The 118,807-nt window shown below is 28.8% G+C and overlaps 11 protein-coding genes and 2 long non-coding RNA genes across 28 annotated transcripts in view; 4 read left to right on the forward strand and 9 right to left on the reverse strand.

Moving 5' to 3' along the window:
• LOC145201530 (uncharacterized) overlaps positions 1-601 on the forward strand; it is a 7,380-nt gene extending 6,779 nt beyond the window's left edge. Inside the window, exon 2 of the mRNA XM_090094664.1 lies at positions 1-601. This exon is cut by the window's left edge and continues 5,501 nt beyond it. Coding sequence (XP_089950790.1) covers positions 1-601 — 601 coding nt within the window.
• A 4,431-nt stretch (positions 602-5,032) lies between these two features.
• On the reverse strand, positions 5,033-12,175 carry LOC145194862 (ras-related protein Rab-7a). Of its 2 annotated transcripts, none has more exons than XM_090096052.1 (5): positions 12,090-12,175; positions 7,319-7,389; positions 6,490-6,616; positions 6,139-6,357; positions 5,033-6,033 (listed from the first exon to the last, which is right to left on the reverse strand). In XM_090096052.1, the coding sequence occupies exons 2-5, from the start codon at positions 7,372-7,374 to the stop codon at positions 5,815-5,817; spliced, it is 621 nt and encodes a 206-aa protein (XP_089952178.1). In that variant the 5' UTR covers positions 7,375-7,389; positions 12,090-12,175; the 3' UTR covers positions 5,033-5,814. The 2 variants fall into 2 exon arrangements, with proteins under 2 accessions (XP_089952178.1, XP_089952177.1); XM_090096051.1 differs by lacking the exon at positions 12,090-12,175 and adding an exon at positions 9,570-9,718.
• Positions 12,176-18,553: 6,378 nt separating this feature from the next.
• LOC145194630 (coatomer subunit gamma-2-like) lies at positions 18,554-27,617 on the reverse strand. The gene is made up of 21 exons (XM_090096704.1): positions 26,998-27,617; positions 25,856-25,905; positions 25,449-25,529; positions 24,764-24,835; positions 24,057-24,305; positions 23,613-23,699; positions 23,288-23,445; positions 23,000-23,136; positions 22,712-22,890; positions 22,379-22,479; positions 22,201-22,273; positions 21,763-22,006; positions 20,991-21,066; positions 20,781-20,884; positions 20,514-20,648; positions 20,330-20,404; positions 20,021-20,163; positions 19,691-19,859; positions 19,400-19,500; positions 19,144-19,282; positions 18,554-18,884 (listed from the first exon to the last, which is right to left on the reverse strand). The coding sequence occupies exons 1-21, from the start codon at positions 27,029-27,031 to the stop codon at positions 18,655-18,657; spliced, it is 2,637 nt and encodes an 878-aa protein (XP_089952830.1). The 5' UTR covers positions 27,032-27,617; the 3' UTR covers positions 18,554-18,654.
• Positions 27,618-29,241: 1,624 nt separating this feature from the next.
• Positions 29,242-31,299, forward strand: LOC149885296 (uncharacterized). Of its 2 annotated transcripts, none has more exons than XM_090096705.1 (3): positions 29,242-29,374; positions 30,261-30,502; positions 30,913-31,299. In XM_090096705.1, the coding sequence occupies exons 1-3, from the start codon at positions 29,329-29,331 to the stop codon at positions 31,039-31,041; spliced, it is 417 nt and encodes a 138-aa protein (XP_089952831.1). In that variant the 5' UTR covers positions 29,242-29,328; the 3' UTR covers positions 31,042-31,299. The 2 variants fall into 2 exon arrangements, with proteins under 2 accessions (XP_089952831.1, XP_089952832.1); XM_090096706.1 differs by having other exon boundaries at positions 30,916-31,299.
• Positions 31,300-36,285: 4,986 nt separating this feature from the next.
• Positions 36,286-38,873, reverse strand: LOC145195103 (piercer of microtubule wall 1 protein-like). 2 transcript variants are annotated; one of them, XM_090094849.1, is made up of 4 exons: positions 38,701-38,873; positions 38,366-38,459; positions 38,108-38,174; positions 36,286-36,607 (listed from the first exon to the last, which is right to left on the reverse strand). In XM_090094849.1, exons 1-4 carry the CDS (start codon positions 38,728-38,730, stop codon positions 36,448-36,450), a joined length of 351 nt encoding a protein of 116 aa, XP_089950975.1. In that variant the 5' UTR covers positions 38,731-38,873; the 3' UTR covers positions 36,286-36,447. The 2 variants fall into 2 exon arrangements, with proteins under 2 accessions (XP_089950975.1, XP_089950976.1); XM_090094850.1 differs by lacking the exon at positions 38,108-38,174.
• Positions 38,874-40,834: 1,961 nt separating this feature from the next.
• LOC145197182 (uncharacterized) lies at positions 40,835-62,601 on the reverse strand. 4 transcript variants are annotated; one of them, XM_090094846.1, is made up of 24 exons: positions 62,395-62,601; positions 58,695-58,757; positions 56,303-56,374; positions 55,780-55,836; positions 55,421-55,465; positions 55,267-55,290; positions 54,135-54,188; positions 53,969-54,046; positions 53,630-53,707; positions 53,349-53,426; positions 53,017-53,100; positions 52,679-52,756; positions 52,342-52,425; positions 52,006-52,083; positions 51,576-51,653; positions 50,637-50,714; positions 50,425-50,487; positions 49,484-49,549; positions 49,334-49,378; positions 49,115-49,165; positions 48,585-48,632; positions 48,407-48,460; positions 43,497-43,537; positions 40,835-40,967 (listed from the first exon to the last, which is right to left on the reverse strand). In XM_090094846.1, exons 1-23 carry the CDS (start codon positions 62,462-62,464, stop codon positions 43,506-43,508), a joined length of 1,458 nt encoding a protein of 485 aa, XP_089950972.1. In that variant the 5' UTR covers positions 62,465-62,601; the 3' UTR covers positions 40,835-40,967; positions 43,497-43,505. The 4 variants fall into 4 exon arrangements, with proteins under 4 accessions (XP_089950972.1, XP_089950970.1, XP_089950973.1 ...); XM_090094844.1 differs by having other exon boundaries at positions 55,421-55,468; positions 62,395-62,569; XM_090094847.1 differs by lacking the exons at positions 53,017-53,100; positions 53,349-53,426 and having other exon boundaries at positions 55,421-55,468; positions 62,395-62,570.
• Positions 62,602-63,410: 809 nt separating this feature from the next.
• Positions 63,411-71,329, reverse strand: LOC145195340 (proton-coupled zinc antiporter SLC30A1-like). 3 transcript variants are annotated; one of them, XM_090094851.1, is made up of 9 exons: positions 71,213-71,329; positions 66,583-66,823; positions 66,139-66,370; positions 65,388-65,654; positions 65,025-65,190; positions 64,897-64,940; positions 64,506-64,588; positions 64,147-64,329; positions 63,411-63,643 (listed from the first exon to the last, which is right to left on the reverse strand). In XM_090094851.1, exons 2-9 carry the CDS (start codon positions 66,766-66,768, stop codon positions 63,527-63,529), a joined length of 1,278 nt encoding a protein of 425 aa, XP_089950977.1. In that variant the 5' UTR covers positions 66,769-66,823; positions 71,213-71,329; the 3' UTR covers positions 63,411-63,526. The 3 variants fall into 3 exon arrangements, with proteins under 3 accessions (XP_089950977.1, XP_089950978.1, XP_089950979.1); XM_090094852.1 differs by having other exon boundaries at positions 71,207-71,299; XM_090094853.1 differs by lacking the exon at positions 71,213-71,329 and adding an exon at positions 71,052-71,072.
• A 32-nt stretch (positions 71,330-71,361) lies between these two features.
• On the forward strand, positions 71,362-75,200 carry LOC145195419 (uncharacterized). The gene is made up of 4 exons (XR_016455236.1): positions 71,362-71,538; positions 72,037-73,711; positions 74,088-74,207; positions 75,060-75,200. It is a non-coding gene; the product is annotated as an uncharacterized LOC145195419 (long non-coding RNA).
• A 1,584-nt stretch (positions 75,201-76,784) lies between these two features.
• Positions 76,785-84,872, reverse strand: LOC145194621 (uncharacterized). Its single transcript, XM_090094494.1, has 8 exons — positions 84,571-84,872; positions 83,991-84,328; positions 83,812-83,906; positions 79,330-79,480; positions 78,757-78,877; positions 78,203-78,411; positions 77,579-77,729; positions 76,785-77,469 (listed from the first exon to the last, which is right to left on the reverse strand). The coding sequence occupies exons 1-8, from the start codon at positions 84,767-84,769 to the stop codon at positions 77,375-77,377; spliced, it is 1,359 nt and encodes a 452-aa protein (XP_089950620.1). The 5' UTR covers positions 84,770-84,872; the 3' UTR covers positions 76,785-77,374.
• A 3,718-nt stretch (positions 84,873-88,590) lies between these two features.
• Positions 88,591-101,888, reverse strand: LOC149885297 (uncharacterized). Of its 4 annotated transcripts, none has more exons than XM_090095870.1 (8): positions 101,561-101,887; positions 101,015-101,355; positions 100,666-100,760; positions 90,499-90,649; positions 90,203-90,323; positions 89,944-90,068; positions 89,071-89,221; positions 88,591-88,856 (listed from the first exon to the last, which is right to left on the reverse strand). In XM_090095870.1, exons 1-8 carry the CDS (start codon positions 101,763-101,765, stop codon positions 88,753-88,755), a joined length of 1,293 nt encoding a protein of 430 aa, XP_089951996.1. In that variant the 5' UTR covers positions 101,766-101,887; the 3' UTR covers positions 88,591-88,752. The 4 variants fall into 4 exon arrangements, 3 of the variants coding, with proteins under 3 accessions (XP_089951996.1, XP_089951995.1, XP_089951997.1); XM_090095869.1 differs by having other exon boundaries at positions 89,860-90,068; positions 101,561-101,886; XM_090095871.1 differs by lacking the exons at positions 100,666-100,760; positions 101,015-101,355; positions 101,561-101,887 and adding an exon at positions 100,526-100,648 and having other exon boundaries at positions 89,860-90,068.
• Positions 93,683-97,620, reverse strand: LOC149885298 (uncharacterized). Of its 2 annotated transcripts, XR_016454973.1 has the most exons (3): positions 97,480-97,620; positions 94,044-95,233; positions 93,683-93,955 (listed from the first exon to the last, which is right to left on the reverse strand). It is a non-coding gene; the product is annotated as an uncharacterized LOC149885298 (long non-coding RNA). The 2 variants fall into 2 exon arrangements; XR_016454972.1 differs by having other exon boundaries at positions 93,683-95,233.
• Positions 94,567-104,298, forward strand: LOC149885299 (uncharacterized). 4 transcript variants are annotated; one of them, XR_016454970.1, is made up of 4 exons: positions 94,567-94,777; positions 95,075-97,881; positions 98,012-98,086; positions 98,175-98,525. XR_016454970.1 is itself a non-coding variant. In XM_090095867.1 (3 exons), exons 1-3 carry the CDS (start codon positions 94,628-94,630, stop codon positions 98,025-98,027), a joined length of 2,973 nt encoding a protein of 990 aa, XP_089951993.1. In that variant the 5' UTR covers positions 94,587-94,627; the 3' UTR covers positions 98,028-98,525. The 4 variants fall into 4 exon arrangements, 3 of the variants coding, with proteins under 3 accessions (XP_089951993.1, XP_089951992.1, XP_089951994.1); XM_090095867.1 differs by having other exon boundaries at positions 94,587-94,777; positions 98,012-98,525; XM_090095866.1 differs by lacking the exons at positions 98,012-98,086; positions 98,175-98,525 and adding an exon at positions 104,042-104,298 and having other exon boundaries at positions 94,613-94,777.
• A 2,423-nt stretch (positions 104,299-106,721) lies between these two features.
• On the reverse strand, positions 106,722-116,371 carry LOC145194618 (uncharacterized). The gene is made up of 8 exons (XM_090095872.1): positions 116,024-116,371; positions 115,442-115,782; positions 115,070-115,164; positions 108,192-108,342; positions 107,897-108,017; positions 107,554-107,762; positions 107,264-107,414; positions 106,722-106,971 (listed from the first exon to the last, which is right to left on the reverse strand). Exons 1-8 carry the CDS (start codon positions 116,223-116,225, stop codon positions 106,880-106,882), a joined length of 1,362 nt encoding a protein of 453 aa, XP_089951998.1. The 5' UTR covers positions 116,226-116,371; the 3' UTR covers positions 106,722-106,879.
• Between the last annotated feature and the right edge of the window lie 2,436 nt (positions 116,372-118,807).

Consider the following 118,807-nt stretch of genomic DNA (forward strand, 5'->3'; position numbering starts at 1 on the left):
CGCTTATTATCCTGAAGGAAATGGAATTGTGGAAAGAAACCACCGTACGATCAAGAGAATAGCAGAACGATCAAAAATGTCGATACCGGAAGCACTATATTGGTACAATGTCTCAGCCGACAAAAATGGTGCAAGCCCGATGGGCAAAATATACAGCTACCCCATTGGTGTGAAAGGATTGAAAAAAGAGAATCTTCCTGCACGAAATGTCCAGAACGAGAGATTTCGAATTGGCGATAAAGTCTGGCTGAAACCACCAAATGCGAGGTGCCATACAAAGTGGCAACCAGCTACGGTAACTCGGATTGCGTTAAACCAAACCGTAGAAGTGAACGGCATTCCGCGTCATGTGAAACATGTTAGACCTCGAACTGATACTCAGCCCTACATTATCCCTGATGAGGAAGTAGAGATGAATGTTGAAACTGATCAAGTGGACGCTGAAAACCAAGGAGATCCAATTAAAGATGTATTAGAGACGAACGAGGAAAATATCGACGCTGAAGATAGACCCCAAGAAATCGACATGCTTTTGCGACGGAGTGGTCGGGAACGGCGCATGCCTTCGAAATACCTTGATTACTATTTGGATGATCCGTAAGGATCAAGGAGGAGTGTAATTTCGGAAAGTTCTAGAACATTTGATGACGTTAGGGATTTAATAGCTTTAATAGATTTACCAATAAGAATTGTAAATATGTGTTTGTGGTGATTTATGACGGTTTGTGGAAGGATATTTTGGGAAAAGCATGGGGTATATATAAAGGAGAAAATTTGTAAAAAGGGAGAGTTAGTTAGAAGAGAAAATTATTGCTATTTAGTGACTTGTTGATTGCGAGAAAAAACTACAGTACATGTATAATAGTAACAAAATAAGCTTGTCCCACTTCTCATTAATCTTCTCTATTGATATTTCCCTAATACCAAAAAAGACTAAATTTTGAGTAAAGCTGTAATATAAAAGTATCAAGTTACAGGCTTGTAGATAAGCTGTTATACATATATGCATAATATGTGTAACTATGTTAGTGTTTGTAGTTACTGTAAGAAGCAATTTTATTTTGTAAAAACATATCGTTGCATTTCTTTGGATAGCACGACAAATGATCACTACCAAAATATAAAGGCTGCTTTCAAAATGAATTTACATCTTTTTTTCTTACTTCAAACGGGTTTTGTATCCTAAAATGAATGCTTAAAAAAACTCGCTAGATTTTAGAGTCTTCAGCATTCTCACATTTGATGATATAATGGTAATTACATTCATACTCACTTATGTCAGATTTTGGAACATGGATGTAGTAAGAGTACCATATTGGAGTGTTCATTAAATGCAACTTTATTTTTGTTTCTTTGATAAAAAAAATTTAACTAATATGCGTTCTAAAAAAATTATGCCAATATGTGTGGCAATACCCCCAATAAATTGTGCATTGGAAGTCGCTCTACATAATGATATAAATACAATTATACTATAAACATTGTAATAAATAGCATAGAAAATTCGTTTTACATAGTTTTTACCTCCTCGGCATTTAATATTTAGTCAACTAGCTTTGAGTTTTTACTGACTTTAAGGGTGGAATGCAAGAACCGAACTTCAAATTTGAAGTCGAACTTCAAACCTTAACTGCGACTTGAGCGAATGCATAAAGCGAACTTCAACTCAAGTCAGACTTGAAAATCGCTAAAAATAGACCGTTTTCAAAGTCTGACTTCAAACCAGACTTGAGAGAGCGAAAATTCCTTCCGAATGCAAGAAGCGGACTTGAAATTTCAAGTCAGACTTCAAATCTCAAGTCTGACTTGAACGGAATGCAGGAAGCGAACTTGAACTGAAGTCAGACTTGAAAAACCAGAATTTTTGAATTTTCAAGTCATTTTTTCAAGTCTGCTCCAGACCAATCTTTAAAACCAAACTTGAAAAAAAAAACAAACCGCCATTATCATTTTGCTGATGCGTAACAAAACTTTACTATTACTATATAACTTATTACAACTTTTGCAAATATGAAAATAAGTTTTTAACAAGCAAAAGTAGTTACTTGGGTATATTGATTACATTGTGAAAGTATATTTGTCAATGAATTTATTACAGAAAACTGAATACCAACATTGGGAAATCGTGTATCTTTTAAAACATCCTGTAACTCGTATGTAAAGATCCAACATGTCATATTTTGATGCCATTAGAAATGTTTATTAGCTTTTTGAAATGTCGAACATCCTAGCATTATAAAAGGTTGTTTAAGGCACGTTTATGTGATAAAAGTAAATTCCATTTATTAATAAACAGTTCCAGTTACACAAAGAAGTGATACCTGTAAAAGGAGTAAAGGAGAGTTCATGAGAAGTAGTTACAATAATATGAAGTATTTAAAAAAAACTTGTTTTAAAACGTTTAATTGGTATGGGGGTCAATTTTACAAGAAGAAGAAGAAGAAGAAGAAGAAGAAGAAGAAGAAGAAGAAGAAGAAGAAGAAGAAGAAGAAGAAGAAGAAGAAGAAGAAGAAGAAGAAGAAGAAGAAGAAGAAGAAGAAGAAGAAGAAGAAGAAGAAGAAGAAGAAGAAGAAGAAGAAGAAGAAGAAGAAGAAGAAGAAGAAGAAGAAGAAGAAGAAGAAGAAGAAGAAGAAGAAGAAGAAGAAGAAGAAGAAGAAGAAGAAGAAGAAGAAGAAGAAGAAGAAGAAGAAGAAGAAGAAGAAGAAGAAGAAGAAGAAGAAGAAGAAGAAGAAGAAGAAGAAGAAGAAGAAGAAGAAGAAGAAGAAGAAGAAGAAGAAGAAGAAGAAGAAGAAGAAGAAGAAGAAGAAGAAGAAGAAGAAGAAGAAGAAGAAGAAGAAGAAGAAGAAGAAGAAGAAGAAGAAGAAGAAGAAGAAGAAGAAGAAGAAGAAGAAGAAGAAGAAGAAGAAGAAGAAGAAGAAGCCACCTACTTCTTAAATAAATTCTAAACTATCTTTATTTTTGGGGGAAAAGCTTAGAAAATAAGTTTCAGGCAGTTTTTTGAAGTACAGACTTTGAAGATATATTGAAAATTTCAAGTTCCTCGATTTCAGACAAGAATTCTGATTAGAAAAACATCCGGGTTAAAAGATTGCTCTGTCTTCTCCTTCAAAACGTCTTAAAAAGTATACTCTTCATTACAGTACAATGGATTGAATCCCGTTTTGAAGTTAAGGATAAGTGAAACCTCTTCTCTGTATTTTTAATTGGTTTCTTTTTAAAGGGAATCACTTTTAACAGATTGTAAGTGCAATTTCATTTTTGGAATAAGAATTTTTTGATCAATGGGACTTAGAAAACTGACTTTGTACAACATTTCTTGAATTGCCAATTCCATCAAATTGGTTTAATAAGTTTGATGCTCAGTTGGAACCAGTTTACCGAACTTAACCATCACGGAAGCTCCATCCGAAAATGAGCGGACAATTCTGTCACCAGCTCTCAACCCAAACTCTACCACTTTTTTGGTAAAAACTGCGCAGCTTTTTCAACTAAATAAAATCACAGATTCGTCTAAAGCTCACATTCCAATGTGTGTGTTTTTTTATAAATATTTGTATACCTTCGGTTTTTCAAAGTGTAATTCATTATTTCAAAAGAAAAAGTGTTTTTTAAAATCCCTCCTTACCCCAGCTGTAAGCCTATTAACTCTCTGAATCACTTAAAGGAGATTTTTTACAAAATTTTAACCTTTTTTTCAGACATTGTATGTCTGTTGAAAAAATTGTATGTCTGTTGAATACTTGAATTGTACATAAGATATAAGAGATGTTAACAATGGCATTAAAACTAAATCCTTCTTCAATTGGCTGCTTTTGAAATAAGGTTAAAATTTTCGACTTTTTTATTCTGTTGCAGCTTTTGTTGTCAACTTTTCCTGTGTTTCCTTTTCGATTTCATATTTTTTGTCTAGGTGATACCACGTTCCAGTTGTAGAATTTGAGAATTGACTTGTGTTTTCACATAGTTTGCAAGTAAATGTTTCTCCTTTGTTTAAGGTTTAGCATTTCCAAGCGTCTAGCATATTGCCCGATAGCAAATCAGATTGATTGAATCAAAACAAAATAAACAAATCTTATGAAAGTGGAGAATGTTTCTTTTTAAAATTTTCAGACAAAGCTAAAACAACAGAATCAGTTTACAACCAAAATAAATAGCAACTAAACTGATAGGAGAGTGATAATCAAATTTTCAATTAAACTTTTAAATTATTAATCAAAGTGTTTCAAGCATTTTTTAGTATTATAAAAAAATCCAATACTTTCCGAAATTTATTAATATATTCCGAAATTTTCGAAATTTACAATAAATATGATCATTTGGTAATAGCTTAACACTAATGAGAATCTGTATAGCTGATCTTGTTTAGGTAAAAATCCTAAAATGGGTATGGTTGGTACAAAAAGTCTGATCTTCCCGTCAGTGACCGTTGAAATACCTAAACCGACATTAATAATTTTTCATTACTTTTTGTCGTAGTCGTAGGAGACGTTGGATGTTTTTGTAGAGCCTCATCATACCACAAATTACTAGTTATAAATGTGGAAAGTGGTAATTATTGAAGTATACTGACAGATAATCACTGAAAAGAATGCACCTAGAAAACCTGTTATTTTTAAACATATTCTAGTATTATATAACAGACTCCGTCATATCTTTTAACGTTACAAAAAAAAAATCAATATTTTTAACTCTAACAAATTTTGCCTGGTATTGTTTACTTTAACATATCACTTACCAAAAATAGTTAAGCTCAATCGAAAGTGGTATAACTGCACACGTTTACAGGCATGCCTTAAATTACCCAAGCAACGCGAGGGAGAGCTCTTACTGAAATGTTAAACAGTGGTAACAATAACGCGACTAGGAGCCATTCAAAAATAAACAAAATGTTCGCGAAAAACTTTTTTTCTACAAGTCTTTTAACGTAGAATTTAACTTAAGCGTTAAGAAATATAATTTTTAGAGATTGACGGTTTTAACCAACTGTAATGAGTGATCTTTTCGAAGTACGATTTATAAAAAAGATATCGAATTCATTATTAAGATATAATTGATATCAATTTTCGCAAATACAATAAAACTAGCAGCTATATATGCAGTCAAATAACAAGAATAACTTACGACTAGAAAATCTATTAAAATGCAGCTCCAATCCGTGACCGATAATTATTTTTAGAACTTGAAGATGTGCCAAAAAACGGCAGGCTAGAAAAATCTCATTTCAATATTCGAGTTAAGATACACGTATTTAACAAAAATTATGCGTTACTTAAGTCTAAGAGTAATAAGAACTGCAGGCGCTTTAAGGCACAAGAACAAACAAAAAGTAATTTCAAGGCGTCAAGAACTTCAAAATTAACATAAAAGAAATTAATTTAAATTATAAAAAAGTTCTTTAAACATTGAATTTAAACAAAGGATAATTATGTAAATTACAACAAATAGATTATTCTTTTACAAACAAAAAAAAAAAACCCGGTCACGCCAGAGAAGAAATACAATAAAACACTGGCGAAATAGTTAACGCAAACATACGCTTTGGAAAAAATGTTTACACTATAAAAAAAACATACGAATTAAAACAAAACTTTTTTAAAGAAAATACCCATAAGGCAGAAATTACCTATAAGGATACAACTAATGAACAGTCAGAGAATTTGAGATGTGGAAAACCCAGGGATTCAAAATTGCAATTATGTGCATCTTTTTTCGCACAAGAGCAGCTAATGAATGTTAACGCTTTTTTTTTTCCAAATTCCAAAGCCTTTCAACGAAATTACATTCAAGACAAAATAAATATGTTCATATCAAAATTCAGCATGCACAGTCGCTAGAACGTGGTTTATTTTGATCGCTAAGTTTGATTTGATCTGGGAAATCATTGTATAGTTCTACTTCAGTTTCTTGGGCAAGTGCTTTCTTGGCAATCGTTTGAAAAGCTTGCTCCACATTGATTCCTTCCTTTGCACTTGTTTCAAAATATGGAATCTCATTTTTACTATGACACCATTGTTGAGCACGCTTTGCTGAAACCTGAATGAAAATTTTTACAAATCCTTTGAAAAACGTGTTTTGTTTATAAAATTATGACTTATGGTGAGGAGGTAATTAAACAATATTTTAGCATTATTATCATACCGCTCTATTTTCAAGATCGACTTTATTTCCTAACACCACAAATGGGAAATTTTCAGGATCTCTCGGGCTGGCTTGAATGAGAAATTCATCCCTCCAGCTATCTAGAGTTTTAAAAGAGTTTGGAGCAGTGACATCAAATACCAACACACAACAATCTGCACCACGATAGAAAGCTACCCCTAAGCTCTGAAAACGCTCTTGACCTGCTGTATCCCAAATCTATGAAAAAGACAAATGAAAAACAAAAGCTTATTTTACAAAAATAAGTTTTTGACATCACTTAATTCTTATTCAAAGTTATTAAAACTACTTAAAAAAATAATAATTTTATTAAAATTCTCAATGCAATACCTGCATTGTAACCAGCCTATCCTCAACCATGACTTCTTTAGTTAAAAAATCAGCACCTATAGTTGCTTTGTACTGATTGCTGAACTTTTTATTTACATACTGATTCATCAGAGATGTTTTACCAACGCTAAACACAATGAAAATAAAAGTTAAAAAATTTATGTATACTTTAAGTTAGTTGCACAATGGAAGATGGTTCTAGACAAAAAAGATTGGTGCAAGGTGATAGATTGTTTTATGCATTTAAACTTTAAAAAACTAAAATAAGTTAATTACTAAAAATTAAATGATATTCAAATTTTAAAAAGCTAAAATAAGTTAATTACTAAGCAACTCATATAAAAAGTAAAAAGTCTTATGTAAACAGACATCAAATATAAATTTCAAAAGCAATCCTTTTCTTAAAAGTTAAACTTTGTAAGCTAACTGCTACTTTTTTGTAAAAATACACTTTGCTTCAAACACAATTTACATTCATAAACATTCCTTTTTGTTTTGGATACCTTTTTGGAGAGAAAAACAAAATAACCTTTTTATTGTTTACAAAAAGTGTGCAGTGATAAAACTGGGATATTCAGTAATTTATTCTACTAAGTAGTGGTTTTGTTTCTATACTTCTTCAAGACCCAATGAGAAGTGACAAGAAATGAAAGTTAGTATATTTAGCAATGGATTACTATACTAAAAGCTAAATAATATTTTAATCATAATTCATATTCAAGACAAAAATAAGTAAATCTGGAAAAACAAAGAAAAACAATTCTTGCAAGAGTTAGAAATATGTTAAGATAAAGCAAATTCAAAATAGAAAAACAAAAGAAGCACTTACCCACTATCTCCTAAAATTATGACTTTCAAAAGAACTTTTTTGCGTGATGATGACATTTTTAAAGATATTAACTAAAAAATTATATAAAAAAATAAATCTTTTTAACGAAATAAGAAAAAATACTTAAAATTAAATAGAATTTATAAAACAAGCCTTAAAAATAACATCATCAAATATTCAATTTTACACATTTGTAGTGAATAAAAATATTTAACTTTGGTATTCATTTGGTTTACATTTACATAAAAAAAATATTTTAAAAATATTTTTAAATTGATGAAATACCATAAAAACTATTTGAGATCAATTAGGAAACAGATTTTTTACCTTTTTGACTTATGAAACCAGGACATATAGCACTGTTAAAGTTTTAATGCAAAAGCTACTCACCAGGTAAACAATAAGAATTAGTTTAAAAGCTGCATTTATTATAATCTGATAGTTGGCAATTAGGAGTGATCAGTGATCAAAATTTTTTACTCTCTTGCAGTTTATCAGATAATTAAAAAAAATCAAGCACTTGGTCATAATGTCTTTGTTTTTTTGTATATTTGTTTTATAATTAATTGCTGGTAGTTATGTCAACAGATTGAATTTCTGAAAGTTATAACATTTAATTTAGCTAAAGTAACTTTTTTATGCTTAATGACTAGGTATAATAATTACATACCTCTCCAGAGCTATATATATATAAAAAAGAAAGAAACACCACCAATCAAATAGAATCTTAACATGATAATATCATATCATAACATCTTAATATTGATACAATGAAAGCTTTAGTGAAATAAAATCTTGATATTAAGATGTCTTAATATTGATATTAGGATGTTATATAATACTAAATTATTGGGTTAATATATGACACCTTAAAATATTGGACAGGATTCGTGATCAGATGTTACTTCAAGCCCTGTCTCTCTATATTGATGGTGTAGTGCACAAATGTTATAGTACAGAAAGTGTATTTCTGAGAAAACCTAACTTGAAGTTAAAGTCTCCTTATAAAATCAACACACTACTGATAGTTCTAAAACACTGTCTTTACCACATTAAATTTAATGAAGTTGTTGCCAAAATTATAAGAATAGTTAGATGTAATATTTCTAGATATTTAACCTAATTTCACTGTATTTCACTATATTTACTGTAATTGAATTGGTATTTGTTAAAAAGGTTTTGTTTTTTTTTCACAATTTATTTCTCACATTTACCAGTTATTAACTGCTTCCATTCCTGTATAATTACAAGGAATAATATGCTAGGAAGTGTTTTTTTTTTTTTTACTAAAATATCCATACAAACATAAATTTTATAAACTTATTATTGATTTTCTGAAAACCTACTATTACTGAATTATGCGTTAAAAATACTCAAGAGAAATAGCAGTAAAAAAGAACAAATTTATCAAAGAGTCTAAAATCTATTCTTTTTGTGTCCGTTCCTCAGTTTAGTATTTTAATAATTGCTATTCTTTTTGTTTGTAGTCTCAAATAAATGACTATAACGAATATTTTAAAAATACTCAAAACTATATGAGCAACAATATCATCTAAATCAGTGACACTCAGTTTAATGAACATGTAAAAGAACTTTAAAACCTAAAAGTATAAACTACTGTTTAGAAAGCAAATAGTGATGGTGACAACCATCACTATTTGTATGTGTTAGTGTATTTACATTGATATAGTAATGCTAACATTAAATTCATTGTACAGTATTTTGCCAGTCTATTAAGCTGACTTTATCAAAAAAAAAAAAAACATTTTCTAATATATCACCAACACTAAGATTAACTACAAATACTTTGCAGCTCTGAGAAAACGTGCTGAACAGCAAGGCTTATCAGACTTCATTTGGGAGAAAACAAATTAACCATTTTTGTGCTACTCAACTTAATGCTTTGGAAAATTATGTGACTTAACTATATTTATGAAGTATAAGAAGTACACAGAAGTCTTATTTTACTAAACTTTTAGATTCATGCAAATATTTAATGAAGAGAAATTATTTTCCAAAATAATGTTAATTCCAAGCTGGTTCGGAAAACATTAGCACTATAAATCTTAAAAGTAATTTTATGATGATGCTTATGCTCCCTTTTTTTTTTTTTTTTTTTTAATTTGTCCCCAAAATGTTCTATTCTATTTCGGCAACTTTTCCAACTCTAAATTTAAATTCATAAAACACAATTTCTTATTTAAAACCATAGAAGATGCATTTTAAACAAAATTAAAATAGATTTTCTTACCTATAAGAAAAATAAAAGACAACAAATTTAGTATATGCACCGTTCAATAGTTTATGAGAAGTCTACTTAGTGTAAATTGTTGTCCGTAAGTATTATTGCGAAAACTTCGTTCCTTCTGGCAAATAAAGACAATCAAGCATTCTATGATGGAGTTTAAGTAATGAAAAACGTGTCGTTATAATTATCTCCATTATTGAACTTGGTTTAAATATTACCTCCGTATTGAAAAGCCATGTTCACTTCGTAAAAAAATATAATGTGATCACGAGAACATCAAAATTTAAAAAATAGCCCTTTCAGCAACTTATTAGCAAGCACAGTGTCTCTTAATAACAGCGTTTAATTTTATTACTTTTAATGTAGGGTTTTTGCATCATAAATAAAATACAAACGCAAAAAATTTAGCATCAAGATGATGTTTAAAAGAGAAATTTGAGAGGTAATTTTTTAAAAAGAGTTAAATTTTGCAATAAAAGTGAAAAAAACAAAACAAAAAAAGAAAAATTTTTTGAAGATAGAAATACATATTTTTAATAGTAATTGTGAAAAAATAAAAAGTAATAACTACGTATATGGAGCAACTCGTGGTGTGAAAATGGCGAGGTTTAGTTAAACATCTTTATCTGCAATTGATAATAATAAACAGCACAAATAAATGTTTTTCAAAACTCTGTTTTAGGGTTTATATATTTTTGTAACTTAAAACACTTTTACAATTAGTAGAGTTTAATATATTCTAATTAACCATTAGGTATATTAGCTTAAGTACTCAAGTAAGTTTCGTTTGCCATTTTTCGGTATTTTTATTTTGTTCAGAAACATCAATAAGCGTTTTAAAAAAATGGTCTGTTTGTTTAAGGTCACCAATAAACACAAATTAACCTCGGTTAATTCCCACTATCTTTGAAAAAGTGGCAAGTTATCTGTAAAACAAAAACTAGTTAGGCGTGAAAGTAATTGAAAGAAGAGGAACAATTCGCTATTTTGCATGTCTGTTGAATAAATACTCGAATCCTCTCCCACCTCTTCTTCGCCATTAACGTACCGTGGTAAGACCAAAGTCCTATGCTGTAAGAAAGTCCTAATTTAACAAATGATAAATCTTGTATATTGTAAAATAAATATTTACTTATACTTTATCATTTTTAAATAAAAATTAGATAGTTAAAACAACAAATTTATTTTTTCCAAATGTTTATTTTATAATATAGAATTTATCATTTGTTACAGAAGGACTTTCTTATAGCATAGGACTTTGATACGTCACACCACTGTAAGTTATTGGCGAAAAAAGTGTTTTTTTTGTTGCCCCCACAGTATAAGCCGTTAAAAGTTAACGGGGACAAGTTTTAAAACAAAAAACCTTTTGGAAAAAAGTATTCTTTTATTATTAAGCACAGAGTACTTTATATTTATTTCTTGTACTTAATTTATCTTTTCCTGTTAAGTAACCTCTTTCACTTTTTATTTACTGGTTGACAGAAAAAGCTGTTCCACTCTGTTGTATGAATCAAGTTACTTTTGTTTGCGAAATAATGCAGACATACTTCAAGCTGTATTTAAAAAAGCAAAAGAATTGCAGTTCAAGCTCCTCACAACTGAGGACTTTTAAGCTCCTCACAACTGAGGATTTTAAGCTCCTCACAACTGAGGATTTTAAGCTCCTCACAACTGAGGACTTTTAAGCTCCTCACAACTGAGGACTTTTAAGCTCCTCACAACTGAGGACTTTTAGCAAAATGTATAAATAGATTATCCAAGAGAGCAAGAAGTACGAGGTCCGCAGGTAAACGTGTTTGCTCTGCTCTGCCTTGCTCAACCATAAAGGAAGTTTCCGAAAATCAGCTTTCAAAACATGCCTATTCAACTAGTTTTTGAACTTGCTTCTTTTTGCCATACAATTTTCTCGATCAACGCTCATTAATTTATAACACTGAAAAGGTGAATGCAAAGGATTTACTTCCTAGAAAAGTCATTTTAGGTTAAACTTGTATTAACTTCCTTTTACAATGGCAGGGGAGCACTGCCCCGGTGTCGGTAAACGATACTGTAGTGATCAGCTCAAACTAGTAGGATTCGTTGTAGATCCAACGGTGATACTCATTACTTACCATTGCAGTCTTCTTTGTATATGGAGTGCCTTTTTTAGACACCTCTTATTATTATTATCATTATTATTATTTATATTATTATTATAACTACTATCATTATTATCATTATTATTATTATTATTATTATTGTTGTTGTTGTTGCTGTTGTTGTTATTACTATTATTATCATTATTGTTGTTATTAATATTATTGTTGTCATTAATTTCAGGTTATGTGTCTTTAAAAGCAAAATATTTTAAGAAATGTTTATTTGTATTGATATAAGTCTCATTTATTTACAACGCTGAACACAAAAATTTATATTGTCTAAACTAATTTTCAAATCCAGTCCCTTGATTAGCTTTTAATAGCTTAAAAAATAAAGGTCAAAAATATTATTTAAAAGAAAAAAGAAATTTAAAATACGCACAAACAAGTGATGTGGATATAATATTATGCATCCATAACATTATGTTATGTAACCATATGTTGTGATTATCAAGCTTTGCAAAGCATTTAGTACTTCAAAAAACAACTGTTTAGCAACAAACTTTAAAAAATGCACATAGGAACCATTTTTATTTAAACAAAAAACAAACAACAAGGTTTAAAACAAACCTAAACAAAATTAATCAACAACTGTGAGCACAGTTGTTGATTAATTTTTTTTAGGTAATTTTCCTCAAATAGTATGGACAAATGCGACTATCAAATCTCCCCAGGCCCAAAGACCAACGAATATTTTACTTCACATGACTCACGCAGGCAACGCGGGCGTACACGTCTCATTGAATCATATTCAGGCAGCTCAAACTGGATTTTCTTTAATAGAAGAATGGCAAGAAAAGATCCGGACCGCCTGTTTTAGTTACTGGCTAATTGTGTGGACCGGTGACAGCACTCATTGACTATGACTAAGTCATCTATGACAAGGTTATTCAACTGGAGATTTATAAGCCATAGTTTAAGTTACTATTTATACCATTAAAATTACCTCTCTAAACCTGGGTTTAAAACTTCTTGCCTACGACGAGCTCAATTTTCTACGTTTATTCCTCACAGTAACTATAGTTGAATAACATTAAAAACTGCTAGTTAATGCACTTTATAGACAAGAATAAAGACCTATTGCCAACAACAAAAAAAAATCGATAAAAAAGATCAAGTTAAAAACAAAAAGGTTATAAGATTACTCATTATGATTTCAACAAAAAAGTAATAAAAAAGAAACGCACAACATGCACATTTATAGCTTCTCATCAAAAAATACTTAGTTTATAAAAAGCAAACAAGTTCTATAAAAGTGTATTTTTGTTCCTTCGCTTTCTTTTACTTCACCTTTAGCTGTTGCCTTTGCTGTTTCAATCTCCTGCACCTAAACGAGAGAGCACAACCAAACTTCACTTTCACTTTTAGAAATATGTTATATGTCAAAAATCAAGTGACTTATATGCAGAAATGTACTAACGGTAACACTAGTTATAATTTGTGCAACAGTAACACTAGTTATAATTTGTGCAACAGTAATACTAGTTATAATTTGTGCATACCATGCAAATGCTAACAAAATGCTCACTAGTTTGTTTAAATACAGATTTGATGTGAATCTGCTTGTAAACAACGTCCAGATTTTTCGTCATTGCAGAACGATAATTTTATCAATTTTTTTCCACAAATCCAAATCAGCATGAAATGATGTGGCATGGAGCATTTTTAATGTGTAGAAATTTAACAAATTAAACTTCAATTGTTTATTATTATGACTTTTTTGATTGCGTAAGACTTGTTGTCAGAATAGCTGATAAAATTTTACAATCAAACATTTTCTTTATGATTCACAAAGAAAAAAAGTCAACAAGAGGAGAAGTAAGACGATATTCAAAATAGTCAGAAACAGAGGGATAATTGTCCATGTTAATCTGCCTGCTACACAACCTTGGCTGTGTCTCTGCCAGAAGTTAAAAAATGACCCATTTATGATAACTAAAAAAAAACACACAAACTAAATAAAGGTTCATTTAAAGTAAAGTTTATTAGAATCTCATATTGCAAACTGATTGAAAAGAGAAAATAAGATCTCTTTTTAAAACAATTTTTAAGACAATATTTGTTCTCCAAGCAAAAAAACTTACGTTGATTTAACAAGAAAAAGACAACATGTATCACCTAAAATACCCAAAGTATTTTTATAAAACCATAGAAAATCTTAAAATTTTAAATTATTTTTTATGATTACTGCATCTCCCACTCCACCCTCACCCCTCACCCCAACTCCTCACCCCCTCCCCTCACCCCCCACCCCATCTTCATCTTCCCCTACTTTTACAATTGATTGTGATAGAGAATTTACGTATACAAACATAAGTCTCAAAATCAAAATAAAGTGCTCTAATCTGAAGTTGAAAGTAGAAAATCATATAACAAATCGTTGACATTCGCCGTCTTGAATAACGATTAATTCGTTTAAAAGTCCATTCGCCATTCTTGAATAATAATTAATTTGTTTAAGAATTATCTTTTTAAAAGTGTAAACAACATGGTTTTTATTTTGTAACAAAGATCTCGAAAAATTCTATTATACGAATTCTATCATGTTTATGTGAAGCCTATCACGTTTAACTACCACACGCTACTTTGTTTTAGCTGGATTCTTATTTTGTTATCTAAAATATCTTCTATAAGTTTCATTGAATATTTTTAAATATTTTTTTATTATTACGTGATAAAATAAACTCTAAAACAACTAAAACTGTTTACCTTAAAATTGCATATATTTAAATATTTTTATCTTAAAAATGCATATATTTAAATATTTTTATCTTAAAAATGCATATATTTAAATATTTTTATCTTAAAAATGCATATATTTAAATATTTTTATCTTAAAAATGCATATATTTAAATATTTTTATCTTAAAAATGCATATATTTAAAACTGTTGACTTTCTTTTATAATATCACGTTAAGCCCCAGTAATTATCTCTTTTATGCCGTGCCCAAAGAAGAAGGAAAATTTCAAGATAAGTAAAAAGAAAGATTAAAGGTTTTTTTAAAAATTAGCCATTTGTTTTGTTGCAGAATTCAAATTTACAAGAAAAAATCTTTTTTTTTTTTTTTTTTTTTTTATAAAAATCATGTTTCAAAAGAATGACATGTTTTAAAGCTCTTTTGTGTCTGAACACATTCGTAGGAATTTTCGCGTTTATGAAACATCGAAAAACCTTTTTAAACTGCTTTCATAGTAAAAACCAGGCCATCGATTTGCTTTTGAAAGCAAAATCAACCGTAGAGTTAATTTACTCAAGGTAGTGAATGTTAGAGATTTCTTGTATATTTTTCTGCTTTCGATTTCAGATAAAAAGAATAAATACTTCCATTTCAAAATTTCTCAAAGATTAAACTTTTTTGTATTTGACAAGAGAACTTGTTTCCATTCATTTCGCTTGATTTTGAATGCAAGTTATTAGGTAAATGTGTGGCTTTAAATCGCAATTGAAATGAGCGAATCCATAGCTATAATTGCTAATTTGTAGTAAAATTTTTAATGAATTTTAAAGTACAATCAAATGAATAAATAATTAGGGACTCGTTTGAATAAATTAGGATTATTTTTTGGCCTTAATGCTACGATCATTGGAAAATATTACAACTTTTCGATGATCTTTAAAATTCGTCTGAAGTCATTTTCCAGTAAACGAAAAGCATTCTTTTTAAGAAAACTCTCGAAAGTCAAAGTGTTCTTTTGGTTTCGTTTGAAACAATCTGTTTTTACAAACCGTCTATTGACAAGTAAAACTCATTAAGTGACGCTGCAGCTAATTGCACTTAGAGAGTTTTACTTGTCAATAGACGAAATAACATGATTTAAAAAGCCGTGTGGTAGAAATCAACTTTTTCAGCGGAGTAAATTGGTTATTGCAATTTTTAGTTATTGTAATATTTTAGTTATTGTAGTTAGTTATTGTAATATTTAGTTATTGTAATATTTTTGGCGCTGAGAAAAGTATAGTTAATAAAATTGAAATGAAACTTATACTATATTTATTTATTTAAATAAAGATTAATGCAACCTATATTTTATACGAATTTATTTTTACTTAATGAAAAAATTCTGAGAGTGAAGTTGAAATCAGTTAACATACAAAGAACAATTTTCCTATTTCTTTTTCTATTTCTATTTTTTCCCCAGTACTCAATAATCATCAATAATCCCAGTACTGTCGTTTTGTAAGAATTTGTTAAGTTTATTGAACTACATTAGAACATTATGAAGTAGAGAGCGAGATAACTTGACTTATCGAGAAAATTATTTTAAAAAAAGTACACGATACACCAATATTTTCAACGAAAAAAAGGCATGAAAAAAGCGGCAATAATTATCCATCAAGTTCAATAGATAATCCACATAAAAGTAAAATTTTCTAAAAAACTTGAAGATCAGCCGGGATCTATTTAATTTTTGCCATTTTAAAAAACTTTATGTGTTTCATGGATAGTGTTCATAAAAATCCTGCTAAAGTTATTTGAGGATTTCGAAGCTGTAGGGCTTCTAAAGTAAAGTTTGGCGAATATGAAACTTAATGATGTTAATGAAACTTAATGATATTAATGATAACACAATAATTCGATAAGAAACTTTATTCAAGTTAGAACAAATTTTAAAATTAAATCATTTCTTCTTCATTCAAAATAAATTATTTCCGTAAATAATAATTTTAGTTAAACTGATAATTTTATTTATTAATATTTCTCTCAATTCATTTATAAATTTTTCTCTCAATTGTTCTCAAATTTTAGAAGTAAAATAAGCAATTTGTTAGAAACAGAAATAAAAAAAGATAAACTTCCAGTAGGCGATGTTGGCAATGTTGTTTCAGTTATAAATCTACCGAAATCCTGGAAAAAAAATGTGATCAAGTTTTGAGACGCTGAAACGTAATGTTGTTATCCTGGTAGATGTCAACCACAGAGGGTTTTTTTTTTCAGAAGTGTCTTCGTAGAGCGCAATGCGCTCTACATATCCATAAGCAGCTCAGAGCGCAATATTGTACACGCATGCGCAATTATTTTATTATAACAGTGCCATTTATATTTCACAATAAAGCTGGTTAGATAGGTGGTTAGGGTAAGGGTTAGGGTTAGAGATAGGGATAGGGATAGGGATATAGGATTGGGCTTCAATTAGCAACGGCCTTTTTTTTTCAACTGATTTAAAGATGTTAAAAGAAAAAAAAAATATCAGAAATTTGCTTTTTAGAGATTATTTAATAGAACAAAATAATTTTCTATATTCCATTTGAAGCTAAAAATTTTTGGTTGATCTTAAAATTTGCTACCTGCGATTTAAACACTACATTTGAACGTTCTTTGGAATAAATTCTTAAAAAATTTTATTTCATTGTAAATTAGTGACAAACTAATAAAGTTCTTAGTATTTGTTGTCGATTGTACCGAAAAGAATGAATCAAAACGACTATTTAAGCTGTGGCATTTTATAACAAAATTTATTACAAAAATTTAAGCGAGAAAATACTAGTCTCGATAATTTGTCTCAAAATATTTCAATAGTTTTGTTTCGTTTCGATAAAATATCTATAACGAGGCTTTTTGTTTTGAGATGACACCTTATTTCTTGGACAGCTTTTCTAACTTCGCTTTGAAGCTTTATTTCTTTTCTTTGTATTTTCTAAATTTTCTTTAACCTGAGTCAGCAGTTTTTAATTGGAAACAAGAATTTCGCTATAAAACCGAAAGCATCGTAGCTTACAACTTTGGGAATGTTTCAAATAGTTGTTTTTTAACAAAAGATATTCCGAAAAAATAGAAATTTATTTTTAAAGAGTAAACTTAAAAAACATAGCAGTCAGCGAAAACTATCAGCTTTTGTTAGGTTAAATTAGTTTGTTGAAATGTTGCTTGAATACCGGACAACAATTGCGAGCTTCTAAAATGAGCAGTGTCAAACAGGGACGCTCAAAAAATGATTTTGAGCAAGCAAAGACTCAAATAAGACCTAGATGACTTTCCATATCGAACCTAGGGTCGTTGGGTTGTATGGGAGCGTATTGTGAGTTCAGATCTTTATTTTAGTCAACACCACTAAAATAAATAAATAGGGCTTTACGTTAAAAGTGAAGTAGGCAATAGAATTACGAAAAAGACACCCAGGAGAATTCAGTATCAACTTAAATATTGATGTTCGGAAAATCTACTTATTTTATACAGACATCGTCATCTGGACCAGAGACCCTTTGATAGTGATGACACCTACGACAACAGGAAGACGATTATCTAACAGAGCCAGATCTAAAGGTCTTCTTTCATTTCTATTAAAAGTTAGTAAAAAAATTTGCCCAAACGCGAAACAGAACTCAAACTGAAGTACGATGGAAATGCTTCCTATTTATAAAAAAATATTCAATTTCAAAGTTTTATTTCATAATTTGATTTCAAATAGATCAAAGCTTTAATAACTTTTTGTATGAGTTTATATCACAATGAAACTTTGCCATGTTTATTTAATGTTCAAAATTCCTTTAAATATGAAGAATGAGTTGCAAATAAGAACACAACTTGAAGAAATTGCATTGGTGTTTAACCCAGTAGTCCAGTGAGCGGAGGAACAATACGAGAACAACAGGAACTTTAATTATTACTTTTTGAACTCAATGATTCAATTATATAATTCTATTGCAGTTAATAAATGTAAACACTCAAAACATTTAAGAAGTCTGGGAAAAAATTAGGATTTGTGTTCATTGTATTAAACATTTCCATTAATATCGCTATGCAATTACTGAGTTTTTATGTAAACTTTTTAAAAATCAGTTCCCTTTCTTTTAATGTTGTATTCATCAAATATCAGGAAAAAAGAAGAAACAGTAAACACAGCTGTTTTCTTTAAAGTTTTATTATGCTGTATAAAATACCGAATGACAAAAATAAAATTCTTTTGATGAGAAATTTTCAAAAAATTTCATAACTTGTTGGGTCTATTACCCAACAGCTGAGATCATTACATCGCAAACTATTGGATCAGCACTCCTAACGCTCAAATGCATTTGAACGCCATCTCGAAGAAGCAACTTTGCACGAACCATGACATCAATGCCGCTTCGGTATATTCCAGCTAAGAGTAGCGTGTGAGAGCTTTTATCAGTAGGTACACGATCTGAACGCTCACATGGTTGAAGTCCAATAAATTGAATAATTTTCGTAACGGCTTCTGAAAGTTAAAAACTAAGAACGTAATAAAAAAAAAACTATAAAATGAGAGATAATGACAAAGATATGATGGAGATATAACGACAATACAGTATTAACAAAAATAAACTTAAACCATTCGCAAAAATATAAATTTTATGGATTAATGATTTTAACTTTGAGTGTTTTGAAAATTTTAAAGAACTAGAAAAAGTTTCATTTGAAGCATTCGTTCACTATGACAATTTAATGAATTTGAGTCACAAAGATTTTAATCGCACCGTCTAAACTGGTCATCTCACTAAGAGCGAAAGTTTCCTCTTTTTCGTTATCTTCTCCAATTTCATCCCATGATGCTGAGAAATTGGTTCTTACAACCCCTTGAACATGGTCAGCTACTACTAGCTCAACGTCTTCCAACTATAATTCAAAAAAATTCTATATTAAAATAACTTTAATCAATAGTAAATCCTATAAACGACAACTAATAAAATGTATAATAAACCATGTGAAGCCGAAAAAAGGAAAAAAACTCACCACATATTCATCGTCATAACCTTCATCGTCATCTGGCTCACCAGTGTTAGGATCACAATCTTTAACGTTAAATTTTAAAGTGCAAGAGAACGATGCTGTAACTATAAATTTCAATAATAAGTTATATTTTTGCGCAGCTTTCACACGAATTTCACATCAACATAAATCTTGCTTTTTAAAATATTTTTTTTATTCATCGTTTTTTATAATTAGAAACATACCGGAGAAACATTTTTCTACTCATGGTTTTTAACATAACTTTTTAAAGATATTAGCAGTTAAAAGAGAAACCTGAAGAAGGGTCCTCTGAGTACTGCACGCAAGTGTATGTTGTTCCTGGAGTGCCATAAACCAGTTTCTTGCATGGTATCATAGCAACAACACGAACATCATCACCAGTCTCCATATTTACAGTTACATTTTCAAGGATTTGATCATTTAAAGTGTTAGTACAGTTAAACTAAAAACAGAACAAAAAATAAATAAATAAATAAACTTCTGAATAAAACACTGAAACTAAGAATGATCAAAAATAATAACTCTAAAAATTTTGAAGATTAAATTATACTAAGAATTAACAATGATTTTAATAACAAAGCAAAACAATTAAATCTGCTGTACCTGGAACACAATGTGCTCAGAGAACGTATGTTTAACACAACTGACAACATATTCTGTTTCACTCTCAGTCAATTGCAGTGCTTTCTGTGAAGATTTGAAAAGTGGACCATAAACTGCAAGCTCAGGAATAGCAGAAAGTTGTTCTACAAGATTAAAATGATTTAGATGATTTTTTTGTATGAAAACTTACTTTAAAAAACCAGCAACAATTGTGCGACATCAAATGATGATCATTAAAGATCAGACTGATCAAAATTAACCATCAAGATGCATAAATCTGTACAGTGCACATATAAAAAATTTTATAACCTGCATAAACATCTGTTCTAGTAACAGTTTGTGCAGAGACTCTTTGAGAAGTACTGATAGCTGTTGATTCTCCAGCTTGAAGTTGAACAATAAATAAAAAATGATAACAAATAAAATTACTTCATGATTTGATAAAAAAATAAACTTAGCATTAATTAAAAAAAAAGCCTGCTTTAAGAAATACCTGTTTTAATGCTCTTCTGCTCATGCAGAGGTACAGTTGCCAAAGGAACAATTTTCATATCAAATGGTAAACTTGTTGGCTCCTTGAGGTATGCTGCTAGTGCCCTCTCCAAACCAACAACAGATACATTTAATGCTAATGGAAAAAAATTTTAAAATAATTATTGCAGCTTTAGTTATTTGCATTTCCATTAATAGTCCTATCAAAGTGTTATTTTAGTATATATACAAATATTTTTAAATAATAATTTAATAAAAATAATCCTACAGTTTAGAATGTAACCAGATGTCAATTGCTTGTCTTGCTTATTTAGAATATGATAATAAAATGCAGCACGATCTCGTACTTCATCATCTGTATCCATCATACACCTGAAAATATCAACAAATAGCTTTAAGTTTTTAATGTTTTAAAAACCTTCAATTAAAACAATTTTTCTTTTTTTAAACAAAAATAAAATAAAAAAAAAAAAGAAACCTTGAAAGAAGCACTAAGATACTTGGAAGTAAGCTTTCACAATGAGCACCAAACTTTGCTAATGATGTGACAGCAGCTAAGAACATAAATCTTTTTATTTTTAATCTTAGTTTGAAAAATTCAAATAAGTTAATCATATTTTTACTTTATTGCTACATAATGCTGATAACTCTTTGTTGGTGTTAGACTTTTTTTGTTAACTAAATGGTTGCGTCCTCTAAATTTTCATATACTTACAGGTTTTTTTAAAAAACATTTTTCTATACCATGAAAAGTTTACCTTTTAATAAAAGCATCAAGCTTTGACTAATTAAAATAAGGATTAAGAGCATTATAAAAAAAAACCCACAGAAAACACAACCAGCCCAATTTAGTAAAATATTTTAGTAAATCTTAAACTGCTTTTAACCAAAGAATACTTTTAAAAGTATACATTTAAGTAAGGTGAGCAAGGAAAGTGTGACTAATGTCTCAATACTCTAATAGATTTGAAAGAAAAAGCAAAAAATTTTTGATTTATCATAGCTATTTACTTTATGTGAAAAACATCAAACACTTGAATTTGTAATCTAATACAATACAACATTTATATTACATTATGCCAAACACTTGTATTATGTTACAGCATGCCACATATAAACATTAAATTAAGAAAATCAGTTGATTTCAATTAATTGAATCAGTATTAAGAAATAAAGTGCAAAATTTTATAACAATCTTATAGAATTGCAATTCTAATTTTATAATAGGACAAACCTACTAAGTAACTTACCAGCACGAACTTCAGCATTTTCCAATATTACACGATTATAAATGAATCTAATATATTTAGATGGTGATGGTGTTCTAGGACCTTCTTGACCCAACAAATAAAGAATTTTGGTAGATAAGGATGTATGCTCACAATCTTCAATGAACTCACAAAGGTGAGCTAATCCAGATTCCTTTGCATCATTGTTCTCTTCTATGATAGCCACAATTGCATCAACAATTGCCTTTTTGTAGTCAAATCCTCCCTAAGAAAAAACACTTTTTAAAATTTTTTAATCTAAACAATTATAAATGATTATAGTTTTAGTGCATAAAAGAATATTAACATTAAGAGTTATTATATGAAACCTAACTAGAGTCAGCATATAATCTATCAGTTTAAATTGAAGTTAATTTAAAATAAGCTTGGAACTAGGGAGAGATAAAAAAAAAAACTTACATCCTCTCTTAGCATAGTAGAGAGAAAAGTCATCATAATAAGATGTTTTCGAGGGAATTTTAAACATAATGCCCTGTTAAAAAATAATAACCAATTAGTTTGTTATTTATGTAAAAAAGAAAAATCAAAATAAAACAAAAACGTTAAAAAGAATCTCTTAAAACACTGTATTAATTACCTAATAGCATCAACAACTACAATTTTAAATTCATCAGATATCTCAGACATAAAAGATGAAATTTGTTTCATTAGCCTATCCACACTGTTCTCACTTCCAGTCTAAACATCAAACAAAAGTTACTGAGCAATAATTCCATTACACAATATTTAGCAGTTTTTAAAATTAGATAAAATTTGTATAAAGCATAACCAAAGAGATAACAGACACAGGTGGACTTTATTAAAACAAGATATCCAATGGGTTTTTGCTTAGTTAAAGCCTTTATTGATTACTTCTGCTTAAATATAAAAGAAACTAAAAAACTTCTAAGAGCAAACAAAATCTCTTCACCTTTAGTAATGTTGTTATAGCCAGGGTTGCGATACTTCGATTCACATCAGTGATTAAATTTTCCAAATCCAAATTACACGTCATAACAGACTGTGGTTGTAAAATAGCAACTTTATTAAGTGTACGCACAGCAGCAAAGCGTAAAGTGGGGCGGGGTGAACTCAAAAACAACTGCAATACTAAAAGAAAAGACATTTAAAATATTTTAAAATATTCACTTTTTAATCATTTTTAAGTTTAAATGCATCATAGATTAAACAGATCCATTAATATTACATTAAAAGATACCTGATACTGCAGGCTGCAAATCCTTGCTTTTCACATTCTTTAAGTTAACAAGAGCTCTTGCTGCTTCATAAATTACCAATTCACTCTTTTGGCGTAAACAGCTCTCTAAGAAGTCATATAACGAGGCATTTTCTGTACTGAAATGCAAAATAAAAAACCATTGAAGTATATTGATGATGCAATGACTATTTGTAAGCACAAAACTTATATAAGATTTTTTTGTATATATAGAACTACTCTGATGGTAACATTTTCTGGGTCAATCATTTAGAGTCAAAAAAAAGAAACCTTTCTGGATCTTCATCTAGATATTTGGCTGCAATTCTCACTAACAGGCAATAAGCATAAGGAGACTTTAAAGTTTGGCGAGACAACTTGGTAATCAATTTAGACACAGCAAGTTTATCATTCTGCTTAACATGGTACAGCAATCCAAGACCATGATACTAAAATTAATTTCAATTATTTACATTCTTTTTAAGTTACTAATAAAAAAAAATAGTATAAGTAATGTTTATAAAAAACTAATAGAAATTTTAACATAATAATAAACTTTTGAACTTTAAAAGTTTAAGATGACTGAATGACAGGTTTTTTGTCTGTGTTAACTTACTTGAACCATGACATTTTCACTACTGACAGCTTCTTGTGCCTCATTAACCCAGCGCTTAACAACATCAAAGTTTGATTTCAGAAGATGCTATGAATGAGTAATAGTAAAGCTATTTACACTATCAATTTAATCTTTAATTCAAAACTAATCAAATATTATATACTTAAAGAGATGTATTTTTTAACTGTTCAAGTATTTGTTACTGTTAAAGATTAAAAAATATATATACTGGGTTGCAAGACATCAAACACACACCCAGATAAATACTAATGCGCAATTAATCTTTATATTTGAAAGTAGTTTTTAAACCATCTTATCCTGTTACTTTTCTTGAGCACCTATAACTAATCAATTTCAGATTTTAGTTAAATTTTCTTTTCTTTTTATGCACTTGTAAATCAAAAGTTGATTTTAGCATTACTATGAACTTCAATGAATTCTTACCAATGAAGACACAAGTGAAGCACTCGAGACTGATGAGTTTCTGTCCACAATTGCCTGTTTCATATACCTCTCAATACCAGTTAACATTTGAGAATCGGTTATTTTACACAATGCTCTAATGGCACTTGCTCTGAACATGTCTTCCTTGCCAGTCATGTCTTTTGTCAAGCTACTAGTAACTATAATTACATCTTCAGCAATGTTAGCCAATTCTTTAATAGCTAAGTAACACATTCGCCGAAGAGTGATCTGAAAAATAAAAATTTTATACTTACAGTTTTGCTATAAATTGTAAAGTTTGGTTTACAGACACAAATTTAGGTCAATAAAAAATGTCATGCTTTGTTTATTACTTTTACTTATTCTTATGAAATATTTAAAATAAAATTAAAACTATATAGTAAATTTAAATATGCAATGAACCCTGAATTATTGAAATTTTTTTTGCTGCATCAAAAATTCTATTGTTTACAATTTTCTTATCATTATATTTCTTATATGTGTAAATAAAAAATAATAAAAAATAAAAAATAAACAAAAACAACTTTAACTAAAGGCTTTTTAAAATTCCTAGACTTTAGAAAATCACATTAAAAATCAACTATGATGATTTTTGATGAGTTTTTTTATATATAATGATTTTTAAAATTATTTTTTACCGCAAAAAAAGAAAGAGTATTAATAACTAATGAATTAAAATCACTTACATCCTTTGATTGAAACAATTTTGTCATTGCAAAAAATGTTTCTGTTGCTTCTGTTGTTCCAAATTGCACTCCCTTAAATAGAGAAACTAAAATTATTTAAAAACTTGTTAAAATGCTGACCATATGTAATTCTAATAAGCTTCATGTAGTAGAACATTAAATTTAACAAGTTTTGATGCTTCATTACATCAAGCTTATTACATATACATAAATCTTAAATAAACTACACAGTTAACTTTAAATAAAAAAAAAACTTTTGTTTTTATGAAAGAATTAATTCAACCAGAAATTATCAATAAGACAAGTTTATGTTTCTTAGTGGTTAAAAAGGTTTTGTTTTTATAATCTTTTTCTATTTATGATATACATATATATACATATATATGATATAAATATCTTAAATAAATTCATACAACCCGTAGCAATTCTTAGAGTGGTTCATCAGATTTAAAAGTTAAAATATGCAGGTGCTATTTACTACGGCTCATATTACCTGAGTAATGTAAGAAAAAGCTTCTGAACAAAAAAGTGGGTTGTAACTTATTGCCAAGTATACACCAATTTTGTTTAACTGATTTTTTTTAAGTAGTAATTATTGTTTAAAATTCCAATAAACATAATTGTTACTATTTAACAAAACGTTAAACCTGTTTGTTCAATAACAATGAAAAAAAGCTGAAAATACCTGATTTATAAGATAGATAACTTTGCATAAAATATGAATACATTTTCGAGTGTTGATTGGTGTTTCATTGAACACTCTGGACTAAAAAAAATTATAAAACACCAAGACTTAAACTAAAAAAGTAAAACTTTCTGAGCAAAACCTCAACAAAGCTTTATATTTAACAATAAAACAATAAAACTCCATATACATTTGGATATTTGTGCAAATATATATGGAATTTTATTGTTTAAGATAAGTATTACATATTATATAGTTTTTTTTAAACTTTTTTTTTTTTAAATTGGTTATGTTGCTCCCGCTCCACAAGATGGATTGGTAGGGACTTGTACATATTTTCACTTTATATTTGACATTTAGATTTAAAAAAAAAAAAAAAAATCAAAATGTAAAAAAATATTGAATACCTCTTGGAGAACTGTACTTTTGTCCAAATTTTGAAAAGGGTTTAACAAACCTAAGATATTTTCCAAAATATTCTATTGAGTTATTATTGCAAAAAACAATTTCAGAATTCAGTTTTAAAATAAAGAAAATCATAAATAGTTATGAAGGAATATTAAACTTAAGCAAAAATAAATGATATATTGGGTGAAAAATATGACTGAGTGAACTTTTGTACAAAATTATATTTCCTGCATGCAAATCTGTTTCTTAGATACTATATAAATATTTATGTAAATATTAATTAATGATTCACAAATGATATTATATTAAAGTGAGTTGAAATAGTCTGTAGAATGCAACTTTCAGATAAGGATTTATATATGACTAAATCTTAATTCTGTAAAAAATAAAAGATAAAAAAAAAAGAACTTTCAGAGTCCAAAACAACAATAACTGCCAATATTAGAATAACTTAATACTGACATCAAGATAATACTATATGGTTCAAAATTGTTAAGATAATCTACTAATATCAAGTAATATCATGTGATCTTGACATACAGAATAAGATTGGTGAACAGATATTATTTCAAGCCATGAATTAAGAAAACACCTTTGATTGTCAGATCAAAAATTAAAAGATATAAACCAAACACTTTTAAATGAGTACCTATTTTTAATCAACTGAAAATAAGTAGTCTGTTGCTAACAATAGTAAAAGAAATTATGCATATGATTTTGGTTTGAGCAAGGCAACAATAAAGTTAAGGGTCAGTAGACTCACTTGCTATTTCAAATGATTTATTTGAAAGTAAGTTCTTTAAAAGAGCATATTTAAATTAAAAAGATTTGATAAAATATCTTTTTTTTTTTATTATTATTAGTAGTGGGATTCAGTTATGTTTATTTATGTAAAAAAAAAAAAAAAAAAATCTAGGATTTGTTGCTTAAGTTGTCTTATAGAACTCTTTTTTTTTCAAAAGCTGTTTTTTAAATCTTCATAAAAAAAACTCAATCAATAAATGTAAGCTAAAGTCGTTACTGGTACAAAAGACCAGCTTTCATGATAGTAAGAGTTTCATGATCATAAAGATTAACTTTGATGCTAAATATAAATATACAACATTTTTCAAGAAAACATTTTGTTTTAGGCAAAGCTCACCTCCTTCTTCATCTTTTTTTTCTTTCTTCAGCATGGTCTTATTAAAAAAACAAGCAGAATTAAGGAGAAATTAACTTCAACTTTTAGCAGCCTTACGAAGAAAATAGTTAACGTGTATTTTAGTTAACCCGGGGTTTAAACTGATCAAAGTTTTAACTATTACATCACAATAATAAAAAAAAAAAAACAACTAGAATTCCGGTCAGTCTGCAGATTTCATTTCGAATTTTATTGCTTGAGACGGTATATCAAAAAATAATTAACTTTCAAAGAAGTTATTTAGAAACTTTTTAAAACAATGGTATGATCGTGCCTTTATGTGCATATATTAAACTATTATGGTATATGCCACAGACTATTGCACATATAACGCTCAAGAAAAAGACAATTATCAACGATAGTACGAATCAACGGTACGTTATCGGACACGGACACGTTATCGACAGTAGTACGGACAGGTTCCTTTTTTGAGTAGGAAACCCTCTAGTAAGTTCCAATCGACATTTTAATAAATATGCAAAAGTGCCAAAATAATTTAATTTGTAATAAGCTTGAATTTTTCTCAATGTGCTGTAGCTTAAGGTAGAACTTTAAGCTTCTCGTTGATCTAGAGTAAGCCCGTTATCGATAAATATTATCTGTTAGTTAAAATTTGTTTTTAAAACTTTAACGCTCAGCAGGCACTGCTTCGCATTTCTTTAAATTTGTGATTTATTTATATATTTAAAAAAGGTTCAGCAGATGTTATTCAAAAAAGATTCTCTTTGAATACAAAATTAAAAAAGAAACAGTTTAGTCTCCCAAAATAGGTTTTTAAGAAGATTAACAAGATACATAAGACGAGTTTAAAAAAAAAAACTTTAGAGCAAGAAAATCTTATCACGCCAAAAAAATACTTTTAAACATAGTGTTTGGATTACAATAAAAAAAACACAGCACACGTTTCAAACCGCTGTTTACATTATTACACTTACGCTTATATCATATTTCAGCAAATTCGAGACCAATAAGAAAATTTGCCATCGCTCCCTTCAACAACTGTTTTAAGCTATCCAAATTAGGATATCGTCTGCTGCGGGCCAAATCCTCCGCAAATCGCTTTTTTCAAGCCAATAGGTTTAAATTTATTTCAGAAGGCCAATCTTCAGCTTCAATGAACTCCGATGCATAAGTCTCCAGCCAACTCTGTGTGGATTTTGACTCATAAGCTGTAGAACCTTGATGGAATATCCAATAACCAAAACTACACATGGTGTTATTAGGAAATATGCAATCTTTTGCGCAATTCATACGAAATGAGGTTTTTATAGCGTCATGTCTAACAATTGTATAGAAAATGAAAAATGCTCCAATGCTCCAAAGCGTAAACAACTTTAATGCAAGCACACGCACAGCAGACAGACTGGATACAAAAACTTAACACTCGAATCAAATAACTTTGCTGAAGCTTGTAATCATCCAAGACATGCTCCAAATTATAGCTGCTACCGTATAAAAAATGTATGAGGTGATCTTATGATGTTGTTATATAAATAAAAAGTATTTAACACGATTTGATGATGTTGCATACAATCAGCAACTCCAGGAAAAACATACAAAGTTCCTCAAAAGAAAAAAAGGATTTTGATATGAATATGCTGTATACCAAAGTATATGTTTACAGGGCAAAGAAAATCAAGTTTAGAACTTAAAATTAAGTTTGCAAGTGTCAACTACTCATACAAGGTTTACCCAAAACGCTAACAATAATTGCTCAAGAGAAAAAGAAACAGGATAAAACTCATTTTTTAGATAATTTTTTTTAGAGTCTCAATTTCTGAGGCAAATACAAATCTTGAAGAATTTGAAGATTTTATAAATCAGAGCAAAAAGCTGTTAAAGTTTTAATATTTTCAATTCCCGTTTTTTTCCTTTTAATTTTGAAACAAGTTTTGTTGTAATTAGAAATTTGAACGGTTTTTTTGTCCAAAAAAAAAATAGTTTTCTTCTAAATGTCTTTTGTAATGAAAAAACGATATGCAAACAATGCAATAACTATTAATTTAGTTCTGTTGCAAATACGAAATGATGACTCAAATCCTGGAATTTGCATTTAAAAACCATTAATTAAAAATTTAAATGTCATGTCATTTAACATTAATGAAAATGAATGCAAAATTTCTTTTTTTTTCTCTTTTTAAATCAAAGACAAAACCTTTCGACTACCTGAATACTTCATTTATCTCAATAGCGCTCACTGAAATCACCATGGAAACAATACTAGTTTTTAAAATGTACATTTTCTTTTGAAGTAAATGTTGGAAATCTTTTTAAAGATATGAAATAACTAGAATGGATGTATTGCTTGTTGTTATATTATTTGCTTGTTTTGCCAAAGGTAAACCGCTAGTGCTTATAGCTACTGCTTGATTTTACACGTTGTTTTACCACAATAAACATTGTTTCTTGTAATTATTTCTTGGTTCCATTTTAAAAGATAATTCTTGTGCCGTTGTTGTATTTAATTCAGACAATTTTCACATTTTACACACGATTCCACTCAATTTGTTAACTACACTAATAAAATGTGTCATTTTATCACCTATTAAAAAGTGACACATTTTTTATCTTTATTATTATTATAAATAAATCTTAAAAACAAAAAAAAAATTAACTGAATGAAAGCTCCCCAAAAAAAAACATTTTTAAACAAATTGAGACGCAGTCGATTTCAAAGCAAAATAAGCAATACAGAATTATTATCTTTATGCCTCATCTACTTTTTAAACAAAAGCGTTTTTTATTTCAAACTAAATTTAAAGTCCTTTTTTTTTTCTTGCTCCATATTTTCTTACCGCGACCTTAATGTGCTTTTACACTTAGATTAGGTCGACTTTATTACACTTAGTATATGGTCGACTATTATGACGGTTGTTTCAGACTAGTTTTAAATATTTTCAGTGCTCTGCATCAAAATTATCTTAACAGACCAACAACTATAGTTAACAAGCAAAGATGTTACATTTACACAACAATGGAGCTCTTTTTAAAGAAACTGTTTTAATAAGGATAAGCATGTTTCAAGTGTAGTTAATGAAAAAATGTAGCTGCTTTGAGCTTTTGCAATGCTTGTGCAACAGCACACGTCATGTCGAGAAAACTTATGGAATCAACTAAGTTTTTGAATGTGTTTTTTCAGTTGTTTTTTTATTACTTCTTAATAAAGGAACATAAAGTATGTAAATAGATTGTACTTATATATGTAAACAAAATTGTACTTATAGAAAATTCTGTTCTTGGAAAGCTCTACTGTTACACCTGTGATTTGTCAAACGGTTCGAAGTGCGAAGATACTCCTTCCAGTGTTGATAAAACTCGATGTAACACTAACTTAAACATAAAAATGTTCTGTTTTGAAAGAGATTTTCAAACAACTAACGGTCGTGTTGTTAGTCAAAGAGGTTGCTTAAGGAACGACTTTTACAAAAACGGCTGGTTATGCCCTAAAGATGCTAGTTCTTGCAAAGTAAATATTTTTAAAATATCTTTTTGACATTTTTATTAATGATATAAATCTTTCAAACAATTAGTACTGAAATAAATCTAACCCAAGTTGAGTAAAACGATTGGAAAGGGGATCTGTTTAGCTCATTCGTGATTGTTTCCACTTCTTTTGATTAATCATCGAATTCATGGAGTCAATTAAAAGTTAAGCTTTTCACGATGAAAAATATTTGTAAAATTCATAAAAAAGACATTTTTTTTTATTATAGCGCTATATTATGGCGCAGAGTACTTCTGAAAGCAGTAATGCGCTTTTTGATAAAGCATTTAATGGTGATAAATGTGTGTATAAATCTAATATTTCTAAATAAAATCCTTCTTAAAAGTAATCTGCAATCGTTGTAAACTTTTGGCATTTGCATTTTTTTTTAGCAGAAGATTTGTAGTTCTCACTTATGCAACGGACCAACCTGCAGTAGCGGAAAAAAAATTCAATATACCGTATGGCTTCTCGTGATAAACACCTTGTCAATTTTAGTATTTCATTTTAAAGAAATTTGATGGCGGAAAGAAAATGGTAGACAAAATTTCAACCATTTTTTAAAAAAATGCTAAAGATAATCTTACATTAATCCATGCTTACTAAAAAACTCAAAAATCCAAGCCCTATTACAGTTTGATTGCAGTCTTATTAAAAATCATATTGAATGTCTTTACAAAGAACATTCATAAACACCAAAAACGTATAAAAATGTTCTCTTTGCTGATATTTAGGTATTATAAACTTTTTTTAAAACGGAAAGACAAAATGACGAAAAACTAAAGTATTTCTTTGACTGGTCGTGTTATTGAAGTATTTAGAACGTTTCATTCAATTTTAAACTTATATGCTGAATAAAAAGGTTTCCAAATGCAGACGTGCAGACGGAAAAACAAATTTTTTCTTTTTTTATAATTTGACACTGGTGACAAGGCTTAAACTCTTTCTCTATTTCTTTCATTCTTTCTTTGACGTCAGAACACACAACACCGTTGTTTTGTAATTTTGTAGAGGTTTTATTTAATTTTTGTATTTCATGGCTGATGATTGCTGCTAGGCATGAAACTTCAAGAACCATACATACTTGTAATTTTATATATATATATATATATATATATATATATATATATATATATATATATACATATATATCATAATGTTAAACAAAAATATATTGTATTTGATTAACATATTTCCTATATCTTTTTAAAGACTAAATTTAAATTCAAATGTTGAGATTAGTAAAAACAGTTTAAAATGTGAGATTATTAAGTTTATCATTGAAACAGTTTTCTATCTCAGACATTCTGATATATGAACAATAAATGTCTAAATGCTGAATAACTGAGCCAAGGGATCATAAATAGTAACGCTTACTCTCATAATTTTCTATTTTAATGTTGCTTTGATCTATTGCTCTAATAGTTGTAGTTTTCTTTAATGATAGGTCATCTGAAACAGTATAACAATACACCATGATGGCAGCCATGATGACAAGTTAAAAAAAATAAATATGCTTTATTTTTTTTTATGCTGACAACTTATTAATTGTTGCAGTATTTGTACATGTTAGGGGAGATAAGATACTAGGGTAGATAAAAATTGTAGAGATTTGGGCCTAATCTAAAAGGTCTTGGGAGTATTTGATTAGAAAAAGCAAGGGTTTCTTGGGTGTTCCTCAGTGTGTTCTGATTGTAATGTGTTCTTTTTGTAATTTTTAACCACTCAGCAAGCACACAGCGTTAAAACAACGTTGAAATAATGTTAAAATAACGTTGAAATAACGTTGATCAACGTCGATCAACGTTATTTCAACGTTGTTTGCTTGCTTGGCATTGCTTATAGTCTCGTCTACATGTAATGATTAAAACATTTTTCATACTTTTGTTTACAATAAAAGTCAACAGATTTTTAAAATAAAAGCAAAACAAAAAAAATTTACTTTCTCTTGGATTCCATAAATAGTGAACAGTTTCCTATATTAACAATTTAACTACTCTTCTTTTTCCAAACTTTCATAAAAACTGGCAGAGTTTCCACTTGCTCTTTTTCAACATTCCCTTTTTAAGTTTCATAAAAACCTGCTGAGCCAACTCTTTTTAAAAAACTGTTTCTTTAACTCTTTTGATTTCTTATATACCCTTTCGAACTTCACTTATTATTGTCTCTCAGTTACTATATCGATTCATATTTTATTTAGATTTCAGAAGTCTGCTTGTTCTATACGTCTTTTTGAATTTACCGTGCGTGTTACTTTTTCTAATTACTTTGTTTCTTAACTTTTTTACCTTACAAAAAAATTGAATTAAAAGACAACTTAATAATCATCAATATTGCTTTGGAAGGTGTTGTTGTGTTGTTGTTGTTGTGTTGTTGTGGTTGTGTTGTTGTGGCAAAACATGAAAGCTACTAAAAAGTATCGCACGTCACGTTTAACGTAAAGTTAAACTTGACAGTAAAAGGCAAAGAAAATTTTCCTTTTTCTTGAAACTTTCTAAACAAACAGGATGCTTTATCTTAAACTACTCTTGACCTTAGCAATATTCGGGCAGCCTTCGCTTTACATTTACATTTGCAATGCTAAATCTTTAAAAGTCCTCACTGTTCAAAAGCCTTAAATGATAATTTACTAATTTAAGCGACTGGGAAAAAATGCTTCTTAGGATTTCTATAGGATTTCTATAGATTTAAGGAATGCTGTAGAAATCTAATAGTACTTATTTAAGATTCATATAAAAAGTTGGTGTAAACTTTTGAAAAATTTTATATCTTTTTATCCTGGGAAGTTCACGTTTTTTAATTAAATAATTTTGGAGACGTTACACTAATGAAGAATACCACAAAGATAGAAAAATATTTTTGAAAACCTTTTAGCTGAAAAAAATGTTTTAATACACGTGGTTCGGAAAAAATTCCCATACAGAAGCATGATTTTAAAAAATCACCTACGCAGTTTTTTTCTTTTAAGAGATAGTGTGTTTTTAGTATCCTTTTGTGTTCTTTTTTGCATTATTTTGTTTTAAATTAAAAGGTAATTTGTTTCTTATAACAGAATAATAATTTTATTATTTATACTTTTGTGCCAGAAAAGAGTTATGGGATGTCTTTCTGTGAAGAAGAGAGAAACTTTAAAAAAGAAAATAAAAAAACCGATCTCTCCTTTGAATGGTTGCTCTTTACTTTTGGAATTTTTTCTCACTATGTTAGAATTAAGGTCCCAAAACTTATATATTTTAAAACAACATTATGTTCTATTGCATAATATTGCTTGAATATTTCAATGATTGCTTTGTTTTCATTTCATATTTATTCTCATTTCATATAAGTAAAGGTCCCAAAACATTCAATAAATCATACACCATGTTTCTTAATTGTTAGAGAGCACAGAGGGGGGAACTATTACATTTTTGACAAATTATCCCTCCTGCCTACAAGTTATAGTATAGCCAAAAAGTTTGTTCTGAATCAAGTCTTTAGTGAAAAAAAAAATAAAAAAAAGAAAGTACATTGAAAAACTTTTGAACAATAAATAAAGGAAAAAAATGGTTGTCCAACTTGATTAGTTAAAAGTTTCTCTCAAATATACTTTTGTGGTTTCGATAAAAATTTGTAACGAAATCAAGTATTAATATAAGAAATATTGGTAAAAAAGATTTGTAATAATAAAAAGCAAGTTTCAAAAACAAGAAGAACACAGAATCCGATTGTTAACACAAACAAAAGCATTATTTGGGGCCAAGCATAAAAAATAGATGCAAGAAAAGCTCTAAATTCAAATATCCCTTCAAATGTAAGAAAATAAACACCTAAAGAGTTCCTCTCCCCTCTTTTCTCATACCCTATTCTTCTTCATCTTTGCGTACGTAACGTACAAATTTCATCAAACTCCTCTTTATAAATGTATCATGCATGGAATTTATCTTTTGATTTATTTTATTATCACTGCTTCGTTATAAAGTAAAACAAAGTTGGCGCGTTAAGAAAATTGCTTTAATAACTAAGTTCTTTTCAAGTTGCTTTTTTTATTCGTTGATGAATTTGAATTCGAAACGTTCTGGTGATAACTCTTTAACAATTAAGAATTAATTGCTAATACTGTTAAGTAATTTTTAGCTTTCCAATCTGTAATAGAAACTGTTATAATTCTTAAAAATGATATTTAAATTTATTTGAGAAGATATACGCTGCGAGAAAAGTTTAATAAAGTTTCTTTCCCAACGAAAAATTTTTTTAAAAACCTCTAAATATCTATAAATAAAATAAGTCTATGGAGATCACAAAAAGCTTATTAAAAGCATTTGAATCGTTTTTTGTGAAAAAGGCACAAGTCAAATTTTTTATCAAAATGAGCTTAATCTGGTTTAATATTGTTTGAAGATGTACACGATGATTTAAATTAAAAGGCAGTTTCTGGCGGTATCCATAACGACACAAACTAGCAAACATCATAGTTTCTGTTAAAGGGGTATAAGTCAATACATGGTTTTTGTTAAAAGGTCATGAGTCAGTTAAAAATACCAGATGAACCTAGGTCTAAACAGATGAACCTAGGGTTGACCCCTGCCTGTTTAACGAGGAACCTGTGTTTTTTTTATTGAGGAAAAGCCCTTACTCGAGACATTCCTCGGACGCTTCTGTCTGTAACACTCATTCTGTAGTTTATTTAACTAATGAACTAACGTTTTTTTGCGTATTAATGTTTTAAACTGTTTGCAATCAAAGAGTTAATAAGTGAAAGTCCTCTGAAGAGAAAAGGTCCTGCTGAGAAAGTACCGATAAAAAAAATCCAAAAATAATGGACATTGAGAAGATGAACTACATCCCAGTTAAACATCAAGAGTACTACACTCTCAGGAGTTAGCCAACAGTTGAAGCAGTAATTGCTGATCGTGAATTGATCCAGAATTGAGTGATGATGATTAGCTATTATAATGATAATTTTTTATGTTACGTTTGCTGCTTTTTGCCTTGAAATATTTTGAAATATTGATTAAATATGTGATGCACTTATGAATAAAACTACTGCGAACCTTAAAAACTTGATTTGGCATTTTCACTCAAATGGTTCAGTTTATTCATTTTTAAATTTTTACTAAAAGGAAGAGATTTTTACTAAAAAAGTGTTTTTTAACCAAAATTTTTTTTCTTGTAACTTTTAACTTTACTACGAACGATTTTTATATTTGTGAAGTAGAAAATTCATCCTATGAAATGAAACAATCTTTTTTTGAATTTAACATGCTTCACATTGATATTTTTGGGGAATTCATCCTATGAAATGAAACAACCTTTTTTGAATTTAACATGCTTCACATTGATATTTTTGGGGAACCAAAAACAGATTTAAAGTGCAACTAAAGAACTTACTTTGAATAATTTTTACCCTAACAATATGTGAAAGTAAAATAGTTCAACAGCGAAAATTGCCTCTTTTTCAAACTTTGGTTGCAGATAATTTTGTGCATGAGAGGCTAGATAAAGGTACCAAATTGAATATTCATAGTTTTATAGACTTCTTGTGGCTTGTACCTATTTTTATGCTTATATTTCTATCTCCTTTTACAATTCGTACGTATTTTAGTACTTGCGATCTTAATCAGTCAACAAATGAACGACATTTTTTTTTCCATATATCCTTTTTTTCACCTAAAGTTTTACACCTTTGAATTTGCTAAAAACGGGATCTGAGTTTAAACAGGGAAATAAGTCATTTTTTAGCTTTTTATGGATAAAATCCTTTACACCTATTTAAAACACAACATATATTGATTCTTCAAATTTAACACTATTTCTTCATACAATAAAATTTCAAATAAGAATAGAATACAATTTTCAACAGTTATAGTTAAAAAAGACAGATATAGTAAAAAAAATAATATAAGAACACAATAAAATTAATATAATACAATACAATACAACATATATAGTTAAAAAAGACCATCTCTGTGACTAGATACAGGATTCTTATCTACAGATGTATTCAGAGAGTAGTTACGATACATTCCACATTGCCCAAGGTGCTCAGAAAACTTTTGACTTTTAACATGAAATGAGTGTGGCATTGTATGAACAGTTGGTTGATGACTTCTGTTAATTAAAAAATCCATCTTTAAATTGGATGCAAAGTATTGTTTATTTATAAGAAAAATTATCACCATTTCACACTGTTCTAACAGATAAATATACATACTTCTTAAACAAACTGCTTTAATAAGTGTTTTTGAAAAGTTTTCCCACATAAAATTAAACAAAATTGCCATAATAAACATGGAACTTTACCACTATATGTCTTATATCTTAAATGTTACCATACCTCCTGTCTACAAATTTTTATCTACATTAATTAAGACTGTAACTACAATACCATCTATTAAACCAATATAAATATAAAATGTGATAAATGTAATACGTAAAAGAACTAAAAGAATATTTTCTTTTTAAAATTAGGTAAGATTCACATGAAGCTGTATCTCATTTGGATAAATCCGTCACTTTGTCTTTTATTCTCACTTGCCTCAAGGTTTCAGAAACATGCCTTTAAACAAAAATGTACTTTTCAATGTGGTCTGACATTAAGAACATTTAGTGGATTATTCGGAAGTACATACCCAGCACATATTAGATCTTAAAATTGTAATGTTTTGTCCAGTCAACTAATGAAGTGAGACCCACATCTTGAGCAGTCTATTTGCATTTGTCAACCATCAACTGAGATCCCCAAGAACACACTCTATCTTCATAAGATTTACAGGTGGATTACCTGAATACATAACAAGGTTAATTATAACCATACTGCTATTCAGTTAAGATAGTTACATCTTCAGCTAACTCAACTGTTTTTTTTTCAATGATGATCTTGGAAAACTCTTGATCAATAGATAATATAAGATTGTTTGACAGTTTTCCCACAACTCCATTTAACCCCATACTCAAAGTAGTATTCTTGTCCAGATTTTAAATAAGATGTCCAAGAGAAAGTGAATTGGAGTGCAGAACACACATAATATAAACTTTATTCCAAGTAGATCTCAAAAATTCTAATAACACATCTGGTTTTTACTGGTGACCAAGCTCCATCATTCATCTGGTTTGCTGGTGACCAAGCTCCATCATACATGTTCTGGAATAGTACTTCAATATTGTTTTGAAAAATGTTTGAACTTAGGCCAAATTTCTCCTTACATAGAAAAGGATGTTTTATTTTCTTCTGTCTCAGACAATCTAATAAAATAATTCTTTTATATAAATTAGGCAACTAGTTTAAATAAATAAAATAATTATTCAAATTTTTGATTTTATAATAAAATATTACATTTGTAATATTTTCTTTACAAAATAAAACATTTATAGTTAATGATTTACAAATTTAATAATTAACATTTATCAGATTCTCCATCAAGTGGTGTTTTTTTTATCAAAAAATTCAAACTGTATTTTTGGTAAATCTTTTAAGCTTATAATCAGGGGGAAAACTTTTCAGAACATAAATTATTTATATCAGGATATCAAAAAAATTATATTTAAATTTTGAATTTTTACAACTGCATTTTCTCTTTTTTTAACTCAAAAATAAATAACTTTATTTACCCATATTCATTAGCACTTGTTACATACATTGGGTGAGATTGTTTTAATCCATAGCCTTTAAACATATCTAGATATACATAACTTTTTAATACTTATTGATCACTCATTTACATTTTTACACTCTTTAAATATATCCAAAATGTACATAATTTTCATTCCTTCTTGACACTCATTTTCACAAAAATACTCTCATAAGTAACAACCCCCCCCCCCCCCAAAAAAAAAAAAACAACAAACAAACAAAAAAACAAAAAAAACCTGGATTATCAAATCTTTTTGGAAGATTCTCTGTCTTATAAAAATCTGAAGTTTTAGCTCCATGTCCAGGCTGTGTTGCTTCATAATCCTTTTCCTAAGTATACAAACAAGCTGTGTTTTTATTTATAAAACTTTGCGTGAATACATACATACATACACACATACATACATACATACATACATACATACATACATACATACATACATACATACATACATACATACATACATACATACATACATACATACATACATACATACATACATACATACATACATACATACATACATACATACATACATAGTTGATTAATTCAAAGCTTAAACATACTAACCAGTTGATTTATTTTTTCTATCTCAGACATAGTACGGTTTCCTAACCTGACTAAAAGTTTATAAGTGATTAAGGATAACTATTGACTTAAATATCTTGTTTAACTGTTTTTTTTTTATTAAGCAAGAGTCCAGTTTGCATCCATAAAATGTATTTAAAAGATAAGTATGCGAACAAAATGGTGCCGATTATTTATGAGTTGCTAAACAACCGCAGTCCGCAACAAATCAAGGAAACACTTTTAAGGGGAAGTAGCTCATGAATAATGGCCCCTCCCATTTATTACATGTTTTCTTCCATACTATAAAATATTCAAAACTAGAATAGATGTGTGCACATGAATTTTCCTTTTGATTCCTTGAGATAACTATAACTATTTTACTTTCCATTATTGGTACTCTGAAACTCTTTGAGACACACCTGCTCATAAATGGTGATAAACCTATGCCTCAGAGAGGGGGAAAAGTAACTTTAGATTTATTTTGCTTTTAAATATATATTTTCAAAATACTCATGCTGCTCTATTAGACTAGAGTAATTAATAATTGATCTGGGGCCAGTTTTATAAAAACCTAAACCTCAGAAAAGGGGAAAAGTAACTATAAGATTTATTTTGTAAAACAGTTTACAATCGTAATAAAATCCGGTACTAGCTTGTAGACGCAAGTACTAAAAAGTTCAAATTGTAAAAACTATACAAAGGAAGAACTTGAAAAACTAATCAAAATCTATAATCATTTTTTTATAAAAATAATACTTAATCTAAACGTTTTAAAAAACTTATCACGCCTACAAGCGTCGGATTGTGTTACAATCACAAACAGTTTTATAATATTGGCCCTTTTAACACATTAATGAACTATGTTCTAGACAAGGTATTAATACTAATAACTTTTTTATATACAAACATATTTTAAATGAAGTAGCTTCATACATTATTTAAAAAGATTGAGTTAACACAATCCAAATACTTTTAAATTCTTGTTTAATAACTGTTTTAAACAAAACAGAAGAACGGAACTGAATGCTTGTGTCCTTCCCTTTCTCCAGTATCTTTGAACACCGTAAAATGTAATATTTCATTTTTGATTTACCTAGTAAATTTTTTGTTTTGTTTTTAAATAATGGTATTTTTCAGTATTTACAAAATGGATCTCATTCCAAAATAAGCTCTTAAAAATATTTTAAAATTTAGGAAGAAAATTTAAAAGCAAATTTACAAGATTATTTCTAACTTAAAGAATATTGTTGCGAAAGTTGTGAATAAGCTTGCTGTCTGGCCAAAGATTGAAGATCCGCGAAATAAACTTATAATATTTGCTTTTTCCTTTTAGTAACAATGAATAAAAGCAGTGAAAGTGACTTTATCTTAAAATTGAAAAAATTAAGACCAATCGTAACTATTTGATCACACTTCAAAGTGTAACGTTTATCCTCTTTTTAAGGAAAAACAGTTGTTTAAAGAATCGTTTACACGCACATAAAAGATAATCTGTCTTTTAACAAAAAATCAATATTTTGTTCGTTTGTAATTATTTCTGTATATGTATTTTCTCTTCGTTTGTATTTATTATTGTAATTTCATTGAAATAAATTCTTTGTAATCCATAAAAATAAGCGCTTTATCGTATATCGTGTTATTTCAATAAATGCACTAATCACATTTACTGTTAATGATTACAATATCATTTATGATATGTTCTAATCATGCTGCAATCGTACACTATGCAACCTGTGTCTGTTAATAAACCCCGTGATTGCTCAAATGACTATCTATTTCATATTTCCAATTAATATTTTTATCTCAACCCAAAGAAGGGTCACATCTTAAGAGCAGTTAAAATTGCAAAGAAGAAACGATCAAAATTTTAATCGAATTTGCCAGCAAACGAAGCAAAAAAATTAAAAAATTTAGAAACGAAAACTGATTTAAATTTATATTAAACAGCAAAATAAATTTCTATATTTCAAAGCTGTAAAAAATGATCTGCTATCCCATTCAAATCATTTCGAGGGTAGGAAGGGAAAAGAGGGCGGTTAAAATATTTTCATTTTTAGACAAAATATCTAACGAAAACATAGTAAGATATATGGACTAAAAATGTCTCCTTTTTTTTTTTTAAAATAAGAAAATAGAAACAACAGAAAATTGATTATTAATAAAGAACAAAAGAAAATTGATTATTAATCGAGACAAACGCAAAATTTAAAATAATCTTTTTTAACATTTAAAGCCTTGTTACAACCATTTTTCTTTCCATTGACTTTCTAAATAAAAACAAAATTATTAACTTTTTTGCATGAAACTGTAACAACCACCCAGAACACACACACACGCACGCACGCACGCACACACACACACACACACACACACACACACACACACACACACACACACACACACACACACACACACACACCTTTTCAAATAATCATACAATGCAAAATATGTTTGAATCTTATAAACATAATAAAGTTATAGGCACATTACAAGAGTTTTCCAACACAACAATAGAGTTGTATTTAATACTGGTGAAATAAGTCTACTAAGAGAATAATTTGAAAAATAAATAGAATTCAAACACTGTCTTTTAAAACTTTATCGCTTACCAATAAGGTAAGACAGTGTTTGAAACATCGGTTGAACACGATGAAGCTCAGCATTCTTTATTCGTTAATTACTCGAAAACTAATTAACGGATTTTTCTTTTTTCTTTTGCTCAGTAATGCTAATGAGCTGTTGTTTGATTGTATTGGTATTAAATATTGATTATAATTGTTATTGGATTATTAAAATGAGTAAACAAATTTTAAATTAAGAAAATGTTTTGGAAACTTTTCTAAATAGGAAGAGTACTTAAATCTGAAGAATATAAATCTGAAGAATATAAATCTGAAGAATATAAATCTGAAGAATATAAATCTGAAGAATATAAATCTGAAGAATATAAATCTGAAGAATATAAATCTGAAGAATATAAAGCATATCATAAAAAGAAAACTCCAAAGCTATCCAATGATAAAAAAGTTAAACCAATTCGTTTTTTAAAAAAGCTATGTAAAGTTTTATATAGCTTTTTTAGACGAAAAATATGCATATCTTTTCTTTTAAAAGTTTATTTTATAAACTTTTAAGCCGAGAAAACATATCGTCAGCTGACGATATGTTTTCTCGGCTTAAAAGTAATACACACACACACACGGAATACAAGTGTCGTATTCGACATTTTCAAAAATGTCGAATACGACACTTGTATTCCGAGCTGACGATATGCATAATTATGCATATCGTCAGCTCGGAATACAAGTGTCGAAAAGTTTATTTTATAAACTTTTAAGCCGAGAAAACATATGCATAATTTAAGTAGCTGACGATATGCATAATTGAAGACGATCAAAACTAGTTAAAAAGGACTTTACGTAATTGCCCTTCCAGCAACATTTTTATCAGTTGAAATGTAGTGATAAATTACTTGTAAGGCTTTAAACTCGGATTTGTATATAGAAGAATGCTAAAAGAAACGTTTTTTTGTCATTTATTAAAAAGAATGATGTTCCCACAATATTTCAGCCTGATTTGGCTACAATCCACTTCTCTATAAAGTCACTAAAATAGTATGAACAAAAAGGTGTTGATTTAGTACCTAAGGAAGAAAGTCCTCCAAGCCCGAGTCTTTGAAATTTATTGGCTAATTATAAAAAGAATCTTATTGAAGAGAAAAAATTAGCTTCAGACGAAGAAGATTTTAAGAAAAAGTGGAGGATTCAAAGCATGATCCATTCCTATGCCCTTCAAAGAGGACCAAATTTACTGCTGTTGCGGGTTGTGAAGGCAAGCCTCCTTCTCCGCAAGTTCCCTCAGTTTCCTATCTGACCAAAACAATGTCATTTCTCTTTCAGCAACTCATTCCATTCGACCGGGTGCATTTACTGTCTATGCACTTGCAGTCCTTAGATGAAAAATGACTGGAGGTTGCAGTTTATACAGGTGAACTGTTGGTTCGAGTCTTGCCTCCTTCCCTTACAGTACCGCAAATGTGAACCCACACTTTGCGAGCTGTATTTGTAGGAGAACTTATCACATTGATGCATTTTGGTAAGATGACTAAGATCTTTTCTGATATCAAATATCGCTTGAAAATACCAAGTAATCTCAGTACCTGGGCGCTCACACAAACATACCTCGTCTAAGCCACCAGCTATCACTATTTTTTTTTGGACTGTTACATTCTCCTTTCCAACCGGGGGTATGTCATTCTCCCTTTTATTATTCGCAACAATCCTATATTTCGATCAGCACTGTTTGATTGTTACCACAACAGCGCCTTGAAATAAAGTTTGGTTTGGATCATTGTCCTCCTAACCTTTGGAGTCCTACTATACATTGGTCTTAGATAACTGAGTTACTAGTTACGCCGCGAAGAAGCTGTGTAATATGGATTTACTGCAATAAATTCGAGAGAAAAAACTAGTTCCTCTCACAAAACTGACTCTACCGAAGTTAAGTGTCACTGACCTTTTAGTTTCAGCTTTGCAACCGATTAAAGGGTGGTAACTTTCATTGTGTTCAAGCAATATAATACAATGTATAGTTGAGACTTATTATGAATGCTTGTTAATTTTTAGTCACATTATTTTTCAGCTATAAGCAATAATATTTATTTTTAAAATATATTTTCGAAATATATCATTAAATAATTAACGCATTCAATAGAAAGTTAACATTAAGAAGGTATTTTCATTTAAAAAAATTGATTTTAATTTTTTAGTTAAAAATAGACGCAAAAAACATCTTACATGGAACATCTAATGGTTGGTCTTCTTTTTCAACATGATATCTATGAATAAAAAAATACAGATTTTTAACAAAACATGAAACAACCTGTTCAAGACAAACAACTGGATTCATTTTATCATATCTTCTCGGCTGCTACACTTGTACCAACAGCTTTTAACTGGTAAAACGATTCATTCATGAATAAAGTTTTCTTAAAAAAAAAACAACTCGACTTTGTAACAGCATTCGAACTCAACCTTCGAACTCAAAAATTTTTTTTTTTTTGAAGACTTTCAGAAGACTTTTTTTTATCTTGATAAAAGTAAGGCGGGAGTTAAAGGATACAGATTCTTTAGCTTAGCTTCACCTTACCTTTCTGAAACAAAGTTCTTTTCATGTAATTATTTAGCTACACAAAACTTCTAAACAAAATTTTTAAATAACTTTAAGGCAAAATGGTTTTGGGTTAGGTTACGGAGGTCCACAAATGAAAAAAAGTTTAACGAAAATGACATACAATATAGATTGATAAAATGATAAATTAAATATTGATTTTATTATAAACAGATAAATTAAGGTCAATTAAAATAAATTATTCAACTTAAAGATTTTATTTTTGTAAAAATTCTTGCTACTCAAGTGTACTAAGGCGGGAAACCAGTTTTTTTCTAAAAAAAAAGCCGAAAGCTTTAGTTAAATTCGATCGGTTGTTTCGTTAATAACTTATGCATACCGCGGTAAGCTTCGCTACCGAGAACTTTATAATTTATGCAAACCGTATTTGGCGTCAATTTCTTTTGTATTTATAAGCAATTTTTAAAAAACAGTTCTGTTGCGAATGACGCGTAAGATAATTTATATAATAAATTTACCGAAAACTACAGCCGAGAATATTGAGGAAATATAACCGAGTAAAATACAACCGAGACTCATTTTTATTACATTTATCTTTGGCGCAACCGAACCATAATTTATTTATAAATTTTTATTACTTTTTAGTGAACACGACTGAAAACTGTGCACAAAAAGTACGTGACAAACGTTATCACTTTTGTTTTTGTTCTATAAAAAACAAAGTTTTATTATTGTAAAACAAAAAAAAGATGGTTTTTATTTAATTTTCGAGCTCTATGCTAATTTAAAAGACTTTGTCACGATGTAATTGTATGGCTCAAAGCTCAACGGATATTCTGAGGCAAAATTTAGCCGAAAACGAGCGCTAATCTTTGTGCGCGGACAGGTTTTGTAGTAAATATTGGCTACTTTCTAGCGCCTATCCTATCTCGTAGGTTACTTATATATATTTTAATTGCATCAAGAAATTCATCAAAAAATCTTTCCAACGGTACCAAATATGTGGCATTTTGTTTAACTTTTAAACAAAATATCAACTATAGCATAAGTACAGTTTTTGTTGAAAAAATCCTGGTTTCCCGCCTTAGTTCACTTGAGTACGAGTTTGTCCGTAACTTTACTTCGCTCAAACTTCGATGAACTAAGTTTAACGTCATTTAACTCCGGCCTTAGTCATTATTGAAAAATGAGTGTGTATATCATGTCTATCTGATGGACATCATATTTACACTGAGAAGTAAAATAAAAACTTTAAGGTAGTTTTGTTTAATTTTGTAAAGGAACTTGACAATAATAACTGATAGAGGCCTGGTGTAATTGAGGCACAACTTTTCACGGCCGCCGCAGCAGCTCGCTGTGACTTAGCAGTTCTAGAGGTACTGACTTTTTGGCCCATATAAGGAATTGTACCTTATGATCATTGGGAGTGTCCAATGATCTTTTTGATGGGTCATGTTTAATCGAAAATGGAGTAATCAATCAACTGGTGTTTCAATGTGACTTTATTTACAAGACCATTTGTTTAAAATTCTCGGCCACACTCTGTGTAAATACCACTCTTTGTAAGAATGACCTTATTTAATGAATGTGACTCATAATCCTTAAAAGTTTAATGACGTTCACCTGAAAAATACATAATTTTTAATTTAAAACCTCTTCTTATAAAGCCCAAAACGAGTAAAGTATTTTTTCCAACTCCACTATGATCAATAAAACTAGAAACAAATAATTTGTGAAAAAGTGATTTTTCCAGGACATAATATCATTTGGCTTAATATCAAATTTTCCACTATATAGTAACTGGATGGGTTAGCCAATTCAAAATATCACATTAATAAAATTGTATATTTAGTATTGTATATCAACTAAGTATATCCAGAGAATTTTTTTAAGTAAAAACTTTAAAACTGAATTACTAAAAAAAAAAAAATAGAAAAAATGGAAGTGTCATCTACAGATTTTTTCTGAAGCCAACATATAGGAAGTGAATGAGTGCAAGGAAATATGTCTGCTGATATCTTTCCTTGCACTTATTCATATCCTACCAAACAAACTTTGTTGCTATCTTATGCTTGTTTTGACTGCTTGTTTGCATTAAATGTTTCAGCATTCCCTTGGTACAGATGACGGACTTTTTCTACTGTGCCATTTCTTTTAAAAGGCCTGTACCATCGGAAATTTTAATCAACTGTTCATCAATCCGTCAGTATTGCTGAACCAACAACACGTGACAAAATTCTTTTTTCTTTTTCTTTCAGGGTTTATTTTTTGTTTTCCTTGTTTTCAGTTTGAAATGATAATAACAGAGTGAACTCTGTTTTGATTGGTTGAGTGATTTTACATTGTTACAAATGACATCTTAAAAAATCCATAAAAATGAACAAGTAGACAGCATAATGACCATAAATGTTATGTATAACTTGAACAGGTGTTTAGAAGTTTGTTTTAGTTTCAAGATTAAGTTTTTATTAGCTACAAGTTTAGAAAATGACATTAATGATTTAATACTATCAGTTAGCAGCCTTTGTGGAGCTATAAGAGAAAAAAGAAAAAAAGAAAAAAACAACAGAAAATGATAATTAAAAATTCAATCTAAACATGCCCCTTGTTGTACACTGGGATAGGAAATTGCTACCACTTGTCACCAAAATTGTTCATTAAAAAAGTGATTGCTCAGTCATATTAATAGGTTATAGAAAGAAAAAGTTAAGACACTGAAAAGTTACTTGGTATCCCCAAATATTTCAAAATCAAAAGGAACTGGAGCAGCTATGACTGAGGCTACTGTAGCAAATTTTGTGGACTAGGGATTAAAAGAATAAGTTATTGGAATGTGTTTTGGTACAACCTCCAGCAACATTGGAACTCATATAGAAACTTGTACACTAATAGAAAATTTATTGCAAAAAGAACTATTGTATTTGGCCTGCCATCATCACATACATGAAATCATAGTGTATGCTTGCAATGAAGTGTTTGCAAGCAAGTGGGAATCAACCAAGGGAGGGCCACAGAGTGTTTTTACAACATAATTGTTCTCTTGGAAAAGTTCCTCCAAGAGGAAAACAATTCAACATGCCTGGTACTTTTCACCATGCTCATTGGTTTTCAAAAGTCATATACTGTATCAAAATGTTTAGGAAACAGTTTAAAATAGCATCAAAAGAAGAAAAACAATTGTTGCCCACTAAAATGACAGCCCAATAGGTTCTTTGCATTTAAGCAAAGAACCTATCGGACTGTCATTTTTTCAAATCATGGTTCATTGGAAACAAAACAAAAAATGATCTCTAAATAGAACACCAAACCAAACATTAAACCAACATTTCTGGGTCGTTTCGTGATGACGGTTGTGAACTCCGAGATAAAAATCATGAAATGATTTGGAAATGTTGCTAATGTCCATTTGAAGTCTATTGAAAACTTTGTAACATCAAAGTCATCTATTATTTTTGAACATTTGGGGGTTGATTTTAAATAATTGCTTGCCACTGATCCAAGTACCTGAAATGCTCTCGAAACATACAAAAAAAATCTCAAAGTTTAATGATTGTGAGTCGTTAATAATTGCATTAAATGCTGTGCTGCATTGATGAACCAATATAATGAAATATTGACAAAAAATAAAAAATAGATATACTTTTCATATATATTTGCAGCGCATGCCCTCTGATATTTTTACCTATCACAAAACTGACATGCAAAATTTGCAGTATTTCCACAACACTCTAATATGCAGTTATCATTTAATAACTGTTACTGTAATTATATTTATAAATTTAAAACTTTAGTGTTTTCATGATAGTAAGCAGTCACCACAAGTAAAATGCAAGTCCTGTTGAATTCTCTTTGATCAACACTACCTAGCTAGTTTCACTTAAGCTCAGAAAGTTTTATGCACACTAAATTATAAGATGCCCTTTTAATAAAACACATACTTTGCTCTATTTTACTCGTTTGAGCTGGATTATAATTACAATTATTCAATAATGCATATATACCTCAGTATGTAATAAACATCTGAACTTTTTATTGTAAACTTCATGATAACAAAAAATCAATCTCATTTTAAACTTAAATAATCTGGTGATAGCACTAAATATGATTAAATGTTGATGTTTAAACTCGAATGTGAAAGCACAATGAGAGGATATACTAGTCCATTTATTAAAAAAGATAATTTTGGCCCATTCTTTATATAAGTAAAGCTGAAAGAATACAAAATTTAAACACCATAATATCACTTAATAATAACTTAAATATCTATTTATAATAATTATCTATTGACAAATATGATTTTGCAAGTATTTAAATATCTATTTAAATGATTTTATAAATATTTAAATATCTGTTAGCAAAAATGATTCTGTAATATAGATGGTATTGTGCACATTATGTTGTAAAGCAAGGTACTAACCAATCAAACAACTCACAAAAGCAGCAACTTTTTGATGAAAATTTAACATTTTTAAAATAAAATGTTGTTTAAAAAGTAAAATTCAAAATTAAAATTTTGGAATCAGAAATTTCAGTAAATATATATTTTACCATAATATTGTTGTTTAAAATCAATTACCTTTAACTTCAGCCATTAGTTGATCAAGTTCTTGAAACTTTTTCATCAATATCTCTATAGCAGTTAAATAAAAAAAAGAAAATGAAAAAAAAAAAAAATTTTATGACAAAATAACAAATAACTTTTAAAAATGATTCAGTTGTAAGTTTTTTTTTGTTACAAAAAAATTTAGTAAGACCTTTTTTAGAGAGTGCAGCGGTCTCCTCATCTGATTTTCTGACTTGTTCTAAATTTAAGAGTTTTTTTTTAAAAAAAAATTTAAGAACTTTTTTTTAAAAAGTAAACTATTATAATAGATTAAAAATGTGGAACAATTATAGATCAAAAGTGCGGAATAGTGCTGAAAAAAAAAAAAAAAAAAAGGATGGAAAGGTGCTAATAATAGATTAAAAGTCCGGCAACTTTTTGCTTTTACAATTTATATGTTAAACTAAATAATTGATATAAAATAATGATTGAATATAATAACTATATAATTTCAAAGAACTCTTAAAAAACAAAACTAAATCAAGTTATGTTAATATATAAATATATAAGATATAAATATATATAAGTCAATTTATATTAATTTTGATAATAAATCATGTTAATTATGATGAGAATAACCAAATTGAAGAAACAGTTAACTGATTTTGGAATATTTGAACAGAAGGAAATAAAGAACTTTTTTAAAAACCCATAGTCTTAAGATTATCTTAAAAAGCGCACCATCAACTGCTTTATCAAGTGTCTTTAGATCATCGATACTTTGTACTTCACCTGAGAAAAAAAAAAAAAATAAAACAAACCTTATCTAAAAGTATTTTCATCTTGTACATTTAAGTTAAGAAATTTTTTAAATGATTGATAATCAGTCACATAAAAAAGAGGCACAGTTATGAGGAGTACAGAAAGAATATAAAAAAATAAATGAAATAACAATGCTACCTTTTATATCATCAAGTTGGCTGAGGAGTGAAACATCTTTTTGTTCTGGAAAATGAGGTTTTATTTTAAAGATATTACGTTGTGTAAATTAAGTTTTGCAGGTTCATGTAAACTTTTTTTTTGTTAACATACATAACTGCTTTTAAATACCTTCTATGTTATTGAGAGGATATTTTTTCTTAACCAAACCACTTTTAGTTGCCTTTACCAAACTATCTGAAAAAAATTAAAAACCGCTCATAGTTTCTATTTTTATTTAAAAAAAATCAGTTCACTTAATTAGTTTCCTCTCCTCTATGACTATCTGCATATGCAATTAATTAATAACTACAAATGTTTTTTTCTTTTCTTGAACAATAACAATACATAATACATATATATTAAAATGCAAATACACACATAAATCAATGTAGCCATGCAATGAGATGGAAGAAAAAGTCCAACTGTTTGTTTTGTAAAAGTGAAACATTAAAATAAGGAAAATAACTTTATAAGGTGGACCTTTCCAACAGGATTTCAGTCTGGATTAATGACTGACTCAATTTCCTACAAGAGTTAAATAAGTTACGAAAAAAAATGGCGAAGAATTTTTGATGGAAACTCATTTCTAGCATTTCTATATTTTGGTCAAAACTTCTTCTTAAACAAAGACATTTTTTAGAATTGCTGAAACTTTTGAAAAGCATTTCAGAGTTTCCTTGGTACAGATGAGGGACTTTTTTCATCTGTACCAAGGAAATGCTGATATATTTAATGGAAACAAGAAGCCAAAACAAACATAAGATTGATATTAGAAATGAAAAAAAGGGGTATCAGGTTTAAATTTAGAGATTATAAACCTTGATATTGTTTAACTCTAGATATTTCAAGTTTTAATATTATTTTACATATTTTATAATTTTGTAGAGTTCCTAAAATTTCATAACCATTTTGCTTGAACTAGACAAAACATGCTGAACTAGTTTTTTGTTTGTCTTTTTATTTAATAACATTTAAAAAAAAGTCAAGGAGCAAACAGCATTGAAATTCTCAGTTCAAATTTGAGAACAATTTCTATTATCAAATCAATATGAATTATCTGTAAGAATTACCTTTTAACATTACGAGAGCATCTTTTAATTTGGAGAGTGTTTGTTCCAAATCAGCACTTTTATCTACAACATAATTAAAATCAGTAAGCAAGTGCTTAAACATTAAGGCTTAGCTTAACATTTAGCTTCATTTAGGTTTAAAATGGGATTTTCAAAAAATAAAATTCAAGAATAATTATGAAACTGATGGTCGAAATGATTAATCAATTTACCATTTTTACCATCTGTCTCTTTAACAATATTTCCGTTTGCATCACGTTGCAATGGCTTTCCTACTTTCTCCACAACCACTGCATCAAACACATACAAAAGTTATACACAAACAAACTATATAACTAACTAATAAAAAAGCTGTATATATTCTTAAAAGTATTTAAAATTTTTTATCTATGTAAAGCTTTTCCCTAAAATGCTAAAACAAGAAAATTTGAGCCTAATTTAAAATATACTTGCAAAAACTTTATTTTGCTTAAGTAAAATTGAAGAAAATTGCAAGTTGTGGGATATAATTACTAATTGCTTTAATAGAAATAACTTTCAAATATTTACACATACATTAAAATTTGTATTGATTTATAAAATGTTTCATAATAGACTTTTAATAAGGTGAAATACTTGTTTTAATAATTAAAATCAGCTGAAAAAAAATCTGATATAGTAGCTGAAAAAAAATCTGATATAGTAAAACGAGGCCTTTTTTTATAGTAACATGTTTTTAGTCAATAGCTTATGTGTTAACATTTCTTTTATGTCAGAAAAAATTTCATAAAACTTTTATAATTAGTAAATATATATGGTAACTCTATATTAAATTGATTATATTTTTATTAATAAGATTTATCTTTTTATTAACAAGATTAGCAAGAAAATTGTTAAAAAAAAGGTTTCTTTGATGAAAACTTTGCAGCCACTATCTAATTGACAAATATAATGTATTTTTGTACAAATATAATTGGATTTCTAATACTAATGTATTCATTATTACTATCATTCATTGTTGTAGTCTACAATTTACTCACAAAATGTCATCAATTCAAACTGTTTTATAAAAAAACAACAAGGAAATGCATTATTTTTAAGCAGTTCCAAACTTTTGCTTAATAATATTTTGAGTATTTTTTAATTTTTTTGATTTTAGCTGATATACTTACCATTTTTACTACTTGCATCTTTAACAATATTTCCGCTTGCATCACGTTGCAATGGCTCTCCTACCTTCTCCACAACCACTGCATTAAACACATACAAAAATTAAAAACATAAACTTATTTAGCAAAAGGCTTTAAAGATTCCTAAAAGTGTTTGAAACCATTAAAAAGTTTTTATCTATATGCTAACATGTGCTAAAATATGCCAATAAAAGAAAATTTGAACTTAAAATGAAATCTTGTGAAATTTTTATTTCTCTAAAATAAAGTCAAAGAAAACCAAATGATTATCTTTTGTTTACAAGCTTATTCTAAATTTTAAAAAAACTTTTTATTTGCTTTTAAGAAAAATTATTTCTTTAATAACTTTTAAAAATATGATGCTATTACTTTCAGTATTTTGCATTAATTTTATTCTAACTGCTACACTTACCATTTTTACCACTTTCATCTTTAATAACCTTTCCATTTGAATTACGAAGCAATGGCTCTCCTACTTTCTCTACAACCACTACATCAAACACATACAAGAGTTTAAAAAAAAATATAAACATTTAAGAAAACTAAACTTAAAATATTCTTGTGAAGTATTTATTTTTCTAAAATAAAAAAAAAATCAAATGATTATCTTTCATTTACAAACTTATTCTAAATATTTACAAGCTTTTATTTTGCTTTTAAGAAAGTTTATTTCTATATTAACTTTAAAAACTATAACTTTATTAACTTGAGTATTTTGTATTTTCTTTATTCTAGCTGCTGTACTCACCATTTCTACTACTTGCATCATTAATAAGCTTTCCATTTGCATCGCGTTGCAATGGCTCTCCAACTTTTACCACGACCATGGCATCTAACACATGCAAAAATTAAAAATATAAATTTGCTTAAGAAAACTAAACTCAAAATATTCTTGTTAAGTATTTATTTTTCTAAAACAAAATAAAAAAAAATCAAATGATTATCTTTCATTTACAAACTTATTCTAAATATTTACAAGCTTTCATTTTGCTTTTAGGAAAATTTATTTCTTTATTAACTTTGAAAACTATAACTTTATTAACTTGAGTATTTTGTATTTTCTCTATTCTAGCTGATACACTTACCTTTTTTACCACTTTCTTTTTTAATAACCTTTCCGTTTGAATTACGAAGCAATGGCTCTCCTACTTTCTCTACAACCACTGCATCAAACACATACAAGAATTAAAAATATAAACATATTTAAGAAAACTAAACTCAAAATATTCTTGTGAAGTATTTATTTTTCTTAAACAAAATATAAAAAAATCAAATAATTATCTATTTTTTAATAAACATATTCTAAATATTTACAAGCTTTCATTTTGCTTTTAAGAAAGTTTATTTCTATATTGACTTTATAAACTATAACTTTATTAACTTGAGTATTTTGTATTTTCTTTATTTTAGCTGCTGTACTCACCATTTCTACTATTTGCATCATTAATAAGCTTTCCATTTGCATCACGTTGCAATGGCTTTCCAACTTTTACCACGACCATGGCATCTAATACATACAAAAATTAAAAATATAAATTTGTTTAAGACAACTAAACTCAAAATATTCTTGTGAAGTATATATCTTTCTAAAACAAATTAAAAAAAAAATCAAATAATTATCTATTTTTTTATAACCTTATTCTAAATATTTGCAAGCTTTCATTTTGCTTTTAAGAAAATTAATTTCTTTATTAACTTTAAAAACTATGACTTTATTAATTTAAATATTTGTTTTATTCTAGCTGCTACACTTACCATTTTTACCACTTTCATCTTTAACAACCTTTCCATTTGAATTACGAAGCAATGGCTCTCCAACTTTCTCTACAACCACTGCATCAAACACATGCAAAAATTAAAAATATAAATAAAGTCAAAGAAAACCAAATGATTATCTTTCATTTACAAACTTATTCTAAATATTTACAAGCTTTCATTTTGCTTTTAAGAAAATTTATTTCTTTATTAACTTTAAAAACTATAACTTTTTTAACTAGAGCATTTTTTATTTTCTTTATTCTAGCTGCTGTACTTACCATTTCTACTACTTGCATCTTTAATAAGCTTTCCATTTGCATCACGTTGCAATGGCTCTCCTACTTTCTCCACAGCCACTGCATCAAGCATATACAAGAATTAAAAATATAAATTTGTTTAAGAAAACTAAACTCAAAATATCTTTGTGAAGCTTTTTATTTTTTCAAAACAAAATTTAAAAAAATCAAATAATTATCTATTTTTTTTATAAACTATTCTAAATATTTACAAGCTTTCACTTTGCTTTTGAGAAAACCTATTTCTTTATTAACATTGAAAACTATGAGTTTATTAATTTGAGCATATTGCATTTGTTTTATTCTAGCTGCTATACTTACCATTTTTACTACTTGCATCTTTGACAACCTTTCCATTTGCATCACGTTGCAATGGCTCTCCTACTTTCTCCACAGCCACTGCATCAAACACATACAAAAATTTAAAATATAGAGGCCTTTACTTAAGGAAACTAAACTCAAAATATTCTTGTGAAGCTTTACATACCATGAGCATCATTTTTTTGATGGATGGGAAACTTTTGATTATTTCTTCCCAAAGCTATAAGTAATAAGTTGTGCTAAGTAGTAAATATATATCTTTAGGCTCTAAAACAATTGTGTTCTTTAATGAGCTGTAAAAGAATTAATTCTATAATTGAAAATTTTTATAGAAAGCTTAACAGTTAAATTGACAAATCAATATGACACTTAATACCAAAATAAATATGATACTAATGTAATAAATTGTTTTTAACTGTTTTGTTTTTTTTATAATCAAAAACTTTGTAACAGTATTTATGGCAGGACTACAAGACAGTGGATGATAAGATATCTATTTTGTAAAATATCTCAAAAGCTTTTTCATCTTCACTTTTAGTTCATTTGCAGGTTTAAATACCATCATTTGTAGGTCAAAACCAGAAGAATTTTTTTTTATGGCAAAACAAAACATTTGAATACTTTTTTTGACAATAAAATTATAAACATATAACAGGTATCAAATATATTTTAAACTTATGGATATTCCAAAAATACATAAATGGCATTGGTTTACTATCAGTTCTTTTCAAGCTTGAAATAATGAGTTATAAATCTAAAAAATGATGGCTGATGCATGATTATGGTGTTGCTTTTGTGGAAAAGGCCACAAACAAGCAACAATGTGTGAGCAGGTCCAATATTCTGACGTAAAAACCTTGAATTGTTTTGCAACAGATTCTTACATTTTCTTCATATTGCTTGTGAAAGCAAAAAAGTGAAAAAACAAACACAATTTAAATATTATCTTAAAAATTGCAAATATGATTGAAAAAAAAACAGATTTTGTTTTAACTACAGATGACACATTTTATATGTTTTACTTAAGTTTAGTATTTACAAAAACTTTATTTATTAAGCACTGCATTAGCATGTACAATAATTTTTTTTAAAGAAGCATCTCAAACCTATAAGCTACACTTTTACCTTAAAAATTCAGCCCCAACAGGTTAAATATTTAAACTACTGACAATTTATCAATGTAGTAACAGAGAACTAGTAATCAAAATAGTCAAAATTTAGCATATTTATAAATATAAATGGGAAAAATTTATCCAAAAGAAGTCAGGTAAAAAGAAAACAGGATGATGATAACTTACTTAAGAAATCCTCATTGTTGGTTGCTGAAAAAAAAAAAAAAAAAAAGGAAAATAAACTGCTACTGAAGAATAAAACAAAATGATGGAATATTGAAGATTTGGAGATGGAAAAAAAAATTCATAAAGAAAGAATATAAGAATAAATAAATGGTACCTTTAAAGTGTTCATGAACTTGATCAGGTGAGGATTTTTCTATTACTGCTAATAGTAAAATAAAACTTATAAAGTAAAGATTTCAAATACATTGAAATACTAAAAATGTAAGCAATAATTTAGTGTATTTTTTTCTTTTTTTTTTTTAAAAAAAAAAAATCGTTTTAGAATTTGTTTAAAAAATTTAGTTAAAAATTTTGTAATAAGATAATTTAGTTTTCTTTCTTATGTAAAATATATTCTAGAGAAGAAACTTAACAAAGGAACTATTGTATTAACATATTTAACTAAGATATTATTGACCAAAGTATGATGATTTATACACGCCATGAAAAAATTGTATTTAAATACTTTATTACCTTTAACCAGCACATCTTTCAAATCAGTCAGGTCATTGTGTAAAGTGTTGAATTTATCTAGAAAAAAGTGTTATAGTACCTTAGATAAAAGGATTGATACAAGAATCTCATGTCCTAAGTTATCATCAGGTTGAAGGGGTATATCACAAATTTAAGGTTATTCAGAATTTTTTTTTTTTTCTTTTTTATCATCATAAAGATTTCTGAAATATTATTGTATATATATTTGTATGTATATATATATATTGTATATTGAAATATTAGTGCATATGTAATGTAAACTAATTAATATTTTTCATCTGTAAATAAACAATCATTGTATTAACGAGATTTAAAGATGAAAGAAATCAAAATAAAATCTGTGTTTCACCCATTTCTATAATAAAAAATTATTATTATAATTTAATACAAACATTTCTGTGCAAACATTTCTACAAAAAAATTTCTGTGATAAAATTGAGGATAAAACATTAAAGATTACTGCAATATTTAACTACAAAAAAAAAATTATATTATTTTTTACCAAAATTATTAGCACTAACTGAGTTCTTTAACTTCTTGTCAGGTTGCTGGCCATTTCTACCAGTTATAGAATCTAAAAAGAAGTTTAATTGAAAATAGCTTAGGTGTTTTCAAGCTATACTGATTTTTTTTTTATATATATTACATATATTATACTTCATTGTATACTAGAGCAGTCCAAAATTGCATACTAATTATTTTTCTCCTAATAAGCCTGATCCACAAGACTGCTCTTGTTCTATTATAATACCCATGTAAACTGTAGCATAATTAGAAGATGCTCAAATTTAAAAATATTTTTTTTTTAGTGATATTAAAGCAACTTCCTGTATAAAAATGAGTTAAGGTTGTTTCTATTGTAAAACAGGCTAAAACTAGATGCTTTAAGGAAGTGTGGATAAAGTAAACCTACTAAACACCTTCTACAGCAAGGCTTTCCTCAAGAGGAGATATTCTATGAAGCTTCTCTTTCACCACCTTGAGGAAAAACTGAATCTTAAAGACAGGATTGAAGCAACTCTACCCCACCCTGAAACCCCTGAAAGTGCATCAAATGGCCATATATAATTTGTTTGGTTGTTTGACCAATTGGGTTAACACTTTGCGGATCAGATTTAACAATAATTTCTGATAAAAATATGATTTTTCTAGTTGAAATATTGACTAATTTATTATATTTTAAAAGTCAACGATCTTTTCTTTTTTATTAAAGGGGATAGGGTAATTTTACAGAAATACAGTGGCTTAACAGAATCACCTTTGGATATGGGATAAAAAAATCCAAAATAAAAAAATATTTTTTGTACAAAGGAATTAGTTACTATAACAAAAAAAACTACATTTAACTAAAGTTAAAAAATATATACTTTTTACTTATATGTAACTCATTAATCATAAGTGCATTGTGTTGTACACATAGACAATTCTTTGCAAGACTTCATTGAAATTAGCATTGTGTTGTCCTACCTTTGATCATAGCGGTTTGAATTTAATGTTTTCCCCAAAAATACATGAAAAACATTGCTAAAGTCTCTCAAATCTTTCATACTTTTTTCACCAGTACTATTGTGCTTATCCAGATAATATTGAAAATGATAAAGTTTTCTTATTAACTTGTTGGGTCAATTTACTTCTAATTTATGTTTATCCCAATAAAGCACTCTTTAGATAACTATTTACTAACTGAAAATCCTTGATTAGTGTTCTCAAACAAATCTTTTTCAATTAGTTTGAAAAGTTTTTCTAATATGCCTAGCAAAATATGAAAGGTTTACTGACAGCCAAAACTAAAGTTTTCTAAACACTAGTAAACTTGAAATTTTAACATCCATAATCATCATAATAATTCAATCTTTTTTTTTCACTTGAATAAGCATCTATATCTGGTTTCTATTTAATTGATTAGGTAACTTTTAGATAGCCCCTAAGAAATAGGATATTGAGAAGGTTTGCTATCACCTACATACATATCAATTTTTTCATAAGTTTCCTAATAGTATTTCAAGCTTTTGGAAAACAAAATTTAGAACACAATTGAATTAATGTTTCCTTTACTGAATTATGTTTAACTATTGAGCAATTTAAAATTAATAATTTAGTAAACAAACTTTTTTTTAATGTAAAAATATTGGGTGTTTTGAATTGTATGGTATTGGGGGCTTACCAAGACAACCTAAACAACGAATAACACTACCTTCAATGAAAAAAACCTAAATCTTTACTCAAGTTTACATTACAATTTACATTACATTACAAGTTTCCTTCAAGTTTACATTACAATTTTAATAAACTTATTTTCTTTTGAATATATTGAAATATGATTTAAATTTTAATAGTTTTGGAATATGGAAATAGACTGCTTTCAAAATCAAATAAAAATTTCATGGGATATGATAGGGTCTTAGATCACCTTCAGGGTATCCATGACTGTCTATTGCTCTAAAAACAAACAATAAGCCATGTATGTAAATATGAAATAGTTAACCAAAAAGTGAAAAACAGTTTTAAAAAAAATTTAGATGGATTTTTTGTTCAATTTTTGAATTTGGTTTTCATCTTTAAAGAAAGTTGACTATTGCAGCAGTTACAAATCCAAAATTCTTTGCAGGAAGGAGGAAGGAGGGAGGAAGGAAGGAAGAGTGGGTGGGTGGGTGGGTGGCAGAAGGAAGAGTAAGTATGTAATATTTGTAACTTTCTAGTATATTTCTTCATAAGTAGTTCCTTAAAAAAACTTTTCCTTAAATTTTAATTTTGTTAAACTTTGAGAGGATCATTTCCCCTGAATATCCCATTACATCACAACCAATATTTAAAAAAATGTTTTTTTCCTTAAATTATAGGATTAGGTAAAATAAATTGACAACAGTAGTTTTTCACATACACACAGAGCTTACCTTCAAATGCCAATAGTTCATCTGACAAGGTATTTAAGGAATTTCTCACATGAATCAATTCATCTAATTTGGTAAAAACAAAGTTTTTTAAAGCTACAGACCAAGTAAAGTAAGAAATTCAACAAACAAGCACAATAAATATCAAAGGTGAGTTGAGAAAAGCAAAAAGAAACTTATAGCAGAAATAAATGCAATTTAACAAACCCAACAAAACAAAGAATAAAAATACCATACAACAAATATCTGTGCGCAAATATTATTTGCTACACAATGCACAGTGACTAAAAGCAATAAAAAAATGGCAATAAACCCCTCACAACATTTTTGTAAATATAATGTACTTTTTAGATTACAATGATGATTTATTTAAAAAGTAAAATTAGTTTTTTCATAAAACTTGTATTCTATATTTTTTTTCTAATTATATAAAGTATTATAAAATGTTTCCAATATATTAGAGATTTAATTAACTTAGTGATTTTAAAAAACAATAACAATAAAAAGATTAGATCTTATCCTGAATATACATGAATTAGGAGCGGATGAATTACAATCATGGATGAATTTACTTAAAGAATGAAATAAAACTGAAGAAATTAGCAGAGAGAACATAAATAAAGTAAAGATTACTATAGCTATATTTATTTCAAAAGTGAAGAGAAAACTAAAACAATGCGGTAGAAATTATGGTACATTTATAGAAAAAGAATTTCAATGACTTTAAGAAAATCTTATAACCAATAAAAGTAGACATTTTAGTTCTGGAAAACCTCATAAACAATAGAAGGTCCTTGGAGAGCAAAGTAAAAAAGAAAAAAGAAAAGAACTAGCTGTTGAACATCAAGCTCTATTTTTAGCCTCTGCAAGAAGTAACTTTTTAAAAAAAAGTGAAATACTTTAGAGATCAAAAAAGTTAAAGACACTTCGGATAAAAACCTGTCCTTTAAGTATAAGTGTAAAGGCAGCTCTTGCAATAAAAGTGAGCACTTACCTCAGCAATAAACAATACTAAATGATCAGAAACTTAACCCTTGGACACATTTATTCACTTCTAACACAATATTTTAGTGAAAAAATTTAAACACTATCCTAAGAATAAATATTTTTCTCTAATTTCAAATACTACCCATTAATATTGCTAATGCTGCAATTATGTAGATGTTATAACAATATCAATAGTAACAGCTGAAATAAATGATAGTAATTCTGCCAGAGAAGCATTTTAAAATCATGAAGTTTTTTCTGAAAATTATGTTGATTGTAATCATCAGATTGTATAACATTCTCATAGTCATATGTTGCAGATATCCCATTAATAACAGTGAATTAGATTTATAGTTTCACTGAAACAATTAAACTTATAGTGAGTTTGTATGGCTGGTATGTTATACCCCCTACTGTACAGAAATTGCTACTGCATAGTACTTCCATATTACATAAACAAATTTTGCCAATTAGAACATGTTCTGAGGATGTACTGGAGAGCTTGAATAAATAAACAACAAATTTTAGAAAACATAAGAATTATATAGGAAAACCATTACCAGATGAAGTTATTAAAATAATTACAAGGTAAGTAATGAAATAACAAATCTGAAAAAAAAGTTTTATTTTCATGTATCAACATCCTTTGAAAACCATTGTTATGCAAATATCAAGTAGAGTAATGTACCTAGATGTTGTGTATTGGATTGAAAGTTCTAAAATTTTAATTAAAATATTTTTTTACGCGTACAGCCCAACCTTACGCTTTATGAACGCGTATGCGCGAAAGGAACGCGTCAAAGGTGCGCGTAAAAAATATTTTTGTTAACGAATTTGAATTTTTTGATCCAAAAAACTAATTTCACATATAATAGGGGAGAGGGGTGGGGCAAGTTGATACGGGGGCAAATTAATACAAAGCTAATAAAACAGCTATAACACAAATTGCGCGAATAAGATTTGGTACGGGAAATAGCTTTTTAGTTCCCTAACGTACGATGTAAAAATATTTCCGTTCATATCAAAATTAATCAAGCTGGGAAGCATTTTGTAAATTGAGTAACTTTCGAAAAAAACTGACAACGTGTTTCGTAAGAGAATTTACAAAAAAGGTAAGTACATTTAGCTCATCAACCTTCCATAAGTTTAAGAAAACATTGCTAAATGATTTTGTTTATGTCATTTGTTTGTTCGTTGTTTCTGTTAAAATTTAACTCGAATTTAATGCAACGCGGTCTAAAGGGGCACGTTGATATAGACTACTTGGGGCAAATTGATACACTGTATCATCTTACACCTTTGGTAAAGCATTTGAATATGGCCGAAAATATTTTTGTTTATGTATTTGCATTAATGCAATTAAATTGTTTGGGGTAGACTAATGTTCTTTTTTTCTCGCAGAGATAGTAAATAGGTAAATAGGCCTAATAAAACATTGTTAGGCCTACGGCATAATTATTATTAATGCCACTATTTAAAACTTTTGCAATCCAATCTTTTGGATTGCAATCCAACTAAATTGTTCCATTCTTATATTTCACGTTTCTAGCTATAGTCTCGCCCTATGTGGTACGGCCACTTCCTAAAGCCGGACCACACAGCCAGAGTAAACGCGGGAGAAAACAGGGCAAAACACGTATTTTGACCGATACACCAGAAAAACTGGCTATTGACATTGCAGAACAAAAGAGAGAGAGAAAAAAGGAGAACCAAACTCTAAATTGGTTGCACTAAGACTAAGACTGTAAATTGTGGGCCCATGAAGAATGCACAGATGGTACTCCTGCTTTTATTTGTGAAAAACACATCTTTCTTTAGTTTGTTTACTTAATCTTTTGTGTTTGTTTACCTGTTTACCTAATCTTTTGTGTTTGATTACTTAATTAGTTTTTTAAAGCTTCATTTTCAAGTCTTATTAAATGTATCAACTTGCCCCATGGTGTGTATCAACTTGCCCCAGCATAGGGCAGGTTGATACACAAATCTTTACCTTACTTTTTTGTGCAGTATTTTTTTAGATTATGTTCTAATCAATAAAATTGTGGTACCAAATATGCAGGATACTTAGTGTAACATATACAAGTTATTATTTCCACCCTAAATATAATATTTAGCTTTTAATGTCAGAAAATATAAAAAGTGTATCAACGTGCCCCCCTCTCCCCTACGGTTATTTACGGTGTTTATTGAGTTTTATATAGTATTTGATAATCCTGAGTCACTGTGCGTCGCGTATAACGCTAAGCACATTTAGTTGAAAATGACAGCGAACCAGATTTCAAATCATCTTCCAAGAAAAAAGGAGCGCGAAAAAGGTTCGAAATTTAATTTGGAGGATTAATTCGATCTCTTTTCATTTAAGAACCGCTACAATTTTTCCTTACAAAAGGTAATAACTCAGCAAGTAAAGAATGTGAAAAAAGCCGAATTATTGATCGAATAAAGTATTTTCAGAAACTTTTTATGATTTTTAATAATCCATTTTTAAAAATAATAACAGAGTTAGGGCGACTAAAATTTAAATTCTCATTTTTGAAAGCCGTCAAAAATTAAAAGTTTGTAAAAATTGAAGAAGCTATAGTGTAGAAAGGAAAGGCATAAAGCAAATCGAATAAGATTTTTTACAATTTTGAATAGTTATGCTTTTCTTCTACAAAAAAACACACCATTTATAAAACAAAATCCAAGAGAAATTTATAACAGAAAAAGAACTTGCCGTATGATATTGCGGGTTTCCCTTTTACGAATGTTAAAATAAAAGACAGAAACAACACTGATGAAAACATCTTTACTACGGAACGTGAATGACGATACAACTCTTTTTGAAACTTATCTCGGTTACTGTCTACTTGAATATCCTACTGGCTTATTTTGATGCTTTCTAAAGAGATTAAGACTAATCGAATGATCAAAAACCGTCATTAAGAAAGATTAACGAAGACAAAGATATTTGTAATAAATTTTACAAAGCGGTAGATAGTTGCATAGATTAGTAACGAGCTATTGAAATTGAATTTTAGCAGTCTTTTGTAGAAAATAGCGCTTCGTTTCCTTGGAAGCCTGTGAAACAAGGCGCTGATAAATAACGTAAGAATTTAATCTCTTACGTTAGTTATCTTTTTAAAAATCAATGTAAATACGTAGGCCTCAATCTTCTTTTAAGAGCTTTTGAACTATTTCTTATTTTAGTATAATTAAGAAAATTTTCTTTTTTTACTTATGCCAAAAAAAAAAAAAAGTGAATGCTTCATTTTTGGATATTACAGAGAAAGGAATCGATAAAAAAGAAATATACCGATTAATTCTCGGGGTAAGCAGTTCACAATTAGAACACGGTAACTATTAAACTTACTCTTAAGGTTAATGCGACATAAAAAAACATTCACCTCCTGAGTACTTGCTTAGATATAACAAAGCGAAGTAAACTTGCCCGCGCGCGCACACACACACCCAATCGACTAGTTACTCTGGTACGTTTAAACCTACTGCTTATAAATAAGAGCCTTCACTCCACATTCCTAAGTCCTGTTTGATACTTCTAAAGCTTGTGCACCAAGTTGACTAAAACAAGCTTGATCTAATAACAATAGATCTGATAGCAATATTGGTAATGATCTCTTTTAGCAACAGCTTTAAATATTAAAACTACTTTAAAAAGGTTCTGGTTTTCTAAGGTATGGTGGAGGGTTTGTAAAATGTAATAAAGCAATTTGAGTAAAAAAAAACAATATATTTGTTTACATATTTATAGTTTTTTGGACAACTTTACAAACACTTTTTCCAGATTGAAACAGTGTTCATACTTCAATTGCAGCCAACTGAAGTCTCGACAATCATTTAAAAATGATTTATGGTTTCACACTCAACACTAAACTACTTTCGGAAGGCATAATAACACAGCATAATTTTTCTTGACATAATTGGCCGCAACCAAATAGACACTGAGTAGGTTTACATAATGCTTTCTAAATAAAACATTTCAATAAATGATTTTTAATGTTCGGAATTAAAATTAGAAAAAGGTTGCCAAATTTGGAGTTATATTGTTAACAACTCAAAGGTTACCATACATTTATATTAACAATAATTTACAATAATTTTTAATCAATTCATAATAATTGTAAGGGCTATTATACGAAGTAGACTCAAAGAAAGCAACTTTTTTTCTCATTTACTGAGACTTTTTCTGTTGTGATAATGATTATGAATGATTTTCAGCAAAAATGGCTTTCTTATGCAAATATGTACATACAAAAAGCCATTGCAACAAGAAAAGTTTAAACGTTTTATGATTTATAATTGCCAAAATATAGGACAAAAATCACAAAAAGGTATTTTTTATTAAATTGTAAACAAAGCATCGATGGTTGCAGCAATTAACCAATAGATTTATAATAAGTCTACACAATGCTTCTAACATTACAAAAACTATAAGCATTGAACTGAGTAATTAAATTGTTAATCTTACCTCAATGCATTCAGGTTGTATTGTAGTTGAATGGAGGCCTTCATCATGAAAAAACTCTTTGACCATTAAAGCAATCTTTTCATAATCATTGTAAGATCTAACCTTCATGTGTATTGAGGCAACAATCTTGTTATTTGTTAACTGCCATACATGAAACTCATGAACAGACTGAATTTCAGGGAACTAAACGAATATAGATATTTCAAATAGTTGCTAAGCAACTTATCAAGAAGTAATTTATTTAGAAATGCATATTTTCTCTCTAGAGCTGATGATTTACAGAGAGTTGCCAACATTGAATTTGATTAAGAAAATAGATTTAGAAAGATAGTTCCCAGTAGCATTTTAAAAGTACTAACTTTTAGCAATAACTTTTCTTGAATTGTATTTACCACGATATGAGAAGGAACATTTTGTAACAGAATCATACTGGACTCTTTTACTAAAGTTTATTTTCATATACATTAATTGAAAAATTATGCAACATATTTGATATTGATCAAAGAATTGATATTTCAAAAAAAAGTTAATGAGCTTACAATGTAAGCTCATTAATTTTTTTTTGAAATATCAACTCTTTGAATTTTTTTTCTTTGAGCACATGACTTTTTTTTAGCAATCATAATTATGATTGGTTTTCTTTGAGCACATGACTTTTTTTTTAGCAATCATAATTATGATTAGTTTTGATTAATTTCCTTTACAAAAAAAAAAAAAAATCGAGATAAAATGAATTGAAATAAAGCCTACCCAGTGGTGCCAAAGTTTGTAAAATGAAACAAACCATTAAAATACTAAAAGAAATCACTTATAAATTAGCATTTCGTGTAAAAAGTAGGTTTATATTTATGCATTCTGTCATTTAATTCAAAGATTACCTCATAATTGGATCAATATAAAGAGTCCATTGTTTACCGTCAAAAAAGTGAATCATTAATGCTGCTGCAATGACCACTATTGATCCTAACATGTCACTAATCAAATGTAAATAGACTCCTTTCATATTCAACGTTCCACCTGATTTCAAAACTCTCTGCTCATTACCTGCATCAAATTTTATAAAAACATTTTAATTTATCTTTTTCTTCTTTGAAAAAAACTTGCAACAATTTTTTCAAATTTTAAAATAATCACATCAATAAAGTAGTTACAAATTCTAACAACATGTAAAACACATCAGTTGTTTGTTTATACAATTATTTATGTAATATGGTCTTTTGCATTAATTTGAGACATGTTACCATTAGCAGTCATGTTTGAGCTACTTTCTGTTGTAGTTAGAGATAAGATACTTGAATCAAAAATCTCATTGCATTTATTAGCTGATTCAAACTCAAGATTTGTTTCATCCTCATTAATGATGGTTTTACAATCTTCTAAATCATTACACTCTTGTTTTTTGCTGTTTTCAGTATCACTAACTACTTTTCTTTTACTTAAATGGCGATCTTTGTTAACCTTTCCATGGCTATGACTATGACTATGACTTGCTTCACCATGAGTGTGACCTAAAAAGTAACTATAACTATTAAATATTATATCTTAACATAATTTTAAAGCTACATTAGATAACAAACATAAAAGTAATAACAAACAAAATATTTTAAGTTAATATCAATTTTCTTTCATTAAATGTATCAAAAATTATTACAAATCTATAATCTTATTACAAACCTATAATCAAAAATGTCTAGTATGATAAAAAATTACAAATGCAAGTCATAAAATCAAGATTGTACAGATACATTTGCTTTGCACCACAATTTACACACATTTTTCCTCTTTATCAAAAAAAGAGATTTTGTAGTATATTCAAAATCACTAAACAGCTTTACGAAACTGAACTTTATTAAATTAATTTACATAGTCGATTATTACCTATTTTTTTTTTATGAAAAAATTTTTAAAATATCACCAATAACTCATATTAATTGTATCTGTTAGAATAGTCTTTTTAAAGTATTCTTAATCTTTCAGCAATTCAAACTTTACCATGAAATAAGCACATTCCAACAATATTGACCAATAAACCAACAGCGCCAACAGCTAGTATAAGAAGAGGTCTGTGTAATTTCTCTGGCTCTACTAGTCGTTTTAATGCCTGCACTATTATTGAGAAACATAGTGCAATAAGAAATATTCCATTAATAAGAGCTCCCAACACTTCAGCACGTACCCAGCCAAATGTATTGTCACAATCCTCATCCTTCTTCTTTTTGGATATCTTTTTAAAAATGTTTTAGGAAATGAAAATACTATGTAAAATGATTTTAGGAAAATCTAGTTGCTATGTAATAATGTTTTAGAAAAAAAAATACGCTGCGTAAAAAAAAAATCCATTTTGAACAGGTTGATATGAAAAAAAAACAACAAAAAAAGCACTAAAATATATGAAGTTATGCTAATAGAAAATAAGAAAAAAACATCAGTTTTTACTTTCATTGAAATGTAACCAACAAAAAGTGATATTAAGTCTGAAAGCATATGAAAGGAATCTGCTACAAGTGCCATTGATTCGGTTAAATATCCAACTACAATTTCTACTAAAAACATTGATGTTGTCAATACCATCATTATATAGAATGTCTTACGCTGACTTAAACAATTTTTTATGCAAAACATTTTGGCTTTCTATTTTCCAAAGTTAATGATGATAGCAGATGCCATTTAATAGGGCCTAGAAAAAAAAATTAACAAAATGTCAGTTAATGAAGACATATTTTTACATCTATGTAAAGATACAATTATATCACACACATTGGTAAAACATCGTTTGACAATATACTGACCTTATTTTCCAAAACACTTAAAACTTAATACGGTATTAGTATTTGTTTTATATTCTTCACTGTCACTACGTTATTGAATTTTATCTCATGATAAAGATCATACAGAAATTATAAATGTTAACTTCATATTATTAAAATTGTATGTAAAATAAAGCTACTTTTATGTTACTTTTATCTTAAAGATTGTTGGTTTCGTCATTATATACATTCTACTTTTAGCCAGTATACAGATACTACTAGCAAGTATAAACTTTTCCTCAAGAACGGGAAGCTTAAAAGGTGTTACAGAAAAAAAAAATCTGCAGTAAAATTTTTATTTTGTTCTGATAAATGCTGAGAGGCTTTTTTCGTTTTAATTTACAGACGCAGCTTATATCTGTAACAAACTAATATCAGTATCTTTCATATGTTAACAGAAGTATTTGGTTTTACGAACTTAATACATAATGAAGGCATTCTCATTCTTGAAAATAGAAGAGATCATCCTTCACCCTATTTTACTATAAGGCTTCATTATTTCAGACTGAATATGAACTCAAATGTTGAAGAATTATGCAATTAATTGCAAAGATTATAAAAATGAGGATGTACAAAAAATTCAAGCAATCTTGCTTCCCAGGAACCTTATACGATGACTCAAGAGACCATTGGTCAATATACCATGAATGCAAGATAGCAATAATAGAAGGATGAAACGCTCCTTATCAAAATACCCTTCGTCGTTTTCAAACCATTGTTAAATGGGGTTGAAAATCTGGGCAAACATTTTATCTGAAGAAAGAAAGCTTCTTTGGGACTCTACAATGAGCAAACAACTGAGGCTTTGCATTCAACCTTCAACATTACTGGCCAAGATACAAACAGAATGCATTGTATCTACATTACAGTAAATAGCTTGAAACTGTATTGTTGACTGCAGTAGTAAACATCTTTGAAATCAGAAAAAAGCAGTTGTCATTGAAAGTCTAGTCATCTTACAAATTGTAAAGCATGAGAAAAATAAATCATTTTTAGAATACAGAGTGTGCTTTGAAATTGAAACAGAAAATTGTCTTTGATTTAAAGTGACAAGAATTGTAAAATAAATTGGAGAATATATTTGAATGGTGAAATTTTCAGAAATTTGATCACTTTTTGTTAGAATTGTATCAATCCAGTAAAAATGTTTTGTATTATGAGTTTATTATCAAAGAATAATTTGTTCCTTTAAAAAAAAACTTTCCTCATGTTTTTAACACTAAAATGCAAATATGTTAAAGTAAATATTTCCTGAAGACTAATTATAGATGATTTCAAAAGATATACTTTTTCGATCCTCAGTGTCTCTACTTTCTAGGAACTATTTTTTGTTATTAGCAGTTTAACTTAACAGGGCATGTAAAAGTTTTTTTTCGAATCCATATTAATAGTAATTAATTAATTAATTAATTAAGTAATTCGAGCCCAAACGAATATTAACACATTTTTAGAAGAGCACAATAAACATAGGAACTAAAATATCTTATCGTAAAACGTGTTAAAAAAATTTTTTTTGCTTGATTTTGTGGGAGGTTAAGAGCTAGACAAAGTATTTTTTGTAAATTATTTAATGAAATGCAAAGAAATTCAATGAAGATCTCCACATTATATAGTTTAGAAAGTTAAAAGCGGATAAAGTAATTAAGCTCAAATTAGCATATGTTTTTAAGCTCTTCAGAATTCATTGAGAATGTAGATAATTAAAAAGGGTCTTTGTTGATTCACTATCTGTTGGATGACAACGCACCTTTTTTGTACAAGCGTTAAATCTAAGCACTGCATTAGTTTGTAACTGTTGACATGGTTAAACACAGGGTGTGTTTTTGAAGTGAACAAGATGTTGACAAAAAGACATGCATTTTTGAAACTACCAATTTTGTTTCAGCATGATTTGTAAAGGGTATTACCACACCCAACTAGAATTTTTTTTCTGTTTCAACAAAACCCAAAACTTGGAAAGTACCAGATTTTTAAGCCATTTGTTGAAGTAGATCTACGTTTTGTGGAAGTTTGTGACAGTCTTTCCTTCAAAGTGACCACTTTTAGAGGTTTTGGGGTCAGCGGGTGTAATTTTCCACTAATGGTCTTACTCAAACCAACAGTGCCATTAGAGGAAGCTTCTTTGTTTGAAATGACTATTGATACAATCTTCTCAGCTTCTAGTAGGTCTGTTTGTGCCAAATAAGATATTGATGTCTTCTTGGTGCATTTGTGTTTTTTGTTTCTCTGAATAATAGATAGACACAATGTGTCCCTTCTCTCAAACAAGAACTATCAAAAAAAAGAGGGATAGGACCGTGATTTGCCAATTTTGAAAATTAAAAAGTCACAGCTACTTAAGACCCTGGTTTGTAGAATAATTTAAATGGTTGATCTCAAGCGTATAGAGAGATTGAAGTGTGTGAGAAAGTTCTCCATCTGATCTCGGTTTTATCAGTTTTTGACAGGTATGACAGATGTCAGTTAGAATGCGCAAGTCATTTCAATTACGTTTTCCATGGAAAAAATTTCATTTTTTTCCATGGAAAACGTAATTAATTTGTAATTTGTTAACATTATACTTTTATTTTGTTGATTTTCTTTAAACAGTGGGATAAGATTAGAGCGTGAAACTTTACTAAATATGATTTTCTTGATAAAAAAAAAAAGAAAAGAAATCTATTTTTTTCTTTGGAACATGTTCATTAAAGTTTAAATTTCTATTAAAAGTTATATAATTATTGGCTATACTCAGACCTAAATATTTCGCACCGGCAATCGCAGCAGATGTCAAAAAACATGTTTTTTAAATCATTTACACCTCTTCTTTATATAAGTATATTTTTTGATATTAGGCCAAACTGGACAAGATGTGTTAAATATTCATATAAAATCATTTTTATTCGAAAAGTTCTTTTAAAATGAGGTTTTCTCAATGTTAAGTTTTTCGTATGATCGCTGGTTGAAATATTTTTTATTGAATGCGTCGCAACAACAATATTATTTCCTAATGATCATTCAAACTTCAATTTTTCCAAGACTTTACGGTTTGATATTTTGGTCCGTGATCATGAGTATGAGACGTTTACCTTACACAGCCACAGTAAAAGTTTCCAGCCAGTGACATTTCGCACTCAAAATCAATTTACATAAAAGATTATTGATTTTTGATCATAATGAGATATAGGAAATTAAATAATATACTAAAAGAGTATTATTAATGTTTTTGAATGTATTTATTATCATTATTAAAATATTTACATGTCATAAAGTTTCCGGCCACATAATATACAATCGTTGCAGTATTAGCATAAAAGTTTAAACAACTATAGAACATGTGGAATGATAATTTTCTCTTAGTACAAAGTGGCCAGTAACTTTTGCACATGTAAATATAACTACTATTACAGTAAATACATTCACAAACATAACAACTTTTTTTATTACATATTAACATCTCATTATAGTTAAAATTCATTAGTCTTTTTTAATATGAATAAGAGTTTGAAATGCCACTGGCAAAAAACTTTTGCACGCCACTCTACTTACTATTAATGTTTTTGATAGAATTTTTGACCAATGCTTGAAAATATGTGAAAATACTGTTAGAGATGGGGTGGGGTAGGGTGCAGTGTACCTGCAGGCTTGTATGACATCGTCTATAATATTAACAGGTAGGACTGTTACATATTATTGCGTTGGAGACAAGTTGTTACCAAGGTTGTTTAAACTTAAATTTCTTTTATAAAATTGGTAAAATATTCCTGAAATGTAAATTGAAAAAAAAAGTATGTAGGAAAAATCTAACAGCATATTTATCTACAGACAACCAAACTGATTCTAGCACCAAATAAGGTAGAGGAACAGAAAAAAAAAAAAAAAAAAAGAAATGGTAGGAACAAAATGATAAGAGAATATGATTGTAGCAGGGCGAAATAGCATTAAACAAACATGTGCGTGGTTGAAAGTTTTTGAATACTCTGGAAATCTTTTATACGAAGCACTTTTAAAAACGAGGAGAGTGAAAAACTGTTGCTTATTCGAAAATGTGAGAGTAAACCAATTTAAACAAAAAAACAAAAAAATCAATTAATTTTATGAAACATCATAAAAACTTACATTTAGCTTAGGGTTTCCAATTTTGAAATCTTATATAAGAAGCACTGTGGAAGGGAAAGGGGGAGGGGGTGAAAAAACTTGTTTATTTGAAAATATTAAAGTGAACTAATGCAAAAATAATAATAATAATTTTGTGAAACATAGTAAAAACTTACATTTACCTTAGAGTTTCAAGCAACAACTAAAAGTTGTAAAAACATTCCGTTTATATCTTAAACCCTTTAGAGTCACTTGGCAATTGTAAATATTTACGTTTATAGGAAGTTTGTTCATTGACATTTTTTTTTGCCTTGAAAAAACAAATAGGATTCTCGTTTTCCTTGATATTCATTGTATTTGTACTAATGTTTGTGTTGATGTATGTCTTAATGATTCATAAAATGTTTTTAAATGCTATAAAATCAAACTTAGTGAGTGATTGGCATTTACTCTCAAGCCAGTTAAAACAAGGAATGCAATGTTCTTAGAAAAATAATTACAAAAGCCGGTAAATGTTATAAACTTTATAGAGTATGATTTTTTTCAGTTTATAAATATTCTGAACTAATGACGTTTATTCTCACACTTTCATGATTTGTTGATTATTTTTGAATTCCTTTGTTTCGAACGTGTAAAGAGAAGCCACTCCTATTGTAAGATTTTTGTTAATGCTTAATATTTGTAACAGATCTGGAGCTAACATTAGGTTTGGGGGTTTGGGGTTTTTAGATGAATTAGCTTTGTGGGATAGCATAAAGATTAGAATACGTTTTTTTAAAACAAGCGGTGTTTTTAAGGAAGGGCTTTTTCCGTTTGGAAATTATTTCCTCGAAACTAATAAAAATGTTTAACAGAAGATCAAAACTACTTTTTGTTTGACATATAAATAGAACTTTAATCCATTTACGGCTTCTTGCTTTTTTAAAATAAGGAGTATTTTTAAAGAAGGGACTTTTTCTCTTGTTGTACCGCTTTAATGTAACCACATCAATTTTTTTTTTTTTAGATTTGTTGAAGAAGTGTAAAGTATTAACTAGAAATGGTAATGATGTTAAACCGAAGCTTATTGTAGATTTTATACAGAAGCCATCATCACCATTTGCAACACCAAAAACTAGAACATAAACTGGCTATTGGTTGATTGGGCACCCACTCATATTAAAATCGTGAGTAAGAATGCCTAGAACATAGCTAGTGTTAAGACAAAACCACAAAAAATTTACATGTTAAATGTAAAATCGACATAAGATAAGTAGAATAACTAGACTAATAGAAAAAGAATAAAAATTATAGTAACTGCATTAATATAAATAGAATAATAATAATAGATAGAAAAACTTGCTTAAGAACAGCAGCACCTAAAGTGAATTTGCAAGCGAGTTTTTTTTTTGCGAGACTTTCAAATCAAGGCAGCTTTTTTGATATCAGATTGCCTATTGCCATGGAAATAATGTATTTACAATTTCTCTCTGGCCAATAGAAAAAAAGACAGAGTTCAATCATTTTTTATTTTATTTCAATAACTTAGGAGAAAAACCTTTTTAGATCAAACAGCAAGTTTTTAATGGAAACTAAAACTCGTTTACCAAGAAAAGATTGATTGTGAAGCTTCTATATACAACTAAAATACAAAAGTGATTAATGAGTCTTGAGTTCCACCCTTTGAATCAATAATACTAATTTCTTTTACTGCTGGCAACTGTGGCATCTGCAACCATGCTGCTAAACTGCTATACAAAAACTTGGTCTTCAAATATCTATTTTATTTGTTAACAGCAATTCTGGAAATGGTTGTGGGTGCATTTTATTAGCTTTTCTAAAAAGTACTTTTTGCTGAGTTACAATCTTGAGTTATAATTTTGGCGAATAATCTATTTACTCTTAAAAATAATAAATGGTTACAACGCCGTTAGGAATACCAATCCTAGTGTAATCTTGAATGGGTAAACTCGTGTTAAGTAAAGTCAAATAAAATTTTCACAAGTTTATTTATCAAAGTTGTCGTTGACTTGACGCAAGACAGTCCAATATGGAGTTGTACATCTAAAGTAGTCAATAATACTAAAACTGTGCGATAATCATTACGAGTGAACAACGAGGTAAAACAGGATTGTTTCAGCAAGGTATTAAATATCTTAGAAAATAACAACCAGTTTTTGATAAGAAAACATTTCAACAATGTATGATATGAGTAATTCAAAACTAAAAAACCAAATAAAATCTTGTTACAGACAGGATAAACCAGGTTTTTATTACATAGAAAAATCCTAATGTTGTCCAATCAAAATCAATTTACAAACTTTACAGCATACGGCAATAGTAATCATGATAAATTATTGATAACTTGGTTTAATAAAATTGTAGCTTTTAGCAGATTTTTTTGGGCTTCTTTTTTGAAGAAAAAGGAAAAAGAGTTATGTTGGTTCTCCAAATCTCCCATCAAATTCCCTTTGATCTGTCTCTTGCTAAAACTTACGGTTCAGAAGAAGGAAGAACATATGTTTTTTTTCAAAAATATAAAGATATATTTTGATGAAGAAACTAATCTCGCATCGTGCTGTTAACAAAAAGAAGTTTGCAGCTAATTCCAGTTGTTTTTATCTCAATTAAAATTTGAAGAAAAAGGTTGAAAATGATTTTGAAAGTTGCGCTATTATTATTGTGTTTCGAAATGAATGTCGGTAAGATGATTTTTTTTATTTCCATTTCTTTTTTTTTCCTTTTTCATTCTTTATGTTTAGTAAAAACAGTTAAAGTGGTATTCTTTTTACGCTGCAAATAAAGTGCGGTTTAAAAAATGTTCGGGAGAAAATATATTTTTGCATTCTACCGTTCTGCTTGAGTATCAATATTTTGAGAGTTTAAATTAATATAATGTGTGTAATGAAATGTAATGCAGTGTAATGAAATGTAATAAAATGTGTGTATGATGATTATGGTATTTAAAATGGGATGGGATGTAAAAACCACTAATGGTTGTGCAAATCATTTTATTAAAATGAACTTAAAATAAACTTAATTAAAGAAGTTATTTTAAAATTGATTACTTTTATTTAGACGGTGCCAGCATCCCAAGAGAAACCTCCGGCATATGGAACTATTGTCCTTGTTACTTACAAGATTGTCAGAGAGCTAGACCAAATATGTGTTCGTATATAAGACCAATGAGAAACGACGGTAGATAATTATTTCAACTTTAAGCAATTTTTACTCTAATAATAAAATTTTTTACTGTAGTAATAATAAAAACAACATATTTAAAAAGTTTTTTATAATTTTTTTTTTGTGTTATCTGTTTACACATTTATGTTTATAAATAGACTTTAATTATTAAAACTGATGAACTATATAAATTCCAGTATAAATATATATATGAACACTGTAGAACTATTTAAATTTCTGTATAAATACATATTAATTCTATGTAAACTCCTTTATAAAATTAATTCATTGGCATATCAAATAAGAAATTTTGAGCCTCGTTTAAATTAAATTTAATCATAGATAAATACAATTTTTAATAAATACAAACTTTTTTTTTCTAAACTTACACAAAAGTTTCAATCATGCTTTTGCATTTTTCTTTTGTTTCTACCAAACCTTTGAATTCTTCCACATGACACGCAACAGAGCATAAGTCAACATATCCAAGTTAAAAGAGCAAGAAAAGGCATCTCTAAATAGATTCCCCGTTGATTTGTCAAATTTTCCTTCTAACATTAGGTGTAAATTGAATTATTTAATTGCAGATTCTAAATAGTTTAAATGCAATTAGCCATAGAAAATTTTTTGGCGCTAATGACGTCGATGTTAATGTTCGATTTCAATTTTGAACAGCCGGTAGTTTTTTTCAAAATGTTTTTCAATTCTAAATTTCCAATTCAAATCAATATGAGTTTAGTAAACTCTCGCTTTCTAACAACCATTTCTTCTATTTGATATTTTAAGAACAAATGAAAAGTTATGTTAAACAAAACATGTTCTTCAATGAAGCAAAATATTTCTTATTTGTAACATTTTTTTTTATAGAAATCGAGAAGAAAATTACAAGATATTGTCCATGCTCTTTCAAGTTTTGCAAGTTTTCCAAAAGTTGCAACTCTTTGTCTTAATAAAATTTAAATCACAAAGTCTTTTTAATTAGTGAATAAACGTAGATGTTTTGTTGAAGCAGTTGTATTGGAGCAGTTACTTTAAGCAGGTCCCATATAAGTTTTTTTTTTTTTTAAGAATAAACAAAATGTTTCATAACTTTTCTCGCTTCAACAAACTTATTATATAGAATCAGGGTTGTCAAAATTGGATATGAAGCATCTGAGAGGAAGCCGAAGCAGGCATATTTTAGAGCTTTACAAAAAAATTTGATTGGGATCACAAATACACGCGCACAAACGCACACACACGCACGCACACGTACACGCATGCACACATATATACACACACAAAATACATACTCAAAACAGTGCCGTACTATGAGCCCCAAACCCCGGATAGGGGGAGGGGGTGGCTACAAGAAAGAGGGGTTTTATTAAAGAATATCATCCCAAATAGCACTGATTGCTGATAGTACTCTTTTGGAGTAGACTATGGTATGTTAACTGATGCTGCTTGCAATCCGCTAATATGAAGTTGTTTTATAATTGCTTTTGGTTACAAATAGTAAACCAAATTATGTATATATGTATATATATATATATATACAGACACACATATATATATATACACACACACACACACACACACACACACACACACACAAACACACACACACACACATATATATATATATATATATATATATATATATATATATATATATATATATATATATATATATATATATATATATATATATATATATATCAAATCTTTTAAATATCCCAAAAGTATGTTTCAAAAGAAAGAAACTTATTTCAAGTGAATTGAGAAATTTTTTCTGTCATTAAGTAAATAAAAAACACTAAATTAATAATAAATTAATAATAAAAATTTTAAAAACTTAGGGCATGAATTTTGTTGTTAATCATATTTTATTTGTCTTACCCTCAGTGTGTGTGTGTGTGTGTGTGTGTGTGTGTGTGTGTGTGTGTGTGTGTGCGCGCGCTCGTGTGTTTGCTTGTCTAAAAGGTTTGGTTTTTATAACGATATTATTATATCCATTTTCACCAATTAAAAAGGCTTTTAGCGTCATACTTCATATTTTACGTCCCAGTACACAAGCCACAGGTGTTAAAGCGTTGATTTTTTGTCTGTATATAGCCAACACATATATTTAAGGAGTTTTTGATATTTTATTAAAATTCCATACACCAATAGTGAAAGAAAATTAATAAGATTTTCAACAGGGCTCCGAGTGCGGTCAGTAGTGCGAAAAATGCCTCAATAAAAATATCTATCAGAACTTTTCTTTTATATGGGGTAACTTTGCCATGTGCAACAATTTATTCTATTAAATAGCGAATTCTATTAAATAGCGAATTCTATTAAATAGCGAATTCTATTAAATAGCGAATTCTGTTAAATAGCGAATTCTGTTAAATAGCGAATTCTATTAAATAGCGAATTCTATTAAATAGCGAATTCTATTAAATAGCGAATTCTATTAAATAGCGAATTCTATTAAATAGCGAACTTATTAACGAATTCAATTAATAAGTTTTTTGTTATTTAATAACTCAAGGTAAAAGGAAAAATTAATAAACGAACGAAAATTAATAAAACGAACTTTAACAAACCAAAATATGAAAAACTTCATTATAATTTGGTTTAATTTCTTTATTGCTGAATATTACAACTATGCGCAATATTGACGAGAGCCTCAGTACAACACAAAACCCAAGCAAATTTTTAGCCACAATCTGCAGGTATATAGTTTCACAAGAAAAAGTCCAATTACCAAATCTAGACTGAAAGATGAAGAAAATTGTAGAAATCGAACGTTTCAATATTTTGTTTAAAAATGATTCTTCTATGATCCTTGTGTGCTTTAAGCTCTTTTACAGATCTTTTACGGATTAGTTTTCAAGATTATATAATTTTCAAGATTAGGTTCTACACAATGATTTTCAGAAGTAGACGCACAGTGCTTGTGCAAATAATTAACACTATTTCATTTTATCTTAATTGCTAATGTAAATAAAAAAGTTATATTTTAGCATTAAAAATCTTATGTGGTTTATAATGTATCTACTTTGCAATTAAATTATGTGAAGAAAATTTTTGTAATTTTATATTATTTTCCATTTATTTCTATTCTATTCAATACATAATTAAGGAAGCATCTCTTGTTAACATTTGCGCCTACATTAACATTTGTGATATTATTAGTTTGATAATTGGAATGGTTAGAAACGTTGAACAAAAATATTTCGGGAGATATTTTCAGACAGTTGAAGTTTCTTTTCATTTTGCTGGTCATCATTTCTTGTTGGTTTCTCATCTAGAAAATCATTTGTTGTTTTTTTAAGAAAAAAGCAAATTACACAAGAAACAACAAATATGGCTAACGAAAATTGAGTCGCATAACTATTAAGAACCAAAATTCATACTAGGTTGACTAGTGAACTTTTTTCTTCGCTTTCGTTCATAAAAAAATCCAAACACACCAATAATAACGAATAAAATGCCACATGCATAAAGAGTGTGTTTAAAGAGTTGATTCTTTGGATCAAATAAACTTGAACTAGTAACGAAGTTCTCCTGCAATAATAAAAATGCAACATTCTTTTATTCTTTCTGATATTCTCTATTTATTATATATAAGAAGCACAAAAGATTTTCTAGATATCAACCCTGTTTTTAAGAGAGTGAAATTTACAGACCTAAAATAGTTTCAAATTAAAAAAAAGAAGAAAAATTAACGTTGAAATTTAAATTGTTTTAAAAACTTTTTTAATTTTTGATTTTCAAAAAAATAAATAAATAATAAAACAACTTGTAGAAAGCTCATGAAATCAATTTCTTTTAAATGATCCAGTCTAGTAGCAGTTGGCCTGATGATGATTAAAAATCTAACTGAGCGGTAATAATTTCATAAATGTGATGAACAGAGAAACAAGATAATGAATAGTAGTAAGGTTATTGCTGTTTATTGTAATAGCATTCACATTATAATTAGAAAAAAACTTGTAGTCTCCAGGTTGACAGTAAAGCCAAAAAAAAGCAAAACTTACAGCAAGTGATTGAAAAATTTCTTCAGTACACAGATCAAACGCCATATTGTGATCTTTAATATAATCGCCAATAAATGTGCTTACTGATGAGTCGCTAATGAGTAAACCAAATGTTAAACCGTCACCATCGTAAGAAAAAAAAGTTGCATCGTAATCGTTTATCGAATTGTTTAGAAATACTGTCCAAGCCATGCGATCAAAAAACGCACCTATTTAAATATGTCAACACGCCTAAATATAACCCAATCAAATGTAATATAAAAAAATGTAATATAAATAAATTTAGTATAAATAAATCTCATGTAAATAATCAGGAGTATAATGTAAGCAAATATAAGCAATTTAATATTCATTAAATATGTGGGAAGCAAACAGGTTTACCTCAAAATCATACCATCTACAACCCCTTTATGTAATTGGAGCAATAACTCAGTATTAATAAAAAATAAATCAAATAAATCAAATTATAACAGAGTAAACTAAAATATATGCAGTTTAATATTTAGCATTCTTAAAATACATTTGACATATTTAAATTCATCCTAAAGTCATACCATTTATATTTCCTACATCCAATTGTTTCATTAACTCCGTAATGTCTTTGAACTCTATTGGTTTACCTTTCTTCTTCAATACAAACAATTGATCATAAACTCGATTTTCCAAAATTCCAACCTTAAAATTTAAGAAATCATTTCATTGATCCACAGTCTAGAACAAGCAACAAAACAAGAAAAAAGTGAAGACTATACGGGAAGAAACGGCAGGGTCACATTTTTTTCATTTTGAGATAAATGATTATTAACCTTTTAAACCCTTATAAGTTTCGAAGTTTCAGGAAAATTTAGAAAAACCTTAAATATGCATCAAACCATTTATTTGATTTGAATTCAAATACAAAATACGCTATAATGGGTTAGTAAAGCTAGAAAGTGTAAAAAGTCGAAACTTTCAAAATGTGACCCTGCCGTGTCTTTCCGTGGAGTCTTCAAGTGTTTACAACGAGAAAATGAACTCGAACTGAAACAGTTCACGGTCAACAACTTTTGATAAAGAATTTTTCAGTTTTATCAGTGAATTTATTCAAAACATCTCTTTTAAAAATTCAATAAGAAAAAAACACTGACCTTTTTACCGCTCATTACTGGGGCTGGAACTGGAGTTGTTAATGTTGAAGTTATCGAAGCTGTTAACAAGGAACAAATTGTTATTCCAACAAATATCCATATTACAGCAAACAAACGGGCTGGCCATCCCAGAGGTGATTTATCCCCGTACCTATAATTAATTAATTTAATATAAAAGTTAAAATTTTTTACTTCATTAGAAGGTTTTGAGAAGCGTAAAATTTGGATTTTCTTAAATTTTCAACCTCGAATTAAAAGTAAAGAAGCGAGCATGTGATAAGTTATTTTATTGTAAACCATTATCTTAATACAGTTTAAAAAAAAACGATTTTTAATTAAAGTTGATTTTACGGTAACGGAAAGCGAGGGAGTAGTAAGAGATCTTGAATATGACTGCATAAAGCATTACAAAGTTTGATTTTGTAAGGATGTACAAAGTAATACAAGTAAATAAATGATAAGTTGATTTAGGAACAAGTAGCAAATAATAATGAATAAAGTTTAAGAAAACTATAAAGAAAATATAGAGGGAAGAGAGATCCATTTAAGAAAACGAGCACTATTTCTTTCATACTCATTCTTGCTCCCAGATTCTGTCAATAGTTAAGCTGTCTTTAATAAGGTAATTGACAACTTCTTCTATTCTATATCTTTCGTTGACTTCTCTTAAACAAATCTCGTTTCCCCACCCCCCACCCCCTTTTTTTTTTATTTTTGAGCTTATAAAGTCTTTTTGTGACACTTTTTCTAATCGTTGTGTTTCTTATTTTTCTTCCTCACAATAACTTGAGATTATTCTTATCGCTGTGTTATTTTTCTTCTTTACAAAAATTAAATTTGGTTATAGGGTTCTAAAACTTTTATCAAAAGTTTAAAAAAAAAGTCCTTCACTTTTTATTCAAATATTCAAATATCCATAACCAAATATTATTATTTTCTTTTTATCCAAATATTCATAAATATTAGGTTTAAACCAATAGCTCAAATCGTTCATTAAAATCTTTTTTTTTTTGGTTGTTTATTTTTTTCACCATACGGTAATTTATATTTTATTGCAGTGTTCCCTGTTTTTTATTACTTTTTTTCCCCATGAGTTGAGTTGAAGCAGTTTTTATTTTTATTTTTTGAGTCATCTGACAAAAATTCCGCATTTTCCACTAATTTCAGTCTTACAATTATCTCTTTCGATTGTATTTTTTTGTTTGTGATCAAAATAAACTAGTAAGGAGAACTAGAGTCTCTTCTTCATCAGCTGATTGAGATGAATTTATTGAGATTGAGATTGAATTTATTGAGATGAATGAAATTTTTTATAGAAAACTTCACAGTTGACACACTCTACTATCCATCTGTCGTTTTCACTGTGCGCTGTATTTATTTCTGTTTCATTTGTCGTATGTAAAGACTAAAGATTCAAAACATAAGTGTGAAGCTCGGATAGGCTTAAATGAGCATCTAATGCTTGGGTGAGCTCTTATTTCCAAGTTATCAAATCATCTGATGCCTGCGCATCAAGAAGCACTTAAGAAATATAAAGAGGCAGAAACAATACAGAAACATGGAGAGGCAGAAACACTTGAGATTCATAAAGAGGCAGAAACTCTTAAGAAACATAGAGAGCGTTGCGTTAGTTCGCTAACGCACCAGCCAATCAGCTTCTTTGCGCATGACCGCAAAATTGTATTACATAATGCTTATTGGCATGCGCAGCCTCACTCTCTCTCCTCTTCGATACAATCGGTGCAATTCAAGACTTTGTAAACGGTTAATTTGAAGAAATATAAGTAAAGAATCTTGTCATAGTATTTTATTTAGAATTGAAGTAAATTAACGCAATTCTTTAGAGAGACAGATACATTTAAGAAACATTGAAAAGCAGAACTGGTCAACTTAACTTAGAAATCAATTATGTTTCTGATTCTTTTTTATTCTTGCTGTTCGTTTTTTCCTTCGTTAAAGCTGTTTTCAAAGATTAAAAAATTACAATCAATTTTTATTTTTATGATTAAGTATTTTCAACCAATACGTTATTTTTGAAAATAATGCCAACCAATGGGTCAGCCTTTTATTATTATTATTATTATTATTATTATTATTATTATTATTATTATTATTATTATTATTATTATTATTATTATTATTATTATTATTATTATTATCATTGTTATTATTATTATTATTATTATTATTATTATTATTATTATTATTATTATTATTATTATTATTATTATTATTATTATTATTATTATTATTATTATTATTATTATTATTATTATTATTATTATTATTATTATTATTATTATTACTATAATTATCATACATCATAAATTCAACAGCTTTGAAGAGCAAGGAAGTATAATTTGAGAAATCGGGGTCACCAGCAGTATTAAACATCAAAATAAACACGGGGAAATTTAAAGTTATCAGGAACATTACCTGCTGTAAGAAAAATGATAAAAGAGATAAGCGATAAAATCAATATAATTACCTGCTCTAAGAGAAATGGTAAAAAAGATAAGCGATAAAATCAATATGATTACCTGCTGTAAGAAAAATGGTAAAAAAGATAAAACCAATATGATTTAAGGAAGATTCCATGATTGTAAAAGCAGATTTAACACCATATAAACTCATTTCATCAACTAATGCAAACCTATCATTCTGAAGAGTTTAAATACAATACTGCTCAAAAATTTAGCACACATTAGATTTAAGTCGCGTTTTTTTCTATAAAAATGAAATAAAAGTAAAAAATAAGAAATTCAAGGTTTTTTAAAAAACAAAAAATATTTATTTGACTTTTTTAATTACATCAAGAGAAAAAAAACTAAAAAAAAAACAAATGTCTATCACTAAATATCTTTAATCAAAGTTAATATATAAAAAAAAGTTAAAAAAAAGCTGCTCATAAGTTTAGCACACGCAGGATTTAAGCTTGCTTTAATAGCAAGATCAATAAGGGATATGTCCACCTTTGTTCTTTATGCATAGTTCACATCTTCTTTTAATTGAATCAAAAAGTTTTCGGCAATAATCAGTTGATAAGCTGTCGAACGACTCTTTCAAACTTTCCCTAAAATGTTCAGCTGATGTTACGGGAGCTTTAGTGAGTTTGCGGTCCAGTACAATCTATACATTTTCAATTGGATTAAGGTCAGGTGATCTAGCTGGCCACTGAAGTACCTTAATGCTGTTTTCTTGAAACCAAATAGTCACCGTTTTCGCCTTGTGACAAGGAGCGTTATCTTGTTGAAACTGCCACTCTGACTCATTGCTAAAAAAGATGTCTCTAGTCGGGATTAAATGATTTTCAAGCGTTTCGATATACTTATGTTGATCCATACGACCATTGTATAAGTAGCAGAGACCTGGGCCGTCATAAGTGATGCAACCTCATATGCCTACCGAACCTCCACCACCTTGTAGTCGCGGTACAATGAAGCGACTACGAAACATCTCATTATAGTGTCTTCGGATAATCACTCTGTTCTTTCGGTTAATAACTGTAAAGTTGGATTCGTCACTGAATATTATTCTTCTTAGTTCATAATTAGTCATTTTCAAAATAGCTCTACAAAATTTGATACGTTTTAACCGATCAATTGGTTTAAGCAGTGGTTTTTTAGCAGCAACGTAGCAACAAAGTTTTCGATCAATCAATCTTCTATTTACAGTTTGTCTTGAGATATGATTTTTTAGAGCCAAGTTCACTTCTTGTGCAATCTCTTTGGCTGAGTATTTAGGGTTTTTTCTTGCAATTCTATAGATACTGTTATCATTAGTGATGCTTGTGATTCTTGGTCGTCCAGATCGGTTTTTGTCCGCAGCAGTACCAGTTTTTTCAAATTTCTGATTTGTTCTGAGTACACATGAACGAGATACAGACTTAAGAGTTCGAGCAATTTCAGAGCTGTTAAAACCACCAAGGTGTAGTCCTACAATACGCTGTTTTATTTCAGAGCTAATTGATTTTTTTCCCATCTTATTGGTCACATTATGGACAAAATTTAAGCGAAAAATACCAAGTTTATTTCAAATGAGGTAATACATACTATGTATATCTTTGAAAGTTTTGTTCAGTTTTGTTTAAGTAAAAATGGATAGTTAAATTTACTTTTTAATAAAATTTTGACGTCAAAAAGTAAAGAGCGGCAGTTAAAAGACAACAGAAGTGCAAGTGTGCTAAACTTATGAGCAGCTTTTTTACACCGCTTTAATTAGCGGTCTCTGTTTAAGTTAAAAATAGATGGTAAAATTAACGTAATTTTTTTTTCAATTTTTTTTTTCTATATAAGGTATGTTTTAATTAACTGTAAATAAAAAAAAATAGAAAAGGCATAAGAAGTTTACCGCCTAAAAGTTCAATTAAAAGAAGAAAAATGAAACTTAAATCTTATGTGTGCTAAATTTTTGAGCAGCATTGTATATGCAGTATGAATGAATTATATTAATGAATTAAGTAAAGAATGCATGTTAACTAACCCTATAGTTGTCATGGATACAAAACTCCACCAAAATCCTTCAAGCACTCCTGAGATAAAAGGACGCGGAAATTGCTCAGAGTTAGGCCATGTGTCCTAAAAGCAATTTCCAATTAAATCTTTTGTAAATAGTTTCAACTTAAAAGTAACTTAACTCAATTACTTTGTAAGAATACTCACTAATAACCACGTGATAAACCCAGCTATAATAGCCATTGCTAAGCACACTACAAGCAATGGCCACATTTCAAAACAGGTCTTTAATAAAGTATAAATTTTCGCTTCAGTTGGCCTCATTGTAACATAAACTCCAGGGGGAGCTTTCACTATTGGATAATAATTATAGCCATAAATTTTTGATGTCAATTTTGGTGCCAAAATTGGTAATACAAAATCTGCTTTCGTAGCGTTTGTGTCATTAGTTGATCTTAAAAAGTCTGCCAACGTTGGAATTGAATGAGTTTTATTTCTGATGCAGTCATTACAGCAGGGCAACAAGACATGCTTCATAAACAAATCTAAACAAGAATGAATATCTTTTAAACCATTTTTGCACAAAACCTCAGGTTAAGGGTTTTCACATTGACACAAAAAACCTGAAATTTGAAAGAATACTTTTATCTTTAAACATCCTATAAAAGAAATTTATTTAAGAAATCTTTCATCTTTTAAAAAAAATAATAAAATTGCAAAAATGTTTTAGGAGAAAATTAAAAGACAATTTTTTAAAATTCATTTAGTATGCAAACGTTTAACATACAATTTATTCCAAAATCATGTGGAGCATAGGATACCAACGATATAGTGAATTCCTTTTTACACACAAAAGAATTTTTATAGTTGCTGCAGTTTTCTATTGTGAAATTCTTTTCGCATTTCAATTTCATGAACCGTAAAGAACACTTCTCCTCATCTGCACCCGATAAGACGAACATAGCTATCAAAATACCGGTCAACATTTTCTTCACTTTCTCCTTCGTTAGTCTCTTTTTCTTTATTTATGTTGTAATTTTTTTTTATTTAAATATTGTTTTTAATTGATTTTTTTTTTGCGTACATTTTGCAACGACTTTTCTATGAATATATCATTTTATATTATTACATTATATTTCTTCCAATTGTTACGTTTTAAAATTTGTATTCCTCACTAAGAATAAAAAGCGCCATTCAAATATCGCATTTGTTAAATACGCCATTCAAATATTGCATTTGTTAAATTCATATATATACAGCTGAAAGAGAGTTTTCAATATTTTCTAATTTTTTTTTTTTTAATAAATTTAATAATAATATACAAATAACGAATTTTGTATATTATAAAAAAAAAGTATTTGGGGAAAGTAATTTTGTTATTTTAACTAGTTATTACTAAAAGTTATAAAATATAAGTAAATAATTATTTTACAACATACAAAATTAATTATTTGTTATATTAGGACTTTATATATAAGGAAATGCCGGTTCTGGCTCATGAACAGTTTTCCATAGTTAAGGATGGTAACGTTGATGCGATGAGTTAACTTTTCTTCAAAAAAATATGTTATCTTGAGGGATGAGGTACCCCTAAAGATCTAATTGTTATCAAAAAATTTCTTTCCTTTTTCAAACCTCAGCGATAGGTCGTGTTTTGTAGTGACCGATGGCAAGTGTGTGAATTCCGTCATCTAAGATAATTCTTTTGTCGTCGTTAGCGCTGAGTGCGACTTTGTTAATTTCTTCGGTGTAAACGTCGTGAAGATGAGATCTGAAAACGTTCATGGTTGCAAGTTGTTCATTTCCGTTTTTTAAGCAGTCTTTAAAATGTTGATGCCTTATTTTCTTTTCAACGACTTTCTTTTTGACCCCTTTGCCTGCCTGCTTTCATGTTTATCCATTTTTGCCTGAGCGCGGGTGGTTTGTTATTATTAAAAACAGTGGAAATCACCACAAGGTGTTAATAATGCTTTGAAAGTCAAGACCTTTATTCAAATTTTTCAAGATGTAAAGACACAAGTGACCGCAATAAGACGTATCACCAAACTGAACTCTCTCGCTGTTGTAATAAACAGGGCTTTTTAAGTAGTCAACCAGTTCGACAAGAGGAGGTTGTCCGTATGAATCAAAACTGTATTTCTTATCAGCGTCTTTATACCAGCACACCCAATGAAATCCTACAGTGCTTGAATCACCTGTGTTTGTAATACCGCATTCTTTTCTTCTCGGTTTTTTCGGTAACTCGTCTCTTACAAGAACTCCACGAAAGTTTTTTATTTTCAGCTTTTTGACAGCCTTTATCAGTTGAAAGTTAGTTAAAACTTCATTAGGTAAAACAATTCCTTCTACGTCAATCCATTGAAAGTCGATCATTTTTTTAAATTCTTAAAAAGTCATCATTAAAGATTGAAGCATCAGTAAAAGAATATTTTTATAAAGCTATAGCTCGCCATTACTAAAACAAATTTGTCAATTTATGTATACTTACTTTCGGCTTTCTTAAAATTTCAGTCAAGTTATTATGAAGAATTTTTAAATTTGTATTTTTGTGTTAGAATTTGTAGGTATACTTGTGTAATGTTAAAAATGCCAATTGGTGAAATTTAGTATAAATTTTTCATTAACTTTTTTATATATGTATATTTATTTTATTAAAGTTAAATTAGAGAAGAAAAAGAGGCAAAATGTGTCTTGAAAGGTAAGAATCAACTCAGTATCATTCTTCAAAAAAGCTACCCGATTAGATCACGTCATGAAAACGATGCTGATTCTGAGTAAAAATTGTGATAGAAATTTACACACACATGAAAAAGCAATTGGTATAAAACTGGTTTTAGCTGGGGAGACAGACTTGAATCCGAATCCTTTTGTCCCCCCTCATGTCCCCCGCTTGTTTGAAAAAAGCAAACCAAAAGTGGGCATGGAAATAGTTTAGAAATAAACGAGGTATCCAAAAAACAATTCTTTTCATATCTAATCATCATAAATGTGAAAACTAAAATTCTAAGTTCCTATAAAATTTGGCTTATCAGTTTAACAAATCATTCGTTTTACATATTTTAATATTGGCTTTTATATTTTGGTAAACAAAACAATTATTGATGAAACGAACCCGGCTCACAAACAATCATTAACGAAACCAGCTATAAAAGTCATAGAAATGCACACAAAAGTCTTATAAATGCACACAGCAACAGCCACAAAAGAAGGAAAAATACTAACACACCGAGTATTTTTTCCGAAGTTTAAAGACAGACGATTAAAAATATACGGTATTGTAGTTTATATAAAAAGATAAATTCTTATGACGACTTTCTCTTGAAGAAAATTTATAAAACTGATAGATTTTCCCAATCAAAAATTCTAAATAAAACAATCTTAGGAAGTAATCCTAAATGAACGGTTTAATATTCACTAGAAATATTGTGATAATTATTCCGCACACGGAATTTCAAAAATGATAACTATCCATTTTTTGCTGTTCATGTTCAATATGCGAAAAAGGCATTTTTAATTATTGTTGTATATATATATATATATATATATATATATATATATATATATATATATATATATATATATATATATATATATATATATATATATATATATATATATATATATATATACAGGCGCGGATCTAAGGAGTGGCCATTTTGGAAATGGCCCTATAGTTTAAATTGAACGGCAGCCACGTTTATTTTAGGTTTTTTCGCTTAAGGAATATCCCTAAAAATTTTAATTTGTCTTCCGTAATTTACGAATTTTGGCTGTAGAGATTCCTGGCATGGCCACAATGGTTCTTATTATACGTTACCGATGTTTTATTCAACCAATAAATGCTGTAAAAAAATATTAAAATATCAATCTTTTATCAAAATTTAAACCGTAAAAATAAAATTTGGCCACGCAGTTACAAATTCCTGGATCCGCGCCTGATATATATAAATATATATATGTATGCGTGTGTGTGTGTGTGTGTGTGTGTGTATGTGTATAGACACACACACACACACACACACACACACACATATATATATGTATATATATATATATATATATATATATATATATATATATATATATATATATATATATATATATATATATATATATATATATGTATATATATATATGTGTGTGTGTGTGTGTGTGTGTGTGTGTGTGTGTGTGTGTGTGTGTGTGTGTGTGTGTGTGTGTGTGTGTATATAAATGTTTATATGTATACATGTATATACATATGTGTGTATGTATATATATATGTATGTATCGTTGTATTTTGTTACATTAGTGTTTATATGCGTTATATATACCGTGAAAAACAGTGTCGCCAACGTGACGCTCGCACTTTTTTCTTTTCATACATAACTTGCATTTTAAAGTATAATAAAAGCGACTTTTTTATGAGTTTTGAAAATTTAACAAAAAGTTCATATTCTCTTAGAGAATTCCTTAGGTCGTTGTAAAGGAAAAAACACAAGTCAAAAGATGTTTAGTTTAACAATTTGAATATTTAAATATTTGGATTCTCTGGGGATTTAAATGCAAACTTTTTATAAGCTTATTCTTACAAATGCTTCCTTAACGCAATCTTGTGCGGTTTGGAGGGGGGGGGGGGGGTTATCATTTTATTGTTCTTGGTTTTAATACAGTTATCTAAGCAGGCGCATTCAGCAGCATATATACTTTATTTCTATAAGCTACAAACAAAATCTTCTAGGGAGGGAGGGGGATTATTAACTACAAACATTTATTCTCTAGATGAGGCAATTATATCGGATAACCGATGTTAAGAAATCTATCACCGTCACTGTGGAAACAAATATTTCATATAAAAATATTACCATACAAAGTCATTAAAAATTTTTGTGCATTTAGTAAGATTTGTGAGCACTGTGAACTCTATTTTTCTTTATCGCTTCTTTTTTTGATCAGTTTGAAATTGTTTATCTCAAACTACTGCATATTTCTACATATCCTGGACAAAAAATATTCTTGAAACGTTTTCAGGTTCCTGCTGCTGTTGTTGTTTCTTTTCATTTCGTTGAGATTCTTTTCCTGCTGTCTTCTCATCTTAAAAATTATTCATTCTTTTATAAAAAAACACGTCAAACGTTTCACATGATTTTTATAAAGCAGAGACAAAATAACAACGATCATTTAGAATTAGTAAAAACATAAAATAGCTGTAAAATTCGATCTTACAAATTTTTTTAGAAAGTGTGACTTTACAAATGGTTCTTAGAAAGTGTAACCTTGCAAATAATTTCAATAAACATATTGGCACCTTTTACTTTTATTTCTGTTTTTCTTCGCTTTCTTTCATAAAAAAATCCAAACACAACAATTATAAAAAATATGACGCCACATCCCCAAAGAACGTAATAAAACAGTTTAATTTTTGGATCAAATAAAGTTTGAGGAGCTACATCTTCTTCCTAAAAAAAATTAATGAATGATTATAAAAATTAAAAAGCAGATAAATGGTTAAGAATAATTATAAACTTTTTATAAAATTTAAAGAGTATTTTGTTTTCTTTTTCGAACAAGACTCGTAAAAGTGCGCTTTTATCGCATTAATTAATTTGATAATGCATTAATTAATTTGGTATTGCATTAATTAATTTGATAATTCATTAATTTTTATTTGATATTGCATTAATTTTTATTTGATATTGCATTAATTTTTATTTGATATTGCATTAATTTTTATTTGATATTGCATTAATTTTTATTTGATATTGCATTAATTTTTATTGGAAAAAACTTTTATTTTTTAACTTAAAGCAAACCGATTTCCCCGTTAATAAAAAAATTTAGCTCACGTTTAAAAATTAAAACTTACCTTATGTTATCTGATTAATATTACATCTGTTTATTATATAAATAATATTATATTTATTATATATTATGTTTAATAAAAGCACAAATAATACTTAAATACCCATCTAAATACTTTTATAACCATCAACTTCTAAAAGTATTTTCAAATTGAAAAAAAAAAAGTTATAGAGAAAAGATTCTTGAGAAAAGATGAATGATTATAAGAAAAAACTAAAAAAAACAAACAACTTACAACTAGTTTTTGAAAGACCTCTTCAGCGCACAAATCAAATGCCATAGCGTGATCATAAATATAATTGCCAATAAATGTGCTTACCGATGAGTCGCTAATGAGTAAACCAAATGTTAAATCGTCACCATCGTAAGAAAAAAAAGTTGCTTCATAAACGAATTTAGGGTCATTAATAAATATTGCATAAGCAAAGCGATCCAAAAATGCACCTATTGAAATATATTTGTAAAATCTATAATTAAAAAAATATAATATAAAAAAACAATCAAATATACAGTAACATTATGTAAACAAATATATGCATTTAACATTTATTGTTCATACGTTTATTTCTAAATCTTACCATCTATACTTTCATCCTGCAAATGTTTCATTAATTCTGTAATGTCTTTGAACTCTATTGGTTTACCTTTCTTCTTTAACACAAACAGTTGATCATAAACTCGATTTTCCAAAACTCCAACCTTAAAAGTTAAGAAGTTGTTTAGATAATCTATCCAGTATTTAAAACATTGAAGAGCTGTTGAAATAGAACAGTTTAGTATTTGAACTGACACAAATCTCGCTCAATACATTTTGAGAAAAAGCAACAGCTTTTAAAGTGTTTTGCTTGAAAGAGTTAAAGAAAATAATGTTAACCTTTTTATCACTCATTACTGAGGATTGAACTGGAGCAGTTAATGCTGATGTTATAGAAGCTGTCAACAACGAACAAATTATTATTCCAACAAGAATCCACATCATAGCAAACAAACGGGCAGGCCATCCCAGAGGTGTTTTATCTCCATAACTGTTATAGTTAAAGTTACAAAAAATAAACTACAGTCGTTAAAAGATGGAAGTTAAAATTATTCTCCTTTTTTTATTGGAAAATTTTATAAAAGGACAAAACTTTTATCATTGTTTTTGTCTTCGATCGGAATGTAAACAAGCGATCTTTAAGCTAACTCTTAAAAAAGCAAGTATGTTTAATAACTCTTTTTCAAAGTTCTTTTTTAAACAGCTTTTTTAATACGGTATGCATAAATAATATCTTTTTTAATACACAAAAGTGTGTAAATGTTGCTCTTCCCTCCTCTCTTCCCAAATATATTTTGTTGGAGAATGCTCTTTATTAATAAAACTCTGTGTATTGAGGTAAAATGTGTTTCTGTTAATTTCTACAGATAATGGAATAAATTAAATAATTAAAGAACGGCGAAAAAAAGTTACGTTAAGACGGTTGGGGTGTTAAACTACACCAAATCAAAAACTAACTTTTTGTAAATATCTTTGTATTTTTATTAAAGTTAATTTTTATCTAACATCAAGAATCCTTTTTATATAAGTTTAAAAAAATATATATATAAAAACTTAAAAAATAAAAAAGAAACATTAAAATATTTTTCTCTTAAACAAGGCAATTGTTGCACACAATCTTGCTATGTCTTGCAAACTGAATGATTGCATGAAACAGATTGCAGAAGATTTTTTCTGTCATTTACACGAGGACACATATGACATCTTTAAATCTGCTCTCCTTGTACTGATCGCGCTGATTGCTATAGATGTAGAAGGTTGTTATTTGCAACTATTTTTGGAAGATGACTTTAGGCTAATTTTTTTAATTCTCTTCTTCTATGTGAAGCCCAATTTTTATAATTTGAATGAACTGACAAGAACAAAATTAAAGCCTTGTATATTGTAACATCCAATATATTACAAAACGTTGTGAGCGGCTATCGATTGCTCTTTCAATGACTCGAATTGTATCTGACAACTTTGTCTAATGTGCCAACACTACCTTTATATTTGTTGTAATCCAGTATGCGTGGTTTTTCATTTTGATCTATAACAATTTCGTTATTATTATGAAAGGTTGATAATAATATTAAAGCTTTATTTTTCTTAAGGGTGTAAGAAACAATAGTAGAATCATTTTGAAAACCGAAAAAACAAGAGTTCACAACGGTATAAACATTTAAAAAGGACAGCATCCCCTAAATGTAATTAGCTGCTCATCAGTGGTAAGATATGGACTTGGATTATAGTTGCTTCTTTATTTAGTACGAAACATTTCCATTATATTTCGAAGAGGTCCGAACTTTTCGTCAAAACCCCTTTTATTTTTAGTTTCTCTCTCATTAAATCTAATACATCATCACAAATCAATAAATTAATCTCGTTGCATTTAAGAAGAAAAAATACGGATACCATCTGTAGCACTCCAAAGCTCTTTTATGGTTTAGTTTTTAGAATAAAAACTCCAGCTAGTAGAAGCAGGCCAATAAAGTCATAATTTTTCTTTACTGTTGTGTCAACCAACTATTCTGGTTTATTTCTCTGAGCTTCAGAATAAATGCAGTCGACAACAGGTCGAATCATTTCGTACCAAAGCAAAGTAAAACAAATTAGATGTTATAAGATATAAGTAAAAAATTAAAAAGTGAAATTAACTCATGAAACTTTTTTAAACTTATGAAAACTTCAAAAGAAAGCAATATTTTGTAAGTTTCCACGGCATATTGATGTAAGAAGACCTAGTTTCTTTAAAAGCTTCATACAGAAATTTCTATCGCTACTACCACGATGTAATGCTTAACTTTCCATATATATAAGACATAAGCTAATAGCATCTGCTAATTTAAGAATTTTTAATTTTAAAATTCAAGCTTTGTTTCACACCATTTGTAAGTTTTTTTTTTTTTTTTTTTGTTTAATTCTAGTGAGGAATTTTTGAAAGAGTTCAATGGAGCTTTATGTGATCTTCAAGAAATTTATTTTTAGAAATTTGGTTGTGGTAGAAAAAGCCGTCATTAACGTAACAAAATTTTGAATAATTAAATATCGTTGTTAATTTATTAGTTAAACAAAAGACTTTTACATTTAAAACTTCATTAAATGATACTAAAAGATGCTCTAATGTTACAGGCCAATTAGACACGATTTGTGTCTGCGGTATGTTAAAGTACATCCATCTGGAGTAGAAAAATACCCCGCGGTGCTTTAAGGAATAAGTAAAATCGCCTAATATTGCTTTACTCAGACCAGTGACGTAAACAAACATGAGGAAACATCAGGAATGGAATGTTAATAACAAAACTAAATGAATTTTTTAAGCGTTTTCAAATTCAGTAGGTTTTTCAGTTAATGTAAAGTTAAATTCCTTTTTTTTTGTTCTTATTACTCGTTTACGATTGTAAAAACCAGGTATACATTCAAATCTTTAAAAGTATCACCTGTTTTATAATTACTGAGGCCAGAATTTACCACCATGAAGTTATGTTAACCAATCTTCAAAATTTGTTAAATGGTTACTATTAAGATTGATTTAAAATACTTTCAGTTGTTATCTGTCACGTGTTTGAGACATGTTTTCTGTAGATATAAAGTATGTCTGAATTATATTCTGTCAACATATTTTGACATAATTATTTCAATACTTTGACATAATTTTATGTCTGAGATATTTTCTTCCGACAGAAAATATCTTAAATATTTTCTATCCACAAAAACGTACAAATAATTTTTCATTATACATTATGTTAAAAAAAAAACTTGGCAATGATCTTTTTTTATTTTATTTTAACTACTATATAATGATAAAACAGCTTTACGATGAATGAAAGGTGGCTGGGCGGTATTTTTACAAGTATTTTTAAGAGCCGTTTTTTCTAAGAATCAAGCAAATTCCTGAAACTGTGGAAGTGACCTCCTCCAAATTGCTTGAATTTTTTATATATTGATCAGAATATAGAGAAAACCTGTTGGGGAAAAAAAAAATTTTCAAAAATGTTTCGTTCAATCGGAATCTGGGCTTAAATTTTTGAGATTTTTTTAAAAATTTTTAGAAATTTAGTTTTTGCCACCTTTGAACCCATTTTTTTGGCAAGGCAAAAAGTTGCACATAGCTTTTGTAGTTAATATCAGACGTAACCCAAAAGCTCTCTCCAAAAAATATAAAAAAGTTGCGTGACACTGTGCGGTTGGCTAATTATCATAGTTCAAAAGTACAAAATCAATCACTTTTGTCAATTTTTAATCGGAGTTAATTCTAGCGGCGAAGTGTTGCACACAATTTTTCTTTTAGGATTTGAAATTATCAAAGGTATTGAGTCTAAAAATGCAAAGAAAGTTATGTGATACCTAAGGCCTATTAATATATTAAGGCTTGAAATTGGAAAAAAATGTTTTAGTATACTTACAAAATGAACCATTACGGCAGAGGCGCTTAGTTTTGTAAAAATGTAAACATATCCAACTGTCAATACAAAAAGGTCCTAACATAATAATAAAAAAAATTCGTGTGATCTTTAGATATTAAGTTAAAAATAAAGGTACAAATTGTTAAAAATGATTAAGTACGAAGAGATATTTTTTTGGACACACAGATGAGGTTTTCGCTCACAATAAAATTTCTATCATCCAAAATTAGCATTTAGCATTACACAAAACATTGCACGTAATGTTAAGAAAAAATTTAAGCGTTTCTGACTATGATATAGAAATCATAACAATTGAAATAAATAATAATAAAAAACAATACATGATCAGAAGTGAATTATTTAAATTTACGTCATAACCAAATAACTTGTGGTGATCGAATGGAAGAAGAATCGCTGATATCACGATTGTGGAGAAACAAGTTAGTGGGCGGTTGTTTACTTTACCATAAAAATGTCTTAACTTTATTTTAACGATCTTTAAAATTTGCATAAATAGAGTAGATATTTTATCATTGCTATTGAGAAATAGGTACTGCATAAATAGAACTTGTTTTTAGTTGAGTATGAAACAAAACAAGTATTTTTATGAAAACTGTTGTTGCTTTTCAAAAGGAAATTGTGGATCATTCAAAAAACATAAAATTATAAACAAAATGTTCTACATTCATCAGCTGGGAGATGTTGATGTTAAGAAACACCTCATCAACTTAGAGGTAATTATGTATTTTAAATTTACGCAGACTGTAATATAATTTTTATAATTACATACTTTATAACTTCTCTGCAATAAGATTTTGAGACAAAGTTCTTTAAACAAAAAAAAATAGCTCTTTTAATTAATTCCTCACTCTTTTAATAAATAATCACTAAATTAATCACACTCTTGCAATATTGTATTTTAATAATAACAACAATGTATTTCAAACTTGTAAACATTTTTCGTGAAGAGTCAGATTATAAACAATGCTTTAAATGACACACTTAATAATTGTTTAAAAAATTGTTTTTAGGTCATGCGATTAAACGATAATAATATTTGGGAAGAAAATGGACTTATTGCAAATAGACTTAAAAGAAATCTTGAAAAGGATGAACAAATATGTGCTTTTCACCGGTACACGTTTGGTATTGCATGGAGTCCTCCAAAAACATGCTTTCATCCTCACCATCTAAATATAAAAGGAAAAAAATCTCCCGCTTTAAGGGCGTCACCAATACATGTCGTCATATCAATGTCAAAGCGATACAATGAAGCATTTTCAGTTGGTGCAATGCTGTGTTTTACCCATTTAAAGCAAGAAACTGCTTTATCTAGAGTCAACGAAAACACCAATTTATGTACAGAAACACAAACACAACAAGAACAAACATATATGACACCTGCTACTCCAGATGAAGAATTTGATCCCGGTGAAATTAATGTTTCACAGGAGATTTTGGACGAATCTCTAAGAAGCCGTGAGAGTGTAACTGAGGTTCTTAATGCAAGTCCAATAAAATTTAGATTAAAAAGGAAGTTCGAATATCTGGAAGATACTACTAAAGATAAGTTAAAACGCAAGTATGTTCGCCTAGAAAACTTATTAAAGAAAAAATTTGCGGAAGCTGTTGCTCCTGGACAAGAGGAAATACTTATAGATTTTCTTAACAGTAAAAATGTTGATGAAATAAATAGCCCTCTCCCAATTGAAATTATTCGTGCTCAGAAAGTATATAAGCAAAGTGATTCCATGGGAAAGTTAGTTATCCTCTCATTATTAGACCATACCAAGTATACCAAAAAGTTTATAATGAACACATTTGAGTGTACCAAACATCGTATAGAAACAGCAAGAAAATGGCATGCATCTCATATAGGGTTGGCATTTCCAGAGAAGAAAGTATTCGTCCGATCTAGTCTTGATCAAACAAAGTGTGAACATTTCTTAGACTTTATATTTACAAGCGGTATTTTGCATGATGTTGCTTATGGAATAACCAAATTAAAATACGACAGCGGTGAAGAACAAAAGATAGTGCATGCAATACTGACGACAAAATATAGCCACGCTATCATGTTCTATCGAAAAAGTTGTAGTGAAAACAATTATATACCATTATCTGATTCAAGTTTGTGGAAAGTATTGCATGCAATAAAACCTTCAAGTCGAAAAAGCTTAGCTGGATTAGATGATGTTACTGCTTCAGGCATGAATGGTTTTCAAACATTACAAAAATTGGCACAAAGATTTAGTTCTAAATCTCTCGAAGCTGCCCTTGAAAAAGGAAAAAGGTATTTGAAAACAAGTTATCAAACCAATTGTAGTGTCAATGACTCAAACATTTCTTCTCATAGCTCAAAACATGCCTTATCAGATCCATCTGAAAAAAATCTTCAATCCAACACAGAGATATCAGAAGTGGTATGTGCCGATTGCTATGATTTGTGCAAAGCTATCGAGATGATCAAAGAACTAACAATTCAAAATTCTGACGATGCTGATTCTATTTATGATTTGGAAATTGCTGTAAAGGATGTATTCAACTACATAAAACACCTGATGAGAGATTCTCAACAGAAAAAGGCAAAAATCGAAGCTTTTAAGCAATTAAACGATGAAACTGCTTTCTGGCTTAAAGATTTTTGTCAAAAAATTCTTCCGGTTCGATACAGAGAGGACCAAAGAGAGTATTTTGGCAAGAAAGGAATGAGTTTACATGTGGATATATTCTTCATAAAAATAGCAGGAAAGTTATTCAAAAGTGTTTACTTTACTTCAATGTATAGGTGTGATCAGGGAATAGGTGATGTTGTTTCGTTGGCCACTGCAGTTTTAGACCAATTCAGAATTGATCAACCGCATATCAAGAAAATGTTTACCAAATCTGATAATGCCGGCTGCTATCAGGGAAATCTTTCAGCTGAAGCAATCTACAATGTATGCAAAGAGAGAGATATAAAGTTGCTGAGATATGATTATAATGAACCCTGTTGTGGAAAAGATCAATGTGACAGGGAGAGTGCAGTTGTAAAGACAATTTTAAGGAGTTACGTTGACTCTGGTAATAATCTTTTGACTGCTGAAGATATACACAAGGCTATGCATTATAGTTTTGGCGCTAAAGATGCAAAAGTAGCAGTTGCTCAAATTAGCAATGATAAAACTGTAATTACTGGACCAAAGATTAAGAACATTAGCAACTATCACTCATTTGAGTTTGGTGAGAAAAGTATGAAGATGTGGCGTTATTTCAATATCGGTGAGGGAATTGAACAAGAGTATGGAAATCTTAAAATTCAACCCTCGATTAAGTTGTTGTTGCCATATAGCAAAACAGATAATTCAATTAAGCGTAACAAGTCACTTAAGGAAAAACAGAAAAGAAGTGACAGGCAGTTATATTCATTAAGATTTTGCACTGAAATGAATTGTACTTTATCATTTGAAAGCGATGCTGAGTTAGAAGAACACATGCTATCCGGTCTTCATACAGTTCCGAAATCATTAACATCATTGGATAAAGTTCGCAACTCGTTTGTTCATAAGATGAAAATTACTTCACAACTAAATATGCCAATTTCTTCATCCTCTAACATTGCTTCCGTAAAAGACAAACCACATTGCATGAACATTTTTCTATTGCAAGGTTGGGCATTACCAGTTCGAAGTTCTTTTAGATTTTCAAATCAGCAGAAAGAACTGTTGTATAAATACTTTATTCGTGGAGAAGAATCAGGTAATAAAATGAGCCCTGAGCAGGTTCACATGCAGCTGAGGAGAGAACTTCCGCCTGATCAATATGTAACTAGCCAACAGATAAGATCTTTATTTTCAAGGTAGGCATTGTTGCTATCAAAACTTTTGCAAATTAGATTATGTTTCTGACTGTTAAATAGTTCTTTTACAAATATGAAATTAAAATTTAGATTTAATTAAAAACACGAATTTTTTTTATTATTATGTTAGGACCTTTTTGTATTGACAGTTGGATATGTTTACATTTTTACAAAACTAAGCGCCTCTGCCGTAATGGTTCATTTTGTAAGTATACTAAAACATTTTTTTCCAATTTCAAGCCTTAATATATTAATAGGCCTTAGGTATCACATAACTTTCTTTGCATTTTTAGACTCAATACCTTTGATAATTTCAAATCCTAAAAGAAAAATTGTGTGCAACACTTCGCCGCTAGAATTAACTCCGATTAAAAATTGACAAAAGTGATTGATTTTGTACTTTTGAACTATGATAATTAGCCAACCGCACAGTGTCACGCAACTTTTTTATATTTTTTGGAGAGAGCTTTTGGGTTACGTCTGATATTAACTACAAAAGCTATGTGCAACTTTTTGCCTTGCCAAAAAAATGGGTTCAAAGGTGGCAAAAACTAAATTTCTAAAAATTTTTAAAAAAATCTCAAAAATTTAAGCCCAGATTCCGATTGAACGAAACATTTTTGAAAATTTTTTTTTTCCCCAACAGGTTTTCTCTATATTCTGATCAATATATAAAAAATTTATGCAATTTGGAGGAGGTCACTTCCATTGACTGCCTGATTCTTACAAAAAATGACTCTTAAAAAACAGTTACGATATTGATGGATACTGTACTACAACTAATTAGAAAATTTGATTAAGAATGCTTGAAGTAATAATAGCAAATCAAACCAATCATTAAAATAACCGCACAACTACCACAATGAAAGTATTCAGAGTTGTTATGACAGATGTCTAACAGATTTGTCGACATATTTTGACATAATTTTATGTTTGAGACATATTTTCTGTCGACATGAAGTATGTCTGAAATAAATTCTATCCACATACATGTTTTTTTTTTATAAGCATATGAAATTTTTGAAACAGGCTCGGGTATGCTTAAGCAAAAAGTTAAAAGAGGCTCAAAAGTATGCTTAAGCTTAAGCATATTTCTAATAAAATATGCTTATTTCAATACTTTCTTAAAGTGTGCGCGTTACTAAAGGTTAATGGGTATAAGAAAAATAAAAAATTGACTTAAGCTCTGTATTTGCCTTGGTTTTAATGTAGCTGAGTTAATGTTATAGTATAATAATAAAAAATAAAAAATATATACAATATACAAATGTTATCAATGAAATCAAAGATAGAACTTAAAAATAAAATAAACATTTTAAATATGATGTTAATTAAACTACACATTAAAAGTGAGAGAGAAAAAAAAAGAGAGAGAAATAAAACACTTCAGAGCGACTCTTAAACTTTATGTTTTTATGTTTAAGTATTGAGGTTTAGTTTTTGCAACACAATGACTTCATTACTTCATAAAGTCGTTGCATTGCAAAATATAAACTTCGATTTTTGTTGTTTTTGTTGGTTTAAATTTAGAAATATATATATTTAAAGTTTTTAATTAAATAAAATTTAAATTTTTAAAATAGTTTATCGAGGCTCAGGAATATGCTTACATATGCTTATTTTTTTTCCAAATCTGAGCCTCTATATGCTTATAAGCGTTATGCTTATAAAAAAAAACATGTATTTTGACATAATTTTATGTTTGAGACATTTGCTGTTTCTTACTTTTTAAGAAAAAATCAATCTTACAAATTTTTAGCGCATTTTAGTTTAATTTCAAGAGTAAAATGAGAATTAAGTTAACGAGTTTGTTGCCTTTTTACAACCAATCATGCTTCATGAAACGTTTTTGCAACCAATCATGCTTCATGAAACTTTTTTACAACCAATCATGCTTCATGAAACGTTTGTTTCAAGCCCAACAAATAAACATCAATTGTTTCATATTTAAAAGGTTTTTTTTTAAACATCATTTGTTTCATATAGGTGTTTTTCCAACCTTTTTAGCGATGTATCACATGACAGTATTGAAGCTCCCGTTGTGGCGATTGCCCTTATTTGAATGTAAAAACAATCTCAAACTTAATTATTATTACTGAAAGCGGTTTTTATTATATGGCGTCCAGTGCCACATTAGAAATTAAGTTAAGTAGAAAGAAAAGTAGAATTTTTAAAGGGTCTAACCATTTACAGCATAAATCTCTATAATCTAATGGTATACAAAATTAAGGAAAAAAAAATTGTCAGAATATTTAATTCCGTTACTGCTGCAATTTAAAAAATGGCATTAATTTGGCATTTTATATTCACGTTTTCGACATTTCACATGTAAAAAATGTTGGCAACATGTTTACAGACGACTTTAAAAGGTAAAACAACATAATTTGACATAATTAACATAATATGACTAAGATGACATTGCTTTCAAATTAAACGCATTTTTAAAACAAAAAAAAAAACGCAATTGAAAAATTACAAGTTCTAAAAAGAAATTTCTAGATATCTACGTCTAAAAATGACTTCTGAAGATTCCAGTGAATCATTTGATTTCTGGAGATTCAAGTGAATCATTTAGAGATGACTAAAACTTATACACTTCTAGCATTTGAACGATGATAACGATAAAAATATAAAATCAAATTACCATGATTTAGGGAAGATTCAAATATTTCGAAAACGGATTTGGCTTCATACGCACAAGTTTTATAATCTCCTACACACTTGTTAAATCCCAAAAATTTCAATTTGCAGAAATGAATTAGCAAAACGATAATTTCAACTAACCCGATAGTTGTCATGGATACAAAGCTCCACCAAAATCCTTCAAGCACTCCTGAGATAAATGGACGCGGAAATTGCTCAGAGTTTGGCCATGTGTCCTAAAAGTAAATTTCAATTAAAAGTTTTGTAAATAGTATCAACTTTAAGATGGCTTGACTCTTTTTTTGTTAAGTTTGGGTTTATTTTGAACTAACTTATTATACTTTGAGCAGGGACATTTTTCAACTTTACTTTATTGATCTTCGTTCATCGTTTTCTTCTTTTCTTTAATTTTCCATTAATTAGGAGATTGTTCTTTACAGAATTTTTAACCAACACAAAAATGACTATGATAAAATACATCAATACTCACCAATATCCACATGAAGAAGCCAGCTATAAAAGCCATTACAATGGACACTATAAGCAACGGCCACATTTCAACATAGGCCTTTAGTAAAGTATAAATTTTTGTTGCCTTAGGCTTTGATACAATGTAAACTCCAGAGGGAGCGTTTGTTAGTGGATAATAGTTGTAGCCATAAATGTTTGTCGTTGATTTCGGTGCCATAACTGGCATAACGAAGTCTGCTTTCGTAGCATTCATCTTATTAGCTGAATTTAAAAAATCGGCCAAGGAAGGAAAGTTATTGATGATCTTGTATCTAATACAGTCATCACAGCAAGGCAATAAAACATATTCCATAAACAAATCTAAACAAGAATGAATATCGTTCAAATAACTTTTTGCACAAATTTTCGCAATCACAATTTTAAAACTGAGTTTGTATGATCTGAAAGAGTATTTTAACTATAACAGACATACAACGCCGGGAATTTCGTTTTTTTATAAGAACATAATGATAACAATGTTTTATAAAAAAGTTACTGAGTATGCTTACAATAAAGTTTGACTTACCATATAATCCGAAATCGAGTGGTGTGTAGGATATTAACGATATAGTAAACTCCTTTTTACACACAGTGGAGTTCGATTGGTTGTTGCAAGATTCTATCGTACGACTCCTTTTGATATCACATTTCAATTTCATGAACCGCAATGAGCACTGGTCATCGTCTGCATCAGATAAGACGAACAACGTTATCAAAATTCTTATCAACATTTTTACCTTTGTTAATCTATTCTTTATTTATGTTGTAATTTTCTTTAAACCAAAGAAAGTTTAATCATTTTAAACTTTATTTTCATAAGATTTCTCTGAGACTTGTCTCTGTTAATTTTTAAAATCCGAAATTCTTCACGAAGAATAGATTACTAAAATAGATAATTCACATATTCATCACATTGATTAATTTTTTATTCTTAGTGCCGTTTTCAATTAGCATTTTTCCATAGCTGAATGTTAACTAAACGAACTTTATAAAAAAGCAATAATTAAAGGGTGCATAAAATATTGCTTAAAGATTTTCTTTGTTTCAAAAATTTTATTCAAGACTTAAAGGCTTAATAAAATTGTAATAATTATCAATAACTGATAATTATTAGTAATTATTACGTAGTAGTAAGCAAATCAATCCCAGACAAGATCTTCGACAATTCCTGCGCCTCATCATCTTTTTATATTACTTGTATCTGGATATATTATTATTTTTATTCTAACGTTTAATTAAACAGAGTTTCTTACTTGAAAATAATTATGAATTTATTAAATTAAGTTAATTTACCAAAATGTCTTATTATAATTAAGAAATATTAAAGATGGATGAACCGTGAACACTTTTTCATGTACAATTGTATTAAATCCAGACGTACCCAGACAGCTATTTGGTTATAACTTCATAGATGCGATTCTTTTTACACAAACATAAGATTAAGTTTTAGTGAAACCCTGTGTTTTGTAAATTGAAAAATTTTATTAAGAAGGCCAAAATTTAACGATTGCTGTATGAATTAGTTACTGAGCTCTGTGAGGAGGGAAAATTAAATTAAAAACAATGATTGGAAAAGACGTATACAAGATGACTCGTCAACTCTTCATCTAAATAAGTGATAAAGCGAAAAGAAGCGTTCTTGTTTGACTTTGTTTACTCAGTATATAAAAGAACCAAAGCATTTTGGTGCGTAGATTTGTTTTGCTGGCAGACTTCATACTATATATATATATATATATATATATATATATATATATATATATATATATATATATATATATATATATATATATATATATATATATATATTATATTGATAAATAAAAAAATATGTTAAATTAAAAAATAGCAACAGTAACCATGTCTCCTCTTCCTTGTGGTTTTTACGAAATCTCGACTTTTTGTTTCTGGCGATTTAGTCCGATATTTATTCTTTTTAGGGACTTTCTTAATAAAAAAAATTTTTACTTAGAAAATCTTCAATGCGTTATAGATTTCACAAAGCTGAATGTACATTGCACTTTCCTTTCTTTGGTTACTTTGGTTACTAAGTTTGTTACTTTTTTATCAATAAAAATTTCTTTGTCTTTTATTATATAACCCTCATTAAAATTTTCATTCGCCAATTTATTAAATTTTACCACCTGTTATATTGTAATTCCCTCTATGAAATGAAATTCACCTGAAAAATATTTTATTGGTTAATTTTGAGTTTTACTGTGTTTTTAAAATAGAGTTTTATTGAGACCTATAATGCGACATGTATATTGCATGTTAGTGTAACATCATTTTACAGAAGGATTTTCTGATAACTGATATATTTATTAGATAATAGTTGTTTTTTTTGTTCAGTATTTAAACGTTTAAGAAAAAATGGAATTAACGTTTTATTACCCAAACTTTAGATATAGGACAGCACGTACCAACGCTGCCCCCTCTCCCCGGCAGGACAGGCACCTTTGCTGATATTGATTTCAGCCAATTGAAACTCCGTCAATCCTTAGGCCCAATGTGTATATATCTTCAATTGGAAATAGGGTATAATAACACTTACACTACCGTCCGTAAGTTTGGACGCACCTTAAAAAAATAAACAAAACGCGTTTTAACTCATAAATAAAATTAATTAAGAGTGTCTACATGATGGCCTCATCATAAAGTACTGTGAGAACATAATTAAGAGAGATATTTTTAAAAGAAATATATTCTTACGTTATTAAATTTGTTATTATTTACAAAATAAAATAAACAGAAACATTTTTAAGCGATATCCACTTGTATCGTAAAATAAATAAATTTTTAAATAAGATTACTTTTTATTTTTTCTATTCTCATTATTAGTTAAACTTTTAAGCTGAGTGTGTTATAGGATTTTTTTTTTCTGTTTTAAAAAGTTAATAAATCTATAGTTTTTGAAAATTAATGATTTGATTGATTTTGAACTATCAATTTTTGGTAAGAAATTTTTTTAACTTTATTTCTCATTTTTTCGAATTAATTATTTTAGTATTCTTATAACCTCTACTTCTACTACATCTCCTGTACCAAGTGTTGCACCACTCATCACCAGATACTTAACTCCAGCTCCTGTTACTGGACCACTCACTGCTCCAACTGGTGCATCTTCAACTAGTGACGCAACTAAACGAACTGGTCGACAAAGTTTGTCATTAAAGGCTTTTATTTACTCCTCATTGTAATAAAGTTTAGTTTACTTTCATTATAGTCCAAATTAAATAAAACACATCTAAGTTTTCATTTCAATTTTTATTTGTCTTGTTAAATCTCGGTACATAGTTGAATCACGACAAAGTAGCAAAAAAAATTGTAATGACCGAGTCCCCCAGCAAAATACTAATTGGATTAGTCTTAAGTCATTATTCCGGTAAACCAAAACCAAAGTTTACACCCCAGCAGAGAGCATTAAAGAAGGTCTGATGTGCCAACACCTGCTGTAGCCTACCTCAGAGTAGAGTCATTAGTCTCAGCTAAATGGCAGTCTGCAGGAGTGCGAGCGCACAAGCTTCAGCTCCCTGAACTTGTTTATTTGACCACTGCCGGACAACTTATAGGATGTTGAACGGATGAGGAGATCATGAGTCAAGACAACCACATATAAAATACGATGTTTCTGCTTCTGGGCGTGAATGCGTGACCTCTAGCATACTGACTTGTGCGTGAGACCGCTCGACCATTTAAACAGTTCAAAAAATGTCTGAAAAAGTTTATTATTTAAATTTCACATTAAGAATTTTGTCTCGTTATGTCCCGTTTAAAAGATGTAAATTCCGTGAAACTGTAAAGCTCCTATTTTGTCCGGGATATCTCGTATGGTCTTGGTATCGTGCCGGATTTTCACTGAAAGTTAAAAATTGTCTCGATTTTTATCGCTAATTGGGCAAAGATTTTAGGATCATCTTGTCTTGCAGAGAAAAAATAACCAGACGCAGATTCTTAATGCACAGTATAATGAAAATTATTAATTTCATTATCAATAATTCAAAATTTACAATCATAACAAAAAATATGTAAATACCAACAACTTTATATTTATTGAAGACACTCAGGCTAATCACTCGTAAGGCTAATTGCGTTTAAACTAATTATTTTGTTAAAAACTATTAGTAATGATAATTGACTGATTTCAAACATGGTTTTATTTCCTTTTCTTTTTCTATTCCTCAAAGCAAACTTTATAAATGTAATAATTTTTATACACCTTTGTTGTGTGCAACTCTTAAGAATTTTAATGTCAACAAATCTTATAAAGTGATTTAACCATTACAACCTAATTCGTCATCATTTAAGGCATCGGCAACTTACAATTAAGTAGAAATTTAAAAAAATAATAATTTCAATCAAAAATAATTAGCTATCCCAAAGTAAAGATTGATGTTGATTTAGTACCGCAGCAATCATTTCTTTTAAAATCATCAAACAAATAATACTTAAAGAATAATTGGCAGAAAGTTACAAATTGACCAAGATATTGGCCAATGAGAGACCAGAAAAACATGCAAAAAGTTAATGAATTGGGTACGACATCTACTTTAATGGAAGAAAAAGAAAGGTGAACAATGTTAATTCTTCCAATTGAAAACAGTTAAGGGACAATGGGGTATTATCTAAAAGTCTTTGAAAAGGTTTAATTTTTTTAAACAAAATTTTTCACACTTTGTTATATCTCACATACCGTGATGTATTTTTGATAGAAATAGATTAGCAATCAAAATGCCAAAGCAGAAAAAAATTGTCAAAATAAGAATTGAAAAAGTTGTCAAGATAAAAAAATTGTCTAGATAAGCAGGTGAACCTTTATACTCTGTGACTACAAAGTGGACCACAGATTAGTAGCCTTATAAACAACAAAAGGTCGTAAAATTTCACTTACTGCATTACCTGATATCATTACGAAAATACTTCTCTTGGAAGTGTTTCTTATATTTGTGGGGTTTTTACTGCCTCTATTTACCAAGCTTTTTTTTTTATCCGGGGTCACCAGTCAGATTTGTTTCATCATAGTTGTATATGTTGCATGTTGGAACATTTTTTATGGTGCTGAATATATTTTGTTCGGCACAAGTTTATCGGTTAGTTCTGGATGTCTTTGTAAAAATGACTTGATTAAATTAAGCCCACGAAAGACTTTTTATTATCTTACGATTCCACCAGAACTATAGATATAATTGCAGATAATATAACGTAAGTCTTCTTTACCAATTGGAAATCCAAAATGACTTAATTGAATGGTACATTTGACAAAGGCAGTCTCTTTCAATTTGGAAAAATAATACGGTTTTACCAGGTTTTAAGTTATCCTTCCCTTTAAATTTGTAATAAATTGTTCTTCAACTAAAACCATATTTTGTAGCAGCTTGCTCTTGTGTCAGCTTTTTAAATTTTATATCTTCAAGAAATTTAGGTCAACTTCTGTACAGTGTTTGCATTTTCTGGCCTTAAGCTCTTTTTGTAATGACTTGAAATCTGGAAAAAACATTACTAGTAACTTAGTTTGACCTTGAGTTACCCAAGAAATTGTTTAAAGCTATAAAAAAATATGAAACAACTCTGCTTATATAAAATATTAGCATAAAGTTTAAGAAAGTAAAGCTTTTGGATGACCAACAATAGTTGTGCCAACTTTGTACATTGTGCAAAGTTACCCCGATTTCTACCAAAAAACGTTCTTTACAAAGTTGTTAAACTTTAATTTTTTTTATCAATAATAAGTGTTATCAATAATTTATACATATGTATTATCATACAAAGTCATAAAAAATTTGGTGCATTTAGTAACATTTATAAACACTATGAACTTTAGTTCTCTTAAAACTACAACATAGTTCTACATAACCTGGACAAAAAATTTTCTGGAAACGCATTCAGCTTCCTGCTGCTTCTTTTTATTTTGTTGAGATTCTTTTTCTGTTGCCTCATCTGAAAAAAGAAGAACTCTTTTTTAAAAAACACTTCAAACGTTTCACGTGGTGTTTATAAAGCATTGACAAAATTAAAGTTGAATTGCAATCATTTTTAAAAATCATTAATCATATTAAGATAACCAGCATGAAGTAACTTGGTACGCAACTCAGTGCGAACGTTTAGAATTAGTACAAAATGAAAAAAATTATAAGGTTTGATCAAACAATTGAGTTTTAGAAAGTGTGACTTTACAGATGGTTTTTAGAAAGTGTAACCTTACACGTGATAGCTATAAGTATATTCGTACCTTTTACTTTTATTTCTGATTTTATTCGCTTTCTTTCATAACAAAATCCAAACACAACAATTATAAAAAATATGACTCCACATCCCCAAAGAACGTAATAAAACAGCTTAATTTTTGGATCAAATAAAGTTTGAGAATCTACAGCTCCTTCCTAAAAATTATTAAAAAACGAATATAAAAATTAAAAAACAAATAAATGATTTTCAAATAAAAAAAAAAAAAATTATGGAAAAAAGATTCTTGAGAAAAGATGAATGATTATAAGTAAAACTAAAAAACAAACAACTTACAACAAGTTTTTGAAAGACCTCTTCAGCGCACAAATCAAATGCCATAGCGTGATCATAAATATAATTGCCAATAAATGTGCTTACCGATGAGTCGCTAATGAGTAAACCAAATGTTAAACCGTCACCATCGTAAGAAAAAAAAGTTGCTTCATAAATAATCTCAGGGTCATTTATAAACATTGCATAAGCAAAGCGATCCAAAAATGCACCTATTGAAATATATTTGTAAAATCTGTAATTAAACAAATATAATATAAAAAAACAATCAAATATACAGTAACATTATGTAAACAAATATATGCATTTAACATTTATTGTTCATACGTTTATTTCTAAATCTTACCATCTATACTTCCATCCTGCAAATGTTTCATTAATTCTGTAATTTCTTTGAACTCTATTGGTTTGCCTTTCTTCTTCAATACAAATAATTGATCATAAACTCGATTTTCCAGAATTCCAACCTTAAAAGTTAAGAAAATTTTGGATGATCTATCCAGTGTTTAGAGCATTGAAGAGTTGTTGAAATTGAACAGTTTAGTATTTGAACTGACACAAATCTCGCTCAATACATTTTGAGAAAAAGCAACAGCTTTTAAAGTGTTTTGCTTGAAAGAGTTAAAGAAAATAATGTTAACCTTTTTATCACTCATTACTGAGGATAGAACTGGAGTAGTTAATGCTGACGTTGCAGAAGCTGTTAACAAGGAACAGATTATTATTCCAACAAAAATCCACATCATAGCAAACAAACGGGCAGGCCATCCCACAGGCGCTTTATCCCCATACCTATAAATAGAGTTATTTCATAAAAGATAAACTTTAGTTAATAAGATGGAAGATAAAACTATTTCTTTCATCGGAAGATTTTGAGAATGATAAAACTTGAATCATTTTTATTTAAGCAAGCTTGAGATATGTCATTTTATGGTCTTTAAATTTTCTCTTGAAAAACAAATTTGTTTAATAACTCTTTTTCAAAGTTCTTTTTAAATAGCTTTTTTAACATGGCAAGCACAAATAATTTCTTTTTTAATACACAAAAGTGTGTAAATGTTGATCTCAAACCCACCCACCCCCACCTCCCAATATATTTTGTTAAAGAAGGCTCTCCGTAATTAACACAATGTTAATTACGGAGAGCCTTCTTTAACAAAATATATTGGAAGCCCCCCCCCCCCCCCCCCATTTTGGATCAATCTCAACAACTGAGGCTTAAAAACAAAACTATTTTTGCGATAGTTTTGTTTTTTAAACCCTAATTCCGTAATTGACACAAAAAGTTCAGATACAAATTACAATATGCAAGTATTAATTATATTATTAGTTATTTTTATTATTTAAAAGTTATGTGAAGAATACCATTTTTAAATAAAATTGCCTAATACTGCTTTACTTAAACCATTGAGGTAGCCTTGAGAGCAAACATCGTGGATGGAGTATTAATAACAAAACTGAATGAATTTTTTATTCGTTTTGAAATTTAGTGGGTTTTTTAGTTAATGTAAAAATTTAAGCCCTTTTTTTTGTTCTTTGTCCTCCTCTACGATTGTAGAAAACTTGCTTTGATTTATTGGTGAGTTGTGTATTCTTGTGATGTATGAAAAAAAGAGTATCCAAATGTAGCATTAGTATCTAAACTAATTCCTTACGGTGAGAAATATATGCATTATATACAAATATTTGGATCTAAGTTGAAAGAATGACATTCGTTAGCTCCTTACACGAAAGTATATGTGCAGTGGAAAAGAAACAGACACTTGTCCTACTTTTTTACAAACACTGAGTAAATTTGCTTTTGCTTTTGTAGTTTGTTAGTAAAGATGATCTCTTTTTTTTTTCAGAATGAGTAGATGGAGAGAATTGTTATCATTAATACAGTTGTAAATGTGATGTGTATCAGGGGAAAATCAGTGTTTCTACACTTTTCAGTGAATTTAAATTTTCTTATTGATAAAATTTCGAAAAAAAGGAAGAGGCTTGGAAGAACTAGCAGTATGATTGTCTCTAAAGGAGGTAATTAGAGGATTTTCTTTTTAGGCAAATACAAAGTTGGGAATTCTAAGTTTTTAGAGAAAGTCTTGATACAAAAGTGTAAGACAATTGGGGGCGGGGGGGCGGGCAGAGTGTCTTAAACATTTTTTTTCTATATCATTTCATTTTTTTCCCTCCTAATATTGCGAATGATTAGCGATGAACAAAGTGAACGTTTTCACCAGGATAAAATGAGTTTTTCAACGTATAGAAAGACGTTGCTAAGGAAGTTGGAACCATTGAGTTTCTATGCATTTTCAATTTTTAATTTGGTTTTGCATTTTTTTTTTTATACTTTTAAATGTAAAACATCCTGGTATACTTGAATTCTCACTTGTTCGTTGAAAACCTTATCACTAGATTTTAGGTTTATGTATTGGGCTATTTTATCATAAGATGGCTGAGATTACTTTTAAATGTAAAACATCCAAAGCTGATGATATCATTAGATGACTGAGATTACTTTTAAATGTAAAACATCCAAAGCTGATGATATCATTAGATGATTGAGATTACTTGTAAATGTAAAACATCCAAAGCTGATGATACCATTAGATCTCTGAGATTACTTTTAAATGTAAAACATCCAAAGCTGATGATATCATTAGATGACTGAGATTACTTTTAAATGTAAAACATCCAAAGCTGATGATATCATTAGATGACTGAGATTACTTTTAAATGTAAAACATCCAAAGCTAATGATATCATTAGATGACTGAGATTACTTTTAAATGTAAAACATCCAAAGCTGATGATATCATTAGATGATGATATCATCATCATGATATCAGCTGATGATATCATTAGATGATTGAGCTGATCAAAACTTCTTGTACCTGGGATTTTTCTTTTTTCAACTATTTGATCACTTAAAGGTCTTTGCAAACTAACATTTGCTGGTAGTCTTTTTACAGCTCCTCCGCTTCCGTCACAAACCAACCTTTCATGATTTGTGGCCAAAAATGAAACCGATAATATTAAAGCCAATTTTATAATAACAGAGATATATAAAACTTTAGTGATTTTTACATTGTGCAGTGCAACTATATGAAAAATATATAATCCCAGTTGTTATCTGATAAAATCTGAGATAAAATATTTTTCAGATGGATGGCTTTTAGATAATTAACAATCTGAGTTTGAACTTCATACACAAAACAAATCTTATTGTCCTCTACAATAATGCAGAAAGATTTTTGTACCAATAAACATACTTTGTTTAAATAATAAAGTGCTACTGGATGCAAACTGCTTTCAGTATTGCTGCAGTGGTATCTTTGAACTTCATCTTGAACTATAAACACATAGCTTTCTGCGAAATCATCTTACGCAATGATTTCTTTTAAATATTTTGTTAGGGACTTTACTATGTGTTAGTGTGACGTAAGCTTGTCAGTTGCTTCACACGACATTATTTTGTTGTCATGATTTGTTGCAGGTTGCGTGATTAATTCAGCTCAATCAGTAGTTTTCCATTGGTTAAAAGAGATTTGTTAACTTTTATCCAACTCAAATAGTTCTAAACCAAGGAATACTTCTAAACCATCTACTCATGGACAACTTTGGCATCTATAAACCATGTAGTTATTGTTATTTATGAGCTTTGAAATCAATTCTTTTTGGAATGACTCCCATATTATTATATTTGTTAACAAAGTTGTGTATTGGTTTAAGTTAAAGATAAAAACCGAATGGATTCCAGATCACTCTTGCAGTAACCAATCACTAAGGTTTTAAACTAAAAAAAACTTGATATAATCAATTTTTTTAATTAGAAACTTTGTTATGAATGGTATGTATAGATCTTTAAGGTTACCTTTAAGGTGCGAGACGTTTTTTTTCGGTTTTTGCTTATACTTATGTTGTCTTTCTTCCTGCTATTTGCTGAGTAAACTCTTCATCATCGTTTTATAAATCGGTTACATTTTTTAACGTTGTTTCAGATAATATTTTTCATTTTTTTGGTATCTAGATAAAAATGTCTTTCTTTTTTTTTTCAAGTCTCGTGTTATACTAATTTATGATTTCGATACTTCAAAGTATTCAGTAGCGCACTTTTTGGACCGAGATCCTAGAATCAGCACTTGAGCTTGGGTACTTATTGTTGCTTTACTTATGAATGGACTTGTAAAACGAGTTCAATTACTTGTTATAAATGTTAATATACAATACAGTTAAACACAAAGAAGATATCGTAGATCATAACAAGAAATAAATGAAGTGATCGAGTCTGTTGTTGTTTGATGGTTGAGTGCAAGAAAGTATTATTGTGTTTAACAATAATATTTTTACCTATTCCCAAGGGGAACATTAATTGTTTATATAATACTATTCCCATGGGGAACATTAATCGTTCATACAATACTAAACAATCCAAACGCGATACGTTTAACACGATTTGACAATGATATATCATATATACTAGATGTCTAACTTGCGGGATTTTATATGACGAAAAGTGAAGCCGCTTTTTTTGTTTACAAATTGAATCCGCCATTTGTAATAAGGGCAAAAACTATATCCGCCATTTGTAATAAGGGCAAAAACTATATCCGACGTGCGAAATAAAAGTTAAAAATGCACGTTTTTGCCCGAATTAGAAATGGCTCCCACGGCTTCACATTTCGGATCGAAGTTAGACATCTAGTATATATAATATATCATTGCGATTTGATTAGTGCAACACTTATGTTTAAGCATTTTATACTTTATTTAAAGACTTTGTAATTTTGTACAAATTTTCATATTAACTTTTATTACTCATAATGTCAAAAAAAATATATAGTAAGTATTGATCAAAAATTCGCATAATCCATTTTCGTAATTCTTTTTCCAAACTTAGAAAACGTGTCGTTGAAAAACATTTACTTTAAAAAATTTCAATGACTTTTAACTTTAGACTACTTGTGACACTTTAATTTGCAGACTTAGGACTTGTATCGTTTAATATCAGATCTTAATTATAAATGATAAATTTATTTTCACAAAAACATCCTTCTTTAATTTTATTAAGATGGTATTAAAGAGGCAATATTTACGTTGGCAATTTTGCCACTAGATAAGTTATTTAAAAGTAAGACAAGAATTTTGGCTGCTCTTCAATATCTTAGTTTTTTTGTTTTACAGATAAATGCATATCTGACATTTTGTTATACAGATGTGCATTACTTACAGATAAATGCTTATGTAATGATATTTGTGAAGTATTGTTATGAAGTCAACATTTTTTTTTGTAACGTGGGCAAAATATATCTTTAAAAATTAAAACTTCTGTCTTGATGATTTTAACAGATTCTATGAACTTTTAATCAGAAAAATTATTTGTAAGCTAATCAGAAAAAATTATTTGTAAGCTAATCAGAAAAAGTTATTTGTTAAGTACAAAATTCGACACTGCAATGTGGGTAAACTTTAACAAACAGAATCTCCGGAATCCCTAAGATCAGATGTTCAAATTTGAAAATCTGTTCTCTTGAAATAGGCTTTCTCGGGATTTAAAAAATTTAGCCATTTTGAAATAAATGGCGATTTTTTAGATTTTTTAGATTTTTTTTTTTTTAATATAGCTTTTTTTTAAATATAGCCATATTGACATGGAATTAATTACGCGTATACAACTTCGTGCTTTGCGATACTAAAAATACACGGCATTCAATGTAAACGAAACTTGCTAAAGTTCACATTTGAAATTTTTATTGTAAAAATGTAATTGTAAAAGTAGTTTATTACTTAAGTTTTAAAAGTAAAACTTTTCAAAACTAGTTTTTTCACAGTCGCGGAGTCAAAAGTCTACAAACGAATCGAAAGACAAAAATTACAGAATTCGAATAAGATAGTAATCCTTTCAAATTAAACGCGTTTTTAAAACAACAATAACTTAATTATGAAAAGGTGATTACCGGTTCTTAAAAGAATATTCGAGATATTTACTTCTAAAAATAGCTTTTGTTTACAGCGATTCAAAGTACTTCGTCAAACTTTAAATAGAGAGCTTACGATATGAAAACTGCAACGGCAACGGAGACGACAAAGGTCTGGATCGAGCGGTTGCGACTTGCAGTTGCGGTATTCCAATAAAATTAGTTACGAATTTCCGCTTCAAAAAAAAGAAAACATCTTGAAATAAACAGAAAAAATTTAAAAATGGCTCCTTTAAGAAATGCTAGAAATAGTTTATTACTTGCATTAGAATCAAATATCATAGACGACGAAAAATTTTTACAACTGTACAAATTAAATTTGTCTAAGAATCCAGATTTACCGTTTCGGAGTTTTATTTAGAAATTTTGTTTTTTTGTTTAAAAATTTTAGCAATTTTGTTTAGAAATCATGTCTGATGATGAATGCAAAAGTGATTTCTACGTAGTGATATATATCGCTAACTCAATGTACTTCAACTACCTCAAGAGTTTGTATGTTATAACGGGTTAAAAGTTACTCCGGTGGGAAGCACTGTATATTTTTTTAAAACGGTTTTCCTACCCATGAAGATACTCGATATGATACTCGATATATATATATATATATACAGTGGCGTACCTAGGGTAAATAGCGTCTGGGGCAAACACCGATCTCGCGCCCCTCCTCCTCCACATAAAGTGCCTAATTAGAGTTTTTTAATAAATGATGACACAAACTTTTAATAAAACTTTATTATTCATTATAAATAAACAATTTGTTTATGTAACATATATTACAAATTTATTTTTCTAGCTTTAATTGCTGCAAATTTCTTAATAATATTGTCTCTTTTGCGCCCCTTTTAGGTTGGCGCCCATGGCACGTACCCTGCCTGCCCTACCCTAGATACGCCACGGTATATATATATATATATATATATATATATATATATATATATATATATATATATATATATATATATATATATATATATATATATATGGAGTATATACATAAATATATCGAGTATATACATAAATATATCGAGTATATACATAAATATATCGAGTATATCCATATATATATATTTATACTTATGTATATATCCTAAATTTGTATCAGAAATTAAATAATTACTTTGTTACACTTTTGGAGCAAGTACTACTTTGATCTATTTACAAGCTGTTTTCAGAAAACGCGAATTTCAACGTTTTGACGTTGCGTAAAAAGTTTTAAAACGGCATTTCAGGGAATCCCATCCATTGCGCATGCCTAGTGTCAAATATTTATCATAAATTGTAGAAGTTGCCGTTGCAGTTTTCTTATCGTAAGCTCTCAAATGTCGATTTACAGACGACAAAAAGCTTAAACACTCTTCTGGCATTTGAACGATAATGTAATGACGACGATATAGTAAAAACAGTATGCATTTTAAAAAACATGATTTAAAGAAGATTCAAAGATTAAGAAAACAGATTTTGCTACATACACACAAGTTTTATTACCTCCTTCATTCTTGTTATATTTAAATAATTTCAATATGCAGAAATGAATTGGCAAAACGATAATTTCAACTAACCCGACAGTTGTCATGGATACAAAACTCCACCAAAATCCTTCAAGCACTCCTGAGATAAATGGACGCGGAAACTGATCAGAGTTTGGCCATGTATCCTAAAAGTAATTTCCAATCAAAGGTTTTGGAAACAGTTTCAACTTAAAGGTGACTTAATTTTTTTTTTAAAAAAACTTTATTTTTTTCTATTTTAAAATACTTTAAAAACTTTGAACTTATCATACTTAGAACAGGGGTTTTGATGGAACCTCGTTTATCGTTCCATCATCGAACCTCGTTCTTCTTTTCTTTATTGTTCCATCAATTAGGAGATTATTCTCTACAGAACTTTAAATCAACACAAAAATTAATATGTTAAAATACACCAATACTCACCAATATCCACATGACGAAGCCAGCTATAAGAGCCATTGCAATAGACACTATAAACAATGGCCACATCTCAATATAGGCCTTTAGTAAAGTATAAATTTTTTTTGCTTTAGGCTTTGATACAATATAAACTCCAGCGGGAGCGTTTATTATTGAATAATAATTGTAGCCATAAATGTTTGTTGTTGATTTCGGTGCCATAATTGGCAAAACGAAGTCTGCTTTCGTAGCATTCATCTTATTAGTTGAATTTAAAAAATCGGCCAAGGAAGGAAAGTTATTGATGATCTTGTATCTAATGCAGTCATCACAGCAGGGCAATAAAACATATTTCATAAACAAATCTAAACAAGAATGAATATCTTTCAAACCAATTCAAAAAAAAAAAGATTTTTTGCAAATATTCACAATCACAATTTTCAAAAATCTTATGATCTGAAAATCTTATGATCTGAAAATCGTATGATCTGAAAGAATATTTTAATTCTGGCAGATATGTAACTCCGGGAAATTCATTTTTACAAAAACATAATGGTAACAATGTTTAAAAATTACTCAGTATGCTTACAATAAAGTTTGACTTACCATATAATCCGAAATCGAGTGGTGTGTAAGACACCAACGATATGGTGAACTCCTTTTTACACACAGTGGAGTTCAATTGGTTGTTGCAAGATTCTATAATACGATTCCTTTTGATATCACATTTCAATTTCATGAAGCGCAATGAACACTGGTCGTCGTCTGCATCAGATAAGACAAATAATGCTATCATAATGATCAACATTTCTATCTTTGTCAATCTGTTCTTTATTTATGTTTTAATTTACTTTTAATTAAAGATTGCTCAAACATTAAAAAAGTTGTATTGCGAAGAATTCTCTTTCTCTTTTCTCTGTTAAATTTTAAAATCCGAAATTCTTCACGAAGAATAGAATTCTAAAACAAATCATTCATCGCATTTATCAATTTTCTATTCTTAGAGTCGTTTTCAATTAGCATTTTTCTGTAGTTGTGTATGCTAATGAAACGAATTTTATAAAAAAACAATAATTAAAGGATGCATAAAACATCTCACTCTGGTTGCAGGATGAACAAAATTAATTTTTAAGGCTCGGATTTCATAACATAATCAGGACGGGCTGATGTTTTTATCGATTCCCTTATAGCTGTATGCTAATGAAACGAATTGTCAAGCCTCGTTTTCAGGATTGTTTGTTAGCATTGCTCTGCTTCTATACTAAAAACAATTTCGTTGAAATTTTAAATCTATAAAACGATTTTGCTTTATTCAAATTGAATAAGCGCACAGAGTGATCAAGTGAAATAAACCAATTGAAAAACAAAACTAAAAATACGCTTTAAACCGAAAACAAAAGTAAGACAACTTGTTTTATACATTTTTTTACATCGGTTTTATATATTTATGGCGGAGACCGGGGCTAGGTGGCTACAGTTTTAGTTTTGATCTCTGTGCATTTCTGGGGAACTTTTTTGAGGATATCAAATTGCAGTTTAAAAGAATATGAATTTGGCAAGCATGTTCAAGTGTCAAATATTAAAAGAAAATAGTTGGTGACCCAAAAAGGGTCTCCAAAAAAAAAATATGTGCCAACTTACCCTGGCCCGGGGTAAATTGCTTATACTCTCAGGGTAAGTTGGCACATCATATAAAAAGAGACAAATTTAACAACATTAACTATATATTTCAAGCGTGTCTTTTTTATGAATTTTTATGCAACAATATTTTTTGACATAAACTTTTATTTCCCTTAAGTCGATCGAATAGACTTTTCCACTATAAAAATATCATCAACAGCATTTTTAGAATTTACAGGCCTGTCTACTTTTCTTTTATAATTTTTCATGTCGGTAGATCTGTAATGTTATATAACTTAAGTGAATTTACGACCAATTCGAAAAGTTGTAAGTTGGCACATGTTGCCAACTAGCCCCGCGATCATTATGCCAACTAACCCCAAAAGCTTTTTCTCACAAAATGGCTTATAAATCCCCAAAAACGCGAAATATTGAGAAGCACAAAATGTAACTGTTTACAGTGAACCATACAACACCTAGATCTATTCGAGTTTACTTGTAGCTAATGCTATTGCTTTTTGAAATTGAAAAATTAATATAGTTATAAAAGTTGCAAAACAAGTAAAAAAACACAAAAAACGCTGTAACTTCTATGCGCATGCGCTTATAATTCTGATACTACACTGAAAGATGAATTAGTTAAGTGGGAAGGTTCCATGTAAATGAAGGTTCCATGGGAATTTTAGAAACTTCTGGTGGAAAATTTCAAAGTTAAACGCAATGTGTCAACTCTGCCCCGGTCTCCCCTTCACACACACACACACACACACACACACACACACACACACACACACACACACACACACACACACACACACACACACACACACACACACACACACAGATATATATATATATATATATATATATATATATATATATATATATATATATATATATATATATATATATATATATACACACACATAAATACATATAGCTGCATTTATGAAACTCTTTTTTTTTTCTGTTTATATTACAGTTGAGTAAATAGCGAATATTTCACTTAAATTTTTGGACAAGAAAGTAAGTTTGAAAGTTAAGGTCTCTGCAATAATATAACTTTGCTCAATTATTGCTTCAAGAATAATTTAATAATTATTTAATAGTTACATAATTTAACGAAACGAACAGTAAGCCAGCTCAACAATGATCAAATATTTTGAGATTTTGGTTCAAGCTGTCTCCTGATTTTCCAATATATGATATACTCGTTTATTTTTTTTTTTAAATTTCTTGCACTGTAGTTGACAGCTACTAAACAAGTTCTTCGATTTCATTTCTGGAGTGGTTGAGAATACTAGCATTTCATCTCTTTAAATATCGTTGATTAACAATGAGATAAATGCTTCGCATTTTGCTCGCTTACTCTGTGTAAACTATGAGCAAGCAAATTTTGTTTTTGAGTCAAATATTTCATTTGTTCGAATTGCTTTTACCATATATGGTGCGACATCTGGAATAAACAAAAACGGAGAATCATCTCAAACCTTTTACACAAAACTTTGACAAATCCATCAAAAATCCGCGCAATCGTATTAAGCTAAACTTTGTCAAGCTCTACAGAGCTCAATAAAAAATTACAGGCTTGCAACCACTTCATTAGGATCTAGGATTGTCCTCAATAGTATCATCAATGGACATCTCCATAAAAACAGTTGTTAATCAATTGATTTAAAAGTATCGGTAGATGATCTGTACAAATTTTTAACATTTGTTGCACAAAGAGTGGATTCAAAGATCTTGTGTTCCATGTACTTTTCCAAAATA

The sequence above is a fragment of the Hydra viridissima genome, unplaced genomic scaffold, assembly GCF_058129835.1.
Source record: "Hydra viridissima isolate aposymbiotic clone 2 unplaced genomic scaffold, HvirCarnegie_v1 scaffold_8, whole genome shotgun sequence".
NCBI classification, from domain to species: Eukaryota; Metazoa; Cnidaria; class Hydrozoa; order Anthoathecata; family Hydridae; genus Hydra; species Hydra viridissima.

What these genes read in the sequence shown, in the direction of transcription:
- LOC145194618 (XM_090095872.1), bottom strand. Translation starts at nt 116,225, where the DNA reads ATGTTGATCATTATGATAGCATTATTTGTCTTATCTGATGCAGACGAC. An exon ending in GTATCCATGACAACTGTCGG is followed by an intron (nt 108,343 to 115,069) that starts GTTAGTTGAAAT and finishes CTCTATTTATAG; the next exon opens with GTATGGGGATAAAGCGCCTG. An exon ending in GCAGGATGGAAGTATAGATG is followed by an intron (nt 107,763 to 107,896) that starts GTAAGATTTAGA and finishes ATATTTCAATAG; the next exon opens with GTGCATTTTTGGATCGCTTT.
- LOC149885297 (XM_090095869.1), bottom strand. Translation starts at nt 101,765, where the DNA reads ATGTTGATAAGAATTTTGATAACGTTGTTCGTCTTATCTGATGCAGAC. An exon ending in GCTTCTTCATGTGGATATTG is followed by an intron (nt 100,761 to 101,014) that starts GTGAGTATTGAT and finishes ATTTACTTTTAG; the next exon opens with GACACATGGCCAAACTCTGA. An exon ending in GTATCCATGACAACTATCGG is followed by an intron (nt 90,650 to 100,665) that starts GTTAGTTGAAAT and finishes TAACTATAACAG; the next exon opens with TTATGGAGATAAAACACCTC.
- LOC145194862 (XM_090096052.1), bottom strand. Translation starts at nt 7,374, where the DNA reads ATGTCATCATCACGCAAAAAAGTTCTTTTGAAAGTCATAATTTTAGGA. An exon ending in ATAATTTTAGGAGATAGTGG is followed by an intron (nt 6,617 to 7,318) that starts GTAAGTGCTTCT and finishes CATTGTGTTTAG; the next exon opens with CGTTGGTAAAACATCTCTGA. An exon ending in ATAGGCTGGTTACAATGCAG is followed by an intron (nt 6,358 to 6,489) that starts GTATTGCATTGA and finishes TCTTTTTCATAG; the next exon opens with ATTTGGGATACAGCAGGTCA.
- LOC145194621 (XM_090094494.1), bottom strand. Translation starts at nt 84,769, where the DNA reads ATGTTGACCGGTATTTTGATAGCTATGTTCGTCTTATCGGGTGCAGAT. An exon ending in CAGTAATGAGCGGTAAAAAG is followed by an intron (nt 78,878 to 79,329) that starts GTCAGTGTTTTT and finishes TTAAATTTTAAG; the next exon opens with GTTGGAATTTTGGAAAATCG. An exon ending in GGATGTAGGAAATATAAATG is followed by an intron (nt 78,412 to 78,756) that starts GTATGACTTTAG and finishes ATATTTAAATAG; the next exon opens with GTGCGTTTTTTGATCGCATG.
- LOC149885299 (XM_090095866.1), top strand. Translation starts at nt 94,628, where the DNA reads ATGAAACAAAACAAGTATTTTTATGAAAACTGTTGTTGCTTTTCAAAA. An exon ending in AACACCTCATCAACTTAGAG is followed by an intron (nt 94,778 to 95,074) that starts GTAATTATGTAT and finishes AATTGTTTTTAG; the next exon opens with GTCATGCGATTAAACGATAA. An exon ending in ATAAGATCTTTATTTTCAAG is followed by an intron (nt 97,882 to 104,041) that starts GTAGGCATTGTT and finishes TAATTATTTTAG; the next exon opens with TATTCTTATAACCTCTACTT.
- LOC145194630 (XM_090096704.1), bottom strand. Translation starts at nt 27,031, where the DNA reads ATGCTGAAGAAAGAAAAAAAAGATGAAGAAGGAG. An exon ending in AAAAAAAGATGAAGAAGGAG is followed by an intron (nt 25,906 to 26,997) that starts GTGAGCTTTGCC and finishes AAAATATCTTAG; the next exon opens with GTTTGTTAAACCCTTTTCAA. An exon ending in GTAGTTGTTGATGCTATTAG is followed by an intron (nt 22,274 to 22,378) that starts GTAATTAATACA and finishes ATTTTTTAACAG; the next exon opens with GGCATTATGTTTAAAATTCC.
- LOC145197182 (XM_090094844.1), bottom strand. Translation starts at nt 62,464, where the DNA reads ATGTTTTCATCAGTGTTGTTTCTGTCTTTTATTTTAACATTCGTAAAA. An exon ending in TGAACTATTGGCATTTGAAG is followed by an intron (nt 56,375 to 58,694) that starts GTAAGCTCTGTG and finishes ACTTCTTTTTAG; the next exon opens with ATTCTATAACTGGTAGAAAT. An exon ending in AAAAGAAAGTGGTAAAAAAG is followed by an intron (nt 52,426 to 52,678) that starts GTAAGTGTATCA and finishes TGCATGTGTTAG; the next exon opens with ATGCCATGGTCGTGGTAAAA.
- LOC145195340 (XM_090094851.1), bottom strand. Translation starts at nt 66,768, where the DNA reads ATGTTTTGCATAAAAAATTGTTTAAGTCAGCGTAAGACATTCTATATA. An exon ending in CTCAAACATGACTGCTAATG is followed by an intron (nt 65,191 to 65,387) that starts GTAACATGTCTC and finishes AATTTGATGCAG; the next exon opens with GTAATGAGCAGAGAGTTTTG. An exon ending in TATATTGATCCAATTATGAG is followed by an intron (nt 64,941 to 65,024) that starts GTAATCTTTGAA and finishes GATTTCTTTTAG; the next exon opens with TATTTTAATGGTTTGTTTCA.
- LOC149885296 (XM_090096705.1), top strand. Translation starts at nt 29,329, where the DNA reads ATGGATGTATTGCTTGTTGTTATATTATTTGCTTGTTTTGCCAAAG. An exon ending in ATTTGCTTGTTTTGCCAAAG is followed by an intron (nt 29,375 to 30,260) that starts GTAAACCGCTAG and finishes TTGTACTTATAG; the next exon opens with AAAATTCTGTTCTTGGAAAG. An exon ending in AAGATGCTAGTTCTTGCAAA is followed by an intron (nt 30,503 to 30,912) that starts GTAAATATTTTT and finishes ATTTTTTTTTAG; the next exon opens with CAGAAGATTTGTAGTTCTCA.
- LOC145195103 (XM_090094849.1), bottom strand. Translation starts at nt 38,730, where the DNA reads ATGTCTGAGATAGAAAAAATAAATCAACTG. An exon ending in TAGAAAAAATAAATCAACTG is followed by an intron (nt 38,460 to 38,700) that starts GTTAGTATGTTT and finishes TTGTATACTTAG; the next exon opens with GAAAAGGATTATGAAGCAAC. An exon ending in AAAAAGATTTGATAATCCAG is followed by an intron (nt 38,175 to 38,365) that starts GTTTTTTTTGTT and finishes ATGTATATCTAG; the next exon opens with ATATGTTTAAAGGCTATGGA.